The sequence below is a fragment of the Monocercomonoides exilis genome, assembly GCF_001643675.1.
Source record: "Monocercomonoides exilis strain PA203 chromosome Unknown scaffold23-1346700, whole genome shotgun sequence".
Taxonomy (NCBI): Eukaryota; Preaxostyla; order Oxymonadida; family Polymastigidae; genus Monocercomonoides; species Monocercomonoides exilis.
Genome location: NW_027150568.1, coordinates 1229099 through 1342500, shown reverse-complemented (window position 1 = coordinate 1342500; position 113402 = coordinate 1229099). Strand labels below are relative to the sequence as shown.

The 113402-nt window shown below is 37.1% G+C and overlaps 21 protein-coding genes across 21 annotated transcripts; 7 read left to right on the top strand and 14 right to left on the bottom strand.

Moving 5' to 3' along the window:
* Window positions 1–3945: 3945 nt before the first annotated feature.
* Window positions 3946–5643, top strand: MONOS_8252 (uncharacterized protein; the record flags this gene model as incomplete). Its single annotated transcript, XM_067878646.1, has 5 exons — window positions 3946–4052; window positions 4491–4517; window positions 4575–4777; window positions 4883–4974; window positions 5122–5643. 5 exons carry the CDS (start codon window positions 3946–3948, stop codon window positions 5641–5643), a joined length of 951 nt encoding a protein of 316 aa, XP_067727331.1.
* Window positions 5644–5732: 89 nt separating this feature from the next.
* Window positions 5733–6671, bottom strand: MONOS_8251 (putative replication associated protein; the record flags this gene model as incomplete). The annotated part of the gene is made up of 1 exon (XM_067878645.1): window positions 5733–6671. The coding sequence occupies one exon, from the start codon at window positions 6669–6671 to the stop codon at window positions 5733–5735; it is 939 nt and encodes a 312-aa protein (XP_067727330.1).
* A 6026-nt stretch (window positions 6672–12697) lies between these two features.
* MONOS_8250 (uncharacterized protein) lies at window positions 12698–22104 on the bottom strand (the record flags this gene model as incomplete). The annotated part of the gene is made up of 4 exons (XM_067878644.1): window positions 12698–21478; window positions 21556–21779; window positions 21836–21915; window positions 21972–22104. 4 exons carry the CDS (start codon window positions 22102–22104, stop codon window positions 13090–13092), a joined length of 8826 nt encoding a protein of 2941 aa, XP_067727329.1. The 3' UTR covers window positions 12698–13089.
* A 2344-nt stretch (window positions 22105–24448) lies between these two features.
* MONOS_8249 (uncharacterized protein) lies at window positions 24449–28500 on the bottom strand (the record flags this gene model as incomplete). The annotated part of the gene is made up of 1 exon (XM_067878642.1): window positions 24449–28500. One exon carries the CDS (start codon window positions 28498–28500, stop codon window positions 24724–24726), a length of 3777 nt encoding a protein of 1258 aa, XP_067727328.1. The 3' UTR covers window positions 24449–24723.
* A 2505-nt stretch (window positions 28501–31005) lies between these two features.
* On the bottom strand, window positions 31006–32440 carry MONOS_8248 (putative ribosomal protein S3Ae). The gene is made up of 4 exons (XM_067878641.1): window positions 32430–32440; window positions 32252–32314; window positions 32090–32193; window positions 31006–31976 (listed from the first exon to the last, which is right to left on the bottom strand). The coding sequence occupies exons 2-4, from the start codon at window positions 32311–32313 to the stop codon at window positions 31342–31344; spliced, it is 801 nt and encodes a 266-aa protein (XP_067727327.1). The 5' UTR covers window position 32314; window positions 32430–32440; the 3' UTR covers window positions 31006–31341.
* Window positions 32441–32510: 70 nt separating this feature from the next.
* Window positions 32511–35658, bottom strand: MONOS_8247 (uncharacterized protein; the record flags this gene model as incomplete). The annotated part of the gene is made up of 2 exons (XM_067878640.1): window positions 32511–35429; window positions 35476–35658. 2 exons carry the CDS (start codon window positions 35656–35658, stop codon window positions 32742–32744), a joined length of 2871 nt encoding a protein of 956 aa, XP_067727326.1. The 3' UTR covers window positions 32511–32741.
* A 569-nt stretch (window positions 35659–36227) lies between these two features.
* MONOS_8246 (putative Casein kinase) lies at window positions 36228–39453 on the bottom strand. Its single transcript, XM_067878639.1, has 2 exons — window positions 38606–39453; window positions 36228–38436 (listed from the first exon to the last, which is right to left on the bottom strand). The coding sequence occupies exons 1-2, from the start codon at window positions 39438–39440 to the stop codon at window positions 36698–36700; spliced, it is 2574 nt and encodes an 857-aa protein (XP_067727325.1). The 5' UTR covers window positions 39441–39453; the 3' UTR covers window positions 36228–36697.
* Window positions 39454–39674: 221 nt separating this feature from the next.
* On the bottom strand, window positions 39675–41444 carry MONOS_17606 (uncharacterized protein). The gene is made up of 3 exons (XM_067870541.1): window positions 41382–41444; window positions 40685–41255; window positions 39675–40617 (listed from the first exon to the last, which is right to left on the bottom strand). Exons 2-3 carry the CDS (start codon window positions 41123–41125, stop codon window positions 39766–39768), a joined length of 1293 nt encoding a protein of 430 aa, XP_067727324.1. The 5' UTR covers window positions 41126–41255; window positions 41382–41444; the 3' UTR covers window positions 39675–39765.
* A 1567-nt stretch (window positions 41445–43011) lies between these two features.
* On the bottom strand, window positions 43012–43849 carry MONOS_8245 (putative DDE superfamily endonuclease; the record flags this gene model as incomplete). Its single annotated transcript, XM_067878638.1, has 2 exons — window positions 43012–43092; window positions 43445–43849. 2 exons carry the CDS (start codon window positions 43847–43849, stop codon window positions 43012–43014), a joined length of 486 nt encoding a protein of 161 aa, XP_067727323.1.
* Window positions 43850–44694: 845 nt separating this feature from the next.
* MONOS_8244 (uncharacterized protein) lies at window positions 44695–46313 on the bottom strand (the record flags this gene model as incomplete). The annotated part of the gene is made up of 3 exons (XM_067878637.1): window positions 44695–44866; window positions 45258–45952; window positions 46002–46313. The coding sequence occupies 3 exons, from the start codon at window positions 46311–46313 to the stop codon at window positions 44695–44697; spliced, it is 1179 nt and encodes a 392-aa protein (XP_067727322.1).
* A 5041-nt stretch (window positions 46314–51354) lies between these two features.
* On the bottom strand, window positions 51355–52903 carry MONOS_8243 (uncharacterized protein; the record flags this gene model as incomplete). Its single annotated transcript, XM_067878636.1, has 3 exons — window positions 51355–52512; window positions 52559–52849; window positions 52895–52903. The coding sequence occupies 3 exons, from the start codon at window positions 52901–52903 to the stop codon at window positions 51355–51357; spliced, it is 1458 nt and encodes a 485-aa protein (XP_067727321.1).
* A 2951-nt stretch (window positions 52904–55854) lies between these two features.
* MONOS_8242 (uncharacterized protein) lies at window positions 55855–62681 on the top strand (the record flags this gene model as incomplete). The annotated part of the gene is made up of 1 exon (XM_067878635.1): window positions 55855–62681. The coding sequence occupies exon 1, from the start codon at window positions 55860–55862 to the stop codon at window positions 62679–62681; it is 6822 nt and encodes a 2273-aa protein (XP_067727320.1). The 5' UTR covers window positions 55855–55859.
* A 28-nt stretch (window positions 62682–62709) lies between these two features.
* MONOS_8241 (uncharacterized protein) lies at window positions 62710–63485 on the top strand (the record flags this gene model as incomplete). Its single annotated transcript, XM_067878634.1, has 1 exon — window positions 62710–63485. Exon 1 carries the CDS (start codon window positions 62802–62804, stop codon window positions 63483–63485), a length of 684 nt encoding a protein of 227 aa, XP_067727319.1. The 5' UTR covers window positions 62710–62801.
* A 6503-nt stretch (window positions 63486–69988) lies between these two features.
* Window positions 69989–70928, bottom strand: MONOS_9640 (Protein disulfide-isomerase, active site divergent; the record flags this gene model as incomplete). Its single annotated transcript, XM_067880158.1, has 6 exons — window positions 69989–70164; window positions 70237–70393; window positions 70457–70510; window positions 70567–70659; window positions 70717–70783; window positions 70834–70928. 6 exons carry the CDS (start codon window positions 70926–70928, stop codon window positions 69989–69991), a joined length of 642 nt encoding a protein of 213 aa, XP_067727318.1.
* A 24-nt stretch (window positions 70929–70952) lies between these two features.
* On the bottom strand, window positions 70953–73814 carry MONOS_9639 (putative CCCH-type zinc finger-containing protein). The gene has a single exon (XM_067880156.1). It carries the CDS (start codon window positions 73799–73801, stop codon window positions 71174–71176), a length of 2628 nt encoding a protein of 875 aa, XP_067727317.1. The 5' UTR covers window positions 73802–73814; the 3' UTR covers window positions 70953–71173.
* A 7-nt stretch (window positions 73815–73821) lies between these two features.
* MONOS_9638 (putative Ran-interacting Mog1 protein) lies at window positions 73822–75094 on the top strand. The gene is made up of 4 exons (XM_067880155.1): window positions 73822–73950; window positions 74023–74065; window positions 74119–74268; window positions 74335–75094. Exons 1-4 carry the CDS (start codon window positions 73857–73859, stop codon window positions 74972–74974), a joined length of 927 nt encoding a protein of 308 aa, XP_067727316.1. The 5' UTR covers window positions 73822–73856; the 3' UTR covers window positions 74975–75094.
* A 60-nt stretch (window positions 75095–75154) lies between these two features.
* MONOS_9637 (uncharacterized protein) lies at window positions 75155–76849 on the top strand. The gene is made up of 3 exons (XM_067880154.1): window positions 75155–75216; window positions 75280–75396; window positions 75458–76849. The coding sequence occupies exons 1-3, from the start codon at window positions 75174–75176 to the stop codon at window positions 76555–76557; spliced, it is 1260 nt and encodes a 419-aa protein (XP_067727315.1). The 5' UTR covers window positions 75155–75173; the 3' UTR covers window positions 76558–76849.
* Window positions 76850–76873: 24 nt separating this feature from the next.
* On the bottom strand, window positions 76874–80114 carry MONOS_9636 (dynein intermediate chain IC70; the record flags this gene model as incomplete). Its single annotated transcript, XM_067880153.1, has 8 exons — window positions 76874–77864; window positions 78052–78493; window positions 78663–78922; window positions 79103–79196; window positions 79263–79428; window positions 79506–79672; window positions 79735–79988; window positions 80072–80114. The coding sequence occupies 8 exons, from the start codon at window positions 80112–80114 to the stop codon at window positions 77221–77223; spliced, it is 2070 nt and encodes a 689-aa protein (XP_067727314.1). The 3' UTR covers window positions 76874–77220.
* Window positions 80115–81120: 1006 nt separating this feature from the next.
* Window positions 81121–89806, bottom strand: MONOS_9635 (uncharacterized protein; the record flags this gene model as incomplete). Its single annotated transcript, XM_067880152.1, has 3 exons — window positions 89545–89806; window positions 89359–89481; window positions 81121–89277 (listed from the first exon to the last, which is right to left on the bottom strand). The coding sequence occupies exons 1-3, from the start codon at window positions 89791–89793 to the stop codon at window positions 81121–81123; spliced, it is 8529 nt and encodes a 2842-aa protein (XP_067727313.1). The 5' UTR covers window positions 89794–89806.
* Window positions 89807–89938: 132 nt separating this feature from the next.
* On the top strand, window positions 89939–104635 carry MONOS_9634 (uncharacterized protein). The gene is made up of 5 exons (XM_067880151.1): window positions 89939–90082; window positions 90157–90277; window positions 90341–90452; window positions 90510–103752; window positions 103934–104635. Exons 1-5 carry the CDS (start codon window positions 89945–89947, stop codon window positions 104096–104098), a joined length of 13779 nt encoding a protein of 4592 aa, XP_067727312.1. The 5' UTR covers window positions 89939–89944; the 3' UTR covers window positions 104099–104635.
* A 3115-nt stretch (window positions 104636–107750) lies between these two features.
* Window positions 107751–113062, top strand: MONOS_9633 (putative Multidrug Resistance Associated Protein (MRP); the record flags this gene model as incomplete). Its single annotated transcript, XM_067880150.1, has 3 exons — window positions 107751–108217; window positions 108276–108377; window positions 108436–113062. 3 exons carry the CDS (start codon window positions 107751–107753, stop codon window positions 112691–112693), a joined length of 4827 nt encoding a protein of 1608 aa, XP_067727311.1. The 3' UTR covers window positions 112694–113062.
* Between the last annotated feature and the right edge of the window lie 340 nt (window positions 113063–113402).

The window sequence follows — 113402 nt, the reverse complement described above, 5'->3', positions numbered from 1 at the left end:
TGATGGTGAATACACTCCTCCAACTTCTTCTTCGACTTTGTTTGAACACTTTTGTCTACCTCTTCGAATTGCATCGTTTCTTCCTAAAGAGAAAATAAAACATATATCAACTTCTAACAAACATATTCAGCGAAAAACACAATTTTGTGACAAAATCCGTAGTTGCTATTTTATTAGTGGAATGGAAATAACAATGACAAAAATGAAAACAACAAAGATCAAACATTCGCCTTTGCTCACTTTCGTTTGAATTGTACATCTTTTTTTTCAAGTCAATTATACAATTTTTATCTTATTTATATCTATTTCTTTTAATATGCAAAATGGGAATGAAAATCACTTTTTCAAAATGCGGATCAATGTGGAGTTTATGAACCAAAAAAAACAATATTTCGACTGAAAAGATGATTAAAAGTGCTATCGAAGGTATTACTGATGAAAAATTGTATATTTATTTGATAATTATTATAAATAATCTTCATTTTTTTTTGGAAATTACGTTTTAATTTCCAGAAACCTAAATAAAGATGGTTTTTCAGAAAAGCAGGATTCATGATTGTCAACGATCGAAGATACAGCTTTGAACTCACTGATGAATATGATAAGAATGCCAGAAACATTGAAAAACAGAATTTTGTAGTGTCAACGAAATTGGATCAATGAATAAAGAAAACTACTCTTGATGAAGAATGATCATTTTTTTAAAGAATAGTTCATTGAACGAACAAGATGGCAACAACAATGTTGAGCCACATCGTTGCATTGATTGTCATTCATAAACTTTAATTGTTTAACATTTTGTTTTCAGTTTTTTATTATCAATTAATTGAGAAAATTGTGCAACTTTTGATTTTCCATTTATTTTATATTTATTTCTCAAATCACCTTCTATTCATTTCACATCAATGAAATAAATAAAATATATTAATTTTGAAAGACTGTTAATTGCATTTTTATGATAGAATGAAATGAATTAAAGAAAAATAAAAAAGTTAAAGATAAACTTTTGTCTTTCGATTAAAATAAAATTATTAAACGGATTCATAAAAAATAAATATCAAAGAGACATATTCAATGTTTGTGAAGAATGATTAAAACCTCTGAACAGATATAAAAGCTTAACAAGAAAAAATAAAAGTGTCACTTTTTGAGATATTAAAAAATCATTTCTTAATAATCTTATGGCTTATCGTATTATAAGAATCAAAAGAACAATTCAAACGATACTCTGAATTTAAGAACGTAAATAGAACGAAAAGAACTGCAAAAAATACGTGATAAGCATTTCATTATCATGTATCAACTTTCGAAACTTCAAACAAAAATTTTTCAAATAAAAAAAGTCCAAAAACAAAATATTTAATACAAACTCAATTCATTTTCTCCCACATTATTGGTTATCATTGAATGCAATTTAAAAATACTTCCTTTTGGTTATCGGATCATGAGGGATTAAATAAATGAAAAATCTTTGAACGAATTTTTAACATTCCTTAAAAACAAAGAAATGTTGAAATGATTTTAACATCACCTTGCAAACCATGAAATGTTGAAAGTGTGTAACAATTTTTTCAATTAGTTAACCGCATTTTTCATTTTCCTCACATACAATCTTAAAACAATAAAAGATATATTGTTTCAGGCGAATGCACAAATAAACGAAGCAATGAAGAAGTGTCCAAGAACAATGTTGAAGAGAATATCACCGTATCTTATGAAATACAGGTTTGACTTTTACTTTTTTCGAGTTAACAATTTTCATTGAGAAATGAGGGAAACAGAACGAATACTTTTAGCAAACATTTGGATTGAAATAATATAGCCGATATTACAATGCACTTTGATAACAGTTAAAAGATAAACTAGCAATAACTAATTTTTGTTTAAAGAAACTTCGTAGAAATTGTATCAAGCCTGTTATTTTGAATATATGAGAGTTCATTCAAAAACATGTTAGCATTATTGATAAATAATTTTTTTAATCTTTTTCTTTTTTAAAGTTTTTGCTTGTTGAATGATTGAATGGATATTTTCTTTTTTCAAAAGAAAATATAACATTCAATCCATGGTCTTTTTTCTAAAATTTGCGACAATAACATCTATTCTTTTTTTTCCTTCATTTCTTGTTAAAATTTATAAAAATTCACTTTTTTTGAAAGAAAACGGTGATTTTTATATTGCAGTTTAATATTTTTGTGGTATAGAAATGAAAAAGACAAGATCTTAAAAAATTGTGAGTGAGATATAAAATAATAGCAATTTTTATAGGATATATCTGTTATTTAAACAGCATTTGTTAAATTTTGCTATTTAAACAACAAAATACTGAATTTGTTTGTAAAAAAGGATTCTATTGATGTTAAAAATTAATAATAAAGTTTATCAATTATAAATTTTCGTTAATAACAGAGCAAACAGTGTTTTTCATTTAACTGATTTTTTCAGTCTAATTTGACTGAAATGTCAAATTTTGCAAAGTTGTAAAAAATCTTCAAAATTAAGATGAAATAGCATAAAAACGGTGTGATTATCAATTGTATCTATTATTAATATGATAATAATGTAATATTTATTTTGTTTTATGTATAAATTATTGAAAAAACAAGAAGTCAAACCTGGTTTTTCGGCATGTGCAATTTTTCCTCTTCGCGCTGCGAACATCCCGCCAAAGCACTTCATTTTAATTATGATTACCACCTGCATGCTTTTTATTTAGTCATATCATCTCATTCGTGAGATAATTTTGTTGACTGAAAAATAAAAAATTTCTTTATGGTATTTTTGATTTTTTTCGAATTTTTAATTTTTTCGTGATAAACCGTTTTGATAATAAATATAAATTGAGTTAATTAATTATAAACATGTAAAAAATGTTTATTTTCCAAATTGGCAGCATTCCATAGAAATTTTTCAAAAATTCATTTTTTCAGGCAAGTTGATATGGGATGTCAAATAACCTAACCTGGTTGACATTTTTTTCAGAAATATTTTTCCTTGTTTTGCATCCTTTTGCTTTTTTCTTTTGTTTTTCACCTATGACAGTTTATAATTTGCATTAATATCGAGTTGTCATACAATTTTCCGAAAAAAAGTTTTTTGAGTGGAGAAAAGCGAGAAAATTAATTATGGGTCTGAGATAGGTTAGGGTTTGTTTTTGTGCAGCCTACGGTTGTCCAAATTTATTTTTGAGATTGCCACAGCTCCTCGGGGCGGTGTCTGTTCCTCACCAAAGCCTGCCTGGTGGTGGAGGTGGGCAAGCACCTTCACCCAGTATTTTCGGTTTCTCCCGCACCCCCTCCCCCGGCGAGAAAAACGCCTTTCAAGATTCTGGATGCGTCGTGTTTTCCCCTAACCTAACCTAGATTTTCATGCATTAGGTTACTTAGGTGAGTAAGTCCTTTACCATGTAGAACGATCTGTTTAGGCATTTTCTTGGCTACTTCAGTTAGGGGTTTACCTTCTTGTATCATTGATATAGCTTCATCTATATCGGATCTTTTTCCTTGTGTGGGTAGTTCACCTTTTTCGAAAAAGTCATTGTCTTTAGTGCAGTAGTTTCTATTGTCTTTTGGGGTACCTTTAGCTGATTCTATATGGGCTCTGTCACCTATCATGTGCTTAACTGTGTTGAAGGCTTTTTGATTTTTGAAATGAATATACCCTTGAAGGTGTGGAGTTCCTGAAGCACCGATTTCTTTGCCAACTACTAAGTATCTGCAATCAATGTGTTTTATTCTTTCGAAGTCTTCTTCTGCATAATTATTTAGAGTGAAACACCAAGCACGACTACGCATGTTCTCTAATAATGACATCCTGGAAATTTAAATATTAAATTATGGGTTCTCTGATCTGACCCCTAATTTATTTAGAAGTTGCCGTATAGTATTACCGGCAACTTCTGAGACTTGTGAGATCTTGGAAAATATTAAGGGTATGATCGAAAAAATGAACGAAGACGAATGGACTGATGACATGTGGTTCATGACTGTTCCTATTACGTTGCAAGCGTATGAGGAAGATGTCAGTGAGAACTGGGCACCGCGTTTTACTAGGTGTTGGGGAATGCAGATGCAGAATGCTATGATGTATATTGACTCATTGGAAGCTGTTTATCGTAGAGCATGGAGGCAATTTGCTTCAGTGCATAATAGGATGGTATATAGAAATAGACAAAGACCTAGAGCATTAAGAAGGCAAGGATCTAGAGAAAGGCAGTTATTAGCTTGGCGAAGATTTTATCTTCAATATATGAAGAATAATTTTAATGTTTATTTGAGAAATCATAATAAAATATTTTATGAATTTCATGGTGATTGGAATAATCCATATATTTTAAGAGATGTAACTTTTTATTAACCATAATTTTATTTTATAATTCTAGAATTTGATCATAAAATTCCTATTTTTCCTTTGCATTTTTACATGTCACTAGCATCAAGTTTAATAAGAAGTATTCCAAGTTTTGCATCTTCTGCTTTTTCTTTGTATAGGTCTATACCTGCAGCAACTAGAAGTAGGTTATCCCATTCTACTATTAATTTAGGTCGGTCTATGAGTCGGTCTATGATTAATAGGATTAGGAGTGGTGATAGATCTTTAAGGTTGTCTAAAGGTAGGGTTAACCTTAATGCTACAGGGCAAGGTCGTGTGCAAAATTGGAAGCAGATCAAGCAAACTGGAAGCGGAAAGAAAATCCATAAACGTGGACGTAGGTATCGTTATAGGATGAGGAAAATTCGTAGACGTAGATATAGAAGACGAAGATATAGATATTTAAGTTGGATTTATAAAAATCGTCCACCTATATATCAGTCTTTTACCGTATTTTCTTCTCGGTTTTTTGCATATAATATGCCAATTTATGAAAATGATACAAATTTAGTTTCATATCCTGATAATGCTGTATTTCTTGTGAATATTAATCCAGCGTCGCCTACACAAACTGATCCGAAATGTGATTATATATTGTATAAAGTACGACATGAGTTATATTTTAATTTTTCCGGCGATCAATATGCGTTGACTGATTTCAGTCATGCGTATATTCGTGTATTAGTTTTTCGTCGTTGGGGTAATTATGTAAATATGGAAATTAGTCAGAAAATTTGGTCTATGTTTAAGTATCCTTGGCTTGCAACTTCAGGTTATGTTTCGGGATTTAAGAAAAGATGGCTTCGTGAATTAGGTGCACAGTTGTATATAGATAAATTGCTACGTGTTAGTGATGAAACGAAATGGACCACTGAATTTAAATTTAATGTTTATCCTAATCGTCATGATAGATTTAATGATAATCTAGATATAGACTATTGGCATTATACAATAGTTATGTTAGCTGGATTCGGGCCTGAAGACAAATTTAGTAATCTGTATGGAGCAGCTCAAACTGCTTCATTACAAGTGAATTATAGGGCTGTTAGGAATTCCTATTGGAAATATGCAAGTGGAATGCCATTGGTTGCTAATCAAACAACTGTATATAATGTTCCTGGTATACCTGATACGGGTAAAAATAATCAACCTAATATAGCGTTAGCTGTGGACAGTGGTTCAGTCGGAATTGAACCCGCGGGTGAAACCGGCGCCTCCGGTATGAACCCTGTTCATACCAAAAATTTTACTATTTTAAAAGATGATAATTAATTTTTTTTTAAGAAAAACGTTTCATTTTATTAATAATACGCATGTTAATACTCTCAAATTAAGATATGTGAAAAATGAGCAAATAAAAATTAAAGTTGATTAATAAAATCTTCATTATCTGGTTGAGTGGGAAGTGTTTCATCTAATTCATTAGGTTCTTCTAGGTCATAAGGAACATGAATGTTCTTTACTCTTCTTGTTACTTGACCCATCTGACTTTTTGTAGCTACACATTTTTTTAGAATTGTTTCAGCAGGTTCTGTAGCTGTAAAGAATACTAGGTTCGAAGTAAATGTACCTGAATCACCTTTTGTGTTAATCGCAGGATTGCACCATGGGTCTGTTATCTTTAAGAACATTTTGAAATCCATAATGTCAGGATCGAAATCATCAAAAACTGCAATTTCTTGATTAGTGTAATTTGTGAAAAAGCCAGGAGAAACTGGCCAGTTATAGCATCTCCAACCTAATGATTCCTTTAATTCCTTTTCTTTATTTTTTACGTAGGTAGTCTTTCCAGATCCTGTTTCACCCCATAGCCAGTAAGTTTCTCTTCTTTCTGGTCTATCGCCTTGTTTTTCTTCTTGCAATATATTATGTAGATGTGTTAGTCCTTTTCCATGCAATACTATTTGTTTAGGCATTTCTTTCGCTACTTCTGTTATTGATTTCCCTTCTTGAATCATAGATATAGCTTTGTCTATATCTGATCTATTCCCTTGTTGTGGCAGTTCTCCTTTTTCGAAATAGTTATTTTCTTTTGAACAATATTTCCTGTTGTCTTCGGGAGATCCTTTTGCAGTTTCCAGATGAGCTCTATCCCCTATTATATGTTTGATAGTATTAAATGCTTTCTGGTTCTTGAAGTATACGTAGCCCTGTAGATGAGGAGTTCCTAATTCACCTACTTCCTTGCCTACTACTAGATATCGGCAGTCTATTCGTTTTATTTTTTCGTATTCTGCATCTGTATAATTGTTTAGTGTAAAACACCATGCTCTTCCTCTCATGTTTGTAAGTAGTGACATCAAGGATAAATATATTTTATTTTATGGGTCAGATCAAAAATTTTTCCGAACCCATAATTAGTTGCCGATAGTTTAGTATTACCTATCGGCAACTTCTGAGACTTCTGAGAGGTCGGAAATAATTAAGGGTTAGATCAAAAATGGTTAATTGGAAAAAAAATCCAGTTAGAAAATGGGAGTTCTTGAATTGGAAAGGCATAAGGAATAGGAATGTGGCTGAGTTTCCGTGGAAAGACGATCACCATCGAAATGATGGTAAGAATCAGCGCAGAGCGACACCTATTGAAGGAAAAGTAGTTGTTAAATTGCGCTGTCGAAGTGCCATGATTAAGAGAAGGTTAAGAATTGCTGGGGTGTCTCCAGATCGACGCCCTGTCATGCGTAATGCACGGAAAATAATTTTTAGAGAAAATTTTTAAGAAAGGTGGAATTAAAAGGAACCATCTTAATTATGAATCATAGGACCCAACATTTGAATTCAGTCAAAATACTATAATATCACTTTAATTTTTGCACTTCTTTTTGTGACAAAATCCGATTGTGATTGTATGCGGAGTGACTTAAAATAGAAAAAATAAATATCAATTTATTCATTAATTAATTTTGGTACGAGTTTTTAATTTAGTTGAATTCCTCAAAAACACATTTTTCAATAGAAATTACATTTTTTCATGTTTTGTTATGTTATTCAGACTTATTAAAACATAATATTGAAATATCAAAAATTCATAATTTTGATCAGAAATTCGATTTTTCATAGCAAAAATCCCCCATAATAATAAAAAATGGGATAATATATTTTCAGTCCTGTGATTATATGCGATGGAAAATGAATGAGAAATTGGCCAAAAATGTCGGTGCATGGAAAAATGTGAATATTAACGAATGTGATTATATTCGTTGTGATTATATATTGTATTGACTGTATAAATAGGGGTGATTATTTTTGAAAAGTCGCAAATGATTGATTTTCAAATAAATCAATAATTACAAATTTAGCTAAAAATTTTGTTTGCATGCACCAAACTTTACTAATATGGAGCCTATTTCTGGATAATGCTATTATATGCATTCTGAAGAAGATTCGTGAGTGAAAACATAAATTTGAGCAAAATGTGAAAATTTTGATTTATTTGAAAATAAAACATTTGCGACTTTTCAAAAAGAATCATATATATATATACATATATATATTTATCTGCAATTTGATAATTTATTCTTTAAGTATTGGTGGATTTCTTTTTCAAAAAAAGAAAATAAGTGAATTTTTATATTAAGAAACTAATTGTCTTTTTCAAAGACAAACACAAATAGAATTGAAAAAATATTTTATATTTAACTCATGATGTGATACAAATATTTTTTTAAAATGTATATTTTTTATATACTATCATGTTGGCATTTTTTCTCTGTTCACATTAAAAATGCAAAAAATATTATGCCCCATAACCCCTTCTCATCAAATTTAAATTCAGATCAAAATTCCATAAACAAATATAATAATAATTCTTCATATTATTATTCAAACAAGAAGTAAATTTTCGTTTAACCTTTTAAGAGAAAGCCTTTGAAATAGAATTTCTTTTCAAATTTTTCCTTCCCATTTTCTTCATTTTCTTTCCATCGAAAGAGAAATTTGAAGAAAATTCGCTGAGTGTTCTTCAAAGCAAAATTTCATGAAGGATAGGCTTTCCAGACGTTTGGGAATTTGAAAATGAGGTTTCCCAATATTTCTTCCTTTAATAATTTGATTTTCTATATAATCATAAAAGTACTCAATTGAAAAGAAAAAGTTGCTAAATTCTCATTGAAATGCCCACTTTTATGCAAATTCCAAATGAAACATTCATCTTTCACTTCTTTCCCCCGACTCTTCTTCTTTGTATTTGCTGCCTTTGTGTGTGCTTCTTTTGTAAATTTGGCGTGTTTCATTTCAATTCCACTTGATACGTCTGTCTTCGACTGAGTTTCGGAATTTTCAATGAAAAAAAAAATGATCAGAAAGAAGGAATTATAATCTTAATAAATCTTTTATGAGTTTATTGAAGAAGAAGATATTGAAATATCATTCGTAGAATTCGCTTCTGTGAAGATCGAATGGGTGTAATTGAAAATATGGTTGGGAAGAAGTTGGTGACGATTCAATAACTGCGAATAAAAAAAGGAAAGAAAGGAATCATTCAACACAAATGCGCTTCAACAGAGTTGCAGTACATAAACTGAGAACTGTTTGCCTATTGCTGTAACCACTTTTGTTTCATGTGCTTCATTCTTTCTATCTATCGTTCTTTCTTTCTTTTTTTGCTCTGCATATTCCGCCTGATCATCTCCGAAGCATTCGCCTTTTGTTGTCAGAATTATCGCTTGTCTTTATAAAACGGATTCAAATGACAGTGTGAATCTCAGTCAAAGGAATAAGTCTGCAAATATGCTTTCAACTTATTCTCAGCTTTTAGTCTTAAAAAAATTGCTCCATCGCTTCCCCCTTCTTCCTCGTCTCCATTTGCATTTTTCGACTCGTCCGCTGATGCAGCATGTAATGAAGGTTCTGAAAAAGAAGAAGAAGAACAGAAAATGGAAGAACAAGAAAAACAAGAGGAAAGAGAAGAAATAGAAGAAGAAGATGATGCATTATATGAGAAGAATAAAGAAGAGGAAGAAGAGGAAGAAGAAAAAGAAGAAGAAGAAGAAGAAGAAGAAGAAGAAGAAGAAGAAGAAGAAGAAGAAGAAGAAGAAGAAGAAGAAGAAGAAGAAGAAGAAATCAGTTTGGGGAGGTTTTATTGTCTGCTGCTTGAACTTGAAACGATACTGAAATTGATGCTTTTCCATTCAGTGAAAGAAAAGATAAAAAATGGAAATGCAGAAAAAGACAACTGAGAAGAAGAAAATGAAGAAGCTTCGAAGAAATACAGATAAACAGAAAATCGTTGTTTTAGTTGAGGATTATGAGCCAACGAAAGAGAAGATGGAGAAAAAGAAAATTGGACGACAAAGGAAGATGAAGTGAAGCTGTTGAAGAAGAATGAAGAAATTCGTCTTTTGTGTTTGAAGTGTACAACTCTTTGGCCTGTGTGAGTGAAAACAATCAGAAGCCAATGAAATGCTTGGAAGACGAAGGAAAGATGCGATGATTATGAATTGAAGGAGTTTGCTGTTCTTCATTTCAACTCTGACGAAGATAGATGAAAAAAGTCGGCATTCATTCAGCTGTGCTCGTGTTGCATATCACAGTCTGGAAGAAACTAATTCTTCGACGTTCAAGAGGAGAAAGCCAATGGCACATGCACAAACATATAAAAGGGATGCAATAATAAGCATTCTGTTGAATGACGATGAAGGTTGAATAGGATGATGACTCCAATTTCTCTTCCATTGCACCAACTCCGAAGGAAATATGTTTCAATATAAAATTGCCTCTTTTGTTCAAAATGGCTGAACCTTCGAAAAATGAAATCCAAAAGCGGCTGACGTGAATGCCCTTCGATTGCTAAAAAATACTTAACAATTGAATGTCTCGCAGTTGTTGTTTCTCCTTTCTTTTGAAGCAAAAGCGGAATCAGAAATAGAATTTCATCGCTTTCCATGTCTGCCCAGCGCAGTCCGAGAAACAGGAAAACCTTATAAATAAAACTGATATTTTGGGGTTCTCCTTTTTTCCATTGAATTCTTGCCTTTTTTGTGATAAATATCCTTCCCTCGATATTGCCAGCCACTTTCCTTGCCAAAAAATACCCCAAACTGCTCTCCCTGCCTAACATTCCAAAATGCTATGCAATATTGTGCAGATTTTGTCCTTCACAGAATACCATCAAAAAATCTTCATTTTTTAAACATCAGTTGAATTTGTTTTCATCTCTTGTTCCAAATAAAAATCATGAAATTCATGTATATTGCGCAACTTCATTTATTTCCCAATGTCTATACAATAATAAGCTCCATTCACATCGTATTGCTCCACAAAGCGGAGATTGGCCATTTCAACAATTATTCGGATTCCCAGGCTTTGGAAAGGATACAGATGGAAATACCTTCACAACAAACAGAACAATAAAAATCACATACACTACATCTTTTTTGCTATCTTCAAAATTGTTGTATTCCTCCTGGCAATCCAATTGTCAAAAATAATCTGACAAAATTTCGTCGTTGGGAATATCTTTCCGAGCATCCATGTCGAAATAGAAAATAATATTTCTAGTTCAACAGGTAACGCTCACATACGGAATTCTTATTCTGCGCAATTTCATTCCAGTTCAAAGTAAATAATTCGATCATTGCAACCATAACATCAAAGTGAAAAGACAAAGCGTTCTGTATCTTTGCAATTACAAATCGAAAATGTCGCACAAGATAGAATGGCGTGAATGCATATATTTTTTTGTCTTTTATGAGTTTTTATATTTCATCAATTTCTCCATTTAAATATATACGAATTCAATATGAATGATCAAAATTTTGTTGTTTAATGTTTTCAACATATTTTCAAAAATACAGGAAACAGAAAACACAAAAAAGTCCACTGGCATGCAATCATAATTGATATATATTGCAGATGATTCTTTCTTTTTTCAATTTTTTGAAGAATTGTTTTCCGAACTTGAAGATTGCGATGAGGACGAGTAAAAACTGAAAATCGAAGAAATGAACGAAATTGTGGAATATATGGACAGAGAAGGATTTAAATCCATTTTCACCAAAGAATTTTTCAATCAAATTAACAAAATGATTGAAGAAGAGAAAATTAAAATGGAAAATGCAATGGGGTTACTGAAGCACTTGGGATATTGAAAAGTTCTTTTGGACTGGTTGGGTTATGGCTTTAATAGTTCTTTGCTACGCGGAAGATTTGAGAAAATGATTGTAGATGAAGATGAGAAAAATGAAGAAAAGAACGAAAAGCTTTTAATTGATAGTTGTGAATGCTATCTTTTGCTTAAAAACGGATCACCTTATGAATTACTTACAATTTGCATGCGTTTCCTTCTGAAAGTTGCATTGAAGAAAGATGAAAACGAGAAAGCTCAAAAAGAAGTGGAAAAGGCTTTATTGGCTTTGAGTTGTGTTGACCAATTTTATGTATGAACGTTGTTATTTCCTTTTTGATATCATTTTATTATTTTCATCATTTTTTATTAATAGGATGTTGAACAAGAACTGTATTTGAAGGAAATAAATGAAATCATCAAACATCAACAGGAACGCAGAAATCTTACAAGACTTGCTTATCAGTCTGCTTGGCTATTTTTTATGTCCAGATTGAGATATGACAGAAGCTTGGAAGAAGTGATTGTGAATGAACTGCATTATGCAAGAGTGACAACAAGAGAACTGGAAGAGCTATCAAAATGTGTGGATTGGGAGAAAAATGAAGTGGAACGAGGAAAAGAAAAAGAAGAGCTAATTTTATTAAGATGGTTCAAAACATTGGAGATATATTTTCGCAAATGTCGTTCGAGAAATGAAGAATTAATTGGTCTTTTCGGAAGTATTGCTTGGGTGTTAAGAGCATCAAGAGATAATTACAAAGAAATTCACTCTTATTGCAATTTTTTATTTAGAGCAGCAGCTGATAATAGAGCGGTAGAAGTTGACATCTTATTGAAAGGAGGAGCTGTTGATGCTGTTTTGGAGGAAATTCAACGACCAACATTGAATGAATTTGAAACATGTGGATGCTTGCACTTCTTTTTGAATGTTTCGAAGCGATTGAAAGGAAAGAAGAAAATGGTAAATGATGAAATGAAAAGAAAAGTCTTAAAAAAGGAGTTTTTGGAAAAGATGGAAGAAGAAGGATACGAAGACGCCATCATAAGCTTAATGAAGTTGATTTTATGGAAAGATAGTACTGGACATTTTTCATGGAGCATTGCAGATTTCTTGTGAATGTTTGAGAAAATGAGATGAATTGCGTTTTGTTTTTCGGAATAAATATTTCACTTGTCTTTAGATTTTTTCAATGTATCGAGCACATCATTTGTCATAAAACCAGAATTTGGAAAAATAACTTGAATTTTAAAACAAAAAGATCGATTGTGACTAACTTTTGAATTTGTACAACGTCCGAAAATGTGCATGAAGTGAACATAATACACATTCAAACGGAACTTCAGCCAATTAATCATGAGCTCTCAAAAAGAACGAAAAACTAAAAAAATAAGCATTGGAAAAGAAATGAAACGATTTGAAAAAACAAGCGCAATCAAACAAATAAGCATTTAGTGATAGACACAAAGTCCGTCATTCTTTGAATAGACAAGAAAAAGATAAATTCGAGATTAAAAATATGAAGCGTCAGACATGGAGAAAGATTATCAATTAACATCGTTTCAATTAAAAACCGACTAAGCTGCTTCTTTTTCTTTTTCTTTCATTCCTTTTTTTAATCAGTGCAATTTCATACAAATTGTCAAACTCTTCATCACACATTGTGTTCGAGTCTTTGACTTTTCTCCTTTTTCCCCGTAAACTCAAACTCCTCTTCATTCAAATTGTTCATTTCATTTCTTTCACTTCCTCTCTCTTCACCTCTCCCTCTTCTTCTTCTACCTCTTCCTCCCTTTCTCCTTTTCTCCTTTTCTGATTCGCTTGCCCTTTCAGCACTTCTTGCTCTTTTCATCGCAGCGCTTGGTGGAAATTTATGTTCTGGTTGAAAGCGAATGTCCGTCAGAAGAAGGAATCCTGGGTGATAGGAATTGAGCGGAGTCAACGGAATCCCACGGGAAGTGCGAGTGCGAGGGGTGGAAGAAGAGGAGGAAGAGGAAGAAGAAGAAGAAGAAGAAGAAGAAGAAGAAGAAGAAATCGAATTGAATCCTTGCTGAGGAGTGAAAGGAGTGTGAGGCGTTGAATGAGGCCGAACAGAAAGAGGAGCAGAAGCAGGGTGAGTGCGATACTCTGCTTGTTGGGTGTTTTTCTTTGCACTTTCTTGAATGCCCTCTGCATTTCCAGTTCTTTCCATCTTGACTTCGCTCTTTTCTCGTTTTGTTTCCTGCTTTTTGTGTGTGCTTAGCTTCTTTTTCAGTTTGTATTGCGCAAAAATATCGAACCCACCATTTGATTCAGTGCTATCAACACTCTCAACTTCTTCGCTTTCCTCTCTTCTCTTCTCTTTCCTCTCCTTTCTCTTCTTCCTCCTCTCCCTTTTCCCTTCCTCTCCTTCTCCATCTCTCTCATCCTCTTCCTCTTCCTCTTCCAATCCTATCCATCTCTTCCCCGGCATCAGCGCCAGCCCAAACGACTCTCTGTCTCTCTGCTCGCTCCACCCACTCACTGACCCTGCTGGTATCCACGGCGCTTTGCCTGCTGGCTGGTTGCCACAGAAGCTGTGGAAGCCACATTTTGTGCTGGAAAACGGAGAGGCAAAGAAGCCAGCAGCAGAAGAAGAAGGCGTCTGCTGTTGAGACTCAGATGGGCGGATCGATGCCAGTTGCGCAACACGCGGAAGCGGAGGAAGCGATCTTCTACGCCTACGAGAGCGAGAATTGGGGGTGGAAGAAGATGCAGAAGGAGTAGACAGAGCATCGGGTGTGCTGTACCGCATCAGCGCAACACGAGGCAAGAAATCCTTGCTGACAAAACGGGACGAGCGTGATCCAGAATTGTACTGTTGTGTGGGAGTTGAATGGAGTGGAGAAACAGAGCGATTTCTGGATGCCAAAAGGCGCAGCGAGGCGACGCGGGGAAGAGGAGGAGGGGTGGAAGTGTTTCTTCTGCGCTTTGGAGGAGGAGGCGGAGAGGATGAAGCTTCTTTTGTTGCCGCACGTGATGTTCGCTTGCCCAGAAGCGCCACACGAGGCAAAGAAGAAGCGCGAAACGAAGAGGAAGAAGGAGAAGAAGAAAGCGCAGGGTCTCTTTTGATCACAGGAATCGCTTTTCTTCTTTCTTCCTCTTCTTTCTTCTTCCGTTCTGCCTCTTTCTTCCTCTCTTCCTTTTTCTCCTCTTCTTTCCTCTTCAGCTCCTTCTGCCTCTCCTCTTTCTTCCTCTCTGCTTCTTGCTTCAGCTGATTATGTTTTTCTTCTCTCTTCTTCTGCTCCTCCCTCATCTTCTGTAATGCTTCCTCTTTCTCCTTCTCCTTCTCTTTCCTCCTCCTCTCTTTCTCCAATTCCTTCATCTTCTTCTCGTTCATCTTCTTCTCGTTCATCTTCTTCTTCTCGTTCCTTCTCTCTTCTGCCATCTGCTGCCTTCTCTTCAGCTCAGCATCCATAACTGCCCTGCTCGCATCATTCGCCTCATTTAGCTTGCTTTTGCTCTTTCTCTCTTCTTTTCCTTTCTTCTCTTTGTCTCTTTCTTCTTTTTCATTTTCCTCTTCTTTTTCCTCTTCTTCTCCTTCTTCCTCGTTTTCTTTCCTTCTTCTTGCTTCCTCAACAAACTTCTCCACTTTCTTCTCCAAAATCTCTTCTTTTTTCCCTTCAAAATTATGCTCCATGCAAAATGCATGAACAAGCGTTCTTCTTTCCTCTTTCTCTTTCTCTTCTCTTTCATTCTCATCTTCACTTTCCTCCTCCTCCTCTTCCTCCTCCTCTTCCTCCTTCTCTTCCTCTCTGCTTGTTTTCTTCCTCTCAAAAGAGAATGGCACAATCAACGCAGCTGTCTCTCCTTCTTCCAAAGGCACATCAATCTGCACAGTCGAATATTCTCTCTTCTTCTTCTTCTTCTTTTCGCTTTTGTGTGTCTGCTGCTGCTGCTCATCATTGTCTGTTAATTCTGCCTCTGAAATAACTTTTGATTTCTCTTCTTTGTTCTCTTCACCTTCTTCACGTTCCTCGTCTTTTTCTCTTTCTTTCTCCTTTTCTTCTCCTTCTCCTTCCTCTTCCATTCTTTTCTCCTCTTCTTTCACTTCTTCAGTCAATTGTGCCTCTTCGCTATTTGAATCAGAGCTGACTGTCAAACTATCATCTCCTTCACTTTCAGCGATTGCTTCTTCATTCTCTCCTTCTTCTTCTTCTTCCTTCTTTTGAATTGATTTTTCTTTTTCTTCTTCTTCCTTCTCCTCATCTTCATCTTCTTTCTCTTTCTCCTCTTCTTTCTCCCCTTCTTTCTCCTCCTTCTCCTTCTTTTCATTCTCAATCATTTTCTCCTTCCTTCTTCTTATTTCTTCTATTTCCTTCTTCACTTTCTGTTTAATCTGCTCTTTCTGCTTCTTTTTAATCTTGTTCCTTTCACAGAACAATTCCACTGCTTCATTCATCTGTTGATCATTTGCATCAACATTCATCCACAATTCTTTGCTCTCTCGCGAATTCACAGGAATTGATAAGCAAACCATCTCTGTTTCTTCTGATTCTTCTTCCTCTTCTTCCTCCTCCTCCTCTTCATCTTCTTCTTCTTCCTTCTCTTTCTTCTTTGCTTCTTCTTCTTCTTTCTTCTTTTGATTCTCTTCGTCTTCTCTTCTCTTTCTTTCAATCTCTTCTTCTTCTTTCTTTTTGGCTTCTCTTTCTCTTTCTTCCTCTTCTTTCTTCTTCAATAATTCTTCTCTTTCTCTTTCCTTTTCTTTTTCCTTTTCCTCCTCTTCCTTCTTCATCATCTCCTCACATTCCTCAATCAACAGCGAAGGAAGAGGACATTTTGTGTTGATGACACACATCGGAGCATCCACTTCAGCAGATGGCTTTTCAAAACATTCGAGAACAATACAGTCAAGTTTGAGAGAAGGAGAAGAAGGAGAGGAAGAGGAGGAGGAGGAAGATGAGGAAGAAGATGAGGAAGAAGAAGAGGAAGAGGAAGAAGAAGATGCAAATGGATGAAGAGAAGAAAGAGGAAGAGAGAAAAGAAGAGTTGTGTCGTCAAAGAGAACACAAGGGAAAGGACCCAGATTAGAATGTGGATGAAGCATTTGAGGAGAAGAAGATGATGATGACGACGACGACGACGATAAGGTGGATGAAGAGGAAGAAGAATCAGCCATTAAACTTTCATCAGAAACTGTTTGTGTGTCAGAAGAAGGCAGAAGAGCTCTGATGTATGGAAAACGATGGAAGAGAGACAGAAATTGAACACCTCTCAACACACCTGTTCTGTTTGGAGAAGAAGAAGAAAGAGAAGAAAGAGAAGAGGAAGAAGAAGAAGAGAAATTAACAGTTTCACGTTTAACTTCACTTTCTTCCTTTTCTTCGAAATTATCTTCTTTCTCCTTCTCTTTTTCTTCCTTCTTTTTCTCTCTTTCTTTTCCTTCTAATCCTTCTTTCTCCTCTCCTTCCTCAATCAGAACAGCAGAGCAAGCAAAGCGTGGCTCAGAGAGAGAGACAGACAAATCAGTCAGAAACCAAATTTCGTCGCTTCTTTGGATAAGAATGTGGAGAATATGAACTCCTCCTTCTGAATTGCTGATGTTTTTGGTGGGTTTGGTTGGAGTGGAGGAAGAGATGGAAGAAAGAGAAGAAAGAGTAGAAGAATTTAATGGAGAAGAAAAAGAGGAAGAGGAAGAGGAAGAAGCAATTTTTGAAAGATGCTTTTTGATAGCTCGTTTGGCAGAAGAAAGCAAAGTTGGGCCATCCAAAGAGAAATGATACAAATGTTGATTGTTTGGAGAAGAAGAAGAAGAAAGAGAAGAGGAGGAAGAGGAAGCTGAAGCAGAAGCGGAAGAAGAAGAAGAAGAAAGAGAAGAAAGATGCAAAGGTGCAGTTAGCAATGTGTCAGAAGAGATGATAAATCCAATTCTGATGAATTCTTGTTTGTTTGTTCGCTTCTTCCCTTCAGATGAAGAATTTTGATGTTCATTTGATTTATTTAGAGAATATTCATCTTCAGATGAAATTACTTCATTTTGTGTGTTTGGCAATGAATTTCTTATTTCTCTCTTTTCTTCATCATCACCTTCATCATCATCTTCTTCTTTTTCTTCTTCTTCTTCTTCTTCTTCTTCTTCTTTATTCTTCTCATTTAATGCATCATCTTCTTCTTCTATTTCTTCTCTTTCCTCTTGTTTTTCTTGTTCTTCCATTTTCTGTCTAATTTTATTATCATCATTTCCTCTATCTGTCTCTTTCTCTGTCTCTTTCCTTTTCTCATTCTCTTCCTTCTCTTCTTCTTCCTCCTCTTTTCCTTTTCCTTCTTCCTTTTTCTCCTTCTCTTCTTCTTCTTCTTCTTCTTTCTCTTTCTCCTTCTCCTTCTCCTCTTCCTTCTCTTTCTTCTCTTCATCTTCCACAATCACACAACATTTCCTTCTTTCGCATCCAAATAATTCTTCATCAAAACTCTTCGTTCCTTCTCTTTTGTCAACAAAATGACAAAAATATTTTTCTGATCGAGAAAACAAACAAGAAATAAACGAAAAATCAATTTTCTCTTTGGAATATTTCTCTTCTTCTTCTTCTTCTTTTCCTTCCTCTTTCTCCTTTTTCTCTTCCTTTTCTTCTTCTTTCTCTTCTTTCTCTTCTTTCTCTCCTTCTTCTCCACTAAATTTATATTTTGGGTGTTTGCTACCATCAACACGGATGACAGGGCAGACACATTGAAGAGGAAGAGTTCTGATTAAAAGAGAAGAAGAAGAAGAAAGAAGACGAAGGAGAAGAGAGAAAGAAGGGAAATAAGAAGAGGAGGAGGAGGGAGAAGAAGAAGAAGAAGAATGTTTGAGAGAGAGGGAAGAGAAAGGAGAAAGAAATTCTGTTTCATTTTTGCCGGCAAAGAAAGAGTTGTGTGGCAGATTAATCAAAGCAGACGCAGCCGCCAGAAAATGATACGAAGAAGGAAGAATAAAATCATTATCATAATCTTCTTCTCCTCCTCCTTTTTCTTCTTCTTCTTCTTCTTCTTTCTCTTCTTTCTCTTCTCTTTCTTCCCTCTTTCTCCTCATTCTTTCCATGTTTTTCCTTGTTTCTTCCTCAAAATCATTGAGAAATGCAACCAACTCTTCAAACACAGAAAGCATCACACAAATCACACACCCGTCGTCTTTCTCTTCTTTCTCTTCTTTTCTTCCTCTTCCACTTCCACTTCCGTGTTTCGCACTTCCTATTTTAGACTTTTTATTTTTTCCCGTTTCTTTCTCTTTCTCTTTCTCTTTCTCTCCTTTTGTTATTTCTTTTAATGCAGCTGAATAATCAAGTGTTTCTGGAAAGATTCGATGTTTGCAAAGCCTTTTTTCACTGAAAGAAGAAGAAGAAGAATTGGCTTTCATTTCATCTTCTAATTGAGATTTCTTTTTTCTTTCACCTTCATTTTCATTGTTATCATCTTCTTCTTCGTCTTCTTCTTCTTCATTTTTTCCTTTTCTTTTATTTCTACTAATTTTCTTAGATTTCTTCTTTTTTCGACTGTTTTTCTGCTTTCTTGTTGAATTCAATTTGCTTTTTTCTGTTTTCTTTTTTCCTTTTTTATTTGTTTTACTTCTTTTTCCTTTGCGTTTTCTATCTTCATCATCATCTTCCTCTTCTTCATCTTCATAATCATAATCATAATCTTCTTCTTCTTCTTCTTCGCTTTCCTCTTCCTCTTCTTTTCCTTTTCCTTTCATTTTTCCTTTTCCTTTCTTTCTTCCTCTTTCTTCTTCTCTTTCTACTTCTTCTCTTTCTTCTTCTTCTCTTTCTTCTTCTTCTCTTTCTTCTTCTTCTCTTTCTTCTTCTTCTTCTTTTTCCTTTTTCTCCTTTTTTAAATGAGAATATTCAAAAAATGGCTGGCAAACTGAATCCAAATGAAGAAGTGTGTTCACTTTCATTGCATTCAGAAGAGAAGGAGAAGGAAAAATGGAGAAAGGAAAGAAGGAAGAAGAGGAGGAAGAGGAAGAAGAGAGAGAGGGAGAGGGAGAAGAAAAGGAAGAAGATAATGAAGTTAATTGAAATGAATCTGGTTGTTTAGAAGAAGAAGAGGAGGAGGAGGAGGAGGAATTAATAGAACAAATATTTCTTTCTCTTTTTTTTGAATGATAAATCGATTGAGGTGTAGAAACAGCATTGAAGCTGGGTGAATGAGAAGGTGTAGACAAAACAGAAGAAGATGAGGAATTTGAAGAAAATGAGGTTTCATTTTCATTAGATTGAAGTTTAGATGAAGAGGAAGAAGATGAAGAAGGAGGGGGAAGAGGAGGAAGATCAGAAGAAAAAGAAGAAGTCAATGAAGAAGAAGCGGAAGAAGATGATGATGATAAAATAGAATGAGAAAGTGAATGGGTATGTGAATGAATGGGGGAAGGCGATACAGAAGCAAAAGAGCGAGGCGAGCGAGAAATGAATGGAGAAGCAATGGCTCTGTCACTTTCTGCATCAGAATTGTCACTCAACCGCCAGCTGTGCTCAAGAAAAGAGGAAGAAGAAGAAGAAGAAGTCTTGTTGTGTTGAGGTGTAAATGAATGAATGAAATTTTCTTCTCCCTTCCTTTCTTTCTCCTCCTTCTCCTCCTTCTTCTCCTTCTCCTTCTCCTTCTCCTCCCTTTCCCTCCTCTCTCTTCTTTCCCTCTTCCTCCTCTTCCTCTTCTCCATCCCTCCTTCCTCCACCCACTTTGCTGCTGACTCCACAAACAGCACATCGTCTTCGTCTGTGTCGAGTGCCCATCTTCTGATGACAACATCACACAGAGCAGCCAGTTTGAAGAAGAGGAAGCAGAGGAGAGAGAGAAGACGGTCAGAGAGAAGGGAAGAAGAAGAAGGGGAAGAAGAAGATGATGATGAAATTGATGATGATGTGGATAAAGAAGCAGAACGTATTATTTCATTCAATGAATTGCCATCTTCAATTCCTCTTCCATTCAAAGGAACAACAGAAGTGATTTCTGAAGGAGCAGAAAAAGTTGGCTGATTAAGATCACGCAATAAGAAGTGGAAGGAAAGACGATTGGAAGGAGAAGAGGTTAATGATGATGATGACGACGACGAAAGAGAAGAAGAAGAGTTTAAGTTTGTGTTTTCGAAGAAGAATTGGAATTTGTGGAGTTGATTGGCAAATAGAGGAGGAAGAGGAATAAAAGGCAAATCCTGTGTGTTTCTCGCAAAACTCTGCAGATTTTCGTTTTTCCGCTTCAAAATCGGAGAAAATGGAGAAAATTTGGAAAATTTTGTGAAATCGCTAAAGTTTGAGGGAGAATTATAAATGTTCTGAGAATAAGAAGAGGAAGAGGAAGAGGAAGAAGAAGGAAATGCATCTCTTCTATCGAAAGAGCACCAGCCAAACATCGATCTGTTGGCAGACTGAATGGGAAAGGCAAACTGCAAATGACTCATTTTGCTGCAATTTGATTGAGCTTCAGTTAAATTTGATGTCTTTTGCTTTCTCTTCTGATTGAATTTTAAACCCTTCTTTTTCGTTTTCTTCTTTCCTTCTCTGCCTTCTTCTTCTTCCTCCTCATAGCCATTTCGTTCGTGTTTCATTAATTCTCCTTCATCTCCACTTATTTTGTCTTCATTCTCCTTCTCTCTCTCTCCCTCCATCAACATCACTCCCGGCGCATTCATCGCAATCAGCTGGCATCTATCCACTGCATACGACAGAGCACTTCTGAATGAAGGCAGATCATCGCACAGGAAGAAGCAGGCACCAGGGACAGCAGAAAGGAGGAAGGCGAAGATAGCTGGGTGTGCCAAAGGCTTTCTTGTGAGATTTGCAAGTGAGTGAGAAAGAGACGCTTTTGGATGTGGCGGAGGTTGTTTTGAAGGGAAAGGAGCAGGATTTAAAGGAGAAGACGGAGATGATGCGAACATGAAGAGAAGAGAATGCGCTTTGGCGAGTTCTTTGCCAAGCTCAGTGCTGATTTCACGGAAAGGATGGGTGCGATGCTGGCGCACAGAACAGCTGTCTTGTTGCTTATTCGAAGGCAAAGGCGAAGCATCTACAAGCCCAACTGCAGAGCTCGAAACAACAAGAACAACTGGAATTCTGGTCCCTCTGGTAAAGTTTGTTTTAGAAAACAAACAAAAAAATTTTCAAATATCCTTGAAAAAATGCAAAAAAAAGAAACAGACTTGTTGTGCTTTATTTTAATAAGAGTAACAACTCGCTTTAGCAATAAAAACAAATGGTTCTTTTGAGAGGATGTCCGCATGCTTCTGGTGTCAGATAAACTTGAATATTCTTCAAAAGACTTTTCCAGTTTCATCTTTATTGAATTGTTTGAAAAAACTGAAAGTGGAAATTGAGTTGGTGTTAGCAAAGCATGCACAACAGTTACTGTATCGAGAATAGAAAACTTAAAAACGTATAAAAGACAAAATTTGATTATTTCGTCTCAAAAAGAAAACAAACATGATTATTATCCAAAAAAGTTTGAACAATTTCTTTACAAAATGGAAGCTTCTTTAAGTTAACATCAAGCACAAGATAATCTTCAATTACATGAGATGTTATATTAAATTTTAAGTGCAATAAAATCTTTTCATACAATCAAAAGAATTTGCAGTTTTATTCATGATTGTTTTTGAGCAAATATATGGAGCTATGGTTAAAATCATATGATCTAAATCTTCTTCATTGTCACTTCCGTTTGCTGTTTGAACAACAGAATAAAATGACATTACTTATATTAAATAATGTCACTCAAATGAACACAATTCAAAAAAAATAATTTAAAGTTAAAAAATACAAAAGATAAATGCATGTAGTTAAAGAAAATTTACTCATAATACATACAAAAAATAACTCAAATAATATGACCAAAGTTTATTTCAGAAATCCCCAAATTTTAATATTTTTATTTGAAAATATAATTATTCACATAGTGATCGTAATTCACAATTAAAAATTTTTGTGTCAAAATTTGACAGGAGAAAGGAAATGAACATGTAAAAACAAAGGAAATTCGTATGAAAGAGAAGAAGAGACATACGATGATATTTGCGTAAGATGATACAGAAGATTCTTCATTGTCTTTTGTTGAAGCATCAAGAATAAATAGAAATGATAAAACTCTTTAAAAATCAGATGTATCTTCATTTGAGAAATGGAAGAAGAATTGTGGTAAGAGAATGTGAAGAAGAAAAAAGAGAATATGTGAAACAAGAAGAAAGATAAAGTTGAGAAAAGAGAGAGAAGAAGAGAAGAAGGGCATCAATGAGGCTACCGAAATCGAAGAAAAAAGGAAAAAATAGCAAGCTTAATATAAAAGACTATGATGCATCCATTTAAAAGGAAAAATGCATTTTGTTTCCATTGAGGCTTTAAATTCTTGTGATTTTCCAGATATTCAATAAGCATCTTCTTTTCTTTCGAATACATTCTATAACATCTTCACCTTCTGTAGATAAACAACGCTCTGCTCCCTATTCGTACTACTGATGAACGAAGAGAAGAAAACTGTTGCTATAGCAGGAGATTAGTCATTATGATCTTTATTATCGAATGCAATTGGTTCTCTAGATACATAGGCGGAAGCTGAGTTATCCACTTTGGCAGCTTTAATGAACAAAATCGAGAGCCACCTGTGATGAACGTGCTAGAAGAAGCTGAGTTTCGTGAGAGAAGCATGACGCTTTCTTCACTGATGCTGCAAACACTTGAATGTTGCATTGTTCCGAACGTAACTGTGCTGTATGTTCATTTTGTATCGTCGTCCGAAGTAGTGATATGTCAATGCTTTTTATTTCACTGATTGCTCCACTTCTGTTGCTTGAATTGTTTCAAGGCGCAAAGTTGATGAGGCAAATACATATTTGAAAAGATTCATTTCTAAAAATTTTCAAATCTGTTTGCTCTGTTTCAGGTGTTTTGAGTGATTATGCAACTTGTGTTTCATTAGTCAAAGTCGTGCGCAGGTAATCCAGCTGGTTATGGAAGGAAAAACAAATATCTCAACAGAAGCTCTCGTCTGAATGCCTAAAAACTTGAAGTTCTTTATTTACTTTTTAAATAGATTTCATCGATTGTAATATGTTATTCTGAATATTTGTATATGACGCCCGTGGTCCAACTTATGCTCTCGTTGTTGAGCTCAAACAGAAAATAACTAATGTTTTTGATTGTTTATTCAGCGCCATGCGTCCTTTTATGCTTTTAATCGATCTCTTGTGGTTGGCAAATTTGATGTTTCTGATGTGAAATGCCTGTTTAGTTATCATAGACTCACATTCATTGTCTTCAGAACAAATGTGCTTGGAAAGGGTTTACAGTTACGTTGTTTTTCTTGTTATTGCTAACGTTGCAGTTAATGTCATCATTCGGTAATGTAGCTGTCCCATGCTCGAGAAAAGCAAGGCAGCTTACCTCGATTCCTCAATTCTGCTGATAGAAATTTTAGAATTCTTCCATTTCATGAACATGTTCATCAAAATCTTTCATCTTTCAAAAGTTCAATCGTTTCTTTCTTCTCCTCATTGTTCTTCGCTTTTGTTTCCTCTTTGTCGTATCTTTCATTAAATTGATTTATTATTTATATATCTATTTATTTTTATTTTATTTTATTTTATTTTATTTTATTTTATTTTATTTTATTTTATTTTATTTTATTTTATTTTATTTTATTTTATTTTATTTTATTTTATTTTATTTTATTTTATTTTATTTTATTTTATTTTATTTTATTTTATTTTATTTTATTTTATTTTATTTTATTTTATTTTATTTTTATTTTATTTTATTTTATTTTATTTTATTTTATTTTATTTTATTTTATTTTATTTTATTTTATTTTATTTTATTTTATTTTATTTTATTTTATTTTATTTTATTTTATTTTATTTTATTTTATTTTTATTTTATTTTATTTTATTTTATTTTATTTTATTTTATTTTATTTTTATTTTTAATTTTTTTTTTTTTTTTTTTTTTTATGGTGGTTCAACTTGTTCATTTCAACGTATGCTGTTATAAATTGAAAAGCATAAACAAGATATTATAATTATTTATATTGATTATTTTTTTTAATTTTTTAAAAAAGACAAATGAAAATTCAAGAGCACTCCGCGAATCAATAGAATCAAAGAATGATTCCAGAAAGAGTCAAAAATGGATTGACAATGTAAAAAAAAAAACATGTGAAGAGGGAGAGAGAATTAAAATTTTTAGTTGAAGATCTTAAATGAATGAAATGGTTTCGACTGATGTGTGAAACGGTTATTTAGTTTTGTTAAAAAAACCAATATTTAAATGAGTTTATTTTGTTGGAGAATCAATAACAATTTAGATTTCAAATTACGCTTTTAAAATATAAAACAAGTTTTCATCCAGCGCGGTGGCTCTGTTCCAACAAAACTTTTCCAGAACGTGATCATTGTCCGTCCATCCTTATCCGAAATGGTAATCAGATGTCTCATCCATTCTGGAGGTTCTGTTTTGACGCATTCTATCCACTTCATTGCCATTGTTCGTCCAAATTTATCTGCAAGTGTAATTTCATGTTGCATCCATTTTGGCGGATCTCTTTTAATATGAAATATCCAAAGCATGGCCATTGTCCATCCTTCCTTATCTGCAAGGGTAATGTCGTGTCGCATCCATTCTGGTGGCTCCGTTTTTATATTTCCTATCCACTTCATCGCCATCGTTTGCCCCCAATTATCAAGAAGAATGATGCTGTGCCTCATCCATTTTGGTGGTTCTGTCTTAGCATACACTATCCAGTGCATTGCCATGGTTCTTTCTTTTTTATCACTGAGCATACTGTCGTGTCTCATCCATTCGGGTGGGTCGGTTTTGTATTTTATGATCCACCTCATTGCTGCTGTCTTTCCTTCTTTGTCGCCAATCGCAATGTCCTGGAGCATCCATTTCGGTGGCTCTTTTCTGACATACTCAGTCCAGAGCCTAGCCATTTTCAATCCTTCTTCATCATAAATTGCAATTCCTTGTCGCATCCATTCAGGAGGATCAGTATTGACGTTTGCAATCCAGTACATGGCCATTGTCCATGCGACATTATCTGTAAGAGTAATTTCGTGTCTCATCCATTCTGGTGGCTGGATCTTATATTTTATGATCCAATTCATCGCTGCTGTCTTTCCGTCTTTATCCCTTGTTGTCATTCCCTGGAGCATCCATTTAGGTGGTTTTTTTCTGACAAATTCCATCCAATACTTCGCCATTTCCAGTCCTTCTTCGTCGAAAATTGAAATTCCATGTCTCATCCATTCTGGCGGTTCTGTCTTAACATATTCGATCCAGTGAATTGCCATTGTCCTTCCTTCAATGTCACCAAGAGAAATATCATGTCGCATCCATTCTGGTGGTTCGGTTTTTGTGTGATCGATCCATATCATCGCCATGGTTTTTTGATTTTTGCTGCAAAGTGTTATGTCGTGTCGCATCCACTCTGGTGGAACTGTTTTAACAAATTCTATCCAATGCATTGCCATTGTCCTTCCTTCTTCGTCGCCAATTGCAATGCCATGGAGCATCCATTCAGGAGGATTTGATTTTATGTTTTCTATCCATTTCATCGCCATTGTTCGTCCCGATTTATCTCCATGAGAAATTTCATGTTGCATCCATAATGGAGGATTTGTTCTAACAAATTCTATCCAAAGCATTGCCATTGTCCTTCCTTCATTATCTCCAAGAGTAATTTCATGTCTTATCCATTCTGGTGGATCAGTCTTAGCATTTTCAATCCAGTGCATTGCCATTGTTTGTCCCGATTTATCAGCAAGTGTAATGCTGTGTCTCATCCATTCGGGTGGATCGGTTTTAACATGAATAATCCAAAGCATAGCCATTGTTTCTCCCCATTTATCTCTCAAATCATTCCCACATCGCATCCATCTGGGCATTTCTGTCTTGACATTTGCAATCCAGAGCATGGCCATTGTCCATCCATATTCGTCAATTATTGTAGTGTCATGCCTCATCCATTCGGGTGGTTCTGCTCCAACACAATAAATCCATCTCATGGCCATTGTTTGTTCAAATTCATCTACAAGGGTATTGATGTGCCTCATCCATTTTGGTGGTTCTGTTTTAACATTTTCTATCCAGTGCATTGCCATTGTTCTTCCTTGTTTGTCTCTTAGCGTAATTTCGTGTCTCATCCATTCAGGTGGGTTGGTCTTATATTTTATAATCCACTTCATTGCCGCTGTCTTCCCTTCTTTGTCACCAATCGCAATGCCTTGGAGCATCCATTTCGGTGGCTCCATTTTCATATTTTCTATCCAATACTTCGCCATTGCCAGACCTTCTTCATCATAAATCCCAATCTCATGTTTCATCCATTCTGGAGGTTCTGTTTCAATAAATCTCATCCAAAACATGGCCATTGTCCATCCATTCTTATCTGAAAGTGTAATATCATGCCGCATCCATTCTGGTGGTTCAGTTTTAACTTGAAAAATCCAAAGCATAGCCATTGTCCATCCGTCTTTGTCTCCAAGTGTAATATCATGTCTCATCCATTCCGGGGGTTCTGTTCCAGTAAATCTTATCCAAAACATAGCCATAGTCCGTCCATCATTATCTGCAAGCGCAATATCATGCCGCATCCATTCCGGTGGCTCTGTTTGTAGATATTCAATCCAAAACATAGCCAAAGTCCATCCGTATTTATCTCCAAGGATATTGCTATGTCGTAACCATTTTGGTGGCTCTGCTTTCAAACACGCAATCCATATCATTGCCATCGTCCATCCATCATTGTTTCTAAGTGTGATGCCATGACGCATCCATTCTGGTGGTTCTGTCTTCACAAAATAAATCCACAGCATGGCCATTGTCCGGCCCAAATTATCAGCAAGTGTAATTCCATGTTGCATCCATTTTGGAGGTTCTGTTTTGACTTTCTCAATCCATCGCATTGCCATAGTCTTTCCATCGTTGTCGCCGAGTGAAATATTATGCCGCATCCATTTTGGTGGTTCGGTCTTGTATTTTATAATCCAATTCATTGCTGATGTTTTCCCATCTTTGTCTCCAAACATATTGTCGAGTCGCATCCATTCTGGAGGTTCTGTTTTGACATTTTCGATCCACTTCATTGCCATTGTTTGTCCTAATTTATCTGCAAGTGTGTTATTATGCCTCATCCATTCTGGAGGTTCCGCCTTAACATTTGCAATCCATTTCATTGCCATTGTCAGTCCATATTCATCTCCAATTGTAGCATCATGTCGCATCCATTCCGGTGGTTCTGTCTTGTATTTTATGATCCAATTCATCGCTGCTGTCTTTCCGTCTTTATCCCTTGTTGTCATTCCCTGGAGCATCCATTTAGGTGGTTTTTTTCTGACAAATTCCATCCAATACTTCGCCATTTCCAGTCCTTCTTCGTCTCCGATTGTAATCCCATATCGCATCCATTCTGGTGGCTCTGTTTGAATATATATAATCCACTTCATTGCCATAATTAATTCGTTTTTATCTTTGAGCATAAAATCATGTCTCATCCATTCAGGTGGTTCTTTTTTCAAATTTTCTATCCATTGCATCGCCATTGTCCTTCCTTCAACATCACAAAGCGTGTTGTTGTGCCTCATCCATTCTGGCGGTTCTACATTCACATGCTCAATCCAAAACATAGCCATTGTCCATCCGAAATTGTCTGCGAATGTATTTTCGTGTCTCATCCATTCCGGAGGATCTGTCTTGATATATTTTATCCAATGCATTGCCATTGTTTTCCCCCATTTGTCCTTCAATTGAGGCTCGTGTCGCATCCAATAAGGTGGTTCTGTTTTTACAAATCGAATCCAAAACATGGCCATAGTCCATCCGTTCTCGTCTCCAGCAGCATTCCCGTGTCGCATCCATTCTGGAGGATCCGTTTTTATGCATGCCACCCATAGCATTGCCATTGTTTGTCCCCAATTATCAGTAATTGCAACGTCGTGCCGCAAACGCTCAGGAGGCTCTTTTCCCTCTGTTAAGATCCAACGCATGGCTGCTGTTTTTCCATTTTTGTCCATGATTTTTGAATCAGGGTTCATATCTCTTGGTGACACTGTTTCATAAATAAATTTCAAACTGGGTTCATCTGCTTTTTTGCTCATTTATCTTGCGATGAAGGATGATTCACTGTAAAAGATAAATCAATGATTTAATCAACAAAACTCCAAAGTGATCAAAATGTTTAAATATCTTATGGGCGTTATTAGAAAAATTGTGCAATTTTTGTTACATTTAAGAAAAAAAATCAAATAAAATAATTGGAAATTATTAATTTTGTAATTGAATAAATATAAGTCTCAAAAAAACAAAGTTTAAAAATTAAGAAAGAAATATTGAAATTGAGAAAAATAAAAGTAAATATTGAATGGAGCTGAATTTCAAACACAAAATTAGCTAATCCAAATTTTTGTTTACAAAGGTTTTTTATATTTCCTTTCGTTAAAAACAAGAAAAATGTAACGTCTTTTTGATTTCAAGCAACAACATTGAATGTGTGTTTCAAAAGAATAATTGTTAATAAGTTTTTTAAAAATTAAAGTTTTTAAATAAATCACCACAAAACATCACGTTAAAAATAGATTCTTCATCCGGCATGAGTTGACGTATGTGTGATTATTTTTGATTTCATACTTTTTCATTCAAAATTCTCTCTGTTTAAAAAATTATTTTCTTTATTGAATATCAACTTTTTAAAAGTAATGACACCATATGGAATAGATTTTTTCATAAACGCATTTCAAATGTTTACTACAGTTACAGTTGCAATTTATTGAATATGGAAATGGTAATTTTCTTTCCGTCTGCAAAATAAAATTTAAAATTTGACACACCGAAAAAAGGGATGATTTCAAAAAAAAATCACCCATATTGATGATTATTATTAGAACAAAAGTTTCTGCAAACGAACAAAAAGATTAATATTCTTTTGGTTTTTCTTTTGGTTTGTTAAAATTGAAAGCTGCTGTTGTTTTTGAAATCTGAGAAATGAATAGAGATTTTAGGGATAAATTAAGTGAAGTGAAAATGAATTTATTTTTTTATTGAAATAAAAACTTAATCACAACTCGAACCAAAAAATACAAAATATAACAATGGAGTTGCTCTAATTGGGTTTTTTCAACTGCTATTTTTTAAAGAATAAGACAAAATTTTGGCCATTCTTTTCATTTTTCGAATCATCATTTAACTTCCGTTTCATTGAAATTGAATTTTTATATGTTTCTTGAATCTCGTTGATTATTGAAAAATCATTTCTTTTACAGAAATATTGATTATTGCGCTATTTCTTGTTTCTTACAAAATATTAATTATACAAATGGGTGATTAATTTTGATGTCAAATTTTTTTATTCAAAATTTTCGGTTCGAAAAAACTCCCTTGAATATTAACAAATGAACATTGAAAAGAGAAATAGCATTTTCATAAGTCCATCGTTTTCAATTCAACTTAAACATTTGTTTTTGAAACAGTTCTGATGTCTTAAGCAATTGAATGAAAAATCTTTACCCAATGGCAAACAATCTTTGAAAAAACAGCACACCGAAAAAAGTTATGATTTCAAAAAGAATCACCCAAATGAAAAAAAAAATAGCAATTATCATAAATGCTAATGAAAAAATTGAATAAAAGACAAAATTCACTCCTTTTCTGTTCTTACGGAATTCATGTTCATTACAAATATTTAAAGCTGATTAAAATTCTATTATTTGATGGAAAATATGAACTTTCAAGCTTTTTTTGTAAAACACATTGAAAAATTTCTTCACTCATAACTTCATTTCGCTTCCTCAAAATTCAAAATAAATTTGATTTTCATAACTGAAAACAGGCATTGTTGAAATAAAAACATAAAGAATTGTGACATTTCACGAATGTCAAAAAATGAACTCATTTTTATTGTGTTTTTTGTTCTCAAAAAGTTAATGAAAAGTGCAAAAATTTTCTATGAAAATGCCTGAAGAGAAATATATCTCCCCATTTTTGAAAGAAAAAAATGTTATTTCAATTACAATCACGAAATGAAAATGAAAAGGATTTGAATATAAGAAGTGGAACTTGAAGTGGAAAACACATTTTTTTGTCCTGTTTATTTACTATTTGCAAGATTTTGACACTCCTTTGACGAACTTATTCAGAAAAAAACAGTTTGTTTCCTTGAAAAAAATAAACAACAATCTTTTGTTCATACCAAAAAAATTATTGAAACAAAGAAAATGGTAATTTTTTCCGATAATAATTGGCTGATCCTTTTTGAAATCAAACTTTCGTTCGAGTTTTGACCAAAATTTTATTCTCAATTGGATTTTTGCAAAAATTTTGTTTCTGCAAGAACTGCATCATAAACAATAAGTATTTTCAGTTCAAACTCAAATTTTCAAAATCCCATTGAGATAAAAATTTTGATTGAAACTCGAACGAAAGTATGATTTCAAAAAGGATCAGCCAATTACCAAAAAGTAAAAACATCAAAAAGAATTTTGAAATATAAAAATTATGAAAACGCTATGTTATAATATCAGATAGGAACAAAAATTTTTGAAAAGGAATATTCTTTTTGTAAAGTTATAACTATAAATCAACAAAAACATAAATTCTCAATTTAAGTGTTTTTTTTTTTTTTTTTTTTTTTTTTTTTTTTTTTTGGCTTTAACTTTTTTTCTATCAACACATGCAACAAAAAATTTTCATCGTGCCGCCTTGATTATTTATGACTATTTGATAATATAGATAAATTTGAAATAAAAACGAAACAATAAATTAACTTGGATGCAGGTGTGGAACAAATGAATAATAATTTATTGAATCATTTTTCTCTCTTTTCGAGTTTTCCATATTTAAAACAAAGCTAAAAATCATCTTTTTTTTAAATATATATATAAAAAAATACCCTTTCAAATTGTTAATTGTTTTGATGGCACTTTATGATATTAAAAAAATATTAGTTATGCAGCAACCTGTTCTTGTTCTGGTTCCTTTGTTTCAGGAACAGCGGCAGCTTCAAGAGCAGCAGCCTGAGCGGCTTGTGCAGATTGTGAGTCGGAGTAGAATTCCAACAATTTCGACACATCCATCTTAGGTGCCTTGATAACTTTCACTTTGCGGATAAGAACATTGTGGAGAGGGAAAATTGTCTTTGTAACTTTTTCAATCTCTTTTCCCATCGATTCTGTTTGAAGCTTCACAACAACGCCGCGAAGATCGCTTTCCTGGCATTGACGGCGGATGACTTCAACCATCTTCTTTCTGATTTGGCGAACTTTTTGGCCTTGAGCGTAGGCCGTCTTCTTGACTGATCCTCTCAAGTGACGTGTGAAGCCGATGCAGAATACGCGAAGAACGTATCCGTCGCTTGTCTTAACATCTGCATGCGCCTCAATAAGAGTTTGCCACTTCTTGATCATTGAGCGCAATTTGTCAGCTGTGATTGTCATTCCGTGGAAGTTGGTCAAGCAGTTGGCTCCTTGAACATCCTCGCATCTCAAGCGGATTTTGCGGAATTGATCAACATCACCACCCTGGTTAAGATCAGCAAGGAATGCTTCAAAAACGCGACCTTTCAAAGCATCCTTTGCAAGTTCTATTCGAAAAATTACAGAAAATTAAAAATTACAAGTTATATCCATAAATAGTAAAAATTCACAAAATATGGATTGTTAAATGCTTCAGGTAATGCAAAGACTTAATGCACACTTGTTCCCTGGGAACGGTTGACAAATGTCTTTCCAAGAACACGGTTTGTGAAGCAATTTGGAACTTTCACTTCGTACCATTCCTTACGCGCAAATGGATCAACACTTTTTAATAATTACATGATGAAAAAACTTAATAAATAAATAAGGTACATTTACATACACCTTCTTTTTTCCTCCCTTCTTTGTTCCTTTGGACAATTTCTTGTTTTTTCCAAGTGCCATGCTTTATGCAAAACGAAAGAGCAAAGTTCAACAATGACACATAAAAAAGCAAAAAAATAAAGTTTGAAAAACGCATTTAAATTTTAATGCAAATCAGTAATCAAAAAATCGCAAACCCTTTTGATCTGAAGTATAACAAGGCTTTCAAACATTTTGTGTGATTTATTCCATTCCATTAAACAAAACAAGCTGTAACATTTCCATAAAAATATAAATATTTTTAATATTCGAAATGGAGGATAAATTTAAGTGAGATGAACTGTTATAAAAAACATTTATATAAATTAACAAAAAAAAAAACTTTTATTGAAAAATGAGATGAAAGACGAAGGTACAAAATCCAACTTTTAACTTTAATAAAAATATGTATGCCCACATAAAAGCATTCAAAAAAGAAGAAAGAAAGAAAGAAAAAACGTCCTATTCCACTACAAAATCGGTATCTGTTCCCCCAGAGATGCAAACACATCCGATGGGCGGAGTGTTCTGAAGGCCACTTTGAACTCTGGCTGGTCGGGGGCAGCGCCGACGCGGACGATCAGGTCGCGCGCCTTCCTGTCCAGCCGCGCCAGCCTTGCAGAGTCAGACGGGAAGGGCTCGTTGCCGAGGAGCGGGTGCTTCGTGTGCGATGCAAGCTGCTCGTCTGGATGAGGGGGAGGGAAATGACTGATCCACTTCGGCTTCGGCTTGGGAGGGGCAAAGAAGAGCTCAGTGGATGAGAGGGAGGAGGAGACAGAAGGAGAGTAATACGACCCCTGTGTGGATGGCTGGGCTGAAAGATAAGCAGAACTCGAAGTGGCATGTGCAGTGACTGAGGCAGGAGAAAGTTGTGCTGCCTCTCCAATCAGCTGTGTCTGTGCCATTGTTTGTGTTTGTGTCTGATACTTTGCTCTCTTCTGCCTCGGAGTGCACAGCTCATTCAGCCGCGGAGACACCTTCGGAATGAGCTTCTCCCTTCTTCCCACAGCTGCCGTTGAGCTTGTCGCATTCAGCACACAACTTCCTGCTTCGTCTGCTTCTCTTCCTGTCTCTCCGAACAGCTGCTGCCTGCCTGCCCCTCTTCCCAGCACATACTCCTCTGGCATCCCTCTCTCCCTCTCTTCAAATGCTTCCCTCTCCTTCCTCTCCTTCCTCTCTGCCTCTTCCTCCTCTGCCATCGCACCCACCCCTCCTTTCACCTCCAGCGCTGGCACATTCACACCTGCATAGACATAGTCTGCTGCTACTGGCGTGGTTCGTGGCTGCCAGCCATCGAGATATCTTTCAATGGCATTCGGCGACGTCGGCGAAGGCTCTTCAAAGGAATGCTGATCGGAGTGTGTGCGGGAAAGGAATGAGCCGAAGCTGGTTGTGTTGCCTGGAGCAGAGGGGTGATGGGTGGTTGTGTAGGAGAAGGAGGAGGAAGGAGAGGGCTTGATATGTGAAGTGTTTGAGGTGAGAATGTCAGAAGAGGCAGAAGAAGAAGAAGAAAAGACAGATTTCTCGTCATTGCGAGGCAGATAAGAGCGCTCTTTCGCAGCAGACACACCAATATAACTGGAAATTGCAGTCTTTCCGAATGTTTGAGAAGGATACGAAGGAGGAGGAAGAACTGTTTTATTGAAATCTTCTTCTCCTTCTCCTTCTCCTTTTTCGCCTCTCATTTGTGAATTGCTTTTAAATGTGCTGCCAAGATTATCACTTTCTTTCATGCTGATGTTTCCTACTCTTTCTCCTTCACTTTCATCTTCTTCCTCTCCAAAATCAAAGTCAAATCCCTCGTTCACTCTCTCCTTCCTTCTCACCTCTCTCTCCTTCATCCACCTCTCCCTCCTCCTCCTCCTCTCCTCTTCCTTCCTCTCCTCCTCCCTCTTCCTCTCCGCCAGCACATCCTCATCCGACGCAGGCACAGAGAAGTACCCGCTGTTCTGATGCAGCCGCGTGGTGAATGCAGGTCTTGTCCCACCAAATGTCGATGTGAGTGGAGAAGGGTCAGGCGGAGAGGCTGTCAGCGGATAGAGAGGCGAGTGAGGAGAAGAGAACGACGAGGAAGGCGCGATCAGAGGCGACTGGCGCGCAGACTGCTTTCCTCTTCGAATGTCCTCGTCGGTGGGGAAGAAGGCGTCGAGGTCTGGGCGAAACTGGAAGGGCTCAGCGGGTGTGTGGTCAGCGTCCTTCAGAGCAGCCTTTTTGATGTCGTAGACAGTCGACGGCTTGAAGCGTGTGCGGAAAGGTTCGCCGTTGTGGAGGATGCTCGTGGCAGCTTCGACAGAGGCAGCATTGTCGCGCAGAACGAGCGGCGGGGCAGGCGAAAAGGGGGTTGCCCGTGTCTGGATGGAAGGGGCAGAGGAGATGCGTGCAGAAGGAAGGGCTGTGGCAGAGGATGGCACAGGAGAGAAGCTGAAGGAGGACACACGCAGCTTCGAAGAGCGTTGAGTACCGGCGGGGCGAGTAGCGGAATTTGCGGTTGTTGCGGCTGAAGGAACGGAATATTGGTATTTTCCAAATGTCGATTGAGGGCTCGTCCCTGATAGATGAGAAGGGGATTTTTTGTTTGTCAAGCTTCGCTTTGTGGTTCCAAATGTGCTTTCATCGTCGAATGAAAGTATTGTTGGGGAGTAGCTTCTCGAATGTGCTGCGGATGGAAGTCGGGGAGAAGCAGCATTACCGTCCATTTGATCGCGCATCCCAAACAAAGGCGTTGAAGATCTCATCGCAGCAACACCTTCGCCTGGAACAATTTTATGATTGTTGCCTTCCTTAGATTTATCTCTAGATGGCGATTCCTTGATAACTGAATCAAAAAGACGTTTTTGAGCAAAGCCAATATGTCTGATGGAATGATTTCCCATTTGATCGGGAGACGAATGCTTTGCATTAAAAGTACGTTCATAAGAATCTCTGAGTCCAGTTCCTTGTGCGGCACTTGCTTTACTACTGACTGAAGTTCGTAAGCTTGATGCCAATCTCTTTCCACTTTCAGCATATTTAAATAAAGAAATTGTTGGAGGAGCAGCTTTTTTGAGTAACTCAATAAACTGATTTCGATGCACCTTGAAGGGAACAATATAGGTTCCTTGAAGACATTCAAATTCATCAAGTACGTCATCCTGATTTATGTCTATTTCGTTAAACATCTAAAAAAGAATATTTTATCGAGAATTAAAAAAATGAAAAAAATACTTCATCAATCATTTCCCCTTTCCATTTTGGAAAATGATATGAAGAAAATGTATGAATGTCGTTTCGTGATATGTTTCCGTCTCCATCAACATCGAGATTTGGTTTAACATAATAAAAAAAACCATCCACCACACGAAGGCCAGAAGACACTTCTCCTAGGACAGTAGAATCAATTTCGCTCATGGGCTATATGGATGAAATTGCGAAATATTCCTCAACTATTTCTGAAAAAAATAAAAGAAAAATAAAACAGTTGATGATACCCATATCTTCTTTTATGCAAAATAAAAGTGCCCCAGCTGCAGAAGTTCGAGCTGCAACGACATCTATTAAGCATTCGCCACAAATGATGCGAAACAAATGGTTCACTCGAATCAAAACCCCCATTCAAGTTACTCCTGAACATCAGAAATGCAGAAATCAATGGTATTTGCTTAATCAGCTTATTATTCTTGCTGAAGCAAAGTATGAATCATCAAAAAAAGAGAGTCCACAAGGATGAAATCTGTCGATAAACTGCCGTGAATATCTTCGTAATTTCATTGAAAGCTGTTTTTCGAACGTTCGTTTATCGACTTTGAGTATTTTTAATTCAATTCTAAATTTTGTTGTGTTAAAAATTTCAAGTTCATTTTTTTATAAAGTATTTGCACTTGTTATATGCATTATTACTTGTTTTTCTTTCATTCTTTTTTGTTTGGGGTTGAGTTTAAATTTTGAACATTATATTATTGCTAAGACTTTCAGATAATGAAAATGCAAATGCATTTTTGCAGAACAAAAAGCGTTATAAATAAATGAAAATTCACAATTCTCAGCTAAAAAGCTGAAAAAAATTAACGCAAAAAAGAAGCATGCTCCAACAAAAATATTGCATAAAAGAAAATGAACATCAACATAAAACGAAAATACACATTATTACATAACAAAAAAATAGAACAAAGTTGAAAGACGTGTGCAAGAAATAAAGGTGAATATTCGGATTCTCAAACGAAAGAAAAGTGAATTTTAAATAAGAGATTATTAGCATTACCACAGGTGATAAGTAGATATGGTTGAGAGAATGCAACAAAGGTGTTTTGATCTCTTTGGCTGAAATGCGATGAAGGCTGCAGCTAAACTCAGCTTTGTAAGATGCTATTTGCTTGCCATGCGAAAACATATTTGGGAATAAATAATGTCTATTGCTGATAAGATAACTTAACCCACAGTAGAAAAGCCTTCACTGGTAATACAATCCTCCTGAAGATGAAATGATTCCCTTCTCTTTCGCACTTGCCTTGTCTCCAATCACCAGCAGTTTCGCTGTCTCCACCAGCTCCCTCTCCATCCTGTCTGATTGCTCCCTCTCCCTCTCCCCATCCACCGACGCCAACGCACCTGATATCATCGCCGTCGAGTCGACTGCTGCCAGCATGCCCATCCCGTTCGCTGCCCTCGGCCCAGTGATTGCAGCTGTCCCTGTGATCTGATCGATCGTCGTGCCAGACATCGTCGAGTCCCCTGCTCCATCGTGCGAGTCCCCCCCAATGCCCATCAGATCGCTTGTCCCGTGCGAGTCTCCGCTGCTGATGCCGCCTGCTGCCACAATCTCCTCCACCACCCTGTCGCTCACACCGGATGACGTCGAAAGTGGAAGAATGCCACCAGGCAAAGCTCCACCGACATGCTGCTGCGATCCGGACGAGTGTGACACTCCCACTGCAGACGAAAGTGGAGGCAGTGCCAGCTTCACATACGCATTTGGAGTGGGTGTCTTAATGCCTGGTGCCAGGGAGCCTGGCGATGAGGCCACTTGCATCGCAGTAGCAGGAGAGCTGTACTGATCAGAATGAGGTGTAACGATGCGGAGGAAAGAACGCGGTGTCGGAGACTGCGTGACGATTGTGGCAGCTGGTGCCGATGAGCCTGTCAGCAGTGTTGAGCCCTGCGTGCGAGAAGAGTGTGTCTGTGTGGCGTCTGTAAGCGACGTGAGGATGGTGTTCTGGTCGGAAAATGTAACAGCATCAGAGTGTGTCAATGTCGTGTCCATACCTCCACCAAACAGATCCCGAAACACCGACGCCCCACTCGCAATCGCTGCGTCCGTTGCAACTGACTCCAGCAGCGATAGCATCTCTTCGCTGTCCACATCCACCAGCGCATTACCCAGTGCAGACGAGTCCTGGATGATGCACTTCCCTCCCCTCGCACCAGGCCCTCCTCCAGTCACAGGCAGTCCCATCAGCCGGCGGTTCTCTTCATCAGCAAGCGAACGCACAGAGCGTGCAGCAGCTGCAGAATGGATGCTCCCCACCTCGTTTGCCATCCCCACTGCACCCATGTTCCCCATCCGGTCGTCATACATTCCTTCCTCATATTCTCTCTCTCTTTCCCTCTCACGCTTTGCACTGCCTCTACCGTCTGACTCCCCGTCCATGCTCATTCGCGTCCTGCTTCTCCTCCTTCTGCCCCTTCCATCCAAATCGCTTGCTCTGCTCCCACCTCCGCCGCTTTCCTTCTCTTTCCTCCGCATTATCCGCTCTCCCCGACTGCCCCGCTCCATCTTGTCTCCTCTGCTCCCTGTCATCTGCCCCGACCGCGTCCGCGTCATCGCCAGAGGCATCCCAAACTCATCGTATGAAGGCCTCCTCAGCGCCTCCAGCGCCTTCTTCGCTGTCTCCGAGTTCGGATGCACACGCAGATACGCCTCCATCCGCAGCCTCTCCCGCTCCCTCTCTGCCCGCTGCTTCTCTCTCGCTTTTTCTCGCTCTGCCATCCGCAGCTGCATCCGCTCTTTCTCTGCAGCAGATGGCTTAAACGGCTTGCAGAAGCCGGGCGGGACAGCTGTGTGAGGTAGAGTGATGACCCCGCCGCCAGACCACTCGAAGACGCTGTCTGTGATGTAGCCTTCTTTCATCATGAGCGACAGAAAGAGGTCACGGCAGAACTGGTAGTCGGGCTTGCTCTCATAAGACAATGCTGGAAAATGGAATTTAAATGAAAAGGCACAATATCAAGTTCGTTGTTTTATTGAATTATTTATTTTGAATGAAATAAAAAATTGCATTATCGAAGAATTTGTAGAAAGACAAAAAATGTTTTAAATGAATACATTATAAAAAAAGGAAAGGAAAAAATAAATTCATACATTTAACGTAATTGATATAAGCCGAAAATTCTTCCGGACAATACTTACATAGCTCGTCTGCTGTTGTTTGCATTTTAACATCTCCAATTCTGATGTATTTCAATTTCCTTGTTTGTGCACGAACACCTTGCCAAGGAAGATGACCTCTCATAAGATATACCAGCATGTAGCCCAAAGATTCCATGTCATCCCTTCTAGATTGCTCGATTCCGCGATGCGTGTTAATGCTTGCGTATCTTACAGTTCCTGTTATGCCTTTCTTGTCTCGATATGGAAGATGGACATTTGTTTTTGGATCACAATATCGCTTTGCCAATCCGAGATCAATCATATGCACAATTGTTTCTCTTCGATATCTTCCAAGAACAAAATTATCTGGCTTTATATCACGATGAACATAAGCTTTTGAATGAAGTTGCTCGAGTCTTGTTATTGCCTGATCCGCTAACATCAGCACAGTTTTCAAGCAAAAAATTCTTCCACATCGCGCATAAACTTCTTCGATGCTAGGCCCAAGCAATTCCATTACAAGACAACGATATCCATTCTCCTCTCCATAATAATAAAGTTTTGGAAATCCAAGGCAACTTCTCAATAACTGATACAATTTTGCTTCCATCGCAAGTTGAGGTTGGGGTGCTGTATCACGTTCTATTTTAACTGCTACTTCTTCTCTTGTAATTAGATTGATACCTCTGTAAATTTCACCAAAAGAGCCTGATCCAAGCATTTCTCTTACAAAAAGTTTGTAAGTGTTGTTTATAATCCAATCCCCAGCCTCTGAATAAGATGTAGATGTTGAGAGAACAGTATGAGGTCGAGTAGGTGTTGTCATTGTCTTTAGAAAAAATAAAAAAAATCAACTGATCCAAAAAATAATTGTCTTATGAAAAACATCATTTTTTGATAAAAAAATAGTTCTTCAACAATCCTCCTTATTGCTTAGAGCTTCACAAAAGAATTAACTTCTTCAATTTTTATTGAAAGAAATGATAAAAAACTTCATGCATAGTTTTTTTTTAAGATTATAGGTTTTATTAAATGAATTTTGAAAAGGTATTTCCTTGCTGGATGAGAAGTTGAAATTTTTTATTATTTTTCAAAATCAAAAGGAAGTGTGTTTGTAATGGTGTTGACATAGGGCAAACTGAGTTTCTTTCTCACAAAAACGCAACAAAAAATGAATCATACACGATGTATTCAGATGGATTTGTCAACATGTTTTTATTAAACTTCAATTCAAGAAATGATCCATTAAAGCTAAGAATTGCATCTTCGAATCCTTCTTCTTCCAATTTTTCGAATATCGTCATTTTTATCGCTAACTCTCGCTTTGCATTTTCGCTTCCTTTTTCTGAATTTCCACTCAGCAAGTTCCAGGCAAAACTCACAATTTTGACAAATTCCCCAAATCGACTTTGATCATTTTCATTCTTCTTCTTTTTGTTCAATCTTTTCGAAAGTATTGAAAAGAAATTGAGGCTAAATTTTGTCAGTTCTCTGTCGAATGTTGATTGAAAGATATTCACCAGAAAGTAATCAACAGCCCCGCCTCTCAGCAGGCAGTCCATTGATTTGATGTTATCCATTCTTTTCAGCAAGCTTAAGTATTCATAAAACATGTCTATGTACTTTTTCTTTGCTGCCTCGCAAACATTGATGATGCATGCAACAAATGTGGCATCGACTCCGTCATAAAACTGCAAATAGTTGAAGCATTTTCGCAGTACAGCATTCCATCTCTGAATAATCCACATTTCTTTTGCTTTAATAAAACTTTTTTCTCTCTTTTTCCAATCCACGCATCCTTTCAAATAATCCAATTCTTTTACTGCTTCTCTCGCAAAATGCAACTTATTCACAACTGTTCCTCCAAACTCCTTCTCACAAATCAATCTGTCAATCAAAAACATCCAAGCTGATTGATACGCAAGATGCGTCAGGTTGTGATGCTCCTGATGATATTCGATTATTTCTGTAATCTCTTCAAAATAATGTTTTCTTTTTATTTTCTATTCAAATAAAAAGGTTTTAAAAAGTTAATCAAAATGTTTAAATTGAAATAAAAAATACTCAAACTGTTGATGCATCAATCCCACTTAAGGATAGTAAAGCCATTTCAACTTCCTTTTGCGTCTTCATACTTTCATCTTTGTTCAAAGCTTCTTTCAGCAAACACGAAATGCACGTTGAAAGCACATTTTCTTCTATGAAATAATAATGTTGAAGACCAAGATAACATTCGCAAAGATCAACCAGAAGTTTTTCATTATTTGCTTCTTTTCTCTTTATTTCATTGAGAATCATCGTTGTAAGCACAGGATTTACCAAAGAGCTGGCAAATTTCTCAATGTATATGTTTTTTAGTAAATTGCGATATCCAATCTGTTTCAACAGGGAGACTGCGCTTTCAAGGGATATTTTCTGCTCATTAATCATTTTGGAAATTTCAAAAGATACTGCACTTGTGATTTCAGAATGAATTTCTTTGCAATCCATTTCCTCGAACAATTTATTCATTACTTTGATTTTCTGTTTAAGTTTCAGCTCATCGTTTTCATTCAATTCATGCAGCAATTCTCAAAAAATGGATAATTTTTCTTTAATGGAGAAATTTCATCAAACCAATATACTTCTCTTTTTCTTTATTCTAAAGAATACACAAACAACGAATGAAACATTAAGATAACAGCAGTTGGATCCATTTCATAAACATTTCAATAAAAATGTACAAAAAAATTAAATATTGATAATCCTTTCATTGAAAAGATGAAACCTGCATTTGAATCATGTGTTATTTTCAAGCAGGCAATAAAACTTCCAATAAGAATCTAAAAAATTATTTGACTATGGGAAATGGAAAACACACCAAATATCTCAAATGGGGCAAAATTTTTTCTTTTTTGAAAAAAACAACGATTTGTTCCAAACTTTTTCCACAACCTTATCATGAGAAATCTTTCATTCTCATGTCAAAAAAATACAGAAAAACTCTAAAACTGAGAAAAATATTTGTTTGAGAAGAATGGAACAAAATTCTAAAAACAAAAAATTTCGTCCCAAATATGCACTATAAAAAAAAGCTATTAGTGAGAGATTTGTAAAGCAACAAAAAAATTTGAATCAAAAAGAAAAAATATTTATATTCCAAAATAAAACAAAATAAGCTAAATTCAATTTGAACAGTTGATTAATCACAAAATCGTGTTTTTTTGTTGAAATAAATTGATTAAAATGCAAAAGTTACAAATAATTCCAAAAATATCTAACTTAATTTCAAATCGATCTATGAACCATTATAATAATAAGAGATGAACTTTGTGAAAGAAGATGTGTGCTCAATAAGGATAAATAAAATAGAAAACAAAAATTAGCAAGTTTTCAAGAAATAAAGATATTTATTTCATATGGAAACAAAAATGCAAGCAGTGGGATTCGAACCCACGCACCCATACGAGTAGTAGATCTTGAGTCTACCGCCTTGGACCAACTCGGCCATGCTTGCTTATTTGAGCTTTTTCGAATTGAGTGCATAATTTTGATTTGACTCAATCAATTTGCATTTAGTCGATCTTATTTGAATTGACTTAATCAAAACTGATTTGAATTGATCATTTTTTGATCTTTTTTGAAAACAATTATGAGTCAATTACGATCAAGATATTGACTCATTTTTTCAAACTCTCTTCCTTGTCAGCAGATCTTAAAAATACAACAAGTTTGTGAATTCTTTTTTTGATTGTTTTAAGTGTTTATTGTTTATTTTCTACATCTCTTCTTCCGATTCGGATCATAATGAACAATTTGAAACTTACGTTTTTAACACGAGCAAGAGATGATCACAGTTGAAATTTAATATATATCTGTATTTCAGAAAAACATAAAGCTCTTTCGATACAATTTCGTTAACTTTTTTGTTATTGTTGGTTTTTTGTTTCATTTCATTTTTATTACTATATTTTGTATAGAAAATTAAAAAATATATAGATATTTTATTGATGAACACAATTTTTGTTTTTTATTCAAAAAAAAAAAAATTTAGAATTGAAAATATTAATTTATTTAGATTATTAAAAAGATGAGATGGAAGTTAAAAGAAGTTAAAGAAAAATTAAATGATAATCACTTTTTATTCAGCAACGATTGAAGAACAGATGGGGGTTTATTTTGTTTTGAACCAACAGAAGAGGAAGAAGAAGCAGTTGATGAAGATGATGATGAAAAGGAAGTAGAAGGTTGTGATTGTGAAAATGAAGGAAAAGGTTGAGTTGAAGATGGAGAAAAAATACTTATCGACTTCCATTGCTGCGGAAGGTGCCAAGCTTGTGAATTATCACAATTTTGATTTTCATCAAAATCATTTCTTTCTTTTTCCAAAACCTGTTCCCTTTGCTCGCTTCTTTGTACTAAAACTTCGCTATTCGCTCTTTCTCTTCTTTCTTTAGCTTTTTCTGCTTCGTACGCCCTTTGATCATCATCAGAAGCATCTAAAATTAAAAAATATGGTAAAATGATGTTTATAAAAATGAAAAAATTGTAATAAAAAATAAAAAATAATGGTAAAAAAGTGAAAGATAAGCCTCCAATTTCTGCCAAAATTGTAGTTATTGTGGGTGTCAGTGTATTTTCTGGATTGAGTTTATTTTTCATTTTGGCGAAATATCGAGCATTAGCCACCTTCTTTGCATCAACTTTTCTCAAGTAATTCGAATATAACTCCTCCAAAAACAATGAATTTGCTTCAAAATCCTTATTTGTGAGTGGATTGTGCAAGATATGAAAGTTTGTGAGGCAGCAAGCCACTGAAAAATAGTCCCCAACACGCTCCATTTCAAAAACCCACGGATGACGGAAGACAGAAAAGAGAGTTTTGAGCCTTCCAAAGAATCTTTCAACAATAACACGATGAGATGCAAGCTCAGGAGTTCCAACGGGCTTTGTAATAATCGCCCCAAGCTCTGGTTTCGCTCCTATGTAAGCGGAATCGGCCAAAATCTTTGCTCCTCCAAGCTTTTGAACAAATGTGGGGTAATGTTCTTTGAAAATAGTGAAATCGTGAGTTGACCCAGAGTAGATAGAACTGATTGTACTTGCTGTCCCCACCTTGGGGTTCACTCCCACCTCCGCCTTGACACAATAGATGTGATGCTCCCCTGAGTAGTATTTTTTTCCAAACTCCAGCCTCCCTCCAGGCCTGTTTGTAGGTATTACTGTGCAGTCAAGCACAATTCCCACCTCCTTCATTTGCTCTAATCGATCTGGACGAAATGAAAGAAAAAGATTTGCAAGTTGAGGTTTTAAATTTGATGCTGTTGAATGAAGAAGTCGAACAGTTGATGTTTGAGATTCGTGTTTTGATTGAGATATGACGTGAGTTAAAGAAATGGAGCCGTGGTGAAGAAAAACAAACAAAAGAAAAAGTTGTTCATCCAAAGATTCGATTGATTTTGCCCTTCCACGATGAGGTTGGGCTGATGATGAGAGAAGACGAAGAAGCAAGTCGAATTCATAACGAACAAACCCAGTCAGTCGGTGAAAACCGAAAGATGGGTCAGAAAATTTTTTACAAAATTTATCGATGATTGATTGCTGATCATCATCAGATTTAATCTCGACATGAGATGGCATCACATTTCTTTTCTTCACGCTCTTCAAAATATCGAAAAATGGAGATTGAGACATGAATGATGAAGTTTCAAAAAAGTTAAATACAAAAACACGCATTAATAACAATTATTATCGATCATATTCGCACCCACAATTATAGTAATTTGCATTGACTCAATCAAATCGATTTGTCTCGATCTAATTTGCATTATATTAAACTTATCTGCTTTAGCAAAGGCAAATAATATATGACCAGTTCAAATCGCATAAGTTCTATTAGTCGGGGAGTTAACCCGCTCAGGGGAGTTAACCTGCTCAGATGATCACAGAAGTCAGAACATTTTTCCTTCAGTAGTTTTCATTTTTCTCTTCGAAAACAAACAAAAATCGTTGGTTGTAACATTATAGCAGAATGTTTGTGGAAAAAATCTAATAAAGGATGAAAAATAATTTAGACAGGATAAAAAAATTGAAAAACTCTATCATATTCCAATATCAGACATATCATCAGAACTGAGCCAAATTTTCCCAGACATTGCTCCTTCTGGTGCCCTGTTTGATGATGAAGCAATTTCTGCCCATTCTGGAGGCTTCTCTGGCAGTTGAGCAAGAACGGCATCTGGATTTAATGGATGAAGGCCTGTCACTCTCCAGCTGGATTTAATTGATGATGGAAACGAAGACATTGCATTTGCTTCGTTTTAGACGGTAATAAATTCTTTTGTTCTTTCGCTAGCCGTGTTTGTTTTCCCACATGTCAGAATTTTTTTGAAAAGTTCCTTTTGTTAAATTTAAAAATAAAATAAAAATTTCATTTTTCGATTAAATATCAGTTCTCACTCACGGGACTTCACTCAAATGGAAATAAAAACAATGTCAAGATATTGTTTTCATGACAGCGAAATTTGGTGAGCGGGAACGGAAATATGATCAAAATATTAAAATTTTATTTTATTTGAAAATTAAACAAATGGAACTTTTCAAAAAAATTTTGACACATTCAGTTGACTTTTTGAAACATTTTTTCATGTTGGCAAAAATGTACTGATCGTTTGGTTGTAGCAAGTGAGAGGTATGCGAGGGGAGTTGAATAAGATCGATTATATTATCTTTGCATAATTTAACGATCTCTGTGGAAAAATGCCTTGTACCTCCATCCATCACCAAAGCCGCGTGATTGTGTTGTTGTCCTATGGCAATTCGCTTTTTGTTTATGCTGGGCAGGATTGCTTTTTGAAATACATCCAGAAAGCATGCAGTTGTCATGTGTCCAGTTGAACATGGTATGAACACCTCATTTTCTGTTGTAGCTTCAACATATTCTTTTGGAATTGTCGAATATGGGATAAGAATTGGAGTTAAATATCTCACTCCATCTGCGCTTGTGAGAAAAACTATACACGTTGAATTTGGCAACGAAGGCTTTGGAATGATTGGCTGAACTGAAGAAGAAGACGGAACCACGACATCTTCTGAAAATTTTGAAAATACAGTTGATGTTTCATCCAAATTGAACAACAATTGAGGTGCAATTTTCACTTCTGAAAAAAACTTTGCAACTTTGTCAAAAAAGTGACCTATTGTTTGCTTCGAATTATGTGCAGCACGGCCTATTGGCAACTTTGTTGCTTTTTTCAGAGCAAGTTTTGGATATCTTTCAATAAATCTCTTTGGCCAGTGTTTGTCTACAAATTTGACTTCTTCTTCTTCAGTTCTTTTTTCTCTTCTTATTTCATTTGCCTCCAAATAATAAAAAATTAAAAATACAATAATTCGAATGCTAACAAACCATTTCCGCTATATCTCTCATTGAATGGAAAATTCCTTTATCTGCATCGACTTCCAATCTGACAGTTAACCTTTGTTCGTCTGTTTTTGAAAAAAGAAAAGGTCTCCCGGGTTTTCCAACAACGCGATTCTCCTTTTGAGCTTTTTCTGCTCTTTTCAGAAAATGTTTGGAAATAATATTTGCTTGTTCAATTTCTGCCTTTTTGAATCCGCAAACAAGATGCAAGTGAAGACCTTTCTCGTGAGGAGTTTCCAGTAGCCTTGCTTCGCTGGATGCTGCAATTCTGTGGATCTCTAGCTCAATCTTTGACATTTTTTCACTAACATAGAATGGGTTGATTTTTGATCATCTGAGCGGGTTAACTCCCCTGAGCGGGAAAACACCCCGACTATGGTAGGTTTTCATTTAACCGGTTATTTGTTTTTTTAAATGGGTATACTGATTAAAATGATCTATTCCTTATTTAGATTTTGTTTTGGTTTATTCGGAATTTTTTGATCAATCAAAAGTTTTGTTTTCCATGAGCATGGAAGAAGATCGAGATGGTTTGAATTTTGTTTTGCTTTGAAACTTCATTATTATTATTTAGATGATTTTTCGAGAGTTATTAAGTTGCTTGAAGATGCAGAATACAGTCGTTATGAAAACAAAATCGAAAGATGCGCACACATTTATATTGATCATGGAATAAAGAAATGCATCATTGTTTCGGCAGCATTAATAAACAGAAGCGCTCTCAATAGAGCAATCGAAGCTGTCAAAGATGGGAGAGATTGCTTAGTTAAAGGCAGACCTCCTGCTTTGAACAAAGAAAAAACTGCAATATTCAAAGAAGAACTTTCAAATTTCGCTAGGGACAATAAACACAAAACAATTAAGGAGGCTCGATTGTTGGTTTGTGTTATTATTTGTTTTAGGTTTTTTATTGTCACAAAATTGTTTTTTCTTTTTTTAAATTGCTTTTTTTTTTTTAATTATCTTTCAGGCTTAAAGCCTAATTCAAAATAAACCAAAAGAGGAAATTATTGACCATTCAGTTTGTCGCTCTTGGGCTCACAACGTTATCAAAAAAAGTGAAGATCTCTTATTTAAAACACCTGTTCAAATTCCAGCGGCACGAGTTGCTCACAGCACTCAAGAGTGTATTGGAAGATGGTTTGATCGATTGGAAAAACTATATCATGATCATAATTATCTTCCACAACTCGTGTTCAATCTTGATGAATGTTGCATTACTAGCGAGGAGAGAAAATTATTAAAGTCATAACAATAACTGATGCTCCTGCACAAATGCAAAGGCAGCAATCGCACTACCAAAATACATCGTTGTTGATAGTTATTGCTGCTGACGGAACTCACCAAAGGGCATGTATGATATTTTCCGGCAAAGATGTTCCAAAGGAATACAAAATGGCAAACAGTCGAGAATTGTTAATTATTCCTACAGAAACTGTTCCAATGACTAAAGAAAGAATTGAATTCATTTTTCTTAATTCTGTCATTCCAGCTATCGAATATTGAAGAAGCTCAATTGCAGAAAATTTTGCAAATGCGTTTATTTACATGGACTCCCTTCATTCTCATGTAACTTCAAACATAATTAGCTTGGCATCAAAGTATAAAATTAATACAACACTTCCTCCTTTGCATTCATCTCATCTCATTCTATCGTTAGACAAATATGCTAAATCCAACTTGAAAAGCAAGCTTGGAGAAAGTGACACTGATGTTTTCAATGACTCAGCAGAAGGAAGAAGAACACATTTTATTGGGAGGCTTCAGATCGCACTGCATCATGATTTGTCCACCGCAACAGTCATTGCTTCTTGCAGGGATTCAGGAATGTGTACACTTAACAAAAAAACTCGTGTGCAATTCCCTTCCATTAACGAAGCCAGACAAGGTTATTGTTTCTCCATTCTTAATGGATAAAACAAAAGAATTTTTTAGTGGAAAAATTTATTTATCTTCCGATCCATTTGCACCATTTTCCAATCGATTAACTTTATATATTACTCTAATATTTATTATTTGCTTTTGTTTTATTTCATATATAAAAATAACTTAGTGAATTTTTGAAAATATAGAATAACATGTTTCTTTTAATATTTTTTTTCTTGATTATTAAATGATGCTTTGTTAAAATAATTGCATTATTTAATATATATCGAGCCAAAGTATCACACAAAGTTGGAATTGTTATTTTCAAATCAGAATGCCCATAAGCAAATCTGATGTTCGGTTTTTTGAAAATGTCCGGATATTTGAAATACGAGGAAAAACAAAATTTTAATCTCATATAAATATTATGACTAATTTTTATAAGTTTGGGTTTTTTTATCTTGTTAATTTATGAATTGAGTATTATTTTGAGGACTATATCTTTTATCGGGGTGTTAAAGATAAGAAAAATTATTTGTTATGAATAATTGGAAATTGTTTAAATATGAGATATATTTCTATTAAATAAAAAACCAATTTTCGATGAAAAAGATGGACTCTGATGATTTTTATTTAAGTTTTCACTTTTCTATATTCAATTACTATGATTCTAATTAAAATTTTCAAATTGAAAAATTCATTCGAAAATTTTTGATTTCATAAATAATCACACATATGTGGTGAAAATATTACATTTATTTAAAAATTTTCGATTCGTGCCAAACTTTTTTAACTTTTTATCATTGAAATGGTGAGATAAATATGCATAATAATAGAGGAAAAAATATTTTCTAGAAAAAAGTTTAAGATAATTATGAATAAAACAAAATGGGTCATTATTTTTTATATTGTAACTTTGTTCGAAATAAGATCTTTTTTAAGTAATTGTGGTATGAAATGAAAAAGGTAAAAATTCATGTTTATAAATGAATTTAAAAAGAATCTTGATTGAATTTTTGAAAACCAAGTTTCTTTGAGAAAATTCTGAAAATTCCATTATAACATTATATTTTTGAGTTATTTCTTTAATTTGAATTATTTGGAATTATAAAGGTTAACAAGCTCAATTATCTATTATTGAAGTTTTTAATTTGTTTGAGAATAAATTACATTTCTTTTTCACTGCTTTTTGAAAACTATCATCTGAATATAAAGAAATAATTGTTTCATAAAATTTCATTCGAAATTGAAATGTTTTTATTATGGAAGCTGCGTTTTTTTGATTTAATATATATTATGAACGATGTTTATTATATTTAGGCCGAATAGAATTGTTCGAGAGAAGCATAATATGGGTGATTTTTTTTTATATCATAAAAAAAGATCAAAAAAAGAATGAAATAAATTCTATTGTGGTGTTAATTGATCAAAAAGATAAATTTATTTTTCATAAGCATAAAGCTTTTATTTCTGTGATATATATTTCTTTTATTGTTTTATTAAAAAATAAAAAGCATGCATTTGTGTTTTGAAAGAAAAAGAATTTTTGATCAAGTTAAAAAAAATATTTTGAAAAAGAAAGAATAATCAAACTTTCATAGGAAAATAACTATTTCTTAACAAGTTAAACAAAACTCAATGAAGTAAAAATTTGAAAAAGAACATTCATAATTGCACGAATACATTAAATTTGATTATTTTAAAGAAAATCCAATGAGTTTTTTGTGGCAAAAGGCTACTTTAAGGGAACCTAAAAAATTTTAAAATAAGCTTCATGAAAAGGCTTAATGTTTTCGAGTGAACATTCATCAACACTCTTTGGTGTTGACAATATGATTTATTAATCATTTAACATTTTTAGGGTTTTCGTTCTCAAAAACAACTGACCCCTAATTGAAATATTAAATAATTATTTTTGATAAATTCATTAAATAACAATAAAAAGACATTTTCAGGTTTTTAAATTTGAATATTATTGCTATTTGCAATTGTTTGGGTTGATAATAACTCAATTAAAGTATTTTTATGAAGTTTGAAAAAAGTCTCGTAAAACTAAAGATTTGAATAAAAAACCATTCAATCATTTTTTGTTTTGATCAATTGGTAATTATTTACCTAATGTATTTATTATATCTTGGCATTGAATTTTTTAGCTATTTATTCATGGATTTAACGAAAAAATCTGGTACCCTTAAAGTAGCATCTTGCCTTTTTTGTTAATCCAGCTAAAAATTCATCACCAAGTTTCAGTTCCAGCCGTGCAGTTCAACGGACTCATCAAATGGAGATTGTGTTGAAAAGGAATCAACAATCAATCGGAACGACTGATTCAACCTCTTCATTTCTTTTTTAATTTTTCGAATCAAATGCTCTTCCCACTTTATTTTCAATTAACAGCTCCTCTTCCTTCTGTTTCGAATCGATTTATCCAAATATTCCTTTAGAAAATACCGCTGATATTATTCTCTTTCATTTTCAGTACTTTGTGCTCCATTCTTATTGCGATGTTCATCAATTACTCTGACAACACTTGCATATCTCCCATAGAAACACGTGTTTTTTTTCTCACCAAGTTCATCGGCTTCTTTGTTATCCAAAAAGTGTGCTATGGAGCATGAAGAATGGATGCGCATTTTGTGTGTGAATCCCTTGTCGCTTCTGTGAAAGAGCCCTTGTTCACCTTCATGGGAAACATCACTCAGAAAGACGACTCAGTTGTTGGATATGACAGAACAGATGCATTTTAGCAACTGGAATGTCGATTAGTTCATATTTCTTGAAGGGAATATTGCTGGTTATAAGTATGATGATGGAAAGCTTGACATCAAAGAAATATAACGCGAGTTCGCAAAGACTTTCCACAAGAGCGCACACAATACGGCAGGGCTTCAAAAAAAGATGCTAATCACAAAGCTGATATTATTGCATGAATCGATTTTCTAGAAAATTAGTGAGCTAACGGCAGAGTCGAAGAAAATTGAAGATATGAAACACATAAAAAAGATAAAACCATCTTTTGTGCATTTGATGAAATCAACATTGCTTGTCGGGCATTTATTTTCTTGTTTCATAGAATTTTCCATTAAATATGCTTTTTCAAATGAATAAGTTCCCTTCATCGTTTCATCTTCTGCGACATGTTGAAGGCATGCAGCATTGCAAAATCTGAAGAAACTCATCACTTCGATCATACTTTCTGTTTAAGAATTGCTTTTATATTCATTCGATTTCGTATGTGCCTTTTTCAACCTCTTAACGCAAAATACAGATTCGATTTCCTTTTCCACTTCGCTCCTGCTTATCGACTTTTCTTAACAAAGAATAGAATCGCTTCCATTCTCATTTTCTTTCATCTTATATTCTTCAATAACAAAAGTATTTCTTTTGTTTTTCTGGAAGAAAATTGGATACAGGGATTCGAGAAGAATTTGAGGAAAATTGCCCAATTAGAAAACTGTTATATATTTGTTTCTCATCGACGAAGGTGTCGAAGAAGAAGAAGAAGATATAGAAAAGAAATTTTGAAAAATTTGGAGCAGGAGATAAAGTCTGATGCAAAAGATGAAAACATTGCTTGCTTTAATGAAGGCGAAGACAAAGAAGGCAAAGAAGAAAATGAAGAAAATGAATAAGGCAAAGAAGGAGACAATGAAGAGGAGGAGGAGGAGGAGGAGGAGGAAGAGAATGAAGATGATAATGAAGTGTGAAACGAAGAAGAAGTGAATGAAGTTGATGTGCTTGCAGATGCAAATGTTGAGAAAGTAAATGGTGCTTCAATAATTTGCTGCTGAATCCTTCTTCGATTTTTGATTTCAGGCAGAAAAAATAAGCAAACATTGGTCAAAATCTTCACAGGGTAATTTTTCTCTTTTGTTTTTTTCTTCTTTTCTTTCGCTCCTCTTTCTTTCTGAGCCTTTCTAATGTCTTTGTCAAATCCATCTTCTTCTTCCTCTTCTTCCTCCTCTTCTTCTTTTTCTTCTTTCTCATTATTGATGCATTCATCTGCAAGACACAACGATCCTTTTTCATCTTTATCACTTTCAAACTCATTTGCACGCCTCTTCTCCTCCTTCTTCTCTTCCTTCCTCTCCTTCTCACCACCCATCAAAATCCACTTTCTAGCCACATAAGCTGCTTCGTTCATCATCATCCTCTGTTGCTCAAACACATCCCTTGTGGCTAACACGCTGCTGCTTTCAAACACGCCTGCATTGCCCAATCTGCTCTTCCAGAGAATCGCACGAGGGATCGGCACAGTCACAAGCGGAAGCAGCGAGAAGGAAGAAATATACGAAGGAGAGGAAGAAGAAGATGATGAAGGCATGCACGATAAAGAAGAAGAGCTTGGGCTGAATATGGAGAGAAACTTTTGTGTGAGCGAAGAGAAGTCTGTGGCTGGAGATGAAGGAGTGAGTGGCTTTGGAGGAGTGCCAACAAGAACAGAAGGGGTAGACAATTGCGTGTGTGGCAAGGGAGAAAAAAGAGGAGTAGCAAATGTGGAGAAGGCTGTGGTATTTTGAGTGTGCAACTGGGAAGATGAAAGTGTGCTGTCGAACGAGAAAAATGTCTGCTGCTGTTCATGGTAGTCATCATCACCTTCACTCTTCTCTCCACCTTCTTTCCGTTGAGCCTGTGCAAGCCTTGTGTCGAAAGCGTCAACTTGTTATGGGCAAAACTCGTCTTTCTCCTTCGTCTTTGTCTTCGTCTTTGGCTCCTCCTGCTGTATCTCTTTCCTCTGCTCTGCGCTGAATTTGCTTCTGATATCCGCCTTCTTTGCCTTTTCCATTTGAATACGCTGTCCTCTCTTCGTTCCTTGCTAGTTTCACGAAGAAAGAGCATGAGTGCGACGTATCTGGCAGCTCCTTCCCCCTTCCGCTTGCATTTCTCGTGCGATGCCCATTCACCCCGTTCAGCACAACCGGAGCGCGGAAGCCGTACGAAGTACTGGAGCAGAGCGGAATGCGCCTCTAGGGAAGATGAAAACAGTTCAAATGCACATTCAACAATCCCACAGAAGGCATTGACAGTGATAATGATGCTGTTGAGAGAATAGAAACCGATTCACATTATCTTTGGCTCGTACTGCTGCTCTGTCAAATTGAATGAAATAAATGAATCAGAAGGTCAATGTTCTTATCCAACAGGAAATGATAGGAAACAACAAAGTCGAATCAGAAGAATTTAGAGAAAAAAAACGAAGAAGGAAAAGAAGGTTAAGAAAGTGAATTAATGAGATGATTGAGAAATGAAATCAGACGAAAGATATTAATGATGTTGAGAATAATATGTATGAAGTTGTTGATTGGCCAAAAGGGCTCACTTGCTGTATAAACTTCAGATTGGTTAGAAAAAATTCAATCACAAAATTTGTGACGAACAGATTGTGAAAATCAATCAAGTTGGATTTTTCAAAGTCAATTGAATTTCTTTTTGCGATTTCCTCTCCTTTCCCCTGAAAAATAGAAAATGAGAATTTTTCTCGATTTCCATTCCTTTCCATTCCTCTCTTCCATTCAGCTCATGAACTTCTCAGAAAATATCAATCCCCTCCTTTTCTTCATCTTTTCATTCTCTTCCATAAAACATTCTTTTCCTCTCATGAAAGTTATCCCTCTTCCATTCGAATATTTCACAATTTTCCTCCTCTCATCTGCTTTTGCCCTCTTTTCTTTCTTTTCAAATTCCATTTCTCCAATCAACAATAAACACCTTCTTCATCATCCCCAGCAACTTCTCTATATGTTTACTGCAATATCTTCTCAAAATCTCCACCCACTCTTCCCCATCTCTTTGTCTCCAAATTTTCTTTCATTCAAAAACCCCTTTCGAAATATAAACATTCAAAAATATACTCAACTCCCACCACTTGCCACAAACGATCCTCTTCCATCTCTTCTCTGCCCTATATATCTCCTGTACCATGTGTTGATGAGATAAACATCAAACATTGCTTTGGATTGTTGAGAATATTATTAAAGGAGATGATCATGACAAAAACAGAAAAAACACCTCTGGACATCCACCACAATGTGTACGGGCTGAGAAGACCCTTCAGTGAGATACACGATGTATTTTGTGGAGCTGCATTCCATGCTGTACTCAACCATTCTGAGACTGAAATGAAGAGATTGAATTTTTGAATGATGATGGCTGTAGAAATGAAGCTGTTAAGCAAAAAAACGTGTGAAGGGCAGTTTGGCCTTTATTTATTTTTCTATATATGAATATTTGCTTATTAATTGTTTTTGCGTTGTTTTCAGGGCAGGAGATGGAAAAGAATGAAAATGAATGAAATGTTTATATCTCGTTGTACAGGGTGACCACCGAGTTGGGAGAGCGAATTCATATTGAAAGTGCCCAGGATGAAGGGATTGGGAAGGGAATTGGAGATGATATTTTCAGACGAAAAACAATGATATTTTTCAATGAGAAAGATGGAATCTGGGCAGAAAACATGAATTTCACATTTTTCAGAAGAGCAAGAAATCGCTACATTTGATGGAAAAACAACTGATGGAAAGGATGATTGGGGAATCAGATGATGAAACACTTGAAAAAGGATGGTATAATGAAATTGAATTGGTAAAAACAGTTGCCAATTCAATATAAAACGGAAAATTGCCTATGAAAATGATTAGAAGGTTTGCTGTTATTTTTTTTTTTTTTTGATTTTTTTTTGAAATGAATTAATCAAATTATATGTTGAAGTGAGAGGATTTTTATGGATTAGAAAAAGAGTCAGAAGAAGAAGAAGAGAAGAAAGAGAAGGATTGGAATAGTTTGACGTTTCCAGAAAGCGAACAAACAATTTCAATGAACGCTTATCAGAAAATGGAGGAGTGGCAAGTTTGGTTGAGCTTTCTCAGGAAAAATACGAAAATGAAAAGAGATAGTCTGTTTGTCTGCTAAAGAAATTCTTTCCAGAGGCTGTTGAATCATATGGGATAACAGAAGAAGACGAAGAAGACGAAGAAGGAAAAGAAGCAGGCCATACTGATTGATAAAAGATGAAAGCTTAAAGAAATTTATGCAACAGCAAGAAGCAAACAGAGAATCAGATGGAGATGATGGGGAAGGTGAGAAAGGCTGCAACGTCTTTTGTATATTTTTGAGTCGATGGAAACATCGTCTTCTTCTATTTTCTCACCAAATGTGCCGATTTATCATGTTTCTGATTCGTTTTTGTTCTCAACTTTCGAAACATTCACTTCCAACAAAAGAGAAAATCAAAAAATTTCTCCTTTCTTCGGCGATGTAATTTTTCTGCTTCTTCTATGTTTTCTTCAACGCCTTCTTCTTCATGAAATTCTTCTTCTTCCTCTTCCTCTTCTTATTTTTCACATTCATTTTTTTCATCATCTTTATCTCCTCCCATTTCTTCTTCATCATTTTTAATTTTCTTCAATCTCAACATTCACTTTCAGTTTCCATTGGAGAGCATCAATTTTCTTTCCATTCATTTTGATCTCACAAATCGTCCATTTATTCGCAAGGTGTTTTATTGCTCTTCTTTTGCTTGATGAAATCAGACGGGATGTGGAAATATCAGGAAAGATGCTAAAGTTACAAAAGACTTCTCGAAAGAGAAGAGAGGAGAGTCTGTGAGATACAAGAAATGAATAAGCAAATGTTTGTTTAACTCTCATTAAACTTGTGAGCAAATAAATCATTAAAAAGGTTATTTTTTTGAAAAGAAAAGAGGAAAATGGAAAAGTTTTTTCTTTTCTTTACTTTTCTTTTCTTTTTGAATTAACCAGGTTGAAATTTTTTCTGTTTGTCAAATTATTGTGGATACATTAATTCAACAAAAAGTGATTTTCATATTTATGGAATAGTTATAAATCAAAAGCAAATTTCAATCTTCAAATTATTTTCAATGTTGTTTTTTATGTTTTCATAACAAACAAATGAAAAAGAAATATTTATTGATCAAAAACGTAATTTAAGTATTTTAAAAATAAAATTGTTAATTTGTCCATGATGAGCACGTGTTTGTTTCCTTTAGCATGCTTTCTTCTTGTAAAAGTTAATGAAGGATATATTATCACACAGAATCATGCGTTTACGAACCAGGATAAAATATCAAATATTTATTTTCAAAATTGTCGTTTTTCTTCGAATTGTTATGAGCCAGAAGATGCTAATTACAATGCAATAGCATCAGAAAATAACGTAATAATGTTCAGCCAGTTAACCGAAACAAAAGGATTGCAGACAGGCACATCTCCTTTGATTTATACATTTTTGGAATTCTACAATTCAACTTTTGGACTGAAAAATGTGGCACTTGAACATTCATCCTCGCCATGTGTGCTTATAACAGAATACTCAACTCTCATGATGGATTCCTGCATTTTCCACCAAAAGTCAGATTCTCCTTTTCATCTTCAAAGCGGATCAATCAACATGGCAAACTTGAGTGTGATTCCTCAAATGAATATTCACTCTGGAAGTCTCATGATTTCATCTGATCACAAGAATTCCGTCATTTTGAGAAATTCCATGTTTTCGGATCTGGTTGTCTCATCGTCAGCCTATTTCCTATTGTCCGGAAAGAGTCAAAGTGAACAGGTTGATAATTGTGCCTTCAGGAACATGTCTGTGAAATATAACATGAATAGCGATCATTTTGCGGAGCATTCATGCTGCTTGAGCTCAATGGAGAACACACTCATTTATTCGTGTGTGAATGCCTTTGAAGGAGGGATCTCGAGTGGATCCTATTCTTCACAAGAGTTTATCTGCAAAAACACAACAATAAACTTTGGGAAGAGAGAAATGAATGATCTTGAAAGAAAACAACGAATGGACACAACGGAAGGCCAATCGTTTTCATTGTGCGAATGGGTTGACTGCACGGCACCCCAAGGAGGCGCTCTTTATGTGCATGACAATGCAAGTGCCATTCTCACAGTTGAGAATTGTTCTTTCGCGAGATGCAATGCTTCTTCAACGAGAGGCGGTGGAATATATGCCTTCAAAATATCTGAGTGTATCGTTCTTCATTCAAGCTTTTATAAATGCTCTGCTTCTTCAAAATCAAGCTATGGAGGTGGCGGAATTATGATCCAAAATGTTTATGAACAGTCTCTTATTTACAGCTGTGGATTTCATAGCTGTTCGGCTGGAGATGAAGGTGGAGCAATTGACCTTCGTCCAACAATGACGAAAAGACAGAAAGAATGTATTACCAATTCATTTTTTGATGATTGTCGATGTAATGGATCATCTAATGGTGCTGGTGGCTCAATTCTCCATTGGGATTGCACTGACCAAGTGGTAATATCTAATTGCCTGTTCTGTTATTGCTACTCAATGAGTGGAGGAGGAGCTGTTTCACAACAAATAAATTCAAATAATAGTGGAACATTGTTTTATTACTGTTTCTTTCATGAAAATTGGTGCAATCTGGGTGGACATGATATTGTTCTAGAGGAATCTGCAACAAGTAATATTGATTCAACCTGTTTCTCGACCAGGGAAACTGAAAACAGAGTCAGCTTGGATTATTCAAAAATTGTGGACAAAAGTGAATGGCTTCGAAACGATTTTGGAAGAATCAGATTTGTGTCATCGACTGAAACGCAACCAAACGCTAAAGACACGTGTGCGTGTGGAATCAACGAAAGTTATCCATGCAACACCATCAGCCGTTGCCTAACTCAGCTGATTCCAGGTTTTGTAACAGATGTCGAGATATTTTCAGGAATTGTTAGAGAGACAGAATGTGTGCATTGTGGTGGCAGTGCTTTCACGATTTATGGACAAAGTGATTTGAGCACTACAGTGGAAACAAAATTGGAATTTGCTGGCTTGTCTCTATTTTCTGTCTTATTTGGAAAATTGTCTTTAAGCAACCTTATTCTTGTGCATGACTCTGTTCATCCGAATAATCGTGGTTCAAGGCTGTTTGAGATAACTGGAGCAGGAGAGCTGAGGATAAGTGCGCTAAACATATCTGCTGGAAGCGGACACTCCGCACAAACAGCATTCACCACAGAACTGATAAATGTTCAGAATGGTATGCTGCAGATGGAAAATGTGAACTGGGCAAAGACTATCTCCACCGTCTCGTTGTTTTCACTTTCATCAGTAAATAAGATTTCATTGACACTTTCTGAATGCACCTTTGATGGGATTGGGAGAACAAACAGTGGAGCAGCTGTGATGTCATTTTCCAATGATAAAGCAAACATCGATCTGGACTCTTGTTCATTTTCAGAATGTGGAAGCACAACATCAACTGATGGAGGATTGATGATGCTTTGTGTTGGGAATGAAAATGAAGTGAAAGTGAAAGGCGGATCTTTGGATGGATGCTATTGCTCAACATCCAATGGTCTTGGGGGAGGAATTCTTCTTCGATTGATGAACGACAATCCCGATTTCCTGATTTCTTCTTCCTTTGGCACAAACACAGCCAAGTGGGGAAAAGATATCTTCGTCATTTCACCTAATCTGGAAGTAACTACAAAGTCACAAAAAATCACTTGTGTGACAGCCACCTTGGATTCTGTTGAGAAGGTGAGAGGATATGACAATGGAAACAACAGTGTGGCCATTCCTCTGTGCATCTATCTTCTTCCCACCCCAGAAGAAGTGTATGCGAGCAACATTGAGGCATATGATCATTCTCATTGTGGAATCATTCAATTCCCTTGCTTGACAATGAAGCACTCACTCACACGTCAAACAGGCACAAAGAAAGTGAAAGTGAATGGAATAATTGCGATGAGCGATGAATTGGCCTTTGCGAGACAGAAACATGAAATACGAGGAAAGGATGATAAAAGTGGCTGGACAGTCTTTGATGCAAGCGAGACATCAAACTCAGCGATGATAACAGCAAGTGTCGAAACAGAATTATCAAAACTCATCTTTTCTCTTCTTCCTTCTTTCTCTTCACACTCCACTTTTATTTCATCATCATCATCAATGACTCTGTCTCATTGCTCTCTTTCCCTTCAAAATCCATCATCTGAATTGACATATCTGTTCTTGTCTGTTGAATCAGGAATTTTGACAATCGACAAATTCACAGCTTTATCAATCACTTTGAGTGGAAATCCTCTGATCTCATTGTCTGGATGTGGAACAAATATCGAGTTGATGAGCACTCTGTGGTTGAACATGACGAATTGCAATTTCAAAGAAATCGAAAGAACAGCTGGAAGTGGAGGCTGTGTGAGCTTTGACAACAGCCATGATGATAATGCAAATGCACAAATAAATGTTGAAGAATGTATTTTTGATGAATGCTCTGTGCTGGCTGAAGGAAGCAGAGGAGGGGCTATTGATGCTCAGCTGAAAGGGAGCATTCATATAAATATTATTTCATGCACATTCACAGGATGCACAGCTCCTGCTGAAGAACGGAAGATTGGGTTTGGCGGAGGGATGGCACTGAAGCTGATTGATGATGATTCTTCGTTTGTGATCTCATCCCCTGTTTTTGATTCAGACAATCCGAATGTTGCGAGATATGGAAATGACCTCTTTATTGAATCATCCAACTTGACAAAGAGCATCACAAATGCCTCTCTTCCATTTGTATCCAAACATCTGGCAGATATTTCATTGGATTCAATGAGAGGCTTTGATGGGAATGACACAACGAATGCTATTCCATTGGCGTATTTTTGGAGAACATTTAGTTCGGAAATATTCATTGGAGGTGAAGGTTGCGATGTGTGTGTTTGTGGGCTTTCTGATTATCCTTGCCAATCAATCGATTATTCTCTGGATCGATTGCCTGAAGGAAATGAAAGGCATGTCAACATCATTGGAAAAGGAATTCTCCAAAAAAGTGTTGATGTGAGTGGAATATCAGTGAAATCGGATGAGAGCAGCATGTGCTCGTTGGAATGTCACTCTTCAATTGAAGGAGCAGAGGAAACAGCAATGAAGACTCAAGGCATCACAAATCTCGAACTGATAAACTTTGTTGTTCCATCTTCATTCACAAGTGGAGTGAATGTTCTGATCCATGTTGGATCAAGTGAAGGACTGCTGACTCTGAAAGACTGTTTATTCTCAAAAAATGAAGAAAGCAGAGAAGAAATAATGAATTACGGGATAATCAAGGCAGATGGAGGAACAGTTGTGTTGGACATTGTTTCAATGCAATCACTCAGCTTTTCAAAAGATGTCATTTCTGTGTTGTCAACAACGATATTGAATGTTAAAAATCTGACGATGAAGAATATTGAGCTGGACTGGGCAAGCGGATTGAGCATAGTAAAGAGTTCAAGAAGAGAAAAAAATGAAGCTGAACAAGACATTGTTGTTGAATGGAGCGTATTCGAAGAAATCACCCAGAATACGACGGATGATATTCCCATCATTCGAAATGTGAACGATGAGCCATTGAAAATGGTGATTCGAAACACAACGATGAAGAAGTGTGGTGGAACAAGGTGTGGAAAGGGAGGAGGGATGTTTTATGTGTTGAATGAGGAAGGAAACTTTGATTGCTCATTTTGCACGATTTCTGGGTGTTTCTGCTCAACAACAGGAAGAGGCGGGTGGCTGTTTCTCGAATGTCCATCGACTACAGAACATCCTCTGAATTTTATTTTTTCGAATATCACATTCAGAGACAACTCAGCATTGAAAGGGAGAGATGTGTATGTTCGATGCCACTCAATCGAAACACAAATTGTTGAAGAGCAATTCCTTTTGGATTTCAGAGCACCGTTTGTGAAGGAGCTGGCGATATGGGGTTGCACAACAGACTCATTTGAAGGAGAAGAAGATCTTCTGCTGAGAGTCGTGAAATATCTGAGCGAGACGATATTTGTGTCTTCCGTTTCTGAAAATCACAAAAATAGCAAGCAATGTGGAGAGTTCAGCATGCCTTGCCAATCACTGGATGTTGGAGTGCAACACATCATTCCTTCGTCGTATTCGCAGCTGTTGATCTCGAAGGAGACAGTTATTGTTGGGGAATGCGAAGCAATGGATTTGATCATCCGCTCATTGCAATCTTCCTCAGCTACTCTGGTCCATCTGAACTCAACAATTAATATCAATGAGGGAAATCTGATCACAACCTCAGAGACTGTTCGGATTGAAAAATTGAAATTCGATTTTGGCCAGTCATTTTCATATTCTGGAAGTTCAATCATCCATGAAGCAAGTGGCCAGCTGTCTCTTTCATCTGTTGATTTTTCTTCAATTGTGGAGTCAAAAGGAATTCAAAATATTGTTCTCAATTCAACATTACTGAGCATTAAAAATGGAATTCTTCATATTGACAACTGCTCAGTGTCACTCCTCTCGTTCAAGAAGCCTTCATTCCTGTTCAGCGGCAAAGAGATATCATTGACAAATATGAAGCTGGAAAACATTGAATCAACGGCAAATGTGTTTGAGATTGCTGACTTCAAAGAAGTTGTATTCAATGGAATTTCTGCAGATGGGGTGAGTCTATCTGAGGGTTGTGTCTTTTCAATAAACGAAAAGACTTCAGGTTCTGTTTCTGTTGGAAGCTCCTCGTTCAACAACTGTTCAAGGAATTCAGAAGGAGCTTCTATTCTCTCTGTTTCTTCATCCTCTGCTCAAATTGTTCTTTCAAATTGCTCTTGCTCAAACTGTTATTCAGTGTCTGACAAAGGAAGCATCGTGAAGATAGGAAATGCAAGAGATGTTTCAATGAGTCTGTGTCGATTTGACGGAGAACTTGAAGATGAAAATGAAAACGAGAACAGAAATGAATTCAAAGAGATGTGCAGATGGAATGGGTCAGTTGTGGATGTTCAATCCAGCAATGTTGGGATGAAAGACACAACAATCAGCAACTCGATGAAAGGGGGGCTTTCGTTGTCAGGTGGAAGTGTGGAGATTGAGAAAGGGGAATTCATGAACAACAATCCTTCGATAGCGAATTATGGATCGGCACGAAGAAACATTCTGTGTGGAGGCTCAGCAAAATTGAAGGTTGTGAGCTTGAAGGGAGGGGATGGAGTGAAGGACAATACCTCTTTGTGGATATTGGATGAGGGATGCACACTGGAAGGGATTGCCAGAGAAAGAGCATCTTCGTTTTTCATCCCGAGGGTGGAGAGTGTGTCATCGGAAAAGTCAGGGGAGGTGGTGGATGTTGTGTTCAGAGGATCAGTTCTCCTTCCATGCAACCTCTCGTTCAAGACAGTTGCAGCAGTTGGGGATGAGGAAGTGGTTGAGAAATATTCGTTTGATGAAAGCGGTTTCATATCAGAAGAAGAGGTGCATGGTTCTGTTCCTGTCAAGACAGTTGAAGGGGTGACAAGTGAAGCAGAAGTGAGGGTGCATATTCTGTTTGGGAGTGCTGATTCTCCATCAGCCACTGATTCTTTCGTTCTGAAGAACAGGAGTGAATCCAAAACAAGTGGAGATGAAAAGATTGCTGAAGGAGGAAAGAAAGAAAGATCGTTATGGCCAATAATTGTGATTGTGCTTGTTGTGATTTTGTTGATTGTTCTGATAATTTCTGTAATATTTATTGTTCGATGGAGAAAGCAAAAGAGAAGAACAGAGGAACTTGAAGTTATTGTGGAAGACAATATCAAAAAGGATCCAAAGCTGATTGAGATGATGACGATGGAGATGTCGCCTGAGGAACAGTGGCGAAGAGCCGAAAGAGAGGCAGAGAAGAAGAATGAAGAGAGGACGAAAAAGAGAATATATGATACGAATATGGAACATTCAGAGTCATCGGAGCATCTTCTGTCTGAGAGTGGCTCAACTGAATACATCCTTGGAAGAGATTCAGACAAGATTCCTGAGTGGATGCTGGAGAAAGTGGATGAAAAGAAGTGAGAGGAAGATAAAAGAAAGAGATCGCCTTCACCTTCCATTTCATCCACTTCAACCACTTCAACAACTGATTCAGATTCCACTTTTGTTCGAGGGGAGGATCTGTGCCCAACCACTTCGTCAATGTCGAATCTGGTGGATGCAATGGCATGTTCATCGCCTCATGAGAAGCTGATTGTGGATCTGAGGGATTCGCTGTTCATGTTGCTTCATGGAAGGAACGAGAAGAAGGAAATGGCGATTGGGAGTCTTCAGGAAAGAGAGCAGACAGCTGCCCAAATCCTATTCTGGGTGGCTAATCTCTCACTCCACTCGTTTGATGAAATGGAAGTTTCGCTTTCTTCTCTTGCCAACCTCAGTCCTCACATTGTTTTGTTTTCAGAGCACATGGTGATTGCGATTGCCATGCATTCTGACTGCTCCTCTGATGATTTCGATTCCTCATCCGTCTCTTCATCAACAGTGGTGACATCTGCCAGTGATGATGATGATGATGAAAGTGACTCTCTGCCCTCATCGGCGTTTGAGAATGAGGAAGACAACCGATATGAGTGTTTGCGGTGGAAAGCGCCCGAGTTGCTGATGAACAAGAAGATGGGAGCAACAAAGGAGTCAGTGGTGTTTTCGATTGGGATGATGCTGTGGGAGTGTCTGACGCTGCAGATCCCGTTTGGGGAGTATGAGGCAGAAATGGCGGGGAAGAAGATCAAAGATGGGGAGAGCCAAATTTTGAACATAGTAGAAAAATCTCTTCTGAAATCGATGGAGAAGCGATACATATCATCAAATATCAGAGATAGATTGTAGCTCGTGGGCATGATGCGTATATTGTAAAATTGTTTTCCGGAAGGCACAATGATGATATCAATAACTGACACAATTGGCTATGAAGATAATATGCAAGAGGAAATTAATAAATTGAATAATAAATTCTGGCTAATGGTGCATTCAATAGATACATATTTGTGAAATTTATCTTCTTTTAAATGGAGTGAAGTTAACTGTTTCATTTGCAGTAACTGCCGCTTGTGAGCAAAGTAAAATGGTGAATATGTTTGAAAAATCCCTTGATGTCTTCTTTTTTGCAACTCCAATTTATTTTGCATTTTCTTCTTCTTCTTCTGTGTTGTTGTTTTATTTGTGTTTTTTATGACAAGTATCTACACAAGATATTTATTTTATTTTTATTTTTGGCAACCAGTAACATCTTACAAGTACTGCACATCCATTTCACAAATGTTATTGAAATTTGTATATGTTTCTCTGTAGATATGTATTTTCTTCTTTTGCAAGTTCTTCTTCTTCTTTAACTCCTGCAACATCTTCAATGACATTTTCACTCGCTTGGCATTGGATCAGACCATCAGCCTTCAAATGTGTTTTTACAAATCAATCAGCAGAGCCACTAAATTGAACAGAATATAGCTTCATTTAATTTCTTCCTCTTAACGTTTATTTACCAAATGCGCCTTTTTTTCGTGCTTCATTCATTATTTTTTTTGATGAAAAAAATGGCAATTTGACTAATTCATTTCATTTCATTCAACACACCTCGAATTCAGCTTCAGACATCACCTTTCATTTCTATTCAGAATCACAGATAATTATTTAGGTTCAGTAATTTATAGTAACCTTTTTTTAACGGTGCCTAAATTTTTAAATAGAAAATTAAAATTCCCACTTTTAATATATTTGTAAACATTACAGTATTTATGCAAACCGTGAAAATAAGGATAATTACATTTGAATTTGAAGCCTATTTCCAATGTGGGGGGGGGGGGGGGAGGTTAATCTCTGCCATCAAAAAAATAAATAAATAGGTGGGTAACAAGTGGTGTAAAACCATTTTAATACATAAAAAATGTAAATAGAAATTTTATTTCTATGAAAATTGAAAATAAAAATTAGCAAATTAATAAATTTGGACTTTAGAACATAACCATAATAATAAAAATGAAAATAACTCTGGAACGAAATAGAATAGATGGTCAGCGGTAATTTCGTGCAGCGATGAAATCTTTCGATTACAGAAAAATGGACAATCGCCTGGGACTGATGGCGCGCATTGTGGTTGATGGAGTTGTCAGGATAACAGAAGCAATAAACTCAACGGAATTTTCACGCAAACGGATTAAAAATGCAGTACGATCTTTGAGAAGTGAAAGGCTGGTTGTAAAAGTTGGAAGACCGCAATTTGTCACGGGCGACATTGAACAAATAGTGCTAAAAGAAATTATCATCGAATCAAGATCTGGAATCTGTTTTCCAGTAAGGAAATTTCGCTAACTGGTTTATTGTTCTAACACTGACCATCAAAAATAACTGATCCACTTTTTTAATTTGAAAATATGAACCAACAGTTTTGAAAGAGTCAAATAACATACAGTTATTGTTATTATCAAACATGAAAATGCATTGTGATTGAGATAATTTTCTCTTCTTTTTTCAAAAACAATTAAAAATGAACAATTATCCTGTTAATGGAAAATATCATTTTGGGCAAAATATGTTTTTTCAAGCTCTTTCATTTAAAAATTTTTGAGCTTTATATTGACTTTTTGTGATCAAAAAATACGAATGAAAATGGACCGTTTTTTGAAATTCGTGTGAGGTTACAAAACATAATGTTATGATATCAGTGACACTTTTTTTTGATATGAAAATCAAATTTGTTTCGCAATATGATTTAGTTAAAAAAAATTTAAGTCAAACAATTATTTCTTTCTTTGTGCAAAAACAAAGCTTGGAAGCACGTATTTTCCCCCATTTGTCAAAATTTTATAATCCGGATGTTCAAAAAAAAAGTTAAATTCCTCACATTTAAACCAATGGCATAATTAAAATTTATCAGTAGTTGATCGATCCTCCTTTATTCAAAATAACTGATTTGAGGAGTTTGAACATCGAATGAACGAGTTAATAGTTTATATCCATTTCAAGTTCATTACAGGCAGTCAAAATTGATTGTTTCAGCTCATTCGCATCTTTCTTTGGTTTTCCATCATTGAAAACTTTCCTTGATAAAATGCTCCACACATTTTCGATGATATTTGAATCTGGAGAATAAGGGGGCCATTCTAACCCGGGGATTGTTTTATCTCTGATTATATTTTGCACCTTTGAAAATCGATGAACCGCTGAATTATCGTGGATAAATCTCAAATTATTTTTGAACCGCTTGCGTGCATATGGAATCAATGAAAACTGAATTATTCTTCAATATTCCTCAGAATTCATTGTTTCCCTGACAAAAACGATTGGTGATTTGAAATTATAACCCACTGCAACCCAAATCTCTATTTTTTCATGTTTATTCTGACTTTGATGGTCGAAAATTTCCTCATTATTGCTTTCTATCCATTCCATTCTTGTATTATCTGGTCCAAATAAATTAAATTTTTTTTCATCAAAGAAGATCGTTTGTTCCCATAATTCATCATCCCTTATATGTTTTTCAGCAAATTCGTTTCTCTTCTCCCAAGCATTCTTTGATAGGAAAGGGATGTTTTTTCTCTTTGAGTATTTTCTATTTATGAAGCGCAATAATCGATGAGCAGTGGAATTGCTGCAATTCACGCCAAGATAATCTGTTTGATCTGTGGCTTTTCAAACTTTCATATACAGTCTAAACCGGATTTTATCACGTCGAATATAATCACATTCGAATATTGTCACATTTTTCGATGCACAGACATTTTTGCTTGTTTTTCATTCATTTTCTTAAGCAAATAATCACAGGGCTGAAAATAAATAATCACATTTTTTACCATTATGGGTGATTTTTTCAATGAAAAATCGATTTTTTTATCAAAAATTATAATTTTTCACTTTTTCAAAAATGTGTTCAAATAAGTCTAAATAATGTGTATTTATGTTCAAAATTGTTCAAGCAAGTGAAAAAAGTATATTTGTGCAGAATTTTCAAAAACAAAAATATTTGTCCAAAAATTAATTAATGAATAAATTAATTTTTATTTTTTTCTGTGAAAAGTTTCATCGTGTATAATCACTATCGGATATAGTCACAAAAAGTTGTGCAAAAACAGATGTGATTATATCCGGTTTGGACTGCATTTTGATTCTTATTTTGCTTTCGTCAACAGAGCAGATGAAAGAAAAAGTTGTCTTCCAAGTTTGCAACTAACCAGCAGTTTCGATTGTGAATGGTTTGTTTTTATATGTTTTATGCTGGATTGATTGAATTGTCCAATTAACAAACAATTTTGTTTCTTCCTTTTCCTTTATCGCACAGTGGACGAATTTTCTTTTGAATCGAGCCTTTTGTTATTCTTGTCATTTTGTTTTGTTTGTGTGTAATTTCTTTTTTTACATAAATGCTTTTATCATTCGCAAAAAAAACCTTTTTTTCCGTGTAACATTTTTTTGAAAATAATTTCATGCCAATTATGAAAACAAACATTATTTTTATATATATATATATTTTTCTTGCCTTTATTTTTACAAAAACTAATAAAATCAAAAATAACATTCTATTATTCTCTAATCGATAAATTTTCTCTTCAGACTTCAGCTTTTATTTCAAAATAATAAAGAAGGATCATCAGGATCATATTTTTCTTTTGAGAAGAATAAAAATGCAGTCTAAACCGGATATAATCACATCTGTTTTTGCACAACTTTTTGTGACTATATCCGATAGTGATTACACACGATGATGCTTTTCACAGAAAATAATAAAAATTAATTAACTTATTAATTAATTTTTGGACAAATATTTTTGTTTTTGAAAATTCTGCACAAATATTCTTTTTTCACTTGCTTGAACAATTTTGAACATAAATACACATTATTTAGACTTATTTGAACACATTTTTGAAAAAGTGAAAAATTATAATTTTTGATAAAAAAATCGATTTTTCATTGAAAAAACTGATTATAAAGAAATAAAATGTGATTATTTATTTTCAGCCCTGTGATTATTTGCTTAAGAAAATGAATGAAAAACAAGCAAAAATGTCTGTGCATCGAAAAATGTGACAATATTCGAATGTGATTATATTCGACGTGATAAAATCCGGTTTAGACTGTATATGAAAGTTTGAAAAGCCACAGATCAAACAGATTATCTTGGCGTGAATTGCAGCAATTCCACTGCTCATCGATTATTGCGCTTCATAAATAGAAAATACTCAAAGAGAAAAAACATCCCTTTCCTATCAAAGAATGCTTGGGAGAAGAGAAACGAATTTGCTGAAAAACATATAAGGGATGATGAATTATGGGAACAAACGATCTTCTTTGATGAAAAAAAATTTAATTTATTTGGACCAGATAATACAAGAATGGAATGGATAGAAAGCAATAATGAGGAAATTTTCGACCATCAAAGTCAGAATAAACATGAAAAAATAGAGATTTGGGTTGCAGTGGGTTATAATTTCAAATCACCAATCGTTTTTGTCAGGGAAACAATGAATTCTGAGGAATATTGAAGAATAATTCAGTTTTCATTGATTCCATATGCACGCAAGCGGTTCAAAAATAATTTGAGATTTATCCACGATAATTCAGCGGTTCATCGATTTTCAAAGGTGCAAAATATAATCAGAGATAAAACAATCCCCGGGTTAGAATGGCCCCCTTATTCTCCAGATTCAAATATCATCGAAAATGTGTGGAGCATTTTATCAAGGAAAGTTTTCAATGATGGAAAACCAAAGAAAGATGCGAATGAGCTGAAACAATCAATTTTGACTGCCTGTAATGAACTTGAAATGGATATAAACTATTAACTCGTTCATTCGATGTTCAAACTCCTCAAATCAGTTATTTTGAATAAAGGAGGATCGATCAACTACTGATAAATTTTAATTATGCCATTGGTTTAAATGTGAGGAATTTAACTTTTTTTTTGAACATCCGGATTATAAAATTTTGACAAATGGGGGAAAATACGTGCTTCCAAGCTTTGTTTTTGCACAAAGAAAGAAATAATTGTTTGACTTAAATTTTTTTTAACTAAATCATATTGCGAAACAAATTTGATTTTCATATCAAAAAAAAGTGTCACTGATATCATAACATTATGTTTTGTAACCTCACACGAATTTCAAAAAACGGTCCATTTTCATTCGTATTTTTTGATCACAAAAAGTCAATATAAAGCTCAAAAATTTTTAAATGAAAGAGCTTGAAAAAACATATTTTGCCCAAAATGATATTTTCCATTAACAGGATAATTGTTCATTTTTAATTGTTTTTGAAAAAAGAAGAGAAAATTATCTCAATCACAATGCATTTTCATGTTTGATAATAACAATAACTGTATGTTATTTGACTCTTTCAAAACTGTTGGTTCATATTTTCAAATTAAAAAAGTGGATCAGTTATTTTTGATGGTCAGTTAAATTTTCAACATGAAGGAAATTGTTTGAAAATTCAAATTTCTTCAAAAAAAAAATTCGAAAAAATTTTTTATTTTTTTTATTTGATAAATAAACACAATATAGAGAATAATTAATCTTTTATTTACCAATAACCTTGATTTTTGTTACGATTGCAGTCTATTGTGCATTTTATAACAGAGTTATTTGAACTATTAAAAATTTTTTTAACAATTATTTTTCACAAGAAAGTTAAGTTGTAAAAATTATCTTTGACATTTTTGGTGATTATTTTCGAAATTATTTCTTTTTTAGGAGTGTTGTTTTTTTAAAAGATTATTTGTTTTTGGAAAGAAAATTCGAATTCGAAAGAGAAAAAAATATGATAATTGTCTTTCATTTACAAATGTTTCAAACGAATTTTTGATAATAAGGCTTTTGTTTGTCATTTCTCTTTTCAATGTTCATTTGTTAATATTTGTGAGAAATGTTCGAACAGAAAATTTTGTACGAAAAACATGATTTCAAAAAAAAAAAATTCTGAGAAAAACAAATTCTAAAATCACGTTTCAATAATAAATATGAATTAAACAATCAATAATTTAGCAAAATATAATAGTTGATTTTTTAAATTTTTTTCTGTGTTAATTTGTCAGAGTAACTTTTGTATTAACTAATTTTCCATGAAGTTTTTTTCATATTTTCTAAATCAGATTCTTTCTATAAATAATTACCAATCAATAAAAAATAAACACATTTCCTATTCATTAAGTGAATTTTGAGGCGCTTATCTTCATAATTCATTTTTTGTATTGGAAACGCAGGAATGGCTTGTGCTTAGAAAATAAGACTCAATAAAATATTTTTGGTTAAACCCAATTATCAAACAAAATCAGCAAATAAAATCATAATCTACATGTTTTTGATATTATTAACATTATTATTTACTCCATGAAATTAAAAAATTCATCCAAAAATATCATCGTCATCTTCTTCTTGCATGATTTTTTCTCTCATTTTTTGAATTTCAGATTGCTTTGATGAAAGCGTTGTTGAATGAAGTGAAGAGCCAAGTGTTTTGCTTGATGTATCTTTTGGAGCGGTAGCTGCTTCGACTGCGCTTTCATCTAAGACAATCATTCCTTAAAAAAATAATTTTAATCATTAAAATGTTTTCATATTTCTTTTAATAAAAATTGAAATAAACATCAAACCTTCTTTTTCCATCTTTTCTTCAATAAGTATAGTCGGAAAATCGTCCTTATTTCCAAACTCTTCAAACCCAACGCAACGTCCTGTGTTAATGCCATTTTTAAAGAAAAGCATAACCGGTAAAATACGAATTTTCAGTTTTGTAACTAAAAACGGACACTGAAAAACGAATCGATATTCATCAAAATTGCAGGCTTTCAATAAAAGATAATTGAAACAAACCTTTTCAACGTCCATTTTCAAAAAAGTTATTGCAGGATATTTTGCAGCCAATTTCTATATTAAATAGAAAACAATTATAAATCAATTACAACAAAAAATAAAATGCAAACAGTTAAATGATCGTGTAAAATAGAACATCTTGAAAATTGATGATGATAAAAGCTTGCAATTACCCATTTTTTAGACGTGACAATTGGGAAAAACTGTTCGTATGAAAATAACAATATTTCTTCAAATAAATAAAATCATTATTTGCAAACCTCTGATTCAAGAATATCTTTGAGAACACCACCCCCTTCAGCAAGTGCACGCAAGTTTTCTTCCCGTCTACAAAAAGAAAACATCAAAAAAAAAATATTCTTCAAAATAAAGCAAACTTCTTTTTTAAGAATTCCAATCTTCGTTGCCTAATTGAAAGCAATTCATCATCTATTACTCCAGCTCCTTCTTTAAAATCCGAAGAATCGGCCATTAATATATTTTTTCAAAATATAAATTCAAGTTACTGTTTTATAAATATTAAATTGGTTAAGTGATCAAAAAAGAAATATTTGAAAATAAAAACAAAAGAAAAAATTGTAAGGATATTTTGTAAAACCAATTTCTTATCCATGAAGCAAGAGTCTAAATCGCATGCATACATTATCTTTTTTAGCAGTAATTGAATATATTTTTTTTTTATAACAAAATAAAACATATTTCATAAATAAAAACGAATTAGTATGAATTTGATCTATGCTTTGGGGCAAATTGAAACCCTTCACTGGTTTTGCCCAAAAGCATTTCGGACAATTTAATCCAATCGCTTGCCCTATCGGAAGCCATCAACGTTTCCAGCTCATCGCGGCCTTTGTATCTTGGGTATCTCACATTTAATATTTGCCTCTCTTCTTTTCCTTTGCCTTTGCCATCGTCACTCGCCTCTCTCCTGTCAATGATTCCACAAGGCACATAGCGGAACAAGAACGAGAGCCACTCCAGCAGAAAGCTCCGTGTTAGCTCAACACCCTGGCTGTCAGCACCCCAGTGCATCATCCCTTCATCCACAAAGTGCTTCAGAAGCCCAAACCGCTCAGAAGAGCTGATGTCGATGTCCCTCTTTTCTTTGATTTCTTTGAACAGCCACGGCTTTATGAGCGCACCCCGCCCAATCACCACACTGTCCACAAACCCCAACCGGTGGCGGATGGCTCGTGTTGCTCGCAAATCGCCTTCTTTCTCATCCATCTCTTCTCTCGCCTCTCTCACTCGTTCACTTTCATTCCTGTCTCTCTTCTCTTCTCCTTTATCCATCTCCGTTACTTCAGCTTCCATCATCTTCTCTCTCTCCTGCTCCACCTTCTCCACATCTTCTGGCTCCTCTCCCCACGCCTTCACCACGTCCTTCCACCCAAAAACATCTCCGTTCCCAAACACACTCACACGCCCTGCTGCTGCCCTGGCACACTCGCCAATGTAGCTCCAATCGCTTGTCTTTGTGTACCGCTGCTCTTTCGTCCTGCCATGAATCACCCCGCCGTCCATCCCCCAGTCAGCGAGAGAGCCAAACAGAGAGGAAGCAATCGCATGCTTCTCATCAACACCGATGCGCATCTTCACAATCATCGGCTGGTGGAATGATAGGATGTCTGTGAAATGAGAATAAGACGAGTCGAAGAAGGATGAGAAGGTTGATGTTAGTGACTGAGAATCTCCTGATGAAGAAGCAGAAGCAGAAGCAGAAGACGAAGCAAAGTTTTGACGAGAAGCAAAGCCCAGTGAGAAAATTGGTATTTTTGAGAGAAGGGACTGATTCGTAAGGTATGCAGTGAGTGACATTGTCTGTGCAACTATTGCCATTTTTGTGGGTCTTGCCATCAGCCCGCAGCAGAGTCCCTTGTGGCAGAACTGATCCACAGGGCACCCACAGTTCAGGTCAAAGAAGTCGATTCCTCCGCCCCTTCCATTTCTCCGATTCTCCGTCGCATCCCGTTGTATTTCCTTCTCTTTCCTTCCGTCCTCTCCCTTTCCTCCGCCTTCCAAAAACCCTGCTGAAGTCGATGTCTCTTCTAGACACTCCTTGTTCAGCAGCTCCACACACCGCGCCACCTGGTCGATGTGATTAGCCGCAATCTGCACGCCAAAGCGCCCTTCGCTCGGATGGCGGTGCAGCAGCGACAGCTCTGAGTTCGTTGCCTTCAGCACCTGCGCTGCCACCACCATCTCTGAGCACGTCATGTCGCACCCGAGCTCTTTGCACACTGAGCGGAAGGGCAGGTTCCCCAGCGTCGTCAGAGGCGCCAGATACAGCTGGTGGTCCAGAGAGAACGACGGGCGAGTCAGCTGATGCAGAAGGGATGGCTGGGTGTAGTCAAAGTGCGGCAGCGGATCGGGTTCTATGATTGCACCAACATGCGACGATGCAACAGGAGCAGAGCTGCTGTCTTCGCGGAGCCTTTTCGATTCAATGGCTGTTTCTTTCAAGTCAGAACCATCCGCTTTGTCGATTTCAACATCTTTTTCATCATTCATCTTTTCATCCTCCCCTTCATTTTCTTTGTCTGATTGATGCGATTTTTCGATTTCATTCGTTGATAACAATCTTTTTGGCGATTTCTTTTGTTCAGATTCAATATCCATTTTTTCAGTTTCCTCTTTTCTTTCGGAATCTTCTTTGTTTGCATTTTCTTTTTGTATAATCGCTTGCTCTTTGTTCTGAATTCTTGAATTGTCCTGATTCTTTTCCGCTCTTAATGCTTCTTGTCGTTTTGTCATTGGAGGAATAATCACTTGCTTTGATATAGGAAAATCATATTTAAAACGATGAAGCGCATCAACAGTCTTTGCACTGAGTGTGTTCATTTCTGCTGGTGGAAATGGAAGATCTTTATCCAAAAATTCAATTTTTAACTCAGAATTACTTTCAATCTTCTGATTTTCAGAAGGAAATGTCGGATTACTTTGAGATAAATCGCTCTGTTGCTCTTCAGAATCTTTTTTATCTAAGTGTGTAATACGTACGTGCGAATCTGAAAGGACGCAACGAACTCCAAAAGGACATCGACAGCCTTTTTCAGAAAAAACGCATTGTTTTCTGTCACCAGAAAATGTTTGCTTTTGTTTCAAAAATGAAACAATATCATGCGAAAATCTACACGTTGGATTTTCACATTTTTCTCCAATAGCTATTCTTGAGCACAATTTTATTGCATTTGTCTGTTTCCTGATTCTGTCCATTTTCAATTGCTGCCGTTTCTCTTTTTGACTTTTTTCTTGCGTATTTGTAATGACTTGCTTGGGAACATCATCATCAGGCAATAAATACTCAGGAAGAATGCACAGTTTAATTTCTTTATTATTTGCCATTCTAAAATATACTGATGGGTACTGTTTGATCAAAAACTTTTTGTTGATCATTATTATGGAATTTGCAAAAAGAGAGTTATTTGGGGGAGCAATTTTGTGCGAACTACCTAAAACATGGGTTGATGCTTCTTTAGGACGACCTATACCAGGTATTTCATCATTCTACCAATCCAACCACTTCATTCTTTATAATTATTCAATTCTTCCATTTTAATCTTCAGATAATCAAGAAATATATCTTCATCCAACGAACCAATTGAAGCAGTTTGACAGATATTTTTTCTTCACTACTTTGCAAGCTATTTAATTATCATTAGCTTTGTTGTTGATATCCTTGAAGCAGTTCCAATTGCGGATAAAGACGCAATTTCATTCCATTACAAAGATCTTAGCGATGCTAATCAAGCTGAAAACATTGTAATACATTATAATGCAGAGCTTGATCATTCATATTGCCCGAGACTCGAGTTTGAATCGAAAATCACATTATTTCATTTTTGTTGAATAATTTTCATTGCAATTTGTTTTTAAAGCACCGACACTTACACTTCTTTGCTTATTGCGAATGCTACAATGGGCCGTCACAAGGATAGAGATGTTATCAATTGTCACATTCTTATCCGTCTTCCAAAAGTTGCCACCGATATACTTATCTCATTAAATAATACACTTCCAACCCCAGCACCTCCAGTTCCTCCAAAGGCTTCGGAGAGCGATTTGAAAAAGGAAGGCTGCGAACAAAAATCAGCTCAAATGCATCCAGGGCATATGATTGGAGGAAAATCAATTACAGAAAACAAGTCTTATTTTGGTGTTTTTGAAGAAAGCAGAACAACTAACATTCCAAAATTTTTGAATCCCACAGCTTCAGAAAGCAAAGAGAAGCAATCTGACAAAGCTTCATCATCGTCAACCGCTTCTTCAACCTCGCCTGTTCAGGAACAACAACAATCAAGTTCTGAGAAAAAAAAAGAAGAAGAAAAAACTCAACCTGAAGAAGAAAAGAAATCAGAATCAAAGGAAACAGATGAATGTGCATCAGAAGACCCATCGAAACAACATTACCAAACTGTGGAAGACGAAATTTTTAATGAAGAATATTCTTCAATCATAAGGCATATACTTTCATCTTTTCAAATTGTTGACATGTCTCTTTTCCAGCCTGATTCATAAATATTTCAAGTTTTCTTCTTCTTTGTTGAAAAAAATATCAATTTGTATTTTTGATTTTTCAATAAATCATCTCAATTATATATTTGTTTCGCTGTAATATATCAATGAATTTTGCAAAAATTTTTTATTTGAAGTTTATTAATAATTCAAATAATGGGCTAAAATAATACGTTTAAGGTTAGATCACACTCGTGAATAGATGACTAATACTCCTGCAAAGGCAGATGTTACAGTGATAGATGGTTGGAATTTTCATCAATGATTCATTTTTTATTGTTTTAAATTTTTATTTAATTTCGATAAAGCCCTTCAAGATGCAATGAAAACTGATGTAAAGAAAGATAGCATTTCTGTGGAAAATCAAGCTAAAACAGAGCAAACGCATCTTCCACAGCAAAAACCAAAGAGAGTGCCCCCAATAGGTTTTTCTATATTAAGAAATCATTTTGTACAATTAATTTTTGTCATATCTTTTAATTTCAGCGCCACCTTCAATCCCTGATGAACTATTTATTCCACAAACTCGAACGAGCAGATCTCAATCTATGATGGTTCGACCAGGACAAGGAGGATTTATGTATGGTTCTGCTTTTCATGTTCCTGGACAGCGAGATGGGATCCAAGTTCCATTTGATCCAAAAGCAGAATTTCTTCGTGCCACTTCATCAGCTGCAGCTAATTTACCACGTTCTTCTCTTCAAATGGAAGAATCTTCGACAATTCTTCATCCATCTAAGTTTAGACAAATTGTGCCAATTGATTTAAAAGGTGCAAGCGGTTATGATTCTCGTGGAAGGCAACGAAGGAACACAATCAGTGGAACACAGAGGGTACCTAGCGGATATCGTGAAGTTTTGATGGCAAAAGTGTTGGAAGATAAAAAACAGAAAGAAAAACAACTCGCCAAAGCTAAAGGCGAGCAATCAACTGATCAGAAAAGCGAAGAAGAAAAGAAAAACGAACAAAGTTCTTTGCCACGTCTTGTTCCTTCACTTCTTTCTGGCGGCGATTCACCTCATCCAACTGCACCAAGCGTTAAACGAGGAAGAGCTTCAGGAAATAAAGGAGACAAAAAGAAAGCAGCAGAAGGAGGAAAGAATGAAGGAGAATCTGCTGAAGCGAACAAAGAAGGACAGGAAGGAAAAGAAAAGAAAGAAGGCGATGCTACGAGTGAGAGCGGATCATCTGCAGCTGATGAAGATAGCGAAGGAGAAGGAGATTCAGAGCCAGAAGAGGAAGTTCCAATGCCAGCACCATCTCCATCAATCACATCCACTGAGAATATTAAAATATTTGGTCTGTCATTTGAAGGTGGGTTGATTGACTTTGTAGATCATCCTCCAAATCCCGACGACGAAGTGCTCGACGACGAGCTGAATGCAGCGCCAACTTCATCTTCGACAGCATCATCATCATCATCCACATCTTCTGAACAGTCATCATCTTGCACGCCCTCTTCCTCTGACTCTTCTGACTCATCTGACACGTCCGAACAACCCGTATTGCCGTCACAGTCACCACCACCCATTTCAGCCGAGCCGGCTGCTGACAAAACCTCAGCTGCTTCTGACTCGCAGTCGTAGCAATGCATCTTCTAATGTCTTTTTACACATATCTTAGTTTTAATTTTTTTTCTTATAACTTAGCTTTTTATTTGTCACTTTTTTGAAATTTATGTAATTTTATTAAAAAGAAAAAACAGTAATCTCTTCCTTATTTTATCATCCACGAGTCTGTTTTGCTCTTCTGTTATCACAATTCCATTTCCCCAGCTTTCATCTCGTTAATGTGAGTGATTTCACTTTCATTCACCTCTTTTTTAGCTTCATTTTAACAAATTCTGTAAACATATCAGAAAAATGTTAATGAGCTCTGTCTTCTTTTTCTTTTTAACTTTGTATTTATTTTTCAATAATATCAGAAATAATTTTAAAAACGCGTATGAAAAATGCCTTCCTCATTCCCTTGAAACATATCAAAAAATTCAATTTGTAAAGATGCATTTGAAATGAGACATTGAGAGGTGTTAAAACAAGATATGCACAAAATGAAGAAAATTTCATGTCTTCTTTTCGACAAAGAGAAGAAACATAAATAAAAAAATAAAAATGAAAAAAAAATTCTTTCTAAAAATAAAACAGCATCTCAATCCAACAAGAATGAATTGAATGAAATGAATGATGAAATGAGCCCCACTCCCCTCTTCTCTCCTTCACTCCTTCACTCCTTCACTCCTTCACTCCTTCTCATCCTGTGCGTTCTTCATCCTCTGAAATTGTGAAGTCCCCCTGCGACAGAAAGCTTTCGTCGTCTGAGTCTTCCTCTTCTTCAGCCATCGCCTCTTCCATCTTCGCAAAGAAGTCCTTTTCAATCGCTGCAATCTCTTCTTCATTCACTCGATACGCCGCAAACGCATCGGGGCCATAGACAGAGGTTGAGGGCCATTGGGAGAAAGAAGAAGAAGAAGAAGATGATGATGATGATGAGGATGAGGAAGAGGAGGAAGAAGAGGAAATAGGAAAACCAGAAATGCCTTCAATTCCAGGAGTCACATTGGAGTAAGGAATGACAGCAGGGACGCCAGTAAACAGAGCATCACTTGCTGAAGAAGTGGAACCAGGTGAAGAAGAAGAAGACGATGAAGAGGAGGAGGAAGTTGATGAAGAAGTGGAAGAAGAAGAAGAAGAAGAAGAAGATGCGCTTGTAGCAGAATCAAAAGCGACAGACGATTGGAACAGCTTCGCCTGCCGCTCGCCATTTGCCAGGATTTCTCTGAGTTTTGGGGCGATGTCCTTTTCTCTCTGCACTTCTCTCTCGAGTGACTCCACAAGCTCAGCTTTCTCGTTTGCCTTGGGAATGCACAGAGAGTCGGACAGTTCGTGGATGTAGACTGGAATAAGAGGGAATAAAGGAGAAGGACGAAGAAAGAGAAATGTTTAAATGATACAGGTAATATTGAATGATTTTCAAAAAATAAAACCCCAATCAGTTCAATGAAAAAAATGAGTACAATAAACAATCACTTCTTTTTTTTTCATATTTTATTTCATTTCATTTCATTATCTTCAACAACATACCTGATCCATCAGTCGTCCCCGTGGCCATCCATCTCCCCGAGCTGTGCATTTCGAGCGTCACCAGCCCAAACGACACGCTCTCTGTGATCTGTGCAGTCAGCACCTTCTGCTGGGCAAGTACATCCCACACACCGACTGCCCCACTGGATGTACCGACCATCGCGAGTGAAGGGCGAGTCGGAGACCATCTGCCACACGTGACGAACTGCGAGTCGTAAGACGGAGTGAGGATGGGCGTGTGGTGCAGCCCCGACGCCCACACACGCGCAGCCACGTCGCCTGTGGAGAGGAAGAAGCGCGCGTCGGCTGGGTTGCGCTGGATGGAGTAGACAGGGCCGATGTGCCCGATGTACGGGTGTGAGAGACGCTCTGTAGTTGTCTTCGCTTTCCGGTTGCAGGAGACGATGAGACCTTGCTCGGTGCCAACGAGGAAGTTGGAGGGCTGTTGGAAAGAAGAAGAAGAAGAGGAAGAAGAAGAAGAAAGAGAATGAATATTGAAAACAATAATAAAAAGAAATACTTTTATTTATGGTAATTTAATTTGATTTCAAAAACTAAACAATACATTCTCTTTTCCTTCTTTCACATCTCAGTAACAATTTCACTCATACCCCAAAAGCCGGGTCGTAATCGACAGCAGTTGGCCCCAGCTTCTGCCCGTCGGTTGTGTTCAGCACTTCCATCGTGTCGATCGGCTCGGACACTTTCCGAATGTCCCACCACATCACCGCCGAGTCTGTTGAAAGAGAGACACATTCTGTCCCTGTCTTCGACTGCACCCACACCACTTGTGTGACAGGGTCGTGGTGACAGCGCTCGATCGGCGAGGACTCCAGAGGCGTGGTCTCCTTCTTGCGGAGATCCCAGAATGCTGATAGAAAAAGATGGGGTGAATGTGAAAGAGGCATCGAAAAAAAAAAAAGAGAGAGAGAGAGAGAGATAGATAGATAGATAGATAGAAAGAGAGAGAGAGAGGAAGATGATTAAATAAGACAATTTTTTGATGACAAAAATAAAACAATCAGAACAACAAATGACAAATAAATCAAACATATTAAGCCGTTGTAACAGCCACCCACAATGACATGTGAATCCTTTGGATTGAATGCCAAGCAACACAATAAAGATGCAGGTGTCATGGTATACTAAATGACGAATAAATATTGAGTAATAAATAAAAACAAATAATCTTCCTTTAAGAACAATCAAACCAGCGGAGTTGACAAATTCTGTAAATCCCAGACATAACTGCAGACTGGTGTATGGGGTGTAGATGTTTGCATTGGTAGTGATTCATATGACACAGCAACGATGTTTGGCTCATCAGGATGCCATGACGTTCCAGAAACCCACCTGGAAATTTTCGAATCTGGATCTCTGTTTAAATTAGTTAGTAATTGACAACAACAAAAAAATTTTTTTCGAAAAAATTTAGAGTAATTCATTAATAAAACCTAATCGAAGTTAACGCTTGCATTCGAGGAGTTTCAGCAGTATAATCACTTGTATAATCAGAAAAATATCTCTGATATATATCCAATGAAACGTTTTGAGCAAGGAATTTGGACATCTCTCTGGATTTAGAAAGTATTTGCCCAGTATAAGATTCATCTCTTTCAACCTTTTAAAAAAATAAAAATAATATTGATTATTCGGATGAAACATTGAAGATCCTATCAAAACTTTTCTTCTAAACATCGCAATGTGGTCAAGTTCATTTGGATCAATATCTTTTGGCCATCCTCCTTCCACATGATTCATGCCTGTGTGAACAAGAATTGATCTTTCAGTGTTTACATCATGCTCACTTAAATCAGGCTGGCATTGGACTCCAACATCTATTGTTGGAGGGGTTTGATATTTGGCCTTTTTCTTTGGATCAGGTTTCGATTCGAAAAGAAGAAATGGCCCACTTTCAGAAAAATGGCAAGGACGGCCTTGAATTATTTATTTAACATTATGCAAATTATAATCAATAGAGAATTAAAAATTTTTTAAGAAAGATTATTTGTTGTTATACCGAATTCCTTTCGCTTTCGAAAATATTGAAAAAAAACATTCATGAAAAAACACGACACGCAATTATGTATGTGATCGATAACGCAAGTTGTCTTTGCGAGTGCAAGACGATACGAACAAAACAAAACCGGAGAAATCAAAATGCAACGAAGCGTGAAAAAAGCGATTTAGCAGGAATAACCTGCTTAAAACACGAAAGACTTACAAAAAACTAATGAATTGGTTTACAGAATTTAGATATGTTAAAATTACTACGATTGCAAACGCACAAACTATACGCAACAAAGAGAAATATATCATGCATGCATAATGAAGTTCTTATGGAAACATATATACACGCAAATAAATAGTGGATGCATTGCATCAGAATAACAAACATAAAACTATTTGATGTGCAGATGGATAGCATAATGTATAAACCAACAAAATAAAACTTGTAAAGAACATCAACAAAAATAACCATAAAACAGCAACAACAAATTTTAATTTTTAAGAAAGAAAGAAAGAAAGAAAGAGAAAGAAAGAAAGAGAAAGAAAGAAAGAAAGAAAGAAGAAAGGAAAAGAGTAAAGACTTAACATTAATAAATTAGAAACGAAGTTAAACTAAATTTCAAAAGAAAGAGAATAAAATCAATTTAAAATTATTATCAAAAACAGAAATCTTTACATAATATTTTCGAAATAAAAATCACAATGTATCAAAAATAAACAAAAAAAAAAAAAACACAAAAGGATAAATAACTACGAATAAAACTTCACATAAAATAAATAAAAAATACCTTTAATTTTATAAAAATAAAATAAAATAAAAAATTAACTAAAAAAATCAATAAATACTTGAATTCGAAAAAAACAAGATTGAACATTCAGATAACACTCCAAATACAAAATTAAGAAGAAATAAAAAAAAAAAAAAATAATTTTTAATAACCTTATTGAAATAACTTCAATATACCAAAATAAAAATTCAAAAAATAAAAGAATAAAATGAAAATTAAAAATAAAAAATAAAAAAGAAAAAAGAAAAAAGAAAAATAAAGAAAAATAATTCTAAATTTGTTGTTGTCTCTTTTTGGAAGGAAACCAAGGAGCAGCATTGACACTGAGATGGGTGTGCGTCTGCTTAGAAGACGAGGTATTAGAAGAGATATAATCAGTTGAATTAGAATTGGATGGAGAAGGAGAAGGAGAGGAGGAAGGAGAGGAGGAAGAAGAAGGAGATGGGCCATGAATAAGAGGAGGAGCAGGAGGAAGAGGAATCGAAAGAGGGAAGGAAATATCTTGTTGCTTAGCAATGGTAGAAGAAGATGATGATGAAGAAATTGAAGAAGAAGAGGAAGATAAAGAAGAAGAAGAAGAATTTGAATCAGAATGAGGAAGAGGAGAAGATTGTTTGGTTGTTTCAGAGTTGTCAGATGAGAAATGAGAAGAGAAAGGCTGAAAAGACTGAACAATGTGATTGCGAATGGCAGTCACTTTTGGCTGGACAGAAGAGAAGAGAGAGAAAGAAGAAGAATTAGAGGAAGAAGAGGAAGAGGAAGAGGAAGAATTAGAAGAAGAAGAAGAGGAAGAAGAAGAAGAAGAATGATTTTGCATAGGAGCAGCATCGACGACAGCAGAAATGCCACAAAATGGGCTTTTCTTCTTCTCCTTTTGAGGAGTCTTCTCTTTCATCTGCATCTGATGGAGAGAAAGAGAAGAAGAAGAAGATGATGATGTTGATGAAGGAGAGGAAGAGGGAGAAGAGGGAGAAGAGGAAGAAGGAGAAGAAGGAGAAGGAGAAGGAGAAGGAGAGGAGGAGGAAGATGAAGATGATGATGAATTGTTAATCTTCATTCTCCATCCAAAACTCTCTTCGTGCTGAGTGAAATAGAGCGAAGGATCAATTTGTGCTCGTTTTGGTATCTGCAGTTGGATCATCTGCTTATTCTGCTGTTTATTCTGCTGTTTATTTTGATTATTCTGTTGATTCAGTTGATTTAGATGATTAAACGGATTATATTTCTGTTGGCTAAATTGCTGATTGTACTGATATTGTTGTGGATGAATGTGAAGAGAATACTTTTGACTCTCAAAAGAAGGGTTGATTGAAGAAGAAGAAGAAGAGGTGGAAGAAGAGGTGGAAGAAGAAGAAGAAACACTCGATTTTTGAGGATTGAATGCTCGTTGAAGAGGAGGGAAGGCAGAATAAGAGCGAGGGAGAGGGAGAAAAGAAGGTGTTGGAGAGGAGGAGGAGGAAGAAGAATCAGGGGAAGATGGAGAAGATGGAGAACAAGGAGGAGAAGAAATAACATAATCATCGTTGTCTTCATCATCCTCTTCTTCTTCCTCTTCTTCTTCTTCTTCCTCCTCCTCCTCTTCATCATCACTTTCTTCATCTTCATCTTCCTCATAATCAGAAGAAGCAGAAGAGGAAGAAGAAGATGAAGGAGAGAAAGAGGAAGGGACAGCAACAGTAAAAGCATCGCTATCAGAAATATCAGAAGGAGGAAGAGAAGAAGGAAGTTGAGGAGTTGAGGTGGAAGAAGGAGAAGAAGGAAGAGGAGAAGAAGGAGGAGAAAAAGAAGGGGAAGAAGGAGAGGAGGAAGAGGAAAGAGAAGAAATATCAGAAGAAAATGAAGATGGCTCATGTTTTTGTTGCATTTGGCTGTTTTGAGGAATAAATTGAGTGTTGGAAGTAGGTTTGGATTGAGATAGAGAATGAGGAAGAGGATGAAATGAGCTACTTGTAATAGAAGAGGAAGAGGAAGAGGAAGAGGAAGAGGAAGAAGAAGCATTCCCATTAGCATTAGCAATGTTGCTATCATTCACAAACAAAAGTGATTCATCATCATCTTCCTTCTCAAAATAGCTGCTTTGAGAAGAAGTTTCAAAATCATCAGAATCATCAGAAATGCTGTCTTTTCTGTCAGATGGATGAGAAGAGGCATAAGAAGCATGCAGTGGCTGGACAAACATCGGGAACTTAGTTTCATTCAGAAAGAGAGAAGAATTATGTTCGCTGGAGATGACGGGAGAAGAATGAGTGCTTTCTGGAAGGAGAAGATGAAGAAGATGGGGTTGGTTGGGGGAATGGGATGGTGGAGAAGAAGAAACGGAAGAGGAAGAAACGGCAGAGGAGGAGGAAGAAATAGAAGAAATAGAAGAAGAAGAAGAAGAGGAAGAAGATGACGAATGAGAGACTAACACAAATGAAGAACTAGCTGATTCATCTTCTTCTGCTTTGAGAATTGGATGCGTTTTGTTGAGTTCTTCACCAAATTGAACATCATCATCATCTTCTTCTCCTTCTCCATCTCCTTCTTCAATTTCAATTCCCTCTTCATATTCTTCGTCATATTCTTCTGCTTCTTCTTCATCTTCATATTCGTCTTCTTCTCCATCTTCTTCCCCTGCTTTCTTCCTTTCTTCTCTCTCTCTCTTTCTCTCCTCTTCCAACTTCTCCAACCTCCTCTTCTCTTCCTCTTCCTCTTCCTTCCTCTTCTTCTCTCTCTCCTTCTCTTTCCTCTTCGCATCCAACTCCATCAGCTTCATCGTCTCTGCCAGCGATTGTGGCTCTGCATATATCCTTCTCTGCTTGCTGCTGATTGGATGATGGCGAAGATGAAGACCATTGCGATGATGATGAAGACGACGATGAGGATGATGATGATGATGACGAGAAAGAGGAAGAGGAAGAAGGGTGTTATGATTATGCTGATCATCTTGTTCATCATTCTTTTCATTATCATGTTCACGTTTATAATGTTGTTGATGACGATGGCTATGAATGTGCTGATGAGGAAGATGAGAAGAGTGTGAGTGAAACACACTGCTTTCATCACAACTGCTGCTTTCACTTCTACTTCCACTTCTACTCGAACTTCTGCTTCTACTTTCACTTGTGCTAACACTTATGCTTCTACTATTGCTATGATGTTTAGATTGATGCTGATGCTTAAACTTATACTGCTGATCTTTTTGATTCTTATGAACAGACATACTGCTGGTTTGACTGGAATTGCGTGATTGAATGGAATCAACAGGATGCTTTGTATTTGATGAATTATGTGAATTATGTGAAGAAAGAGAAACACGAGAAGAAGAAGAGCCAACAGAACTGTTCAGATTCATTCTATCCTTCTTGTCACTCAAAGACAAAGCAATACGTGATGCTTTTCCTTCTCTTCCTTCTTCTTCTTCTCTTCCTTCTTCTCCTATCTGATGTTGTTTCCCTGTTTGATTGTCTTCATCATTTGTTCTGGTGTGTCTATGACAATGCACATGATAATGTGCGTGCTGATTCTTCATCTGCGTCAGCTGTGTCTGTTCTGATTCAACAGATTTCCCATTGACATCCGAATTCTTCTTGCTCCTCCCATTCATTGTAATGTATTTGTGTGTTTCTCCTTTGTTCTCTTTCTCTTTCTCTTTCTCCTCTCCACTCACAGGAACATGAGAATATGCCCCAACCATCTTTGTGTCTCTCTTATCTTCTGTGAATGTGATGTTCTTATCCTTCTCCATCTTCCCTTTCACCTCATTGATTGGTGACCTCTGCTTCTTTGCAGATTTAACAGTCTCATTTTGTGTGCTGATTATATTCTGTTCATTGTTCATTGAATGTGGTGATTGAGAAAGGCAGATTGAGTGTGCGCTTGAATGAGACAAGGAATGAGTCAATGAATGAGCAGGGGAGTACAAAGGCGAATGAGCAGCTGAATTGACAGAGGAATGAGACAGAGAGTGAGAAAGAGAGTATGTTGGCGACTGTGCTTGTGAATGGCCACTTAAAGGTGCATTCAACAAGGAGCTGTGCCGAGAACTGCTGTGTGATGTGTGCTGGCTTCTGCTGCTGACACTCTTTTGGTCTTCATTGCATGGAGGATGATGAGGATGATGATGAGGATGAAGAAGAGGACGATGAAGATGATGAAGATGGCGTCGATGATGAGGATAATGATGAATGTATTGCCCATTCCTTCTGTGTGCATTTCTGTGCTTACGCATTCGAATGTGTTTATGTTGCTGCCTCTCCAACGTGTCATGCAAAATCGCATCTCTTTTCCTCCTCATTGCCTCGTCTGCCTCCAACTTCCGCATTCTTTCTTCCTTCGAGTCAAGATAATTGTACTGTGATGACGTTATTATCTGCCCATCTTTCTCATTCATGATGCTTTTGTCCATCGAAGGCGAGAGTTCAATTGAAGCCAAACTGAACTGAGAGGAAGAGGAAGAGGAGGAAGAGGAAGATGGAGAAGATGATGGAGAAGAGGAGGAAGGAGAAGAAGGAGAAGAAGAAGCATTGCTTTCTTCAGACAGTTCAGAAGCTGACTCATCGAGTGAATATTCAGCATACTCTTTGGAGAAGGAGGAGGAAGAGGAAGAAGAGGCAGATGAAGAGAAGACAGATGAAGGACGAGTGACTGAAGAAGAAGAAGAAGAAGAAGAAGAAGAAGAAGAAGAAGAAGAAGCAGAAGGAGGAAGAATAACAGGCTGAGGATGAAGATTCTGAAGTGCTTTTGATTGAGAAAGAGAAGCTAACATTTCTTCAGTCAACATTCCATCCACATTGCCAAGCAAAGAAGCAGTTGTGGCATCAATGAAAGATGGAACATTTGAAGAAGATGATGATGATGAAAGAGAAGAAGAAGAGGAAGAAGAAGATGGTGTTAATTCTTGGCCCAGTTGCATTTGAGACGATGAACAGAGAGTTGGCTTCAAAGCAGACTGAGCAGAAGGAGAAGAGGAAGGTGAGAAAGAAGAAGAAGAGGAAGAAGAGGAAGAAGAAGGCATTGAAGTGGAAGAATTAGCAGAAAAATTATCAGAAGAAGCAGAGGAAGAAGAAGAAGGAGAAGTAGAAATAACGACGGGTGACGTGATTCCCATGCAGAGGATGTGTTGTGGATGAAATGGAGAAAGAAGTTGATATTCTGATGGGAAGGCGAGTGAAGTGCCAGCGATACGAGAAAGAGACTGCAGATGCTGTGCGAGTGGATGAGAAGGGTGGAGGAAGGGGTAGGACGAGGGGAGGGAGGAAGGTTGAGTTGTTGAAGAGGCAGAGGCAGAGGAAGAAGAAGAGGAAGAAGGAAAGGAAGAGGAAGAGGAAGATGCAGAAGCAGATGAAGAAGAAGGTGTTGGATAAGGTTGATTTTGATAATAAAACTGTGCTTGTTGAAGAGAAGGATAGAAGTTTGCATAAACGTTTGAAGAGGTGTTGGGAAAGGCATTCGAAGAAGAAGCAGAGGAAGAAGCAGAAGAAGAGGAAGCAGATGAGTTTGTTTGTCCTCTTTCACCACTCCTTTCTGGAGGCAGATACTCCAACGACGATACAATCACATCTCCTCCACTTGCCATTTCTCCTCTTTCCCCTCTTTCTCCTCGTTCTCCTCGTTCTCCTTCTTTCTTCTCTGCCAGTTCTATTTCCTTCAGACTCTGCGACGTGTTTGTCTCTTTGTCGTCTCTTTCGCTGCTGTTGCAACGGGATGAGTCATCTGTAGATGGCACATCGTTCTCATTCACTCCTTTCATCTTGTCTGCTTCTGTCGGACTTTTCATTCTTTCATCTGTGTCTTCTTCTTCTTCTTCTTCAGCATCAACAATATCATCTTCATCTTCTGCATTGCCGGTGGCTCTTCTTCTTCCACCCATCATCCTCATTCTGCTGTTGGCCTCCATCTCCATCTGCGCCTCCAGCAGCATCGATGCCATCTCAGCCTCTTCGTCCCTCATCAGCTGCTCTTCCATCTGCTGCTCCAAAAGAGACTCAGGAGAGGACGCCATCAACGGCTCAAATGCTTCTTCTTCTTCTTCGTCTTCGTCGTCTTCTTCAAAATTGTCGTCCTCTTCATCTTCGTCTTCGTCTTCCCCTTCTGTGCCTTCTTCTCCTTCTCCTTCTTCTCTTTCTCTTTCTCCTTCTGCATCGTCTTCTGCTTCGATCTCTTCCTCCTCCATTTTGTCTATCTCCATCACTTCCTCTGCCATCGTCCTCATCACATGCTGCTCATCCATATCTGTTTGATCATACATCACATCTCCTCCCCTCTTCATCTCTTTTGTGATATTTTGAAGATAAATGTTGTTTTGTTCGTTCATTCCATTGCTTCCATTGCTTCCTTTTCCATTTGAGCTGATTGTCTCTTGTTGTATTGAATATTCTTTGAGTTGTGTGATGATCTGATTCAGCTGCAGTTGATTGTCAGCTGCATTCTTCTGTGTGCTAATCTCTTTTGTGGTGCCATTCACAACAGCAGCAGCGTTATTAGCATTATTTTCACCAGTCTGAACTGCAGCAGCATCAGAAGAAGTGGAAGAAGAAGAAGACTTTTGAGTCTGGCTTTTGCTTAAAGGATCGCCATTTCCTGTGCTTCCCAGTGCATTTTGTGTGTTTGTTGTTGAGCTGAGTTCATTTGCTGTCATTTCTCTGGCAGAAGTGCTGGATGACTGACATTCAATTGCTTTGTCATTGACACATTGTCCATCTGAATATGTCATCCCACTCCTGTTATTGCTCTCTTTTCTGTCTCTTCCTTCTTTCATCATTGCCATCTGTTGTTGTTGCTGCTGTTGTGATTGTTGTGACTGCTGTTGAATCGAATCCAAAGAGACAGCGACAGAAACAGGAGACGACTCCTCCGACGTCATCATCTGCTCTGTTGAGGACTCTGTGAAGTTGAGCGAGTGCGATCGGCAGTGTGATCCATCTGAAGTCGAGCTGAGAGAAGATGAAGAGCCCCGGCTGAGCGACAAAGGCGTGGTGCAATAGCCAGCCAGCCCCATCTTCCTCCGCTTTGCTTGTGCTCTTCGTATTTTTTCTCTCTCTCTCTCTCTCTCTTCTCTGTCTGCAATGGCTCTTTTGGACTTCGCTTTGAACTTCTGGCACTTCGTGTCCTTCCATTTCTTCTCTTCCAGCTGCGCAATCTCCTCCAAGCAATCCGCTTCGTACTGCTTCCCTTTCATCTCCTTCACATCGCGTTCTCCTGCTCTTCCTTCCATTCTTCTCTGCTCTCTCTCGCTCTTCGTTGTGCTGCCTTCACTCAAACCCCTCTCCTTTGAAGAGCGGCTGGGCTTGGCTGTGCCAGCAGTACTTGCACCAGAGTCAGCAGAAGCAACAGGCGGAAACTGATACGGAAGCATCTTCAGAGAACTGTCCTTCCCCAGTTTTGCGCCAAACACTCCGTTTTCTCCATTCTCTGTGAAGTATCCTTTGTCCAGCAGAGCATCAGATTGGGTCATCAGACGCTCAACATCACCCAGCTGGTACCGAAACTGGGTCTTTTTGGCTTCTTTCTTCTTCCTTTTCGCTTCTTTTGATTGTTTGTCTGTGCTTCGCTTTTTTCGTTTTTCTTTGTCTTTTGTTTTCTCTTTCTCTTTTTCTTTTACGACTCCTTTTTCTGTTTCTGCTTCTGTTGGTTTTTCTGTCGCCTTTTCATTTTCTGTAGAGCAAGTCATCACTTTCATGTTGACTTCATTTTGCATTCTTTTAATAAGCTGCAGTTTCTCCGGTGTGAGTGCGTGCTTGCAGTTTGCGGGAAACGGATTCAAAGAAAGCTTTTCTGAAGACATTTGGACAAATGCTTGTTGAGCATCATCGGCAGTTATTTTCTGAGGAGGAGGAGGCTGATTCGTTTGGGGCATAGTTGGCTTCACGAAAAGCTCGAAGAAGGTTTCTGTAGGGTCCTTTGAAGTGAAGTGAGGTGGTGCGGTTGATGGTGAGAGTGAGGGTGCGGTGGGGTGAAATGGGTTGAAGGGAAATGCTGAAATGTTGGTGGGGGTGAATGTGAAGGTGGAGGCTGCTGGGTTGATGGCAGCCTGCTGGTTGAATATCAAATACGATGCGGCTTGCTGCGTCTTCAGCTGCATCGACGCCAGCGACGGATCAACGTTGATCAATCCTTGGCTTTGGTCGATGAGGAATTGCTGCCTGGCAGCAAGCTGTTGGATGATGGCAGGGTGTATTTGAGGTGGGTATTTTTCGAGGTGAGGATGCACCATTGAAACAACCGTCGTCAGAATAGTTGTTTGGTCTGGCTTTTCGCTCGAATATGATAGCTGAAGGATGGCATCAAGAGGATAAATATCCCCCAAGCATATAACATCCGATTTGCGAAAAAATAAACTGAACCCTAACGTTATCATGATTTGGTACTCGTTATGAAAAATCCTTGAAGGTTCAAGCTTTGCAGCCCTCGCAATTGTTTTGGAATCTATTGGTGCATCAATAAGTCCCTTTGGTGCAAAATAATTTCCAGCAAAAATAACAAAAAAAAACAAAACGGTGAACTTTCTATAATTTAAATTTATTCAAACTTTCAGCGATAAAATTATACAAATAACAAGAATGTAGAATAGTTCTGATTCCGTTCGAATTTGCAAAAGATGACCAACAATTCTCGTATATCTTGTAAATGTCACAAGTGCAGTCAGAAATAACTATTTTAGCAAAATGAAATTATTAAATTATTTTTCAATTTTGAAAAAATACTTCATAAATACCTCCTCATCCAAACGAAAATATTCGTACATATTTGTTAAATGCATGAACATTGATGCTTCTCCGTCACTGACATATTTTGTGAAATATCTGGCAGTATTTTGAAGGATGATTGTTTTTCCATCTGTTGCAGAAGTACAAAGTGGGGCAATCTTTTGCGTATAGTGCTGGAAAAAATTGAAAGATGGAATTCGTATATCATCCGGTCCCGCACGAAATATGGACCTCAAGTCAAGCAGGACACTTGACATCGATCCAGTGAAAAAGATCGGAACTTCCATATGAAAATAAAAAAGGCAAATCATACGAGATAGAATCGAAAATAATAATCAAATATACAAACAATTTTTGAATTTAAAAAAATTAAAAAAATTGAACCAAAACGATCTAACCCACAGACTTATGATGGAGGATAAACGTTTTTACATATTTTCTGTTAGCTCTCCTCATCAAAGAGTTCAACAATCATTATCTGGGCTATTATCGAGTAACCTATTTACAAAAATATCATTGCTTGATTTTGAGAAATATTTATTTGATGTTTGAATCAGAATTTTCAAATTAAAGTGTTATGAGCATATATTGTAATCTTTTCATTTCGAATGCAATTTTAGATCTCTCAAGATGCAAGTCATCCACTTCAAAATGATGTCGCTCGCTATTTACAAAATCCTACAGAGTCATCAGCTTTGACAGAAGAACAATTGACATTTCTTTTGTCAAAACAAATTGATGGTATTTTATTTAGTTTCTTTGTGAAAGCTAAAGCTGTATTTGTTTATTTTAATTTGCTTTAAGATTTCATTTCCAATCCAATTAGCACATCTGAGATTGATGTTAAACAAACACAAAAAACGGATAAAAAATCGCAAGAAAAAGAAAAAGATAAAGGAAAAGAAAAAGACAAGCAGTTTGAATTGTCATTTTTGTTTGATTTGAATTTTATTATGTCTTTTGTTCATTGCAGAGCTAAATCAAATGAAAACACCAAAAAAGGGAAAGGAAAACGAGCTTCAACTCCTGTGAGTACAGGAGATGCTCTTGAGGACCTAGACACACTTGGAATGTCTCCAATGACATTTGATCAATTTTGTCAAATTGATCCAAATGGTATTTCGAAGGAAACCGTTGAGAAATTTGAGAAAGAAGATTGGCCTTTCACTTCACCTTCTGATGCATCTGACATCTCAAGCAAAAAAACAGATTCACCGGTGCAAGGCAAATCATCATTGTCGAGAGTTGTTAGCTCGTCAGAACCACACTTCATTTTGATCACTGGCTTTCACTTCACCGAAAAATCCCTTCTCCATTTGGCCGACTTATCTCTTGAAGAAGTGGCCGAACAAATTCAAGGCAAAGAAACGAACATTAATCAAGCCATTGGAAAAGAAGGCTCCACAGCTGAATTTTTGCAGCTGTCTTCTACTTTGTCTTCTCTTGCTTCGACGAATGTGCCGGAAAAGAAAGAGGAAAAAGGAAAAGAAAAATCAAAAGGAACACTTTCCAAAGTCGGAAGTACTGTTCTTACGAAACCAAAAAAGGGAGCGAAAGGGAAAGAAGTCAAAGGAGAGGCAGAAGCAGAGAATGGAACAGCTGAAAGGGCAGAAGGAGGAGCAGGAGAAGAAGGAGAAGCTGGACAATCAGGCAAGTTTGCATCGCCAAGTGAGAAAGCTGTTCATAAAAGAATCAAAAAAAGGCCATATACACCAGATTTATTCATTGACATTGTTCTTCCGAATGTGACGATTGAGGAAGAAGATCAAGAAGAAGAAGAGGGCGCAGCAAAAGGAGCACAACAAGACAGCGATGCGCTTGCTTCCACAGCCTCAACGAATCTTTCAATGAGCTCATCCAATCTTCTGTCAATGACATCTTCTTCAGCAATTCTGCCTGTCGGGCAAAAAGCAAGCAAAAAGACGAAGTTTGAATCAAATGCAGATCTGTCATTTTTGACTGCTGATTTAAATAGAAGCTTTCCATTGCTGCAATACACATCTGATGAAAATGGGCACATCACAAAAATTTCAATGATTTCTTCTTCTTTTTGTGGGAGTTGTAGAAGTAACAGCAGCTCTTCTTCTATGAAGAACACTCTTTTTGCCTCGCTTCTTTCTCTTCAACAAGGCGCCTCCTTTTTTGTCAATGCAACACAATCACAAGAATCCTCTCAAAATTCCAAACAATTTCAGACAGCCAAGTTGCAGACGCGTCTCTTGCAGAAGTTTGCACAAGAAGACAGAGAAAGAGAAATGCAGCTGGCTGCAGAGCTTCAGGAGAGGATGGCAGAAGAGATGAAAGGCGCTGAAGAAGAAGAAGAAAGTCCCAAAAAAAAAGGAGAGAAGAAGTCGGCCAAAGGGAAAAGAGGGAAAAGCGCGGAAAGGCAGACGAAAGGGAAGAAAGGAGAGAAAGAGAAAGAGGCAGAGGCGAAGGAGAAGGAGAAAGGAGACAAACAGAACCAGAAATCAACAAGAAGCAAAGAGAAAGAAGGGAAGGCAGCAGGCGCTGCAAATGGAGATGAATCAAAACAAGATGGAGAGGACGAGGAAGAAATGACAGAGGAAATGAGAATGCTCAGAGCAGCCGCCGAAGAAGAGAAAAGGCGGAAAGCAGAAGAAGAAGAAAGAGTGGAACGAGAAAGAAAAGCGGCTGAGGCAAAAGAAAGGCAGACGGCGCTTGTGATTGCAGGGATGTGTGATGCAATTGATGAGTTTGTTCAGAGGAGAAGCAGAAGAAGCGGAGAATGCTTAGAAATTGATGCAGTGGAAGAGAAGGAGCAGGGGAAGAAGAGCAAAGAAGAAGAGGAAGAGGAGGTAAAAGCAGAAAGAGAAAGAGAACAAAGGATGAAGAAGAGAGAGGAGAGGAAGAGAGAAGCAGAAATGAAGTTGCTGGAAGCAGAGAGAAAAGCAGATGAATTGGAAGCCACGTCAGAAATCGAAGGAGACAAAAAGAAGACAACGAAAGGGAAGATGAAAAAGAGTGACAAAGAAAAAGATGCAAATCAAGGGAAAAGATCTGAAAATGCGTCGTTGTATGAGCAGAGCACAGGACTGGATGGGAAAGAAGAGAGCGAGCGGCTGATGAAGAACGCATCGTTTGTCAGCCGAGCTGGTTTTGATGCAGAATTAGACATGAAATATCGAGGGAAGGATGGAGAAGATGAGAAGAAAGCAAAAGAGGAGGAGGAAGAGGAAGAAGAGGCAGAAAGAGAGGCAGAAGAGGAAGACGAGAGATTGAGAAGAGAAAGAGCTGAGTTGAATGAAGCGATGAAGCAGAGAGAGACAGCCAGCTGTATTGTGAGGCTTCTGCTGGACACAGCTGTTGTGCAGGTGAATGTGCCATCGATTCAATTTCCTCCAATTTTGACTGCAGACAAGCAAAACACGAGCAGCTTTTCTGAGCTGAAAGAAGCAAACGAGATAGAGCCGACGCTTCTGAATGCAGACAGACTGAAAGAGGAGCAGAATATCAACGACCCCTCAAATTCAGCCACTTTGCCTTCTTCTCTTTCAGCACAGCAGCAGCCGATGGCTCTGACTGTAGCAGAGGCTGTTGTGTCTGCACTGAACAACCACCACATTCATCGGTGTCTGTTTGAAATGCTCGCAAAACAAGAGGGCAAACAGGAATGTTCTGAAAGTTCTGTTTCTGTTTCTGCTTTTCCTTTCCCTTCTCCTCCTTTGTCAGAAGTGCAATCTCAGTCAGAACTGCTGCCAACATCATCGCTAGTCCCACTGGCATCAATACAGATTCCACCTCTTTCTTCACCTTTGTCATCATCTACTACTTCGTCATCTCCTTCTCCTTCTCCTCCTTCTCCTCCTCTTCCTTCTTCTTCTTTTTCTTCTTCAACGACACCAATCAAATTCGCAGAGCATCGTTCTCTTTCTTCTCTTCTGCTGAGTTATCTTTCACAGACAACAAATCCATTAGCCTCACCACTTGCATCTGCTGTTCCATTCAGCCCAATTCTGTATCTTCTTCACGTGGCAGTCGAAGAGACAGAGAAAGAGGAGAAGACAAGACAAATGCAGGAAAAGCAACAGTTATTGAATGTGCAGTCAAATATCACTCAAAATGGAATTAACAACAATGTTAATAACAATTTCTCTTCTTCTTCTTCTTCATTCACCCCCGATGCCAATCAAATTAATGGCCTGCGTTCAGAACGAGAGCTCCATTCGACACACGCTGAAGGTATCGACATGCTTGTGATAGACTCATCTCCTTCTCCTTCTGATCTGCTTGACCATCCACGCTTTGCACAGAACACAACACCGCCAACAGTCACAGCCAGGACATTTCCTTCGAACTATGAAGGTGGATCTCTTGCCTCATCTCCTGTGAATGCAGATAAATCAGCTTCTACTTCTCCTTCAACTTCTGCCTCAGCCACCCCCACACAAACACTCACACCTTCTCATCCTCATTCTGTTGAAGGAACTCCTTCAATCCACTCGCCAGCTGTCTCAACAGTCTCTGCAATGATACAAGAATCGGCTCTTCCTCAAAAGCCTGTGATCGCAGCAGAACCTGATCCAGAACTGGAAAGTGTGTTTGACAGACTGAAATTCAGCCGTTTTGGCGCAAAGAAAACAAGCAAAACAGCACAAAATGACACAAACAGCCAGAAAAATGAGTCAGAAGAAGGAAAAACACAAACAAGAGATGCTTCGTCGATGAATGCAACGAGCACACTCTCAACGCCATCTGCCCAACGAAGCTTGCCAACTGGATTTGAGCCATCACAACATTTGCTTTCATCATCATCACTTGCACAGAACACGACGAATGCTTCTTCTTCCTCCTCCTCTTCCTCCTCTTCTTCTTCAATAGCTCAGTCATCAATACCATCAGAGACAGCCATTCAACAAGGATCGAATGAAGCACAAGAGCAGCAGGCGAATTCTGTCCACACAGCAATTGTGCCAAAGACGAGGTTCATTCATCACTCCGACCAGAAAGGAATTGTGAGCTTTCTTCTCAACCAGAACAAGCTGCTTCATTCGTCTTCTCCTTCGCATTCTTCTTTGCTATTGTCCTCTTTTCCTTCAAACTCTTCTTCTTCTTCTTCTTCTTCTTCTTTCTCTTCTCCGCATTCAAATAAATCAATTGCAACTGATGTGTCATTTGCTCTGAACAGAGCTTTTGATCTCTTGTCTTCCTTCGCATTGAAACGTATTCCTATTCTTGATGCTATTTATTCATCATCATCATCTTCTTCTTCCTCCTCCTCTTCCTCTTCCTCTTCATCCTCCTCTTCCTCAACTGCTGATCTTCCCTATCCATTCTACCCCCGAGATTCTGACGAGATCTCTTCCAAATGGACAGTTTTGAGGCATTTTGCGAAGACTGGCAGAGTCACACTTCTTCGCCTTCTGTGGCACGTTCTGTTCAGTTCGTTCTATTTCACACAGAAAAACTCTTCTTTTCATTCGAAGGGGAGAAAAGGAACAGAAAGATCTGAAAGATCAGAAAGAACACAAAAGGAAAGCGATTCAAACAGAACAAGTGGAAGAGACAGCGTTTCAAGAAGCCAGAAGAGAGAAGAAAGAGAAGAAAGAGAAGAAAGAGAAGGAAGAAAGGAAAGAAGCAGCAAAACACTCACATTCACAGATTTGGTTTGTGTGAATGATGATATCGCAGAGAAAGAAGGAAATGAAATCCAAAAAGAACAAAATGAGAGCTCATCACCTTCAGTTTCTCCTGTCCGCCACTCTTCTATTTCTCCGGCCTCTTCCTCTTCTCCTTATTCTTCCTCACCTCAGCATGCCTCCACCTCCCTCCATTCCCACTCGCAATCTTCATCCAGATCACTCCCTCTCTCTCTTCCTCTTCCTCTCCCTCTCCCTCTTCCCATCCGCAGCTGCTCCGAAGAATACGACCGCTCCTCACTTAAGCAAGTGCTCACCCCTCTTCTCCTCTCCTCTCCCCTCATCCACGTCGGCGCCTCTGACGCTGACTCTTCTCTTCTCCTCGCCTTTGGCCTGCTGCCCGTCCGCCGGCTGTTTGTGTCTTCGTTCAGGCATTCCTTCCCAACTCAGCTGACTTTCTCGTTTCTGTCTCAAAAGGCAGCATGCTTCTTGCCTTTGATGAACGACGTGAAAAGAAAAGCGACTCTTTTAAAGAAGAAGCAGATGAAGGAAAAGGAGAAGGAGAAGGAGAAAGAATCAGTTGGAGAAGCAAACAATAACAGCAGCAACAAAACCAACGAATTCTTGTCACCTTCATCTTCTGAGGTATATTTTGGTGATTCTTCAGCTGCTTTGCTCAGTTCTTCCTCCACAAACACACTTTCGTCTTCTCCAATGACGAGAAAGCGGACAAAAACACCGCCAGCCACAAAAGGCGCAGGGAAAACAGGAAGAAGAGCATCAAAATCTCCAATGCGTCCTTCTTCTCGTGCATCGAGGGTGTCAAAGGCGGAGGAAGAGGAGCAGAAGGAAGAGAAAGAAGGAGCAAAAGAAGGAGAAGACGAGCAGCAGAAGAAAAATGAAAGTGGAATTCCAACTCAGAATGAGTTGAAAGCAATGTTGGATTTGATTGTGCAGAAAGCAATAAGCTCAGTCTCACCATTTGTGCCTTCTGCATCAAAAGAATCAAATCAACAGAACTTGTCAACTTCATCATCGTCATCATTCTCCTCCTCCTCCTCATCATCATCATCTTCTTCTTCTTCTTCTTCTTTTATTCCTTCACTTCTATCAACACATTCCACTCTGACTGAAACAACCAAATCATTCTTCCCTGCTGACCACAGCTGCGTCACAGCCACAAAACTCAACAACACCTCACAAATAATCGTGAAGAAGCAAGATATCACATTTGGCGTGCACGACACAGATCCTGTTTGCCAGCAGAAGATTCCAGACATCCAAACACTGAAATCACAAGCTGCTTCAGCTGAGAATGCTTCTCAAACTTCTTCTTCCTCCTCTTCCTCTTCTTCCTCTTCTGGTGCTCATTCCAGCACTGTTGCTGTGAACAAGCCTCCAATCCCACTCTCACTCGACCTCCCTTCAAATGTGCCGTCTTGTTTCCCTTCGATCTTTCTGGGTGTTCCTCGTTTGCGTGTTGCGCTTCCGTTCATCGATGCCACGGGAAGAGTTGTATTTGATGTGGACAGACAAAGAACAGAAGTGAAAAATGTTGGATCTTCTTCTTCTTCTTCTTCTTCAACAGCAGTACCAACATCTGCCTCTGCTTCATCTGTAAATAAAATTACATCATCTTCTTCTCTTTCTTCTCCCGCCAATCAAATACAGTCAGACAAACAAGACATACCAGTTCCTCTTTCTGCCTCTGATCAGAACGAGCCTTCCAAAACCACCTCACCTCCTCCTCTTCAGCCATCTCCCTCTTCTGTCCCTTCGATCCTGTTAACATCCACAGAAACTGCTGTGACTGGAGCGACAGCTGCTTCTTCTGCTGATTTGTCTGCTCTCAACACAGACAGAACAAATATGAGTGCTGTTTCAACTGCAACTGGGCTGACACAATCGACTGACAACTCATTCGAACGCAACGCACAGCTGTTGAATGCAGAGCAGAACATTGAGAATCCTCAATCACAGCAATTGATATCTCAATCCCCCTCAGCCTCAACAGCAGCCATCCAACCTTTGTCTTCCTCTGCACCTCGCTCAAAGAAGCAGCCAGGTGACGATGTTCCTCCTTATGCTGAGCTTCGTCTTCCGCCTGTCGAAGTGTCGAAGCAGTTCGTGTGCACATGGAAGCCCCAGCCGTCTTCCCTGTCATTTGCAGCTGGCAACACACAAAGCAGAGCAAACGACCCAGCGGAGAATGCCAGCGAAGTCAACGGCGGTGGCGATGTGCTTGTCTGCGATGGAGCCAGCGTCACGTTCACAATTGGCTCGTCTGGCTTGGCAGTGACGGTGGACATGGAGTCGGGTGCAGTGCTGCAGAGATACGTGGAAGGACCAGCATGCTCGTTTGTGGGCGGATCTGCCTCAAGTTCTGCTGGTGTTGTTTCAGCAGACTCGCAAGTTGGTTCAGCATCTTCTGCTTCTGCTTCTGTTGGTGCTTCTTCTTCTTTGCTGAATGAAGGAAAAGCAAATGGAGGAGACAAGAGAGGAACAAGAATTCCCCTTCGTGTTCAGCAGAGCGTTGAGGATGAGATGAAGGGAAAAGGAAGGAGGAAGCGATGGCTGAGGAACAGACGCAGGCACAACAGAAGTGTCAAACAAGATGGGCAGATGGGAAGAGAGAAAAGCGTCGAATGCAGTGAATGCAATGGAACATCTGCTGGAACAGACAACACACAGAAATCAGGGCAAGCAACTGGCACAGGAAATGATTCGCCTTTTGGAGATGGCTCTTCTTCTTCTCTTTCTTCTCTGAATTCTCTTCTGTCCGAAGCGACTGTTTCTATCGAAGAAGGGAACACGCAAAGAGACAATCTCATCAGCATAAATTCGGAGTCTCGGCTGACATATGGACCTTCTGCCACAACCATCTTGAGGTTTGGCAACACTCAGTCAGGAATGATATGCTTTGCAAATGGAGACTGTTCCACGTTTGTTCCTTCTCCCTCTTGCAATTGCCCAACTCAGACATCATCATCATCACTTACTCCTTCTCAGATTGCTGGCACCCCAAGCTCTTTTGCTTCCTCGCCAATTTCTTTGTCTCCCGCTTTATCTTCCCAAAGCAATGAACAAACATCCAATTTGTTTGGCAGCTCTTCCACAAGAACAGAATCTGCCTCTCAAATCGAGTTCTCTGATAGCATCAACACTCCTCAGAACATCCTTCTTTCTGCTGCTGCATCTGTGAAAGGAACCAATGGCAACATCCTCAAAGGCAGAAATGGTTTTTCACAGAATCTTCCACACAATTCTTCTTCATCTTCTCCTCATCTTCTTCTTCCACTCATCCGAAGCCAGACACGCTTTGCCCATCCGCTTCACAACGCTGGGTGTGTCTGCTGTCCTTTCCCTTCTTTTCTGTTTGCTCCGCTTTCTTCACAAGCGTTTGATCTTTCTTCGTCTCATGTTTTGTCTTCTTTGCCTTCACTTTCAAACTGCTTTTGGCATCGCCATCTCTTTTCTTCATCTTCCACCGTTTCTGTCTTCACCCACCAGCAAAACGTAGCTTCACAACATCATCTTTCTTCTCTCGCTTCATTGAGGCTATCAGCTGCATTGCACAAACAGCAGCTGTTGAATGTTTCCATTCCAACATCTCAGCCAAAAGTGAATGGAGAGCAAATTGAAGGCGTTTCCGATGGCGATTCACTGGCAGACACACAAAGCACAACACAGCGCCCAGAGTCGCGTGCGACAGTTGTGTCAGAAAAGGAAGAGAGCGCAAAGCCGACAAAGAAGAAGGAAACAGAAGGAAAGAACAGAAAGGGAAGCAGACCAGGCTCGTCAGGAAAGAGATTGAAAGGAAAGGCATCGAAAGAAGAACTTGGTGATGTGAGCGAGCTGAATAAGATGACAGAAGAGGAAAAAGAACAGCTTGGCAAAGAAAATCAGGCAAAGCTAGCCAAAAATGCACTGAAGAATGAAATGAGGCAATTCTTAGCCAAATTCAAGCTTGGTCCCGCTGCGTTGAATGAGATCGCCAAATGCCAATGGACAGCAGATGTTCCAACAACATCATCATCAGCAGCAGCAGCAGCATTAGAGGCAGAAACAGAAGCAGTGCTTCCGCAAGAGATATTCCAGCCATCTTCTTCAGTCACCCGCCACGAGACGTCTTATCCGACAGTCGAGTACGACCCTTCACTGAATGCAGACATCTCCACAAACAGCGTCGGCGTTGTGCTCGTCACGTCCCGTTCGGCTCATTCGCCTTTCTCTCTTTCGCTCTTTCCAGACGGCACTCGCATTCTGTCAGAGGAGATTCCAAAGGAAGAGTGTGTGCCTCCATTCAGCGGACTTCTGGCTCCAATGCAGTCAAATCAGCAATCTTCGTTGCCTTCTTCTTCTTCTTCTTCTTCCACTTCTGCAATGCCTGCAAGTCCGAACAGAGCAGCTGCTCCTTCAATTGCTGCACCTGTTTCGATTGGAAGTGTTTCTGGTGTGCCGGCTGTTCTTTCTTCTTCTGCCTCGTTTGTTCCACCTGCAACTGACATGCTGATGAGGACTTCGACTTCAGCAAACACCTTTTTGAATCAAACAACGTCATCATCATCTTCTTCTTCCTCTTCCTCTTCCTCCTCTGCTGCTGCTCCTTCTCTTCCACCGTTCTTGACAGGAGATCATTTGTCTTACTGCCCTTCAAAACTCCTCACCTCGAACGAGAAAATATCTGGCCGAGAAATGCGCGGAAGAGCACGTCTTTACAATGCCCTCTTCTCATCTGCAAAGACCAACACAACAACTGTGGAAAGCCAGAGGTACGCCCGCATCATCACTACTGCATCGACTGTGCAGAAAAAGAGAGTGAATATCACATCTTCCTCTTCCTCTTCTTCCTCATCTTCTTCAGTTCCAACAGAAAGTGTCAGTTGTGTAGCATCGATGATCACTCGCGTGCAGCTTCCAGACGGAACAGAGATTATGTGGACATTCGATGCTGATGGCCCGTTCATTCAGCTAACCACAAAAGACGGCTCGGTGATTGAATGCAGCAGCACTTACGTTCGCTTCGACTCATTCTACGCAGCACTTGCAAGAGACCAAGCAAACAAAGACGACTCAATATTGACATCTCCATCAGCAGATGGCTCATCAAACGGAGCGAATGCTCTGCCTTCTGCTGATTGGGAGCACGAAAGGCGCATTTATCCAGCACCATCGCCTTTGGGCATCCACATCTCCAACAAAGACAGGCTGAGAGATGCCAGCGAAGAGAGGGAAAGAAGAGGAAGCAACGATTCTTCCCTTTGTGCTGGAGATGCACTTGCTCAAAAGCAGATGAAAGAGGAGAGAATGAGAAAAGCGATCAACCAGACAGCTGAACTTAGGAGAGGCACACACATTCTTCAGGGTTCCTATTTGTTTGTGCTAGGCCGTATGACAAACGAGACAATGCTGCAGATTGCAGCAGCTACAACAGAGCATCCTCTGATACGCCAGGCACTTCAGAGCAATTCATCGGATTCATCCATCGACTCGTCTTCAGTGTCATCTTCAGCATCTTCTTCGCTTCTCTCTCGCATTCACAACACGCCTTGCTTCCCTCCACGCTCTGCGCTTCTGTCGTCGGATGCGATGTGTCTGCCTCCAGGTGCTCTGTTCGTATCTGATTGGGAGCCGCGCACATTCGTCGTGACAAGGGAAGGAGATGTGTTCTCGGCAAACACACTGAACTTGCTCAGAAAATGTGGAGAAGAAGAGGGAAAAGGAGAAGATGGAAGCAAAAGAGAGAAAGAAATGGAAAGCGATCGATCAGATTCGTATTCGCAGAAATATTCTTCAATTGGCGTTCCATGCCGCTTATCCACACTTATCAGATGCATTGTGGAAAAAGGCGAGCAACTTATCAATTCTTCTTCTTCTTCTTCTTTCTCTTCTTCAATCTCTCAATTTGTTTCTTCTGCTTCTTCTGCTTTGTCTACACGGCATCTCTGCCAGTCTGTGGCATCCATCACTTCACAGCCGTGTTTGTGCCTTTGCTCTTTGCTCGAAAAGATCAGCTGTGAAAATCCAATCGCAGTTCCAAAGCTTCAGAAGCTTTCAAAGACAGATTCTGATCCTCAAAACACACAACTCACATCTCTTCTTCAGTCATTTCACTCTTCGTTATCTTCTCAGGATGAGAATCTGGATGCCTTTGTGGTGAATGGCAATGGCGCTGCTGATAAAAGAATGTGCACTCATGATCAGAAAAACAACTCATTCTTCGAAAATCAATCATTTATGCAAATTGCTCTTAAAAGTTTGAAAGTCAAACGAATTCCTTCTTACCAAAAGATTGTTGTTCATCCATCGTCTCGTCTTTTCTTGGATGAAGGCGAGGTTCCATCTTCCATATTTGGCACAGACTCCAAAATAACGGCTAAGCTTAGAATGATCCAACAAAGCAGTTCTGCTCCAGCTGTGAATGATAGTCAGATTGGAGCAAACGCAAAAGGAGAAGAAAAAGATGAATTCGAAGCAGAAGCAGAAATTCTGCGAAAGTTGGGCGTTTCCGAAGAAGAAATTAAAAAAGAAATGGAAGAAAAGAGAAAGGAAAAGATGGCATTAGAAAAAGTCAAGGAAACAAAACCAAAAGTTATGAAGGAAAAAGAGAAAGCAGAAGAGATAAGCATTGATGAACTTGATGAAGACAACAAAAAGGAAGAAGCCGAAGATAATGAGGAGGATGATTATGAGGAGGAGGATGATTACGAAAGCAGCACAACCCGCGATGAGGCTGCATATCTGTCTCCTCGTTTGTTTGTAGTTCGAAGAGACGGAAGTGGGTTGGAGCTTCTGGGCGAAAGCGACGCAGCGCTTTGTGTTTTGGATTCGAAGCATCTTCTGCACACAACCATTCGCGATGCAGAGAAGCTGTCAGGCGAAGCAGCAGAAGTTGGAAGCGATGCAGATGGGCTGAAAGTGGTGTCTGATGATGGGCTGAAGGATGTGGCGAAGGATATGACTGCTCAGCGCAGTGCAATCAGACCTGGAAGCATCGCCAGCAATGTTGGAGGAATGGGAATAGGAGACAGGAGCATTGCAGTTGGGTCTGCTGGCAGAAGAGAGAGAGAAGGAGAAAGCGGAGGAGTGAATGGGAACGGGAGGAAAGATCGCAACGCAGCGACTGTACTTTGCACAACAATATCGACACAGCTGAATCCGTGGAAGACGATGCATTCACCTTCGCCTTCTTCGGTGCCTCTTTTGAACTCGCCTTTCATTTCAACTTTTGACGATGGAGTGACATCTGGAAGAACAGCAATGTTTGCCTGCTATGGAGATCATGTGGCTTCGTTTATTCCATCCTCTCTTCATGCCTCGCAGCAAGCCATCAAGGCATCTCCAAAATCATCTGCTCTTTCTCCTCTTGCTTCAAATGCAATCAGCCCATCTTATCAATCAATTGAATCACCATCAACAGCAGGTCAGCCAGCTGCAATGTCTCATGCACCACTCGGTGTGAGTGTGCAGCGTATTCACAAGCAACGCAGTTTGGTCTCTGAAGATTTTGCTGCTTTGTCTTCCTGTCTGAAGAATTATGCGATTTGGAAGCTTAACCGAAGCAGATACAAGGCAACTGTTCGGAATACTGAAAAGAGAACAACAGAACAGCTGAGGGCTGCTATCACCATCAATGCGAGACTCGAAGAAAGAGATAGAAAAATGAGAGAGAAAGAAAAGCTGAGGGAAGAGAGGCAGCGGAAGAGAGAACAGATGAGAGGCAGACAGCAGAATAGATTCAACAGAGAATATCATAGAGAAGAAGGAGAAGTGGAAGAAGGAGAAGAAGCTGATTACGGAATTGCTGACTCGCAGCAAAGTCAAAGACAACTTCAACAACAAGAGGAAAGCTACAGAGAAAAAGATGCTTTCAAAGAGCAAAGAAATGCAGAAGATGGAGTTGGGAATAGCTCAATGCTTCTTCAATCATCTTCACTAGCTCCAAAGCAAAAACAGGATCTTTTGAGAGACAGGGAAATCAGCTCCTACAAGCTGACAAAAGGAGAAAAAGGGATTTTTGACAAGCCAACAAAAGGATTGAGCGCCCAAGCTGTTATGCCACTTCACACAATGCGACAAACAATTCGCTTGACGAAAATACCAAACTCTGCTTCGACCGCCACAAAGCCGAATCCTTCATCACCTGCAGCTTCTGCTCAGCAGGCTGCATCAAACAGACATCAATCGCCATATTCTTCCACACGGCGTACGTCTTCTTCACCTCTTCCTCCTCTGTCTGCCTCAACAAGAACCAGAGGCATGTCACCAAGCACGACTACATCTCGTGCTTTGCCCATTGGATACAAATATCCAGCAACCTCAAAACAGAGCAATGCAAATATGCCCCAATACTCCACCATCAAGCCAAAGATGCCAAATGCTCTCGGAACATCTGCCGTAGCTGCAATGCCTTTGACTGCGAAAGTGGTTGATACTCAGTTGCTTCCATTTCCGCTGAGCATATCGCCTGAAATTGTTGATTTTGGCAGCGTTGTCGCTGGAAAGGGGCTTATCCAAAAGCGGCGTGTTGTGGTGCTTAACACTTCTGCTGAGTCTCATTCTTTCCGCATTACGCAGCCTACAAACGAATGGTTTTCTGTGAGTTACGAACCAATAATGGTATGCACACTTTTTTAATTCAGCAATATGTTTTTGAATTTATTCATATGTTTATGTGTATCAATTTATTTTCAAAATTTCCAATGAATTTTGAACTGATTATTGCTGTGTATTTGTGATAATGATGCTTTATCGCCATGTTCATGAATTTTTTTGTATTGCCATTTTCTCTTTTGTTCAGCTTGGGCCAGGGATGCGTACCATTGCATGGGTTGAACTGTATGTGCAGCACTCATTTGCTGGAGAGAAAGATCTGGAAGGCACAATTCAAATTTCTGTTCCGGGTTTTTCTGATTTGTGCTCAATTCCAGTCAGAGCACAGATTATTGAAGCTGAACAGGATTGAATGAAAATGTTAAAAATTCTTTAAAATAGTTCGGACTTTTTGCGCTGCATTAAAATGTATTGAATTTAACTGACATATGCATTTGTACCATCGAATGAACATGATTCGAATTTTCAATAGCCTTTCAAAGAGTTTTTATGAAAATTATGTTGATCTTGAATTTGTGCATTGCTTTGATGCGATAACAAAAAGTTTATTTCTGAGCTAGCTTTTAAAAAATGTTGTTATTATTATTAAGATGTTGACATTTTTTTTAACCTTTCCTTTGCTTTTCAATTTTTTCCCAATATTTTTCTTTTTTCTTTTGATTACACCAGGAACTTGTTGTAACAATTAATTTTCTCTTCTCTTTTAAAAAAATCTGAATCAATAAAGCATTCCAATAAAAGAATGCTTCTCAGTTTGTAAAATCTGAGATAAAGAAAAGGATTAATACTATTTTTATTGGATATTTTTTTATCCAAATATTTTTTCTGAGAACACTTCATTTAAAGGTTTATCAAGAAAAAAGAAAGTTTAAATTATTAATTTGTTGTTGCATTTATATTTTTTTTTATCAGATACAGTTTTTTTAAATTGCCGTGAGTTTTAACAAAAAAAAATATGGGTAAGTAGGTAGATAATGAACTGTAAAAAAAATTCGATTCAAATGTTTTAATTAAATTTTTCTATCACCAATGAATACATTTACGATACAGTCTAAACCGGATATAATCACGTCGAATACAATCACATTCGTTTATAGTCACATTTTTCCATGCATCGACATTTCTTGCTTATTTTTCATTCAATTTCAATCGGATATTATCACAGGACTAAATGTGTAATCACATTTTATTTCTTTTCAATCAGTTTTTTCAATGAAAAATCAATATTTTGATCAAAATTTTCAATTTTTTGATTTTTCAAAATTATGCTTATGTCAGTCTAAATAATGTGTTTTTATGATCAAAATTGTTCAAGCAAGTGAAAAATGTGTTTTTGTGAAGAATTTCCTAAAAAATTGACCCAAATTTTATAATTTCAAAAATTAATTTTTATTTATTTTTGTGTAAAGCATCATCGTGTATAATCACAATCGGATATAGTCACAAAAAGTTGTGCAAAAACCGATGTGATTATATCCGGTTTAGACTGTATTTCTAAAGTGATTTTAGAATTACAGTGATTCAAAACTGAGAAAACCTATTTTTCAAATCCAACAAGAATTTTAATTTAGAAAACTTCCCCACATAAAATAAAAAAACCCAAATAAGTTGATTAAATTATAAATTTTCGTTTTAAAACAACACTAATAACCACATTGACAAGGAGAAAATCTTTATTTCCAATAAAAACCTAATAGAAATTATTTCTCTAATATATCTTAGTGGTTTGATCATTAATTTTTGATAACTCCTGCTTTTAAATACTAAAAATTTTCAGTTTTTAATTGAATGTTTCTCCTATTTGAGAATTTAACATCGGAAAATAGGGTTTTCAAGGTCAATAGTTCTTCTTTAACACAATTTTTATACCGGTCGCTATGTTCCCTCTTACCAACATTTTATAATCTTTTAATTCAAACAAAGTAAACACATGGTTGATCCTTTTGGAATTTAAACTCACTTTCGAGTTTTGATAAAAATTTTAATCTCAACGGGATTTTTGTAAAAAATTCGTTTCTGTAATAACAATATCATATACAACGTGAATTATCAGTTTAGTTCAATTATTAAAAATACCATTGAGATTGAAATTTTAATCAAAAGCCGAATGAAAGGTAAATTTATAAAACGATTAGCTATTCTGGTGATAATTTTGGGCATCAAATATATTTCTGAAAAAAAATCTGTTCCGAAATTTGCCTTGAACAATTATTAATGAACACTGAAAGGTGTCAACCACATAGTCTGATATTTCAATTATGAACTCATCTCAATCACTTTTTTTTTATATCAGTTGAAATGCATTTCTCATTCTCATTAATACAACAAGTTAAAGACAAAATACTCTAATAGTTTGGTGCAAAACCCGCACGTTTGCAAAAGCCCACACACTTTAAATAAAATCAAAACAACAAAAATCTTTATTATTTCAAAAATAATCAAACAAATTATAAAATATTTCATTTCAAAAGACAACAACGATCATTATCATCATTTTGAAAAATTAATATCACATTTTTATTTAATAAGAGTGAAAATAAAATTTAATTGAATGAAAGAATTTACACAATTTATTATTCAAATTTGGTAAACTTATAATTCGAAATTGGACAACAAATTATTCAAAATTAATAAAATTGTGTATTTTTTGAGAAAAATTTTTGTGAAAAATCTGTTTTTGGATGAGTGTTGGAAAGTGATTAAAATATTAAATTTTTTCATTCTTGATAAAAAGGATGAGAAAATGAACCTCTATTTTTGTAATTTGTGAATATACATGAAGTTTTTTGATATTTCAGAAAAATATCATCTTCATGGGAATCGGATAATTTTCAAATGATTTCACCACACATTGTGAGATTACACATTGCATAATCAAAATATATGGGACAAAATATTTCATTTCATGCATTTTCATTGAAAAATTATGCACTTTTCATTGATTTTTTGAGATCAAAAAACACAACAAAACTGAGTTCATTTTTTGACATTCGTGAAATGTTGGAAAACTTTTTGTTTTGATTTCAATGATGCCTGTTAACGGATCTGAAAATCAAATTTATAATGAAATCTGAGAAAGTGAAATAAAGTTATTAGCGAAGCAATTTTTCTATGCCTGGTGCAAAAAAAGCTTGAAAGTCCATATTTTCCCCCATATTAGTTGCATCTATTCCACAAACTGAATTTTAATAATTTTCATTATTGAATAAATCCATGAATGCGCCTCCAGAATTTTTTATTTGTTTTTTATTGATTTTTTAAATATGTTTAAATATTAATAACAAATCGTGATTGTTTAATGTGTAATCTCACAATGTGTGGTGAAATCATTTGAAAATTATCCGATTCCCATGAAGATGATATTTTTCTGAAATATCAAAAAACTTCATGTATATTCACAAATTACAAAAATAGAGGTTCATTTTCTCATCCTTTTTATCAAGAATGAAAAAATTTAATATTTTAATCACTTTCCAACACTCATCCAAAAACAGATTTTTCACAAAAATTTTTCTCAAAAAATACACAATTTTATTAATTTTGAATAATTTGTTGTCCAATTTCGAATTATAAGTTTACCAAATTTGAATAATAAATGGTGAAGCATCTTTATTTATAAAAAAATTATTGGATTTCGTTTCATTGTGAAAAAATTTACACCAATAATGTTTTATTAATAGAAAGTTATAAGAGTCACTTTTGAGAACTTTATTAATTCCTTGGTTATCATGACGAAATGATATTTTCTCAAATAAAGAAAAGAAACAATTTCTTTCTGTGATTGAACTTAAAATAAGAAAAAGAATTTTTTAAAACGATAATAACTTTCAATATCGATAAAAATTTTATTTTCAGGACGAATTGATGAATAAAACTGAAATCGAAACTTGAAATGGAATTAATTTCGTTTATGGGAATGGGCCCATTATTAGATTATAAGGAAAACGAATTTTTAAAACAAGCTTTTAAATTGGTTTAATAATTCAAAAATATTTTTGCAGAAGATGCATGAACCATCCGCAGCATTTACAGATGTTCAAGAACACGATTCAGAATCTGCAACGTCTGAAATATCAATAGTTCAATATGCCCCACAAAAGTTCCAGGAACGATCGAAAATAACACCCCCTTCTTCTCCTTCTTCAATGACAAATCAAGAGCCATCGATGTCCGCACCTCCTGAACATGTATTCATTGAAGAAAAGAAGAAATCACAAACTTCAAAGACTGAGATCAAACGCAGGAGGAACACTGAAGAAGCGCATTGGTGTTGCTGCAACGTGTTTTACTGTTTCTACTTTCAATTTGTGTTCCGTTGCAAGCCTATTGAGGATGAAGATATTTATGAAACACAAAAATCAGATCTTACATCAGTAACAACAAAAAATGCGGAAGAATACTGGATGAAACGATATACTGATTATGTTAAAAAGTTTGAGGAGTACGATCAAGAAAAATCCAGGAATCCTAAGTATGATGATATGAATTTAATTGCGATATTTTTCAATCTTAGTATTTATTCTTTATAGCACAAAGATGAAAGAACCTTCAAAGCCGTCACTTGCTGCAGCATTGCTTTTTGGAGTTGGAACATATAAATTGGTTGCAGCAACGTCTTTGATTGTTCTTATGTTTGAATTCACTATTTTTTTTTTTAATAATCAAAAAGTAATTTTTTTCGTTCTCAAGCTATGCAAGTTATTTCGTTCAACCTTACATGATGAAACTTATTCTTGAAGTTGTTGCACGGAAAGTTTTCAATCCTAATGAAACATTTCCTTATGCACCGGCTATCATTCTTATCCTTTTCCCTTTCATGAACATAATTAATTCATTTAAATTAAGATTTTTTTTCCATTATTGCGCAAATGCAAAGTCAGCATTAAGTGGAATGATTTACAACAAAACCCTTTTGCTGAACATAACATCGCAAAGCAATGTTGATACGGGGCGACTTTTGTCATTACTTGCTGCAGATACTCAAAATATTTGTTATATGATTTGGATGCCGTTTATGCTTGCTTTTATTCCCATTGAACTCATCATACCATTCGTTTTTGTGTGCATTGATTTTGGATGGGTAGGTATTATGTCTCTTATAATACTATTTTTATTCTTCCCCGTCCAAGTGTTTTTATCATCACTTTTGGCTGGAAGCTTGAAGAAGTATCTGAGCCACAACGATGATAGAAACAAAGTCACCAACGAAACCTTGCAAGGGATGCGCGTGGTGAAGTTCACAGGGTTAGAGCAAGTGTTTATCAATAAAATTGAAATTCCAAGAAGAAAGCAAGAGAGAGATGTTTTCGTCTTTACATTCTGGCAACAATTCATGTCAGGGATGATAAGAGCTATGCCGCCTTTGGTGAACATTGCTACATTCGGCACATACATTGCAATTTACAATGTTGACCAGTTCGACTTCCCTGTGAAAGTGATGCCGAACATCGGGTTTTTGACAATGATGACACGAGAAACGAATATGATTCCAACGTATTTGCAAGGCACAGCAATGGTTCATGTTAGCCAAAAACGTATTAGAGATTTCCTCATTTTACCAGAATTGAAGAAGGAAGTGATCAACGAGCCAAGTGACGCAGAAGTTGCTTTGACAATCACAAACGGAACGTTCAAATGGGGCGATTTTCCAGAAATTCCTTTATCAATGGACGAGAAGATGAAATTGAAGGAAGAAGCGGAACGCAGGAAAATGGAGAATGCGAAGCAAATTGCGGAGAAAAAAGATGGCGCAAAGGCAAACAACGATAATCAAGGAGATCAGAAGGATAACGTTAAATCAGAACAGACTCCAATTCCAACTATCTTTGACGAGGACAAAGCATCATCATCAACTTCTTCTTCCTCTTCAACAGCTGAGAAGGTAGAAGAAACAAAAGAGGAAAAGAAAGAGGAAAAGAAAGAGGAAACAAATACAGAAACAGCATCTGGCTTAGCTAAGACTTCTGAATCAGCTCCAGAGGAGAACAATGAGCCAGCTGTTGTGACCCAATCAACAACAATTTCTGCGCCAGTTGCAACAACAGCTTCAGATGCGCAGCCTTCTGTATTCACTCTCTCAGATCAACCAAAAGATGAGAAAGGAAGCGCTCAAGAAAACACAACACCTGTCATTTCTGCTCAGTCTTCGACGCTATCCCCTTCAACAGCACCATCAAGTTCTCCATCTCCTTCACCTTCTCCTTCAGCCACACCGTCGAGTCGCAACAAGATTGCTCTGCAGTCTGTGAACATCACCCTTCCAAAGGGATCTTTGACGATGGTTGTGGGCGGAGTGGGGTCTGGCAAGTCTTCTATCGGGGCAGCGATCATAGGAGATATGGACAGATTGGAAGGAGAAGTGAGATATCGTGGCTCTATTGCGTATTGCCCACAAGTGGCGTGGATCAACAACAGCACTGTTAGAGGCAATATCATCTTTGGATCGTTTTATGAGGAAGAGAAGTATCTGAATGTGGTGCGTGTGTGTGCGTTGGAGCCTGATTTCAGGACTTTGTCTGCTGGCGACCAAACAGCCATTGGAGAGAAAGGAGTGAATCTGAGCGGTGGGCAAAAAGCTCGTATTCAACTAGCGCGTGCTGTGTATTCAGACAGAGACATCTACATTTTGGATGATCCTCTTTCAGCAGTCGATGCACATGTGGGGAGGTATCTGCTGGAGGAATGCATTTGCGGCCAGCTGAAGGATAAGACGAGACTGCTGATGACGAACCAGCTGCAATTTTTGGATCGTGCTGATAACATTATTCTTTTGAAGCATGGGCATATTTCTGCACAGGGGAAATACGAAGATTTGCTGGCACAAGGGATTGATTTTAGCCAATTCATCATCAAAAAGAAGGGCAAGAAGGATAAGAAGCACAAAGAAGGAGAAGACGAAGAAGATAGCGAAAGCGATGGGGAAGAGGAAGAAGAGGAAGGAAATGAGAAGCAAGAAGGAGAAGAAGGCAAAGAAGGCGAGAAGATGGAGAAGAAAACGGGAAAGACACACAAACATTCAGACCATTATAAGCATCATGCAAAGAGTGACCAATCGACTGGTGCCACAGCGAAAGATTTGGAGGGAAAAGGAGCAGAAGCAGGAAAGCAGATTATCACAGAGGAAGAGTTCGAGACGGAAGCAGTGCCTATTTCCAACTACGTCTCCTATGTGAGCTCGTTGTTCCCATGGTGGGGATTTATTATCTACATTCTTTTGGCTATTATTGCTGAAGGAACACAGATATTCCAGTCATACTGGCTGGGCATTGTGGGGAATCCTTTAAAGTTGGATGTGATTCCTTATGGATGGAAGATTGGAATGTATGGATTAATGTGCGTGTTTGGGTTCATCTTCCAATCGCTGAGGGCAGTTGTCTCTGGCTTTGCAGTTGTTCGTTCTGTTCATATCATTCACAACACGCTGCTGAAGAATGTTATGCACTGTCCGCCTTCTTTCTTCGACACAACTCCGATGGGAAGAATCCTGAATAGATTCACAGGAGATATGTCCCAGGTGGATACATCTCTGTTTGGACTGTTAATCCAAGTGATAAACCTGGTGATAGGAATCATTGGACAAGTTGTGATTATTGCAATTGACACTCCGGTCTTCCTGGCAGTTGGGCTGCCAGCGGTATTGGCGTACTTTGTGATTTATGTTCTTTACGCACGTGCAGCTCGTAACCTTCAAAGACTGGAAGCTATTTCTCGCTCGCCTGTGCTTTCAATCTTCGGTGAGACCGTTAATGGAGCAGGTTTGTCTACAATTCGAGCATTCCATTTGGAAGAAAGCTGGAGACAGAAGTTCTACAAGGCAAATGATGATTGGTCAGTACGGTATGTGCTGTACTTGGAAGGAAAATCCTGGGCTGATATGTACACGCAGCTTGTAACAATCATATTCTCAACTGGCGTGATTATTCTGGGATGGTTCTACATGGAGCCGTCCATTCTGAGTGTAGCTATCACCGCTTCGATGACATTTTCGTTCTTGGGCTCGTTTATGGTGATGGAATCTGTTGATCTTGAGTCAAGAATGACTTCATACCAGAGATTGGATTTCTATTCTTCACATCTGCCTCAGGAATTGGAGTATTCAAAGATCAACAAGAAGGTTGCTATTGAACCTCCTGCTGACTGGCCGCAGAAAGGGAATGTCAACTTTGAGCATGTGACGTTCAGATATCGTCCTGGCCTTCCGTATGTTCTGCAGGATGTGAACTTCTCGTTTGCTGGCGGAGAAAAGATTGGGGTGTGCGGGAGGACAGGTGCCGGGAAGACATCTCTGCTGTTTGCGCTGTTTAGACTTGTAGAGTTGGATCCTTCGCTGCAGCCCATAATGATAGATATGGAGACAGGAAAGCCTGTGGATGCGCCCGATGAAGAGCCTAACAAAGGAAGGGTTTTAATCGATGGCATCGACATCTCTAAGGTCGACCTTGGCAGAGTGCGGAGATCAATTGCAATTATACCACAGGACCCCACGCTATTCACAGGGACACTCAGATATAATTTGGACATTGGGAGCAAGTGCAGCGACGATGAGATATGGGAAGTGCTTGATCTGATTGAGATGAAAGAAGTTGTTTTGGGAATGGAGTTTGGGCTAGACACGCAAATGTCTGAGGGAGGAAACAACTTCAGCTGCGGGCAGCGCCAACTTATTTGCTTTGGAAGGGCGATGCTGAATCAATGCAAGATTGTTGTGATGGACGAGGCAACAGCAAATGTGGATGTGGAGACTGATGCCAAAATACAGAAGACCATTCGCAGAGTCTTTAGCAGCCAAACGATGATTATCATTGCTCACCGTCTGAACACCATTATGAATTGTGATAGAATCATGGTGATGGACCAAGGGCATGTTTCTGAGCTTGACTCTCCTGCGAACCTATTGGCAAATCCAAGTTCCGCATTTAATGGTCTTATCCAAAGTCTAAGTGAATAGAATTTCTATGTATATTCATTTAAGTTCATATTTATTGAAGATCTCTTTTTTAAAAAGATTTCTTCATTAATAATTTTTGAAAATATCGTGTGAATGGAATGTTTTTGTTTCGAAATCAAAAATATTCACTGTTGATATTTTCTTAATTTGACACATTTAAATTTCTTCTCATTGCGATATTTTATGTATGTCAGTATTTTATGATTTTGCAGTTATTTGTTCAAAGTATTGAACATTTTTCTTGTTTCATATTTTATGTGACATTAAGTTGAAGTTGTGATGCCTTTTTCTTTTTTTATAAGTGCCTTTTGCTAGTACTTGTGAATGTCTCAATGTATTGTGGCTGAACATGAAGAGACAACATTTTTATTGAATCTTATTTTTTTTCAAAAAAAAATGTAAAAAACAATGCAAATGAATGAATTTGTCGAAGGTTTATCAACATACAACAACGAAAACATAGGAATTTATGAATTATTTTGAAAATTTGTTGCAAACAGTCAGTTTTATAATTGCATTGGAGGAAAATATTCATTTTTGAAAACGAAATGAATCATGAATCTTCGAAAAAAATTGCTTTAAAATGAATTTTAATTTATTTTGTTTTGAATCTTTGTATTTTTTATCACTCAAAAGAAAGAAAGAAACGAATAAATAAACTTTTCTTTATTTTCTTATTGAAAAAAAAAATAAAATAAATTAAAAACAA

Coding starts and splice junctions, on each gene's coding strand:
- MONOS_9637 (XM_067880154.1), top strand. CDS start 75,174: ATGACTAATACTCCTGCAAAGGCAGATGTTACAGTGATAGATG. Junction 75,217..75,279: donor AGATGTTACAGTGATAGATG/GTTGGAATTTTC, acceptor ATTTCGATAAAG/CCCTTCAAGATGCAATGAAA. Junction 75,397..75,457: donor AAAGAGAGTGCCCCCAATAG/GTTTTTCTATAT, acceptor TTTTAATTTCAG/CGCCACCTTCAATCCCTGAT.
- MONOS_8246 (XM_067878639.1), bottom strand. CDS start 39,440: ATGACAACACCTACTCGACCTCATACTGTTCTCTCAACATCTACATCT. Junction 38,437..38,605: donor TTATATCAATTACGTTAAAT/GTATGAATTTAT, acceptor TCCATTTTCCAG/CATTGTCTTATGAGAGCAAG.
- MONOS_9634 (XM_067880151.1), top strand. CDS start 89,945: ATGATGGAGGATAAACGTTTTTACATATTTTCTGTTAGCTCTCCTCAT. Junction 90,453..90,509: donor GGAAAAGAAAAAGACAAGCA/GTTTGAATTGTC, acceptor TGTTCATTGCAG/AGCTAAATCAAATGAAAACA. Junction 103,753..103,933: donor TGAGTTACGAACCAATAATG/GTATGCACACTT, acceptor TCTTTTGTTCAG/CTTGGGCCAGGGATGCGTAC.
- MONOS_8248 (XM_067878641.1), bottom strand. CDS start 32,313: ATGGCACTTGGAAAAAACAAGAAATTGTCCAAAGGAACAAAGAAGGGA. Junction 32,194..32,251: donor AAGGGAGGAAAAAAGAAGGT/GTATGTAAATGT, acceptor ATTATTAAAAAG/TGTTGATCCATTTGCGCGTA. Junction 31,977..32,089: donor CAACCGTTCCCAGGGAACAA/GTGTGCATTAAG, acceptor TTTTTCGAATAG/AACTTGCAAAGGATGCTTTG.
- MONOS_17606 (XM_067870541.1), bottom strand. CDS start 41,125: ATGAATAAATTGTTCGAGGAAATGGATTGCAAAGAAATTCATTCTGAA. Junction 40,618..40,684: donor GTGGGATTGATGCATCAACA/GTTTGAGTATTT, acceptor TTATTTGAATAG/AAAATAAAAAGAAAACATTA.
- MONOS_9639 (XM_067880156.1), bottom strand. CDS start 73,801: ATGGCAAATAATAAAGAAATTAAACTGTGCATTCTTCCTGAGTATTTA.
- MONOS_9638 (XM_067880155.1), top strand. CDS start 73,857: ATGGAATTTGCAAAAAGAGAGTTATTTGGGGGAGCAATTTTGTGCGAA. Junction 73,951..74,022: donor TTTAGGACGACCTATACCAG/GTATTTCATCAT, acceptor TTTAATCTTCAG/ATAATCAAGAAATATATCTT. Junction 74,066..74,118: donor CCAACGAACCAATTGAAGCA/GTTTGACAGATA, acceptor AATTATCATTAG/CTTTGTTGTTGATATCCTTG.